Raw genomic sequence first — 144,179 nt, forward strand, 5'->3', positions numbered from 1 at the left:
AGTGCACCTCTCCGTGGCATTTCTACGGAGGCCCGTCTTAGTCTACTATTGCAGCCCTTTCATGGGCTCCGTTTACCTGTCAAAAGAATCAGGGTTTCCAAGTTCATCCATGCGTTAGTGTCAATAGTCCTGGAGCCGGGGCCAGAAACTTGAACAGGATTCTTTCAGAAGAATGTTCACAAGTTCAATCAAATATCCAAGAATGATCAATAAATGCTGAGAACTGAAGTTAATATTTTTCATAGCATTGGCAAATCAAATCATCACAGGGCAAGATTTCTTGATTATATTTAATTTGAAATTAATTTAATACACATTTCCTAGATAAAGAAATTTATATTTTTCTCCTAAAGCTTGCACTGAACAGTGATGTGAAGACTTCCATAGCCCATTCCTTTATATGGTTTGCTTTTGAGCACCTAATTGCAGCATTATTTGAGGAATCATAACCTATTAAAAAAAAATCCACTGATGCTTAATAAAGGGCTTAATAAAAACCAGAGAGAAAAAAATAGATTACGGGCCATTATGCATTTGATAATATGCAAATGCTGTTAAGTTAGAACATGATTGCATTACTGTTCTTTGGAGAACAGATTTAAACAATTCAAAATAACGTAATCTTTTAGTGCTGAGATTTAACAATAATAAATTAGAAATTGAAAGCCATACATATATTGAATTTTATCTTGACATTCATAGATCGTAATCTCATCATAGTTGACAAAATTGCAAGCAGCTAGTAGCTCGAGTGTTTTATGTTTCTATTTATGGGAAAGGTAGCTAGTATTTTCTTATGTGAGTAAAATAGCTAAATAAAGGATAGGTCACCAATGTGATAGCTACAATCGTTCAGAAGTTGCACAATTTAGCCTATGTTCCCTTACATGTGGACTGATTGATTTTAACAGGCTGAATAAAAAGGCACTGAAATGACATATGGAGTTTAAAGCAAGTGAAATTATCTGATGATTGTTACTGAGCTTTCCAGAGAGCAGAGAAATGAATAATGCAAACTGAATTCCAGCATCTCTCCCCTTTCATTTCCAGTTCATAGGAGGTAATTTCTAAATTGTTTCTTGGGTAGAAGAATCTCACCCTAAGCTCCTCTTTGCTCTTAGAGGGTGGCATTTGGCCATGAACTTCCAAGTTCCAAATAGAACTTGATCGACACCTAGTGGCCACAGACAGGGTCCCTGTGTGATTTTTCTTGGCCAGCAACAAATAATACAGTAAGAAAAGGATCTCTGGAGAAGAGGAATCTTAACCCCCCCATCACTTCCCCTTCACCCAATTACTCGATTTTGCCATTGTCTGCTTATTTCTGCAAACGAGGGGCATTCAGCGAGTGCAGCTAATAACACGAACTTGATCACTTTGCGATCCATCTTTAACCTGTATGAAACGCCCAAGAAAAAAAATATCGGTAAAAAAAATGTTTTTACTTGAATTGAATCAGGGGTTTACACTATGAAAAAAACCCAACAAGACATTGTTGCTTTCTGTTAAATTAACCTTCTGTTGTTTCCCCCAAAGGCGTCTACCCAGGAGATGTAAATAAAATATCTCAGTCAGAACTGGATTTTTCCAGGATTAGTAGAGGAATTAAAAAAAAAAAAAATTAGACGTTTTCTTACCACAGCTCCTTTGGCAGCCAGTTTTGGCCGGGGCAGAAAAGAGGGAGGGAAGCTGGGGAGGGAGAACCTTAGCACAGCTACGGCCCCCTGCTGCTGAGGCAGTAAACAAGGAAAGAGAACCCTTTCAGTAGTTCAGGGGTGATGTGTGTGCTACTAGCTGGCATTAGGTCTCCTACAAAGCAGTATGAGCATGTGCTCAGAGAGACTAGGGATTTTTGGTTTGTTTTTGTGAGATGGGGCAGGTTGCTTGTGTGTGTGTCTGTGAATATGTATTTGCCTGGGGGGTGCCTGTTGGAAGAACAGCCTTCTGATCCACCGCAGAGTCACCTGATGGACCTAGACAAAGAAGTCTTATCACCAAGGCCTTCCTGGGGCCCGGTGTTATCGTAGCTGTTATGTTTCCATAGCAACCTGTGGATGGGTTTAGCCAGAAAAGATCAGGGACCTTATGCATTAAGTGGCAGAACGATGACAGTGATGATTGGCAAACAGAAACCTGGGCAAGATAAAAGTGTTGCAGAAAGAGATGCTTCTATGCTATGCATCACACATTCTATTTTAGAACTGGTATGGCTGTTTAAAAATAAATTAAGTTCACAAGGTCAACAGAGGCAATGGGTGAATAATTGTTTATTTGATCATGGCATAAAAGAATAGAAATATAAGGTCTTGGATAGGAGCTTCTAGCTTAAATTGAAAAGAGAAAAAAGAATAAGTGAGGTTGGGGAGGCAGATTTGTTGGGGATGCTCCTGGGGAGGTGATGCCGTGTGAGATGAGCCGGAGGAGGTGGTTGCCTTGGATGGGTTTCAAGTTCTTCACCCACGAAGCTTCCCCAGACTAGGTAGGGAACATGGAGGTTTTAAATATCTGTACTCAGTCCCTTCTCCTACCCAGAGGTCTAATTGAGTTCGTTCAGTTAAAGAAAACATTCTTAATAAGAAAAAAAAAATAAAAAAAAATTAAACAAGTTAAAAACAGATATTTACCTGTGCCTTTATGATAGTGCCCTGAGCCTATCTCCTTGGAATTGTGAACTCCTACGAGCAGGCATATTGAGGCTGTCCCACAGGCCCAGGAATGATAAGGCCCGTAAGGCACCTTAGTGGATGTATTTAACCACCTGGAGGAAGTAACGAGAGCAGTGCGTGCTAGAGCCAGCTCCCTCCAGCCCACAATTCCTCCAGGGACTTCCCTGTCTCTTGGGTAGCCATCCACTGATCCTGATCAAGATGAGAAGAATAATAATGAACATTAAGAAATCTCATCAAAATTTACAAAGCGTTTTTACATCTACTTGTGAAAAGCAAGTGGATCGGTAGTGTTCCAACATAGGTCTTCTGACAACAAGGTGCCAGGTGATGAAAGCTGCAAGGTCTCATTCCTTCCAGAACTCTTGCAGTTTAATAGAGAATTTTAATCAAGAGCCTAAAAAGCCTTTCAGAACTAAAGGATTCACTTCCCAATTTTGGGAGTGTAGATGATTTTGGATCAGGCCTAGAGGCTGTGCTCTAAGCCGTCTGAGCACCCTCCCAGCATGGATTTCCTGGGATTGGCCCTGCTCTGATAGGAGGGACAGGGTGCTCAGAGGCTTCAGCAGCCTGGTAAACTTTGAAACTCATCTCACAACATCCTAAGTCACTAGTTTTACTGTTAAACATTAGGTAGAACATTCTTATTAAAGGTGCCACACATGTATTTGCTATGTCTCTTCATATAACTGAGATAAAATCTTTTTTAAAAAAATCTTCACCCAAGGATATGTTCCCATTGATTTAGAGAGAGGAAAAGAGAGAGAAAGAGAGATCGATGCGCAAGAGAAACATCAATCGGCCGCCTCCCATATGTGCCCCGACCAGGGATTGAACCTGTAACCTAGGCGTGTGCCCTGACCGGTAATTGAACCCACAACCTTTCGGTAAATGGGACTATGCTCCAACCAACTGAGGCACCCACCCAGGGCTGAGAGAAAATCTTAATCAGTTCTCTGTAACAGTTTGATTAAGGTCTATATGATATGTCATATTCCCAGAGGTATTAATGAACCAACTCTCCTTTTACTCTCTTCATGACCAAAACTTCAGTGACTATCCTGAATGCTCTTTATGCATATGTCTATAGCATGCCTAAAAAAGAAATAGTAGAAATATTTAAAAGTAAATAAATAAAGAAAAGGGGCAAAGCAACCCTGGAGGGAAGTCAGGATTCTTGGGAAGTCTTGTGACCTTGGACAAGACAACACTTTTACACGTATTCAACTCACAAGCTAACAATAATTTATCAATAATTAATCAAACAGCCTAAATTATTTTAGCTACTCTATTTTTTAATTGATTTGTGTGTGAGAGAAACACTGATTTGTTGTTCCACTTATTTATGCATTCATTGGTTGATTCTTGCATGTGCCCTAATGGGGATCGAACCCGAAACCTCGGAGCATCAGATGATGCTCTAAACAACTGAGCTACCCGGCCAGGGCCCATTTTAGTTACTCTTCATTTTAGTGGAATATCTTCAGTTTTTCAGCATCTGTGTTTCTCTGAGTGCCCTGACACAATTTATTAATTCTCTAAAAACTTTATGACCAGGAAAATGCAAAGAATAGAGAATGCACACATGGCCTCCAGGCAAGGAGTACTCTTATGTACACACAGTCATGGGACACTTTCCTGGAACATGAGTACACAGAGTGGGTTCAATAAATACTCAGTACTAAGGGAGACGATTAGGAGCAGTATTTTGTAGTAGGGGTTGTTGGAGACAAGTATGTACAGTTGGGAGAAGTTATAGCTGGAGGCCTGAAATCTACAGAAAGTGAGAAAAATCATAAAAACCAGACATAAAGGTCACCAAATTAAAGACACACAGTCCTGCATGTCTTACTAACCTGTTCATATAGCACAGATACAAAAACAATTACCATCGACAATAAGGATCCCGAGTCATTAGGAAAATACTAAATTTTGTTTAATATTCATTTAAGAAAAGTCAGAGAGCTGTACAGTGCACTTATAAAATATTTTCATTGGAGAGGATATTAAAATATTCGTTGAACTGGATAACTTAATTCCCTCCCATGCTAGGTTTCCTTTTCAAAACTGTAACCTCGACGCTATAATATTATGTACTTAAAAAAAAATTCCTTGGTTCTATTCCAGGGTGTCTAACTCCACGGTATCTTTCGTAGACATAGAAAGTATGCTTTTTCTTTGTCTCTGTGATCTATGAAGCTTGCCAGTGCAGATTTTGAATATAGTCCACATGTCAGATCTTCCTGCTTCGGTTACAAAACAGTACAGGATGGGATCGGCAACGCAGTTTAAACTCGTCAGCGCAACCGTGATTCTGTACATTTTGTAAGTGTGTTTCCCGTACCTGTGGTCGAGGATCGGGTCTAAAATGCTGCGGAGCAGCAGCATCAGGTGGAAGGGGGTGAAGCACAGGACGAAGGTCAGCGTGATGCCCGCAAGCAGCTTCACGATCCTTTTCTTCTCGCCGCTCTCCGTGGCCTGGTTACGCCGCACCGCCTGGTAAACTTTCTGGTTGCAGATCAGCATGACCGCCAAAGGTATGGCGTAGCCCGTGCACGTCCGAAACAGGTTGAACTTAATTTGCCACGTCTCCAGAGGGTACTTGTCGTAGCACAGGGTAAAATTGGACTTCTTGGCGTTGCAATATTCCGTGGACGTCTCGTCTTCAAACAGAATGATAGCGTTGAAGATGGATTCCGCCACCCAGATGGACAGGCTGACCATGAAGGCGAACCTTCTTGTCCTGAGGAAAAAAAACTTGAGCGGGTAGACCACGGCCAGGTACCGGTCCACGGCGATGCAGGTGAGGAAGGCCGTGCTGCTGTAGAAGTTCACGTGCATGAAGAAAGCACAGCCCTTGCACAAGGCGGCCGAGAAGGTCCAGTTGTCGCGGTTCCAAGTGTAATCGATCCACAGGGGGAGGGTGAGCGCGTACAGCAGGTCCGACAGCGACAGGCTGAAGAGATAAATCCCCAGCTCGTTCTCTCTCTTTGCTTGCAGGAAAGACACACAGAGAGACCCGATGTTGGCGGGAATGCTGACCAGCACCACGAAGATGTAAACAATCGGGAACAAATAGTGGTCCAGGTCGTGCTGCTCATCGATACACGTGTTGTTCATTGTCTTCTTACTAACCCGGCAGGTGCATCGGATCTTAGGGGCTCAACAGCAGAGCGAGTCTCGCCTCGTTCCGTTTGTCCTCAACATCTAACTCTCTTTTATGAAGGTTCTTCAATTTTCCTGCCAAAAGTTCTGATTAACCCATTAATGCCTTTAAAGAATGGACGTGGATCACTTTTCACACAGATGGCGACGGAAGGAGGTCAGAATCCAGGCCCCTGGCCGTTAGCTCGCGTGGCCAGTCGATTCCGATGAGCAGACGTCCGTGTGTTTATCATCACAGGATGCTGAGGAAGAACCTTCAAGGATCAGTCCTTCAGAGGGTGTGGTCCCCAGTTTGTTTTCTGCCGTGAAACTCAGGAGATTGGTGCAGACACAGATACACACAACTCTATTTTCACAGAGATTGCCATCTCTTTTTAAAATGTCTTTGTTTCTGTAATAAAGATGAAGGAGAATAATTTAGATGTTTAAAAGATACATCATGATTTTGAAACAATCTTCTTTTATTTCATTTATTAGAGATATAAAAATACATTAAACTATAATAAAGCTATTTATAAAGGGAAAAAGATCTAATTGACTTCAATAAATGAAATCAAGCTGACATATTTTACCTACTGCAAATAAGAATTATCCAAGGAATGCTAGATTCGGGGGAAATTACATTTCTCACTGGACATGATCTAAGAACACAAAATTCAAGTTGAAGAATCATTTTAAGAGCTAATAAAGAAAAAGGCAAATTCATAGATTCGTTTGTAGTCAGGAAAGGCATTTGAGTGTATGCTAACCTATACAGTTGTATGATTTCAAATTTTCAGTTTCATATGCATTCTAAGTATAAGGCATTTTCAAAATCAGCTTATTAGCCAATAAAATACTGTCACCAGAAACTTGGTAAAGTATTTTAAACTATGGCAGCTTACTGAACCTCCATCTAGAATTAGATAACACTATCTCTCCTGTTTTTCCTTTGCTTCCTTTGTGGGTCAACTCATTTTATCTTTCAGATAGCTTTGTGAAATAGGGGCAGAATGTTCTCAGTTCTGGTTAAAATCGTGTGATCATCAGTTTAGTGTTTATCAGGTTAGTGGGTTTTTTTATATGTAAAGGTTTGACGTTATATGTAAAGGTTTGACGTTACAGTTCACATAGGAATAGAGAATCCAATCTCTCCACAGTGGGTGGGGTAGAGAAATGCTTCTGTCTACCTTCCTTTCTAGTGAGGCCCCTTGGTGCTCTCAATGATTTATCTGATTGGGACATTCACAGAAAGCTTTGCAGAGTCAATAGGCAAGAGAAAGAAGATTCGCCTTTTTCCTGTGTGCAGTGAGGCCTAGATAACATTCAAACCACCCCCTTCTAAGTGTCATTGAGCCCTAGCCCAAAAGAGACCTGTCACCGCAAGGCACAAGGATTCTGACAGTGGAGTAATCAATATCCAGAGTACATAGTCTAAACATGTCACGCTTAAAACAAAATGGAGAACTGAAACCTCCCAGTTTTACCACACCTAAAAATACGACTAGAATGAAAAACAGTCCTTTACATCAACGGGTGTACCTTGGTTGGAAAACTGGCACTTGTGGATACCATATGGCCCAGCAACTCCACTTCTAGGTGCATGCTCAACAGAAATACATGCATATGATTACCAAAAGACATGGTGGGATGACCATGTTCACAGTAGTACCATCTGTAATCTCCCCCAACTGGAATACTCATTAGCAGTACAATAGGTAAGTAAGTTGCTTATTGAAATCCATACATCAATGAAAATGAACAAATGATTGCTACAAGCATGCAGTAACATGGTTGAAATTCGGAAGCATAATGCAGACTTGATAGAAAAAGGCAGGCTCAAAACAGTGGACACTATCTGATTAAAAAAAACAATAAAGTTATTCTAAGCTGCCAGAAGTCAGTGTATGAGGGCTGATGTTCTGGGCACTGTACTAAATGGCATGCATACTTGTACTTTATGTTTCACTACAACCCTGAGCTATTTACTATAACCTTACGTTACGGATAAAGACTTGAGCCACATATTATGCAGTTAACCCCAAATGACATATCTAATCTTTGGTAGAACTCAGCCACAATCCTAGATTGTAATGCTAGAGACTCTTAGCTATTTCGTCTTTTGCTTTTTGTACAAAAATATCTTAGCAATCTGAGGGACTTTTGCAACAATGCAGACTGGCTTTGTTGAGAAGGAAGAGAAAACTTTCTATTTTCCATCTAAATAGCACCAATAGATTAGCACAAGTCTTGTAGCTGTATCAGTTCTAATTAAAGAACATGCCATAAATAATCATTTCTGCAAATTAGATATAAAATAACCCCACGTTTTCCAGAAGACATCACTTTTGTGTTCTCTATGAGACTACATGGCCTTCAAACAAACTTGTAAAAATCATCTCACATCATGTCCTCAAACTCAGTGAAAAATGTGTTGCTATGTTTTCATATATCTGTCACCATGTTTTCTTTGAAAGGTTAAAATTAAAAGTGTTTCTTTTCAACAAGTTATAATGGATAATGCCAGAATTTTACTTAAATGAGATTTTGTTTTTATCCTGCGCTCGATTTTAGAAATAGACGGCTGAAAGGAGGAGCAAATATCCTGGTGCCACACCAAGAAAAAACAATCTCCCAGTTCTCAGGGTCATGAGGCTGAATTTTAAAGTCTATTGTTTAGTTTAGAAATCCCCTGTGAATTGTTTTAAAGTTGAAATTATCTTTCACTATTCATAATATGATAATGAAGAAAATGTAAAGACTTATTGTGAGATCTATCATCTTTCTACCTACCCATCTCCCTATCTATTGTACATTTCTCTTTCTTTTCAACAAAGCTGAGAGAGAGAAGTCAGGTAGTGGTTATGTGGTTACCTTTGGAAGGGGCTGGGTAATGACTGGAAGAGGGCACTTTGGGATTTCTGAGAAATTGTAAGGTTCTGTTTCTTGATAAGACCACTTACTCCATGACCAAATTCTGCTTGTAAAAATTCACAAGCTGTACACTTAGGATATGTGAATTCTTCTGTATGTATGTTAATTGCAATTAAAAAAGCTAAAAAGTGGAATCAAAAGGCTGTGTGAGATGGATGTAAAGGTGCTTGATGACCAGTATCTGTTTCACCTGCGAGTGGAGCATACAGGCTCGTGCCTTAAGGATGTGGCTTAACTTCTTTCCTCACATATAAAAAGCAATTCACAGAAACAAAACAAAACAATAAGTAATTTAAATAATATGAAAATCAATACACCAAAAATAAATATTCCAGGTACTGGGAAGGAGCAAATACAAATCCTCCCTCGAAGAAAACTCACAGATAGACTTCCAACAAATATGAACTCATTAACACACACATACACCCATGCCCACACCCACAGAGAGAGAGAAATTAGCCACTATGTGTGAAATTCAGCAAAAATGGGAAAGAGTACTAGACCCACAAAAGCTTTAGAGATAAAATTAATAGACAAATAGGCACCTAACACAAAGCAAGTGTGACAGACAGCTGTCTAGAACTGCTGAAGGGCATGGATCCTCAAGTTCATGAAGCCCTGTGAATCCCAACTGGGATTAAAAAACAAACGAAGATGGAAATCTGCATTTGGACACATTGCCATCAAGCTGCAGGTCAGCTAAAGCTAAGAAAAAAAAAGAGCCAGAAAGAAAAGATGGACTAGCTGCAAAGGGTGAAATTTAGACTGACAAAGGACTTCTCAACAACAGTAATAACAGAAACCAGAAGACAGACGACTGATAGTTCCAAATCGCTAAAAAAAAAAAAATATGTCATCCTATAATTGTGTACCCACAGAACTAAATTTCAAAAGCAAAAATAAAGACATTTTCAGATAAACTACCACTGAGAAAACTTGCTCCCAAAATCCTTATTAAAGAAAGAATGTAAGTGAAAAAGGAAATGACACTAGAAAAATGTCCAAGATGCATGAAGGACTGAAGAAGCTACTGAGGAGAGAACTCTGATGGGTCCATGACATCATGTCCATCACCAGGCTTGTGTGGGGCGGAGAAGCCCTGAGCTGTGTGTCCATCACCAGGCTTGTGTGTGTGGGAGAAGCCCTGAGCTGTGTGTCCATCACCAGGCTTGTGTGGGGGAGAAGCCCTGAGCTGTGTGTCCATCACCAGGCTTGTGTGTGGGAGAAGCCCTGAGCTGTGTGTCCATCACCAGGCTTGTGTGTGGGAGAAGCCCTGAGCTGTGTGTCCATCACCAGGCTTGTGTGTGTGGGAGAAGCCCTGAGCTGTGTGTCCATCACCAGGCTTGTGTGTCTGGGAGAAGCCCTGAGCTGTGTGTCCATCACCAGGCTTGTGTGTCTGGGAGAAGCCCTGAGCTGTGTGTCCATCACCAGGCTTGTGTGTCTGGGAGAAGCCCTGAACTGTAAAACATCCTTCCTCAGGACCAGACCTGAGAGCTGGGTGATGGATCAATGGGGGACCCTTCTTCCTTTATCCGTGTTAATCAATAAATAGATAAGATGAGTAAAATGGAAAGAATGACCTTAGGATGACTTATAAAGTTCTTAAAGAAAAAAATGTCTTTCTGTGTAAAAACATTTCCTGTCTTGATTGAAACAACCGCAAGACGGAATGGTTTGATGAGGCAGATACTGGGTATCTTCTCTGTGGCGCAACAGAGGCCGTGGGTGGGCCCTGAGATGGAAATGCCCCCAGCAGCCCTCGGGGAACAGGTGCCTGCGTGTGTTTCTTCAGGTCCTTAATTCCAGTTTTTACAGGTGTACGACCGTGAGACAGCACCCACTTTGTAGAGTTGTTGTGGGGATTAAATGACATAACACATGAAGCAAAGTACCTAGCACATGGTAAGTGTTTACTAAACATTGGCTAATGTTAGTGTTTTAATGACAACGCCAGTCATCCGTAGGTGTCCTTTGTTCTGTCCCTTACATTTCCTAAAAGGAGGTCATCTTTGGCCATCTACTCGGAACACAGCAGAGAAGCCAGAGGCCCTCAGAACGTAATTTGTACAGTAACATTTCACATATGTATGATACGGGCTCTGCAGATAATAGTTGTTAAATTAATCTGTGTGAATCTGAGATTTTAATGAATACATAATCAGTATTATTCAAACATCTTTTCAGATATTATTTTGATTAATCAAACTTTGAGAAAAATTGTTTTTAGAATCAGTGCTGAGAAATGTAAATTTTTTATTTTTGTTTTGATTGTTACCAATTGCCAAAAGAACATAATCCATAGCATATTAAAATGTATCTGTTCTTAACCAGCTCCTAAAATAGTACAAATCATTGAGGGCAATGATCAAAAGATAAAACGTTTCCCTATGATGTTGAAGGAAACATTTGCTTTCATTTCTCATTTTAATAGCTAGAATCTTATGAAGACTCTACTATGTGCCAGGCACTGTAATACTCACTTCTTAAGAATTATTAACGGTACTTATTAATAATGGAAATATTTGCAAGTTTCACATTAGTTCTGATGGTATAAAAAGTATCACTAGACCATTGTCCTGATGAGGAAACGGTGCTTACTAGCTCTACAGCCGGGGGTTTTCTTGGCATAGAGCTATCTTCCTAACCACTTAAGTCAGTTTGCCAATATACCGCTTCCTGAAGAGGAAACAGTATAAACATTCCTCTTTCGTATATGGATAGTTTTACCTATTTGTAAATGCTGATTTTGACATCCTTTTACCACTGCTCAAAGTACAGGAAACCCTGGGTCGTCCCGATTAGTCTCTCATAATGCTCAGCATCGCCACATTTAGACAGTTTAGCCTCGACAAACATCACCAACAATCATGCAAAAGTATGTTATCTACTTAAAAACCTCATTTCATTTAAAAATTTTACACTTACCCGTGTTTCTTGGGGTGACGATTTTGTCAGCTGAGGAGCCAGAAAAATCTGCTTGCATCAAGAAGAGAAACCCACACTGCTGAGGGCACAGGAAGTTGCACTCATATTTCATCACAAGCCGAGGAGGAGGCCGCACCTTACCAGGGGGGATGCGATGGGAGAGATTTAGGACCCGATTACAGCCCACGGGAGCCGATCACCTAGGAAGGAGGAAGGTACGCGGCAATCCCCGTGATACAATGACCAAAAGTAGGTAATCACCCCAGAGAGGTACGGAAAGCGAGGGTGAGTCATGGGGTTTGACACAGGATAGGGTGTTGTAGATGGATGTGGTCAACATTTTGGGGAGAAAAGCAGCAGAGGGAGGGTGGGGGCTGGGTGTGAACGGAGCGTGTCTCACTGCTTAATAGGAGTGACAGCAGGGCTAACCGAGGTGGACGACTTTGTCAAGTCTTCTGTTCCTTAAAGGGGCCGAGTAGGTTAGCCATGTAGTATCGTATTGTATTGTAGAACAATTTTCTCCTTTGATTCTTGGAATAGAAGGCAATGATTGATAAAACCAGGCTAAAGCTAGTTGACCTAACTGGTTTAGAAAAGTCAACAATTTTATAACACTTGAAAATTTGTTTGAGAAGGACATGGATTGTTATCATGAAAACTCATGTAAGTGCTTGAACACGTTGACAGTGGCCGCCTAATCTATAAGTGGTTTAACATGAAGTGAAATGAGAGCTCCCGGAACTTTTCAGATATAAAAAAGTGAGACATCACTTTTGAACCTTGCATCTTAAACTTTTATTACAAATGAAGGGAAGCATGTTACTTTATATGGACAGAAATTAATTTAAGATGGAAATATTTAATTTGAAAAACTGTAATCAGGACAACTTGAGTCAATTTTTGTAAAACAATGTTAGAGGTTGTTGTTGGTACTTTTTAAAAAATTCTCCCCAGAGATAGAAAAGATGTAATATAAAATATTGTAATATAAACATAACTTTTAATCTTGAGGTTATTCGGGATATAACGGGAATGTAAACATTTTCTATGCTTCCTCTGAGGATCTTTCATTGAGAATAATAAAATAACATAATTTATAAAGTGCATGAGAATTCACAAAGTAATTGAGCACACAATAATGTAAAAATTCAGAATACTTCATATTTTTAGCAAAATAATGAAAAATTAAAGTATGTGGAAAATAAATAACAAAACCCTTAAGCCTTTACAATAGGAAAGTAATGATTTTAGTTTGCTCCAGTTCTCATTTTTGCTTGATTTTGCACATCTGTTGGATTTACTCACGGGCATTTTATGACTCTCGGCATCTCCTATTTTACCTAAATAGACTATACTTCTGTTTTTGGGAAAAGGGCATTTTTCATATAAAATATGTATTTTGCTCTTCAAAAAAAAAGGGGATGTAGTTAAAAAACACAAGAAACACAAGCTTTCACTTTTAATTAAATAAGAGAAAAACTGTGGCTGACCTGTGCCAGAACATTGCCAGTTCTTCACAGTAAGACATTAAATAATTTTTAATAAATTTACTTTTTTCTTAAATCCAGGTTATTTGGCAATACTGCATTTTCGGCCACGGGGTGACCTAATGAAGACTTGGCAATTCGAGAGCTGTTGAGTCTCTGTGACATTTTAAATGCCAAGGTGAGAAAAAGCCAATTGGCAATCATTCAAAATACTTCCCTTGGGGGGATTGCATTTTTGGCATGCCATCGATCTGGTCTTCTGAGGCCACAAAATGGACGAAAAACACTGGCCAGTGGTGGGGCACTTGCGCCACCCACGTGGAAAAGGGGAAGCGAATGTGGCTCTGCCCAGCTCCAGCTTCTCTGTGGCGCTGACAGTGCAAGAGCCGGATCGCTGAGGAGGGTGCTTTGTGAGGCCCACTGTCCATTCGGTGCAACTTCATTAGTCAAAGAAGCATTTGTTGCTTCTCAGAAGGACTTGTTGGGAGAAAAGCAGGCAGTGAAGTGTGGGTGAAGACATTCCTAGGTTTTGAGTTTCAAAAGATTTAGGCAGCTCAGGAGAATGCAAAGGACTGGGGCAGAGACAACATGCTTGTGAGAACATCTCTTGAGATAAAGCAAAGCTTCCTATTCTCGAGAACAGAAAGAAAGGTTTTCTTCTGCCTGAAGGAAGTGGGGCTTAAGGTTGGGAGAGAGGTAGTCCTGAGAGCTCAGAGGTACTGGTCTGAGACAGGGACCCTGCATCCTGACTCCTTATGTTATAGGTGGGGAGAGGGCCTTGTCCCCACCTGCTGTTTGTGGAAGTGGGCTTCTTGTGATATCCAGAGAAAAGGAATTTTCTGAGACTTGCGCAGGAGGATGAGTTATTGTAGAAAGCTTTATTTCTGTGGAATCAAACCCCTGAGTTTCCAAGGTCCTGGTTCCTTTTGTTGGACCAAGGGAGAAGTGTAGCTGTGTATTCAATAGGGCTAGAATCAAAGCCAGTGTCCAGAATTTTCACTCCCTGTTGGAGCAATGTCCAGTCCAGCATCAGGTTAGCTTAGCGTTCCCTGCGGTAGTTCATCAGTCCATTGTGTGTGAGGTCCACATAGCTGTGAGCCACATGGGCGAATATGAGAGAGCCAAGAACCAAGAAAGGGCAAACACTTTTGTCTGTGGGGTTATGTGTTCCCAAATTTTTGAGGGCCTGCAATGGCTCTGCCTACTCCAGCCAATCCATGGTTCCCCAGGCTTGACGGACAGGCACTTTTCCTGTGTCACACTGACTCATTGCACATGCGTCCATCCCTGCCCTTGTCCAGTCCCTTCCTCCTATGATCTGCAGGGAATGGGCTGGTGCTTCCCTGGGGAGTGTGAAATTGCAGCTTCCTGGTGAAGCTGCCCAAATGGCCATGCTTATAATGTCTGGCCTCCCCTCTGCTCCTTTTCTATTATTAATAACTAGCTAATTATAATGGTATACCTACATCCCGCCCCAGTAAGTCCTGAGGTGGGGTTTGGGTGACAGTTACCCCAGATGAGTTGCATAATCTGGGGAGGAGAGCAGACCTGTCTCACATCCGGGGTGAAGTCCAGATAGGTGGTGAGACTCAAGAATATTGGTGTGAGAGGCCTGAGACAGCCTCACCAAGTTCCTTGTGCCCAGCACAGCATAGGTGGGGTAGAGTGATTTCTGAAGGACCTTCAGGGGCACACAGAAGTGGTGGAAGGCCTCGGCACACTTAATGGTACTTCCAGTGGCCCTGTGGGTCATAGGAGCATCTTTGCAGCTACTGATGATGGACAACTCAGCTGAGTCCTGCATGGACTAACTACTGAAAGCCAGAATGAGGGCATCTCAGACCAGCATTGACAGACAGCAGCACTGGGAACCAAGGCTTGAGCTACTGCCTTCCAGCCTTGGCAACATGCAGATTCCCTAGATCTTTGATGGTGTTATGGGCTAAATTGTGTACCCCTGCCCCTCTGCCAGAATTCATATGTTTAAATCCTAACCTCCAATACCTCATAATGTAACTGTATTTGAAGATAGGGTACTTAAAGAGGTGATTAAGTTAAAATGAAGCTGTTAGCATGGGCCGTAATCTAATATGACTAGTGTCCTTATAAGAAGAGATCTGGAGATAATAGTGTGGTAAAGGACTGGGAGGGGGGTGGGTGCGCGGTAGAAGGGGTCAATGGGGGGGAAAAGGGGACACCTGTAATTCTTTCAACAATAAAGATAAATTTAAAAAAAAGAAGAGATTTGGACTCACAAAGAAACAGCAATATGGACAGCACATACGAAAGGTCAAATGAGGACACAGAGAGAAGGCAGCCATCTGCAACCCAAGGAGAGAGGCCTTGGAAGAAAGCACACTTACCGACATCTTGATCTTGAACATCCCAACCTCCAGAACTGTGAGAAAATACATTTCTGTTGTTTAAATCACCCAGTCTGTGGTATTTTTTATGACAGCCCATGACCACTAAACATGTGGAACTCAGAGGAAGGAAAGGCTGGACCCTGAATTGACTGTGATTAAGTTTCCATCACGTTGGCAGACTGGGGGGTTGAAGCAGAGTTTTAGTTGAGTTACAGAGAGATAAAGAATGTTCTATTGCTTGTACCCTTGCTTATGTCCTGAGATTGGAACCCACAGGATTAGGGTCACACATTTGACCAAAGGTGTGTTATTCAACAGACATTTGCTGAGCCGTTTGATGGGACCACTGAGCAAGAATATTTTTCTCATTCCTAGTCAAGCGCCTAAAATTTAACTATTAGAAAAATCTTTCTTTTGGGTCTTGAAAAGTTTTGCCTTCAGGCTTCCTTTCTAAAGATACAAATATTCCTGGGAGGGGTAAAACACCAAGTTGTCAGGTAAAATCTTGATTGGCAGCTACAGGGTGGGAAAGTTCCCCAGGATCCATTTGAATCAGTTCTCCAAGTGTGGTTCTTGGAGCAGTAGCATCAATGTCACCTGGGAAAGTGTGAGAAAGGCAGTTCTGGGTCTCACCTCAGGCCCAGGGAGTCAGAAGCTTGGGTGGGAGTCTAGCCATGGGTGTTATAACAAGCCCTCCAAGTGATTCCGAGGCTCCAAAGTTTGAGAACCACTGGAGTACAGGATGGGCACCTGGGTAAGGGACTGTGAGGTGCGGGGGGAAAACAGAACCCCTGCCAAAGGAGGAGGGTGCAAACCCTTTGTGTTCAAATTCTCGTCTGTTTTGGGTACTTTAATCAGTAATTAAATTCCCTTACGCATTATGAACCATTAGTTCACTTGTCTCCACCTTTTAAAAAATTTGAGCTAATACAGCATCTCATTTCAGATTTGTAAATGTTTTTGACTTCAAGGTTAAGTTAGAACATGCTTAAATACAGTGATAGTTAAAGTGGAGATGTGTTATCAAACTAAAGACTAGAGTTGTTAATATCCTAAACCCCTTTTTAGAAGATATATATTTCTTGATGTCTGTAAATTATATAAATAACTTTAATGCCTTTATTATATCCACTTATTAAAATAACAACCAAATGTTAAGAAGACTATATTAACTCCTGAAAGTTTCCCCTGATGTGTTGTGGGTGTGCAGACCTCTGATTAGCTTAAATTGTGAAGTCAGGATAGATAATAAGTTCTTGTTTGTTCTGTCAAGTTTGCTTATGGTGGGAAGATCCAGCTGATAGTTTAAGATTCAAGATCCAAAAAGTGTTTCACGAATTCAGGTTTAACCAAGGCATGCATTAATCTTTAAGGAGGTTAAAGCTGAAGGATAGGGCAGAGAGGAAATACAGATTGGCAAAAACTGAGTCAGCTGGGGCAGCGTGACTAGGGACAGACAGGAGGGAAGATCTGGAGCCAGCGTGATTGGTGTGGGTTCTGTGCCATCAGGCTGGGTAAAGGTTCTGTTACCCAGAGCTACGGGTGACATCGACATCCACAGAATGAGCACAGCAGAGATTATCTTGAAAATCCAGGAGTGATAGGAATAACTGCAATGTTATAGGAATAGAACACTAGTTTCTATTCTTCCCCGTGCTTGTAAGAGGACACTAAAATATCTTTGCAAATGAGCAGTAATTGAGCAAACTCTTTATGGGGTTTCACCATACCCATTTCTTTCAATAAGTTCAACATTAGTTACTGCGATATTTAATGCTACATCACGTGAGCGGTTTGCTAAAATGCATCAGGGGTATGTGTGGCGATTTTAAAATACGTTGACAAATTCTCTGACACGCCTCCTCTCAAAAGGCGAAGCCTGCTTTCCCTCTCCTTGCATGTGGGCGAGACTCAGTGCCTCGCTCCCAGGGAACAGAATAAAGCAGAAGCAATGCTGTGCTATTTTGGAGAGAGGTCAGAAGAATGCCGTGACTTCCCCCTCTCTCTTTCATCGCTCTGTCTGAGGGAAGCCAGCCACCCCATCATGAGAAAAGGCCCACATGTGATCCCTTGTCCAAGGGCCATTTCCCCTTTTCTCACGACTGGAGCGCACTCAGCGCCGTGCCCAGCGGCCACGGATTTCCCTTTCTCGCTTGGAGTCCCGCTCTTTCATCAGACACTTCCTTGTCCAACGGTCTCCTGCGCACAGAATAGAAGTGAAACAACAGATCTTTTCTCTCGTGAGGAACGTGATAGGAGCTAGTGGTTCGTCCTGGAGGCAAGGCGGCTACTTTTCTGTTCGACAGTTTCTGTTTCCTCTTCTGCAGATTTCACACATCGCACAAGCGTCTGCGGCGGTGCCTCCCCAAACGAGGTGCGAGGACGCGCTGCAGGATGACTCAGGCCCGAGGGGTCCAGCTTCCTAATTTCAGGGCAGGGCACTTCCCTCTAATCACCTTGCACTTCCCTTCGTGGTGGCATTGCTGCGGCACGTCACCTGTAGGTCAGAGTCCGGGGTCGCCAGGACGCTTGGCCCCCATCGGCGGTGCTGGGGCGGGCGGCTCGCAGCGCGCCCTGGGCGGGCACCTCCGCGGGGGCTGGAGAGGCGCAGGACGCGGCAGCAGGGGACGCGGGACGTGCGCACTCGGGAAACAGGACAGACGGGAACGAGCGGCGCCTGAACGACCGTCCGAGCCCCAGCATTCCGAGGGCCGAGGGCGCCGCTGTGACGAGGCCTGGTCGGCAGGCGCGGCTGGGCCGACCTTGGGGAGGCAGGTCAGGCCTGTGGTCCTTCAGGGAGCGCGCGCGGGGCCGTTCGCTCCGCGGCTCCGGGGCCCTGCCGTGCGCCCAGCGCCGGGCGAGTCTCACTCGCCGCCCGCCCGCCGCGGCGAGCCCCGCGCCACTCGCGGCTGCCCCCCGAGGCAGGGGTACCGCCCGAGCCGCTCCGACGGCAGCGGGGTGGCCTGTGAGGCGGGAGGCCGAGTAGACAGGTGGGCGCCGGCATGGAGCCCGGGCACTAACGCCGGGCCGGCGCGTACCGGTCACCCGCGCGCACTGCGCGCCGTCGCCTTCCTCGCGTCGCGTGGAATCCTGGCCTTCCTCGTTCTTCCCTCTTTCCCCGGAGGAGACAGGCTCGGAAAGCTGAGCAAGGCCACGGCTGGGCCGGGGCTGGCGCAGGGGCCGCGAGCCCCTCGGCCAGGCCGCTCCGGGCAGGGCCGCCGGCCGGCACGTGGTAGACGCGCCCTGAGGCGCGGGGGGACTTCCCTGCCCGCGGGCCTCGGCCCTCCCTTTGCCGCAGTGATCTAGCAGCGGGCTGAGAAGCCGCGAGGCGAGCGCACGGGAGGGCGGGGGCCGGACCCTGGCGAGGGCGCGACGCGAACGGGCGCCGCTGCCCTCCCACGGCGGCGGGCGGCGGCCTCGGCCCGCACCCAAGATGGCGGCGGGGGCGTCAGCGGCCTCCTGCCCTTTCCCATTATGGCGGTGGCCGGACCCGCCTCCGTGGGCGCCGGAGTCTTGTGACCCACACAATGGCTGAGGGCCGGCTCGGGGCCTCACGGCAACGCGGCGGGAGAGCCATGACGGCCGCCGCGGGTTCGGCGGGCCGGGCCGCCCTGCCCCTGCTGCTGTGCGCGCTGCTGGCGCCCGGCGGCGCCTACGTGCTCGACGACTCCGACGGGCTGGGCCGGGAGTTCGACGGCATCGGCGCCATCAGCGGCGGCGGGGTAAGTGGGGCGGGGGCGGGGGAGGGGGTTCCTCCCCGCCCCGCCCCTCGGCCCGGCGGCGCGGCCCCGCGTTGGGACGCGCTGCCGGCGGGCGCCCCTGGCTCGGCGGTGCCGGCGGCCGCCGCGCGCCTGGACCCGGGCTCTGGAGTCTGGGGTGCACCGCAGGGTTAGGTTTAGCAGGTGGGCTCCCGCGGTCCCCCGAGGGAGCGGCGGCAGGTGCGCGAGTGACTCGGCGGGACTGGAACCCTCGCCCGGGCCCGGGGCCGGCTCCGCGGCGGGGGCGGGCGCGCGGGGGGCGCTGCTGCGGGAAGCGGGGCGCGGGCGGGGGGCCCGGGGCCGGGGCCGGGGCCGGGGCCCGGCTCTCCCGGAGGGGCCGTTGCCCAGCAGGCTTTTTAAAGAATTACTTTTCTTTTACGGTTTGCATTCAACACTGTTTTGCGTTCGCTCCCGGTGTCCAGCACCGCGGACAGACGTTCATGTGGGTTACAAAGGGCTCGCCCCGCAGCTCCGGCCACCAGCACCCGGGTGGCTCCTGCAGGTCCGGGGAGTGCCCTGCGCTCCGCCTCCCGGCCCCGGCGAATTCTGTTCCCACCGTTAGTACTTAGTACCATCACTCTCCTATTCTGTTCCCACCATTAGCACTTAACCCCATCACTCTCCTATTCAGTTCCCACCATTAGCACTTAACCCCATCACTCTCCTATTCAGTTCCCACCATTAGTACTTAATCCCATCACTCTCCTATTCCCCCCCATTAGTACTTAACCCCATCACTCATCCCCCCCCCCCCAGCACCCCTCCTCTACAGCATCCATCAGTCTGTTCTCCGTACCTTTAAGCCCCAATAGGTTATTGTTGGAGGCAGGACTAGTGCCTCAAGGCCTCCTTAATAAGGTAAGAGGCCTCAAACTATCTGTGACTGATTTTTTCTTTTTTTAGAAGACAGGCTATAGTAGTATCACCGGAGAGTCTAGGATTGCTTGTTGTTGGAGGGCTGTGTTGCCTCAGGGCGCTCAAGGCCCTTGGTGTGAGTTGCCCCTAGAAAGGCAGTGTCTCTGTGCCTCATTTGTGTGTGTGTGTGGGGGGGGGTGGAACTTTGGGTCAACAGACAAGAGTGGCTAAGTGCCCTTGGGGTGCATAAGAAACACCTGGTGTGCTTGTTGCAGGCCACTGCCACCCCCCATTCTGACTGTAGTCTGGGGTGAGGCTCAGGAATCTGTATTAGCAAAACTCTGGTTGATTCTCATACTGAGTATCGAGACATTTTTTTCTCATTCAGGGATCCTAATCAGGATACCAGTTACGTTTAATTGGCCCCTCCGTAGTCCTCTTGGCTATTACAGTTGGGATGAGTCGGTGCTATCTGGGCATTCCATAAAATGTATATGAGGGAGACATGAGGGAATTGCGTGGATCCAGCTGATAATTTTCTTACCTCCCTGGTCATGCTGTCAGGTGACCTCCAGGTGTGGGAATTTGCATCAACAGCATGATTGTTCTTGGCTCCAGACCAGATTTATTTGAACTTGTCCCACGCTCTTTGTAATCTTTGTCTTGTCTTTGTTTGATCCTTGGCAACCTTTGGGTCCATAGGGTTTAAGGTGGTGGACCTTAGGGTGAGAGGGATTTTCTTTTGTTATCCCAGATCACAGCTAAAGCTAATTTTATTTGGAAACGTTAAGGCTGAACTCCTGAATGGGTTATTGGTTGGGTTGAATCAGATGGAACTTGTATCCTCAAATGCAATTCAGGACTAGCCTTGAATGCTTGCTTGCTGGGTGGATGTCTTGTGCTGGTTTCAGCCCATCGATAACCAGGGTTGTGGCTGGACTGGTTCTTATGATTGCAATACACTCAGCAATACCTTCAGGAAACTTAGGAAAGAAAAAAGGTTTGGTAAGTCACACGTCCTGGAAAGCACAAGGTTGATTGCTCCATATCTCATTGAACAACTGGAACCACACAGAGTTGGCAGGTGAGGAAGAGAGGGAGTGGGGTATGGGCCTGGGGTGTCTGCTTTTATTGGGGTGGAGGGCGGGGGCCTAGTGTTTTTCAGACTTACTCTACTGGTGAATTTAAACTTAAAAGCCCCACCCCAGCCTGGCTCTTTATCTATTTGTGTGGCTGGCAATGTGTTTATTGGAGATAGCCATCTTTGAAATGGATGCCTCAGTAATCAGAGCTTAAGTCAGGCACTCACATTACAAAAAAGAAGAAACCAACTCTCAGGGCTTGCTATACAATCCACCCTGATGCCGAGGCCTCAGTCAGTGTTGAGGACATTGACTGCCTGGGTAGCTGATATGCCAAAAGTCAGGGGTGGCTTTTAAGTTTAACCCAGAAAGTAAACATCTAAATAGTGTTATAGTAGCACTCCTATCCTAATTATACAGGTAATAGCCTGAAGTGCAGTCCATAGCCATTGCTTAAGCTTGAAGGGTCCTTCCATGAAACCAGGTCAGTGACCTAGGGGCCTTAGGAATCTGTTCATTGGTTTTGGTAATATTGTGAAATATTTTAACATCTTGGGCCATCTGGTGTGAGTGGGTTTGGACCTGTCTTTAGTTGGCGGATTGCTCCATATCTCATCGGACCAGTCTCTGAGTCCCGAGAATAGGTCTCAGTTTAAGGGTTGTGTCTCATTTGATACAGGTGGGCCCCCAAAGTTAGGACTACATGGTGTAAGTATTATTTAATAAGAGGCATTTCTATGGAAGCAAAAGGAAAACAGTGGTTAATGGTTGGAGCAGATTGTAAACCCAGTCAGAGTCCTGAGGATGGCCAGTAGAGATGATTTCTACACGTCAGGCTCGAAGCGTTTTCACATGGAGTGAGGGCAGGCAGTGGCAGACTGACACGTGGCTCTTAATGGCCCACAAAATAACAGCCACCAAATGCTGTAGTGGTGATTTCTCTGAAGTCTATATCACGTTGTCCCGCTTCAGCTTGCATGGCATCAGGAAAAGGGCAGTTTTAGTTCTCAATGATTCCAGGTCAGAAGCATGGGAGAGAAATCGGAAACATTAGTTTGAAGAGTTGTAGCCAGATTTTGGAGGAAATGAGAAGACTTCAGTGTGCAAAGACTAGAATCTGATATCCACAAGGATGTATTATAGTTTTCCACTGGAACACAATTTTTCTCTCTACAATCACCCCTACTTTTATCAGAGATAAAGTAAGACTAATTTGTTTGCAAAATAAGTCTTGGTCTGCAGCCTGATCACAGATCTGACCTTCTGCTCTGGAAAAAAGTTGTTTTCCCCTAACCCAACTGATTCTTCTTGATTTTTACATTTTTGTTTCCTTATGTTGCAGTGTCACTCATAGGTACTGGCACATATTTCACGGTAACCTGTGGACTAATGGGCTAATGTATTTGTTTTTACTCCTACCCTTTTTCTTATTTTTGTGGTTTAAATCTGGAATAGCTAGTATATCATAAAATGAGTACCCATCTGTCCTGATATCTGTACCTGTGATGTGAAATCCAGTGTTTAAACTTGCTGAAAATGGAAGTCTTTGACTATGTTGAACTCAATTTAAACTTATTAAAATGAGAATTGTTTCATAACTCAGTGTAGGTGGATCTTAATCTACTTTATTTTGATAGTGTCCCTGTGTATAGTGCATTACTCATAAGCTCAAATACTGATTAAATGAAATGATTGCAACATAATATTTGCACCCCATTTTAAACTTCTTTGTGGAGCCCCTGGTCCCTAGCACGGTTTGTGGCAATAAGTGTTTGGAATGTTCTCATTTGTTCTTCACATGCGATAGGAAGGCAGTGTGGTGTAGTAGTTAAGAATGTGGACTTAAGAGCAGATTGCCAGGGATCTGCTCCGGGACCTGCCACACAGTGTATAGCCTTGGGAAGGTCATTTAACCTCTCTGTGTCTCAGTTTCTTTCCTAGGGACCCAGTGATACGTGCCTGGTGGGAGCATTGTGAGGATATATGTGAATACTTAGGATGTCGTCATGCCTAATATTGGCTAATACCCTGTTTCATAGATTAGGGAGGAGGGGGTTATCCCAAGGACTCCTTGGGAGTGCAGAGGGGGCAAAATACCCCCCCAAACAGCAACACACCATTCTAAGGCACAGCGCAGGGCAGGAAGCCTTGTTCACACTGGGTCAGAGATAGGTTAGTATGCATATGTGGTGCTCATTCACTCACAGAGTGCCTCCTTAAATGTTTGAGCCTCTGCTCCTCTGTAAGCTATTTCAGTACAGTGACTGTAGTGTTAAAAACAGTTTGTGTACATGATGCCTGCCATTAATTGAGAGCTTGCTATGCACCAACTACTATGCTGAGTCCTTTGCATACATCTCGTTTTAGTCTTAGAACAGCTGGATGAGCAAGGTAACCTGCTTTACAATAATTTGCCCTTGGTCACAGCTTGTAAATGATGTCATCAGGATGCAGTTAGGTTGCCTGTAGCAGTGCAGCAAACAATAATATAAAAGACACTAAATAAGTGTCTACCAAATAAGAGGATAAATGGAACATGAGCTTAAATAAGACATAATCCCTGTCCTCAAGGAATTTAGAAGTGAGAAGAGTAAAGCAGTGCTCAGGGTGCAGGGCTAAATGAGTTATGGTAGCGAGGGAGTCCCCAGGAGAGGCACCTGCGCCAAACCAGTGGGGAGGAGCAGTGGTACCCTTTCTTGAGGAGGTGGAGTTTGAGCCAAAGACTGAAGGGTGAATTGGAATTGGCCAAATGAAGATGTGGAATGCATTCCAGAAAGAGGAAAGAGAAGGCAGTTTGATGTATCTAGACAGAAGATGTGAGAGCGACAAGGGCTAAAGTGTCAGAGTTAGGATCCAAATAGTTAAGGGATTTGGGTATAAAACTGAGCAATTTGAACTTTATTTTGAAAGCTCTTGTGGGAGGGGAGGTCTTGGTAGGTTTACAACTGAGTAGTTTCAAGGTTAGGTTTGTGTTTGGGAAAATTAATCTGGCAAGTAGTGTGGAGAATAGAATACAGGGAGGCAGACGGGAGACGCAGACCATTTAGGCTACTCTAGTCATTGGGGAGCCTCCATGAAGGCAGTTGGGCTGAAGAGCAGGGTTGGATTTTTTGAGGTAAAGGAGGTCTTGGGACTGAAGATGGATGGGAAGTTTGGTGAAAGGGTCACCCCCTAAGTTTATGGTTTAGGCAGATGGTTGTTATTTACTAAGGTAGAAAATGCAGGAGAAGGAACAGATCTAGGAAAAAGTGCTATGTTTGGCTGAGGATATGTTGAGCTTAAGGTGGCTAAAGGGTCTGTGGCTCAGTGGCAGAGGCTGGGGAGGTTCTGGGTGTGAGGGAGATATGGGCACCACCAAAATGTCAGAGGAAGCCTACATGAAAGTATAAAACAGGACGCTGGGTCCCATAGGAGTCAAGTGTCTTGCCCTTGTCATATACCTGGCAAGGTGCCAGTGGCTTGAACCGAGGGTTTATCTGGCTTCTAAGCCTAGTGATGTGCCAGTGTTTCATGATAAAACCTATTTCTTCCCCTTGTTTATATTGCTCCCCGAAGGATGCGTCATTGCCCAATCACTGGTTTTGTGATTTCTTTGTTCAAGCAGTCATCAGCCATGGTTTGGGTGTGGTCAAGTGTTGGTCCCTGCACCTTCCACCCCAGTCTTTACATGCATTCTGATACCGGTCTTGTGTGAGGTCGTCTTAGTACAGCTTGGCTGGGGGGATCATTGTGTGGTCATTCTTAACAGTAACAGACAGCACTTACAGATCTCTAACAAAGAAGAGGGAAGTGGTGGTTCCTTTCAACGTTGCTGCTTGTCATATTTTCCTGCAAGATGTTGAGGGTAAAATTACCTAAGATTCATCCTTCCCTTCCTGGCCCTCAGATACAGTAGGTGACAAATGGTCTTAGAGAACCAAAGTTTCGTTTCTTTTAATAACCACTCCCTGAGTCCAGGCCTTCAAGATACATTTGTAATCATGAGGTTCATCAGTAGACTTAGCAAGCTTACCTCCCACCCAACTGTCATCTCAGTAGAAGAGAAACTTGCTTGTTGCTTGCTTGGAACCTGTGTTTTAGCTTTTGGACAAACAGTCGCCCCATTTGTCTGGTGACGGGTAAAACAGATGCAGGCAAAACAGTAACCTGGGAAATGACTTTGCACAGCTCGACTTTGCCTGAGAGCTGGCTAAATATGGGCTTGCTAGGTGGAGGGCATAAAGCACTATGAAAAAGTATTCGTGAGTAGGTTTGTTTTACTCTTTCTTTTGAAACTTTTTTTTTTTTAGGCAACCTCCCGGCTGCTAGTAAATTACCCAGAGCCCTATCGTTCTGAAATATTGGATTATCTCTTTAAGGTAATGGAAAAATAATTATTTAATGGTAGTTGTGATATTTTAGAAACTATGGTGAAATTCACCCATAGATTTTATCACCTTCACAATTCTAGTTTTTTAAAAAATGGCAAATTACTTTTGGGATAAGTTGCTATTTATTTGAAGTTTTGCTTTGGTTTTCTCATCTGTAAAATCAAAGGCAGCAATTAGTAATTTTCTTAAAATGTCTTGTCCTTCATACAATGGATTATAGGTTAATACTGTTACTTCTTTCTCCAGCCAAACTTCGGTGCCTCGTTGCATATTCTAAAAGTCGAAATAGGTGGCGATGGGCAGACAACAGGTAGGAGTATTTGGGAAATGGGATTCTTACCCCTCCCCAACATTTGAACCTATACTTAAATTTATGGACTGTGATTTCAGATGATAAATAATACCGACATTTTTTATATTGATTATATTTTTTAATTCCTCACCTGAGGATATTTTTTCCATTAATTTTTTTAGAGAGAGTGGGAGGGAGGGAGGGAGGAAGAGGAGAGAGGGAGAGAGAGAGAAACATCAGTGTGAGAGAAACATCGATTGGTTGCCTCCCACAGGCATCCGGGACCCGGGCCAGGGCTGGAAGCTGCAACCCAGGTATGTGCTCTGACAAAGAATAGAACCCGTGCCCTACTGGTGCATGGGACGATGCTCTAACCCACTGAGCCACACCGGCTAGGCTTGACATTGATTATTGCCTAGGAGATTGTTCCTTAATGTTCCTTTCCCTCTCTAAATATTTTTTTAAAATTGTATCAAAGTACACATTTTCCTCATAAAAAACAGCACTTGGATTATAAATTTTTTATTTAGTTGAAGTAATTAGTAATAAAAACCCACAGTTTTCTAAGAGCTATATTCCCTAGACAGAGCATAGGGATGGTTTGGAATTGTATTGAAAAGTTAAAAAAAAAACTTTCAATATTGTATGAAACATGTAAGGTATTATTAGCTTTAAATAAAATAGGTGGTAAAAATATAAGTCATCACTATTTCAGATACATAGCTCTTTTTTTCTTTTTGAAACAAAATTATTTTTAACCATCAAATCTTCAGTCTTCATTGTGACCTTTTGATTGGCTTTGTGTAGCACATGTAGTCAGTTAAAAGTTTATGGGCCAGTAGTTTCCAAGAAGAGGAAAAAGGAAAGAAAAAGGAATTTAATTCTCTCTATTGTATGTAGCTTATTATTTTTAGGTCATATTCCATGGTGGTGAACTCTGGACGGTTGTCTGTACACTCAAGCTCTTGTTAGTGGTTTGGAAGTAATTTCTGTCAAACGGATGTATCTGTGTGGTGGTATTAGTGCTTAGTTTATGTTGAAAGGAATGGAGTGAGAATTGGGTCTTAGGGGCCCAGACACTACATCCAGGATTGAGAAGCTGGAAGCTGAGGGGATACGAACTTAAAGTTGGATATGGGGATTTGAAAACCCCGGGAGACCAAACGCCCAGCGGAATGTAGTTCTAGGAATTTGCAGTTACATGAGGTGGTAACATTTCTCTTAATACTGCTTATAATAGAAAGTTGTGGTTTTATTACCGAAGACGCTACAGCGTTTGGGATAATGGCAAAAGGTTAAATAATATGCATTGGTCGTCCACCGGGTCATGTAAGGTTATTCTTACCTGCCCGCTCCAGGGTTGGGACTGGAGTACTGCTTCTGTGAAAGGTGTGCATGTCCGGGCGAGGGGCCCTGCGATGCACCGGTCACGGAGTCGCTTCCTGTCCCTTTGCTCTCTCCGCTCAGATGGCACGGAGCCCTCCCACATGCACTACGCGCTGGATGAGAATTATTTCCGAGGGTACGAGTGGTGGTTGATGAAGGAAGCCAAGAAGCGGAACCCGAATATCACACTCATGGGTAAGAAGTGAAGTTTGCCTGCCTTTTGCGGTCTCTTCTTCAACTTTCAAATTCTGAACATAGGCTCTATTAATACTGAAGTACTAATAATGTAATTAATACTACCAGTGTGCTACCAGGAGCAAAGCATGTGCCAGGCACGATCCTTTCTTTGCCTTATATATTATCTCTGATCTTTATAAGAATTCTGCAGTAAGGTATTCTTCCCATTTTACAGAAGAAGCAGTAGAGGCTTAGGGAGGTTATGCCACTGATTTAAGATCAGATAATTAGTAAATGGCAAAATTATATTTAGAAACTATTCTATTCTGGTGGTTTTTTGTTGTTTTATGCTAACCTACTTTTCTCAACAAAATTTCTCATCCAAATATGTCAAAAGGCAGTGCTGTTTATAAAGTTATATATTACATGCAGTAATATGTTCCAACTATTTGCAAAATTGTGCATTACATGTAGCAGTAGACTCCATTTCTAGAAGTGGTACATACAAAAGGCTTTCTGTTTGTTTGTTTTGAATCTCCGTGATGTGGTGGTCACTGTTCCAGGCACTGGGGACACCAAACAATCTAGCCTCCAGCTCCTGCCCTTGTGAGCTTAGGTTCTGGTGGCAGGATCAGGATCACTGGATGATTCTCACATGGGACTGTATTCATTCCACAGCCCTGTAGCAGTGCACATGCCTGTAAACTATTTCAGGCACATACAGTGGTAGCATACTTTCATCATTTGAAATGAATTTGATTTTTCGAAACAGGCTCGCACATTCAGACTAAGTTCAGGGAGATTAATGAGATTTATTTTATAGACTTGATTTTAAGAGATTTTAAAAATCGCTTTAAACAAAGGATAAGTATAAGTTTTTCTATATTAAAAAAAAGAGGAGTCAGTGTGCTCTTTGTAAATGGACTTTGTAAGAGATTCCAGAAATGTTTGGCGTAGTAAAAAGCACCATTGACTTTGGTGCTACTTGCCCTTTGGGCTGCTCTCAAGGTCAGTGCTCATTTGCATGTAGGAAATCTGGCCTGCTGAACCTTGTCCTAACAGAGACTTACACAGGGTGGGCCTGCAGAATGTGCTTGGCATTTCATTGTTTTAAAATGCTCCATTATTTTAATGTCACATTTCTTACGTAAATACACTTAGGCATTCCTCCTGAGTTCAGAAAAATACACATTTTATCATTCGGAATGTGAATTTTTCAGTGGTGAACTAGATTGGTTACATATAAACAGTTAGAGAACTTAGCTGTTGAGTTTATTTAAATATATTGGTAACAGAATTAGGATTTAGAATTGTAATTAGTGCTTTTCTACTCTTCTCATGTTTTACTTAAAGTAATAATTAGCATATTGGAATAATGTGGATTAGTCTACATCATTTAAAAAAGGTATATTTTTCCTGTTGAGTCATGTGCATTTATATTGATATTAGGACAAACTAGTTTTGCTAAATTTGATTACCTAATTTATATTTTAAGTCGTCTTAGTAGTGAATGAGGACTTTGTATTGTAGTTACCTCTTAGGAGTAGTGAAGCATAAGCCTTTCAGAACTCTGATTTTACCTCAGAGAACAGCAATTGGTTATTGAACATCCCCTATAGTAGGTGGTAGGGATGTTAAGTTAAATTGCACGTTATATTTCTTTCTGTTGGTAATTATCTTTGAGAGAGGGGTTTGTTTTTGTTGCTGTTTGTTTTTATTTCTTTATCTTGAAAGAGCATTTGGAGTTACTGAATCTGACTCTAGGGATCAGTAACACATTAGAGTGTCCATAGACTGGAAGGGATTTTGAGAATTTGTGCATGAAATATAATCTTTCCTTTCACCAGATCTGTCTTGGCTTTTCGCTTTGCCTGTGTTCCTTTGGGTTTCTTTTGCTTTGTTTTTAACAGCACCAGCATTGTTATACCCACTCTCCCCCTCTGCAGGGTTGCCATGGTCATTCCCCGGATGGCTGGGGAAAAATTTCGACTGGCCTTACGTAAACCTTCACCTGACTGCCTACTATGTTATGACCTGGATTATGGGTGCCAAGCGTTATCATGATCTGGACATTGATTACATTGGGGTTAGTAATATATTTAAAACATGCTTACATTTTGGACATTTATATGTAATTTTTTAAAGTGGCATTCTGTTGACTAACCATGCTGTGTCATGAGGCAAATTTGTTCTGCTGGTGTCTGATGATAACGTAAGTTAACCACATGTAACCCTTGAATCCTTCCTCTTTGCCCATCTATGTTCTTCCACTTCTGAAAAAGGAACTGTTTACCTTTTCCAAACTATATATTTTTTTAATGTTTGTTTTTGGTACCACCCCAGGTCAAATTCTCCTTCAAAACTTTCCCTACTTTCTCTAGTTCTTATAACCATACTATGCATACTACAGTGTTTAATGATTAATCTTGTTTTGCTCTGTGAGTCTTCTGTTGTTTTAAACCAGGGGTAGCAAACTTCCTTGAAGGACCAGAGTAAATATATTATGTTTTGTGGGTTAAAAGGATATTATGTAGGTAATTATATAACCATTTAAAATGCAACCATTTAAAACTGGCTTTAAAAATACAAGTGGTGTGCCAGATTAGGCAGGCTGGCCAAAATCTGCCTACCATTGTCCTAAACTGTTAATGATTTAAAAAATGTAGCACGTGATATCTTGTCTTTCCAGCTGGTCTCTTGGCAGGCTGGAGGCATGCCCCAGACTGCCATGTACCTACAGAGCCTCACTCACACATTCAGTGGGTCTCCACACTTTTATTAATATGCCACCTGTCAAACTGACTTTAAAAAGTTTTCATGCAATAAGCAGCAGTTATTGCACTCTTACTGTGCTGCAGGTGCCCTGACTGTTATGTTCCAGGGATACCAGGATTAATAAGCTCTTGAGGAGTTCAGTGAGAGGGGTGGACACTCGCACAGATAAAATGCAGTATCACAGGGTGATGGAGGACGTGAGGAGGAGCCAAGGGCTGTCAGCCAGAAGCAAGAGTACACTTGTGTTTGTAATCCTTCTCTAAATTATAACTGAAAATTAGTTTGTATTTGAAAAGTTTGTTAAATTTTAAAGGTCTTTTTAACCTATAGTGAGACTAAGTGTACGTTTGGGTCTAATACTATTCTGTTGTGGTAAAGTCACACTTAGAAACTCTATCTGGCAAATAAAGGGTCATTCACATCTTTTTTAGACTCTTGATAAATCACATACTATGGTGAGGAGCTTCTTTGATTAGAAACTCTTTCCTGTATCACTGGAGTAAAAAGAATTATAGCACCTGGACTCTAGGCCCATCTCTGTTATTAATGGTTTTCTTAGCTGCAGAGTGAAAGTCAAAGAGGTTCTCTTTCAACTCTAAGTTCCCAGGCTTCCCAATCCCAAACCTAAGGGATGTGAGCAGGTTCCTTTTATACATATTGAGAGTTTGCTTTTGGGAAGCAGCACATCATTGAGACTCTCTGTGTGCTAAGGAATTCCTCCTGTATGGCCTACTTGTGAATACTTGGCTTTCCGCTGTGCCTGAGGGAATCTTACACGAATTGTTACAGCAATCCCTCTGTCAGGTCTCCAGGCCCAGTGTAGTTCCTGGCTCACATTGCATTGTCAATATTTGTTGAAAGATTGAATGAATATTTCATTTTTGGAAATCTCTAGAATAAACACAAATTTTGAAAATATGCACAAATATTTTAAGCTTTTAAAAATAATTTTAATTTTAAAAGTTATGTTGTCTTATAAATATTGGTACATTCTATAACAGGCCATCTTATAAAGTAAGAAAAATGGCTTTTCAAGTGATATGAAAGTTGACGGGAGAAGTGACATTCAGTGATCATGTCTATTTTCTGACACTTAAAAACTTTTAATTCAGACTTTTTGACTTTTTGTTTTGCAGATTTGGAATGAAAGGGCATTTGACGTCAATTATATCAAGGTCTGTAGAGCATAAAAATCTTTTAATCTTTAAGTCATTAGTGAATAATTCCTTTATGGTTTCATGGAAATTAGTAAAAACTGTATATATATTTTTTACAGCATAGTTATTTGTTTTGCTAGTTGGGACACAAAATTTAAGCAAAATCTTAATAATATTTATATTCCTGGTTAAAGTATACGTAATTCCCTGTAAGCCGCAAATTTTATTTTGTATATATTTTTTCCTGTTGCAAGTCTGTTCCTATTCCATTGTGTTCTAATTCAACTTGCCTGGTTTTCAAAATGACTATTTTATTTATTTATTTTTATTTATTTATTTATTTATTTATTTATTTATTTATTTATTTATTTATTTATTTTTTAAAATATATCTTTATTGATTTCAGAGAGAGGAAAGGAGAGGGAGAGAGAGAGATAGAAACATCAATGATGAGTCATTGATTGAGCCCGCAACCCGGGCATGTGCCCTGACCGGGAATCAAACCCCGATCGCCTGGATCCTAGGTCGACGCTCAACCACTGAGCCACGCCCGGCCGGGCAAAAATGACTATTTTAAACAGTTTAGACCATTTCCTTTTCTCTCAGCAGTTTACCTGCAGTAAAATATCTCAGGATATAAAAACTTTTAGTCTGTAATTGCCATTTTGTAGCAAGATTTTATTGGAATCTGTGTCATGTTTGTTAAAATGCCTATTTGAAGAGGTCAGTAATGGCAGATGAATGTAGGTGTTCAGGTTTACAAATATGTACTCCATATAGTGTAGTAAAGATGGCTCCTGGAAATCGTATGGGCTTTTTTGTTTTTAAGAGTAGAGACTAATATAATATGAACAAGTGATTTATATAACAATGGCAGGGCAATTGTTTTTGTTTTTGCTATTTATGTTGTATTTAAGATTTACTTTGGGTTTTCAGTGATGTGGTATTCAAGTTGTGTGCGGAAACTCCCATCTGGGGTCTGAGTGTGCTGGATGGAAAGGAATATATGAGCCTCTGGACAGTACTGAGCACTGGAGCAGGCGCTTTGGGCTTTGTTGATTTGCTTCCTGTTAGAATTTAACTTGTTACTTTTAATTTTCCTGGGTAGATAGGCCTAGAGGTAAGTTTTTATTGCCCGTCCTATCTATGCATGGGAAAGACTTGAGGGTAGCAATGGAATATTTTTTCTTATTATTTCTAGTATGGTACAAAATATCTAGAACTCTAATATTTTCAGTAATGATAGAATATTTAAAATCCTAAAAATCCTAAAAATAAAATCATAGTTTAAAGCATTTTACCAAATGGTATGCTTAATATGATTCCAATTTTATTTTGTGTCTTCCTAAGAAATTTCCTAAGAATGCATACCAAAGTAATAGTGGTTATTTCTGGGTGGTACTATTATGATTAAAAAAAAAAAATTCCACCCTCCCACCCAAATTTTTTATGGTTAAACATAATTTTGAAGGCAGAGGGAAAATGCCTCTAAAACATTTTAACCTCACAGGTTTGTCTGTTTTCTTTATACTTTCCCATGAAGTGGGTTATCTTGATAATAATGGTTTTATTTTCCACAGGAGCCACATTTCTACTGAGAAATAATATTGACACTAGTGTCCAGGATGCTGATTTTTGAAGATGCTTTAGCTACCCTGGTCGTAATTCAACAGCCAAAAACTCACTTGTAACCTTTCCTCTGTCCTGTGTCTCCTCCAAAAGGTGTTAAGAAGAATGTTGAACTATCAAGGTCTCCATCGAGTGAAAATCATAGCGAGCGATAACCTCTGGGAGCCCATTTCTGGCTTTATGCTGCTTGACTCTGAGCTCTTGAAGGCGGTTGATGTTATAGGGTAAGAAGCAATGTCTTACTTTGAAAACTAAATTTCCCGTTGCTTTCTCTGAATATATTGACTGTGCCTTTCTTTTTGTGTTTTCCTCCCCATTTGGTTACATTTTCAGAAAGTAGCTTTCTTGTATTAACTTAATAAAAGCCTGTATAGCCCATATTTCATTCCTTTTTCTTTGAAATGTATGGATTTTGGGGTTTTTCTATGACAATGAAAAGTATTGGTAATTTTAAAAAATTGTGTTGATGTTTGCAGGAATAAAACATGGCTTTGTTTAGATTGAGGGGCAGAATAGTATTTAAATTTTAGAAGTTATAAAAGACGATGTCGTGGAATTAGATCCTAACCCTCAGGCTTCCTGTAGGTGGAAGTTCTCTCATGAATTTGTGTACATGGTATGGTGTGATCACTAACTGTGACTTCCGTCGGGCTTCCTTTGCAGTTTGGCTTTGGCCCTGCTCCTTAGTCCAGGCTACCTTTCAACCTTCTGGGCCTTGGTTTCACTACATCCCAGCAGTATTTTTTCCCTGTCTTATTTATTTTATTTTCCATTTTGATTGAGAAATAATTGTTATACATCACCACATAAGTTTAAGCTATACAGCATGGTAGTTTGATTTACATGTGTTGTGAGATGCTTATCACAGTACATTTAGTTACCATCTGTCACCTCATATAGACACAATTAAAAAAATAATTCTTGTTATGAGAGCTCTTGGGATCTTGCTCTCCTAACAGCTTTCCTGTATATTGTACCCAGCTATTAACCAGTCATCATGTTATACATTATACTCCTAGTACTTATTTATGTTATACCTGAAATTTTATACCTTTGACCACCTTCCTCCAATTCCACTCCCACCCTCCACTCAGCAATTTAAAAAAAAATGAATTTTAATTTTATCTCTCATGACAGTGTATGTAAACATTTGAAAAATAGAATACACGTGTGTGTGGAATTTGATCTTTATTTGGTGTGAAGACTCTGCTTGATCTAATGGCTTTTTTAATGAACGTACACAAACCTAGGCAGAGCATATATATAATGAATATCCGTGTTCCCATCACTCAGCCTCCAGAAAGACGAACCCGTGGTCATACCATGCTGTGAAATGAGAGATGTTTTGCCTAATTACATACATTTAAACAATTCCATTCTTAACCTGTACATTTTGTTGAATTGGTGGTGGATCTGGATATTGGAAGAGACCCAGATTTTAGTATTAGTTCTTTCTTTGCTCAGATCATTTAACCACTCAGGTTTTAAATGTAATGTAACAGTTCTATTGTTTTCCCAATGAGGAATAGCACACCTGTTTCTATTATTTTAAAGGAGATACTTTTCAGATTGTAAAAATAGTGCATGTTCATTATGGAAAAATTTGGAAAATGAGAAAACTAGTATAGAGTTAGAATTTACTCAGTGTAACATCTACAGGTCATTGGTAACATAAGAGCATGTTCCTTCCCAGGCTTTATTTTCTTATACAAGTACATTTAACCAGAGATACACCAAACATACATTTGGCTTTTGTCTGAGGCATTGAGGCTGAATGTCATGATCGTAGAATGAAGTTTGGGGATATAAGAATGAATCCAAAATAATAAAAAGTGTTAAAATGAAACATTATTACACATATTAGTAGTCACATTTTTCCGAGTTGGGCATTATGGGGCCGAGACAACAACAACTTAACTCTGTTAGGTGCTGGTTTGTTCTTGTGATCTCTGTAGCATGTATTTACAGTACCGATTGGATGCCTGTTCTCAACTCAGGCCAGTGACAGCAGACTCTTGCTGGAACCTTATTTTTCTCAAATATTTCTTTTTGTATTCTCTATTATATATATACTTTTTCCACATGAAGTTATGAAATGCTAAACTGATATTGTGTCCTAATCCATCTTTACTAGTATAATGGTTCCCTAATAGGACTTCCTCTTCACAGATTCATTACCTAAATGGAATTTAACTGCAAACTAAAACAGGACTTTACAGTCATTCTTTTAATGTAATTAGTACTACCACACCAAACTGCAAAGAGATAATGTAGTCTTTATTATCTACTTGTGTTATTAAATTTTTTATAGGTAATTGTTGGCCTAAAAAGTATACACTCATGTCCCTAAAGTTGTTTAGCTAATGTGCTCCCTTATTGTATTAACCGTCAGTCTGTTTTCTATTTTAAATTTGAAATTTCTTAATTGTTTTTACTTAAAGTTTACTCTTAGAATAATAAATATACATTTATGCTTCAGCTGACGACTCCTGTCAGTGCTACACTCCGGGAAGGACTCGTTACTCTGGGGCAGGGTTTCCCAGCCTCTGCAGGTTGGATCTGTTCACTGGATAGTTCTTTGTGGTGGGCACCTGCCCTGTGCCTTGTAGGGTGTTTAGCAGCATCTCTGCTGCTCCCTAGATGCCAGTAGGAACCCTGCCTTCTCTGCCAGGCAAAAATCACCCGGGTTGAGAGCCACCTCTGCTCTGGGATTATAATTTGTAGTTTTCCCAAGGTAGTTTATTCAAGAAGGAACTCTCTGTGTGGGTTTTTATTTTTTATTTTGTTTTTATTTTTGTCTGGGAGTAAGTGCCAAGCTGTCTTTCTCTGCCTGCTGGGGGTGGGAGCAGGGGAGGAAACACTGCCTTATACAATAGCTCATTATTCTTATTTTTCGCTTCCTTCTTAACTCTTCCTTTCTCAGTGTCCCAAATTCTGCACTTCCCTGGGAAGTGAATCCTGTGTCCTCTCCATTCATCTCTTGGAGTGTCCTAGGCTGTGGCCTCCTCTGCCCCCCCCATCTACCAACATCCTTCCGTAATTTTACGGTTTCCAGGAACAGAAATGCCTCACTCATCCATGGTCTTCCTTTCCATTCTGTGTGTGGTTGTAGGTTTATCTCACCTGAAGGGCATCCTGAGACACAAGGATGGGAAGCAGATGCTGACAGTCAGTCAGATGTCTACCTGGAAGCTGCCTGTTGTCTTAAAACAGAACATGTTGAAGGAGACATGTATTTTTATGAACTTAACAAATGGATATAAGTGCCCCAGTTTGACCTTTCCCTTTTCCTCCCGCCCTTTCTTTCCTAGAGCTCACTATCCTGGGACGCGTACAGTCAATGATGCAAAGCTGACTAAGAAGCAGCTTTGGTCTTCCGAGGATTTTAGCACTTTAAATGATGACGTGGGTGCTGGCTGCTGGGGTCGCATACTGAATCAGAACTATATCAATGGCTACATGACTGCGTAAGTTATTAAAAACTTTTAAATGCTTTTACCTTGAAAATTTTCTAAAACACAGCAAGAAGAAAAATGTACAATGGACTCCCATATTCTCACAACCTAGATTCAGTGACTGTAAACATTTTGCCTTATTAGCTTCATCTACACCTATATGTATACCTGAGCCACATCCATTTATTTTTTTGTATTTGAACATTGTCTTTACTGAATAAAGAGTCAGGCTTATTGAGATATGATTTATATACAGTAAAATTCATGCACTTCTTTGATTTTTAACAAGCTGTATATATATATGCACACATATATACACACACACACCCACACCCATATATATGTAAAATTGCAGATGTCATGACACTTTACCCTAAATATTTTAGCATGTGGCTCCAAAATTAAGGCTATTTTCCTACATGATCACAATATCATTTTGATATATATGAGCATAAGAACATTTTAAAAAGTATTTCTCATGCCCAGTCCATATTCAGATTTTCCTAATTGTCTTCAAAACTGTCATTTATAGCTTTTTTTTTTTTTTTTAAAAAAAAAGGAGAGCCTGTCAAGCACCATGCGTGGCATTTAGATGTCATGACCCCAAAGTCTCTTTTAATCTGGAACAGTTTCCTTCCTTCCCCATTTCTTACCACAAGACTAGGCAAGTTGTCTTGTGGACCATCCACCTCCCAATCTGCCTGATCCGAGTCACTTAATTTGAGTAACTGGCTGTTTCCAAAACAGAGGTTCCAAAGAGAGAACACAACTCTTTTTTATTTATCAGGGAAGCATTTCTTAAATGCTTTGAGAAGCTTTAATTGTAATTAGATTCAAATTAGCTTTCTAAAAAAACAGAATAAAAGCCAGCCAATACGTGCTTTTATGATGCTAATGTGAGCCAGCACGTTGTTCTGACAGCCGCCTTTGTTCTTTTTCTTCTCCTTTTGAAAGAAAAGATGCTTCTCTTGGAGATGTTTGTTCTAATGACTTAATTGGGTATTAGGAGTCAAGGATGCTCATGGCAGAGAATTAGTAACTGCACATAAACACCAAGTAGGAAACAACATCACTCATATTTTTACCATCCAGAGGTAACTCTTCTTAAAAAATGTGGCATATGTCTTTCCATTTACATTATATCTGTAAAATTTTAATACAGAATTGAGACTATACTGTATAATGTTCAGGAAATAAGCTGCTTTTCACTTAACAAGGCCTTAGGAACTTTTCCTCCTATTTAAGTATACTTTGACTTCCTCGTTTTTAAGGTTTATGTATGTTCTTTTACATAAAGCAGAACTTCCCACCCTCGCCTTGTCTCAGGAAGCACCTGAGACACTTGGTTATGTCGATTCCTTGGCAGCTGCCAGGCCTGCTGAACCCCCATCTCCAGGGAAGGCTCCTGGGACTCTGGTGGTCTGGTCAGTGCCCCAGGTGGTTCTGATGCCACACAGCTTTGGGAAACACTGATGCAGAAAATATACTATACACACTGAACTGATCAGTCCTGCACAGATATCTCTATAGACACCTATGATTATTTCCTCGGGGTGTATTCTTGGAAATGGAGTCAATGTCTGGGTCAGAGGCATATAGGTTTTCAAGGCATTTGTGTATGTTACAAAGTGCTCTCCAGGTGGTTTAATTCGTATTTCTAGCACTAGCTGGAGAAGACACCATGCATTTTGTAATCCACGCGTAAATCATGAGAGCTCTTAACATTCTCACTGGCAGTAAGGATTTTTGAAAATTGGGACTATTGTTTCTACTTTGGCAGAATTAGACAGAATTAGAAGACTGACTTTCTAAGAACGTCATTCTATCATTTTATTATGGGTTTTGTTTTTGTTTTTAGCTGCGAGGAACCCAGCAGTACTAGGATCCAGAGCTTCCCTTTTGCCCTTGGATTTTCCTGAGAACCAGAGAGTCATAATCTTAGGGGTCGGCACCCTCTGTGGACATCTGAGAGAATGGACCAAAAATGCAGACCAGCAGGCTGCCCCCGTTAGTACTTGTAGATGAAGCAGAATCGTAGCAGTGCAACAGCCCAGGCCCGTTCTGTCCACTTCACACACGGAATTCTCACACTGGCCTCGGGCCAGGTGCACTTCTTAGCCCCATTTTGCAGACAAGGAACTGAGGTCAGAGAGGGTCAGTGGTGGAACCATGACTTGCACCCAGGCAGTCAGACTGTCAAAGTTCTCAGTTTTAAAACGTTGCAGTTGCTCAGAGTCAAGTTCATAAAATTACATCATGAAGCTGGGGCATTAGGAAGGCTGACTGTCGTGGACACGGATAAAGCAGGTATCGATAAAGCCTCTATTTCTGGCACTGGTGGGTCACGATCCAAGTTCTGGTTATATATGGCTCAGCAAAAATTGTGCACCTTATATTCATTTGAATTTTTTATTATGCAACTCACCATTCACAATATTTAGATGCATCCAACACTGGATTTTTCAAAATGTGGATGAACTTTATTTAGTCAACTTACATTTTCTTGTTTTGAGTGGTCATTTTTCCATTATTTACATATATTTATGTAAATTATGTGTAGGTCTTTTTACTCTGTAGGCTTCTAGACATTTACATTTTTATCACAAGCTGTTTTGGTATTTCTCTTTTTCAAACAAATCTTTCAGAACAATCGCTTGGAATGTGGTGGCCAGTTACTATGAACAGCTGCCATATGGGCGGAGTGGACTGATGACTGCCCAGGAGCCATGGAGTGGGCACTATGTGGTAGAATCTCCTATCTGGGTAACAGGTGTGGTTCCCATACCATCTCTCACTCCCCAAATTCCTTTCTAAGGCCAAAGCAGAAAATACTTAGAGGGGATTGTCAGGGTGGGTGGAAATTTCCCCGTAATTCTCTTGGTTCTTTTGGCTGCCTAATAATTAAATAGACTCAAGACGGATTATCAGGAGGAAAGAAAACCAAATTCAAGTTTGTACATGTGGAGGTCTCAGAGATATGGGACCTAAGATGTCATCAGAGCAGGCTGTTGATAAACCTTTAGACAAGAAACAATAAATTTGTGAGGAACTGACAAGACAATAAAATAGGCTTGGGCACTATTTAGTGAAGAAAGGAGCAGTTTGTATCCACAGCTTACTTTGCTCTGAGTTTCCTGTCTCTGGCCAGCAGGCTGTCTCCGTGCCTCCTGGTGCAGGGATGGAGGGTACCTTTCACCTGGGAGATTTATTTCCTGCTTTCCGGGGGATAGAGAGTCAGAGGTCCTTTTTGTACTGCTGGTTCTCGAGTAACTTTAATTAAAAGTAATCGTTATGTCCTAGTTGGTTAACTCCTTAAATGCTGAAATTGGGTTTTTGGATGTGGGGTTGGCATGTAGAGTATTGCTCAGTACATTTTCAGGGCCAGCATTGGAGGTGCCCAATAAATATATATTGTGGAAATAAACTTATTTGAAACCATAAAGCTTAGTTTTTGACATGTATTATTGACTTTTTAAACCTTATTTTTGTAGTTGTATTAGGATGGGTTAAATAGAGATGAATCAGGTTTGGGAGGGAATAACTTTACCTTACTCTTGGAAAAAGACAATTATTATTCTTGACCTGACAGAATGGGGTTCATTTATTTTTACTAGTGATTCTAAGAATCTTCCCACAGTTATACTGTTTAACTGGATTAATTATTCCAAAGTTGGAACATGGGGTTGGCAAGTATTTTCTTCCAAAACACAAAATAGCTTGTTAGAGTTAATCAGACTCAAGTCAGTATACAGATTTTTTATTTTTTATTTTAGAAGAAACCCTGTCGTTACCATTTTTATCTTAGTTGGGTCGTTCTCTGCTTTTCTGTAGCTCATACTACTCAGTTTACCCGGCCAGGTTGGTACTACCTGAAGACAGTTGGCCATTTAGAGAAAGGAGGAAGCTACGTAGCTCTGACTGATGGCTTAGGTAACCTCACCATCATCATTGAAACTATGGTAATTCTTTGTTGTTGTTTTGTGGGGCAGGGGGTGGGGGGGGGTGATTAACTCACTTTGTTTTTTTAAACCAGTTTTTGAAGATTATATATATAATGAGCAGTACATAGGGGAGGAAGAAACTTTTTCCTATACCCTTTTAGGTTCAGGAGCTGGGGCTTCACAAATTAAGCTGACAAAAGACAATAGCCTGAGAAAAGAAAACGGAATTTATTAATGCACGTACGTGTGGGAGAGACTCTGTGGTGAATAACTTAAAGGGGTGGTTAGAATTTGGATTTATACCTAGCTTGATAAGTAATGGGGGAGGGAGAAAGGGAACATTTGGGGAAATAAATGACTTTAGGGAAAGATACAGACAATGGCTTCATGAGACACACAGACATATCTGCAGTGCAATAAGGACTCTCTGTCTTACCCAGAGGGGGATGCAGACAGTGGCATCTCAGGCACTGAGGCGGGCTAGGGGAGAGGGGTGAAGGGTTTCCCACTGTGAGGGGCTTTCCTCACCTCTGTGTGGCTGCTCAGTCAGGGGGCAGACAGTCTCTGATCCTGTGCCAGGCAGCTTCCTACCTATACTTTGTTCAGAAAAGGTACAAACAGCTCAGGCACCCACGTGTTACCCCTGAAACCCCCTCAGAGAACAAGGCAGCCAGAGGAGTGACATGCAGCCCTCTCTGTGCATGGGCTTGGCTCCTGCTCTGCTGTTTATACTATAGAGCAACAGGATTGGCAAGAAGGAGCTGGAAGGGCAATGCTACTTGATGGCAAACATGGTAGTCTGCAGGGTACAAGGCTACAGTGTCCATCTAAGGTGCTTCAGGTTGATCAGGACACTCGGTAAAATCCTAATGGGGTCGAGCCCATTTGGCTCTTATTTGAAGGTTATATTTAGATGTGATGCCTTTTCAGTAAAAACATTCCAAGCATTTGCTTTTTTGATATATTTTACTTGGAAAATAGTTACAACATAAAAACTAATGTGCGTGCTGTCAAAGGACTGGAATTGAGCTATGAATTCAAAGTTTGATTCAGTCAAAATGCCAGTGAACTTTACTTTGACTAGTTATATGCACTGGACATTCAGTAAAGGTCATATTTAAAAAAAGTCTTTAAAAATTTAAAATAAACTCATAGCTGTCTCCTAATGTGTACAATTTCTCTTAATCTTGGGGCATTAAATGTTTAATTTTTTTCCTAAGATGGCTTGTATATCATTCGGATAATTTATGTGATTTTTTTTTTCTCCTCAGAGCCATAAACATTCTAAGTGTATTCGGCCGTTGCTTCCTTATTTCAACGTGTCACACCAAGTTGCTACCTTTGTCCTTGAAGGTTCTTTTGTAAGTAAATGTGTGGGACTTTTATTTTGGTTTTGATTTTGATTTTGAGAATTTATATATTTTATCACAGGCTAGCAGTTCTCAAGCGAATTCGTATATTACAGTCATTAGAGCCTTAAAGAAAATATTTTTATAAAAACTTCACTGGTTGCCACCCGTGTTCTTGTGGGTGAGAAAAATCATTATAAAATAAGGTGGGTTTTTTGTTCTTTACAATAAAGTTTACTAAAAGTTAAACAAAAAGAAAGAGTTTGCATGTGAATGAATAAAATGCCCTGGTGTCTTCTATCTGTTGACTGGTTTCAGTGAAACACTGATAGGAGCCACCAGGAGGTAAAACTCTGGCTTTGAATGACACTTAACAAAAGTGAGTTGCAGGAAAGTCATTCTTACTAGTAGAAGCATAAGTCTAGGGAAGCTTCAGGCATTGCTCTTTACAGAACTCTGTACAAAAAAACCAAGAACAAAACACATCAGACTCTAGCAATTTCTACCTATTGCTAGATTTGAATACAGAAAATGCTGGGAATGCCCTTTCTGACTACTAATCTCATAAGAATAGTTTTTTTTATACCAGAACATTCTTAAAAACTTTTTCACATAAGTATAATAATGAATATATTTGAATCCAAGGCCCTAACATAGTTAAACATTTGCAAAAACAATCTGTAGATTTGTAGGAAATAAAATATTTGCTTGAATAATGCCTTTCTACTTTCAAAATGTTACTGTTTAAAATTTGAGGCGGGCCTTTTGGTGGAGCAAGAGTGCGCGTGGGCACTGGCTCGTTCTTGCTGGCGCTGATTTTGGAAATCCTCAACAGGGTATGATGCACCACTCAGCTGTGCTTTTCTGTGTGTTTTCTCCTCAGAGTGAAATAACAGAGCTCCAGGTGTGGCACACCAAGCTTGGCACATCATCGGACAAATTTCTCTTTAGACAACTGGATTCTCTATGGGTAGTTTTAAAATAAATCCCTATACGTATTTTGAGCATTTCAACAGTAAAAGGGAACAGAAATTGGATTAATGAATTAAGAATTTTTAATTTTATCACTGATGTTATGGCTGAAGCATAATAGGTATTTGGTTTGTCTTGGGGAATGGTGCCACCGTCACTTGGCTGCTCGAGTCAGAAATCTGAGTCTCATTTGAAATTGTCTTTCCCGCTCATGCTTCCTGTGCCACCTGTGATCAAGAACAGCCGAGTCTATCATCCACACCTTTCTCGTACCCAGTCCTCATTCCCCGTGCCTGCTGCTCCATCTCTTTCAGTTCCTCAGTCTCTCTCTCCCCTATGTAAACCACCTCCAGTTTCTCCAGCCACCAGTCTGACTCTCTCCAGGCCCCATCACACTGCATTTACAGTGATGTGTCTAAAATGCAGATCTGATTTTTTAAATCTCTCGCTCAGAGTGCCTCAGTTAATTTTCCTACAAGTTTATGTCCCTTTGTGCAGCCCGTGGCCTTTGATGCCACCACAAGAGCAAAAAGACTGCTTTCCTTTCTCGACACATGTCCTGTGAAACTGGCCCCACAGTGTAAACTTTGTGCATTTTTCAGAGCATGGTCTGCCAGTTTAATTCCTTTTGTGACTTTGCACATGCTTTTTATTCCTTCTAGAATGCCTCCCACATGTCTTGTTGTCCTTCAAGACTCAGCTCAAGGTCACTTCTTCAGGGGCTTTCCCACCAGCCTTAGCTCATTGCCCCCTAGGACATGTGCTTGTCAGTTAAACACTTTCCCTGTGTACTGGATCCCTTGAGGAGGGGGCCCTGCCTTATTTAGCTTTTTATCCCAGGTGCCTACCATAGTGCTGAGTACATGGTGATTTCTCAGGAAACATTTCAGAGAATGGATTGGACTAAGCAAGCACATTAAGTGACACGAATCTGCTCCTTTTTCTGCCAATTAGTCATACCCTGTGAACCCACTAGTCATTCTCAATGGTAGAACATTCATTAATATTAATAACGGGGAAAAAGAACAGTCTGTATTTTTTGTGCATTGAATTGCTAGAAATTGCATAATAAAATTGATTTTCCCCATAGGAAAAATAATACCATTTAGGGTTATTTCCAAGCCAGAATATGGTGTTAGATATTTCATAGATCTGACCAACAATTTATTTTTAAAGCAAAGATAGAATACAAACCCCTTTAATCCAAAGTAGAAAGAAAGCTGGTTAAGTTTCATAAAATAGGCATAGATCGAATGCCTGCATTCATTACGCACCGGACTCCAGTGTCTTCTGAGGTCTTCGTTTAGTACAGAACAGGTATGACAGGAGGTGTTTCTTGTAGGTCCCACACTGGGCTAGGAGCACTTCAGAAATATTCTCTCTCTTAATCCTCACAGCAGCGCTATGAAGCATGTGTATTTTTTCCTCAGTTTGTAGATGAGGAAACTGTGGCTTAAAGAGATTAAGTTGCTAAGATCATAAATGTATTATAAACCTAACTGGCTAATGGGACTATACATTGACCATAGAATGAGCTGGACTTCTTTTTCTTAACAGTAAAAGGTTTTCTGTGACTACTACCTGAGTCAACAGTGAGATTTTATGGATTTTCCTACCTTAGTAAAAAATTAGTAAAGTCCTAAAAAGTGAATCAGCAGGTCTCCTAGTTATGTGTATTGAATATATACATGCGTTAAGGAGCTTATAGTCTAATGGACAAGAATAGACTAGTAGAGGTAGATTTGGGGATCATCTAGTCTCCCTTCCCTCCATGTAGTGAAATTCTTTTAAAAATGCTTTCTATAAAGTATAATCTCATAAAGTCTTCAAAATAACTTAAACAATTTTCTGAGGGCCTTTACAAGTGGTTAGGAAGTTCTAACAGAAATGAGTTTGGCTTATCTAAGCTTATTTTTAACAAAGCTATTTTGCCCTAATGAGACGAGCCAGAGCCCCTGGCCTCGACCATGGTGTTTCCCTTTCAGCTCCCCGAAAGGAGCGGCAGTTTCACTGTGGAGCTGCAAGAGGATGAGCTGTTCACGATCACCACCCTCACCACCGGCAGCAAAGGCAGCTACCCGCCGTCCCCCAAGTCCCAGCCCTTCCCGGCCGTCTATACGGATGACTTCAATGTTGGTAAGCGGCCTTCGCTACCACCCAACTTGGTTTCTATTTTTGGCAGCCGTGGAGAGATTCCACCTGTGAAACCAGTGCCTGGCGGAGCGGCTGTGGAAAGTACATTCATTTAGCTGTAAAGCTCTACCTGGTAAACGAGACCTAATTTTTATGTTACTTCAAGGTGAACCTCAACTTGAGGACCCTGTATTTTTCAGTGCCAGCAAAAACATTGAGGTCATTGTCAGGATGAAGGTTAGAATTCTCACGGGTTTTGGTGAAATATAAGATTTGTAGCAGTGCTACTGCCCCTTTATCCATATCTCATGAAAGCCGTTGTCCATTTGTGTAGGATTTGTCTTCCCATAGTGTTAGTGGACTGAGTGCTTATGGGCAGTTGTGCTTTCCTTAGTTAATCCAACTCATTAGCCGCCCTCTTGTGTGCCTGGGAGTTTTATATGTGTGCTCTCCTGGTTTTCTGGGAAGATCTGTCCTAACGCTGTTAGGAAAGCTTTTGATTATGGGTAACCGAGGGAAACCGCAAAGTTAGAAGGCTGGTCATTGTCAGTGTATTCCTAGATCACTCAGTAATCAACAGAACTTTGTCTAGCATTATGCACCTCACAGACAGGTCAGGTGGCTCTGTTCTCTGCTCCTGCAGTCTGTAGCTGTTGGGGAGAAGCAGGAGCGAGACTGGCTGTGGGAAAGAGGCTCGAACTTCCTGTTGCTGTAGGGCTGCTGGTGCCACTGTGGACAGAGACTCCTACCACCCCTGCCAGGGAGTCCCTGCCGCAGGGTCTCAGCCCCTTACCCAGGAAATGACCCCTGGTTGACTGGAATCCAAGGCCCTTTGGACTGTGTACTGAGTCCTCTCAATCATCTGTGTAAAAAACAACAGTGACCCTCCCTGACAGGAGCTTGGTGCTATTTTCTTGCAAGTCTCTGAAATGGCCTCAAGTATCTTAGCAGTCTGTGGCTCATCCCTCTGTTGGCAACAGTAACTCTTCTTGCCTTCAGCCAGGGGGAGTCTGTGTGGGAGACGGGAAGCTGTGTTGACCCCACAACTAATTTATTCTGTGACCTGAAGACAAAAGACAATTCTAAAGCTTCAGATCTAAAATGTAACAATAAACCATAAAATAAACTAAAAGCTGAAATTAAAAATGATAGGCCAGCCTTTAGAACTACTTTATAGGGTTCTTAATATCTCAAATGATGTGGAGACTGTGAAAACACTTGGAAAATCATGAAGTGAGAAATTGCTGTAAGATATTATGACTAAAATTGCTTGTCTAGTGCCACTGTAAGACTATAATGTAATCAAACTAGGAAGGGATTGACCTATAATTTAATAAGACTAAGAGGAGACTGATATTAGGGCTCAAAACTGATTTTTGTTCCATTTTAGAAATCGAAGAAAATTTGTAATTTCTAAATTCTGTGTTTGGCATAGGGAACCTTTTCTAATGTTCTGTCAGCTGATGACTGTGAGCAGAGACTTAGAACCTTGCCTGACAGGTATTAGAAATAACAAAAGTATCTCTCTCTTGTTGAGCCCTTGCTGGGGCTGGCTTAGGTGCACACTTTATACACAGTCTTCCATTTGTTCTCTTGTCCCCTCCCCACTTGGAAATGAGGACGCTTGGGAAACAGGGAAGTTAAGCAACTTGCCCAGGGGGGCAGAACAAGCTAGAATTTGAACCCAGGTCTGCCTTACTCCAGAATTCATGATCTTCCCTCTTAAGCAGTTGCGAGGATTAAATATGTAAAGTGTGTATGTCAAACTGATCATATTGGCATTAAATAATGAAGATGTAAAAATCAGTATCTCTTTATTAACCTAAACCCTAAACTTTGGTTATAAAGTCTCATTTGCTTGTTTGACACTTTTCAACAGTGTTTTAAAATGTGCCGTAAAATCTCAGAAAATCTTCTATAAGGATTTGATATTAAATAGAATTCATTATATTCTGAACAGACTACCCACTGTTTAGTGAAGCTCCGAATTTTGCTGATCAGACTGGCGTGTTTGAATACTACATGAATACTGAAGACCATGGGGAGCATCGCTTCACGCTACGCCAGGTTCTCAATCAGCGGCCCATTACGTGGGCTGCGGATGCGTCCAACACCATCAGCATTATCGGAGATTACAACTGGTACGTATTTCTTAGTGTGAATCCAACTGAAATAACCTTGTCATGTTGTGGGGTACATTCTGAAACAAAGCCTTTTCTGCAGTCCTCCTTGTGCAAGAACCTAATAGTGCGTGACAGGAGCTGAATGAATATCAGGGCGGCCACTAAGAAGATTGCTTTGCTGCATCAGCTTCCTTCCCTCAGATTTGCTGTTTAATAGTGATTATTGCAGCAGCCGACGATTTTAACTAAAATTGAGGACTTTCGGACCCAGTAACAATTTAATATTTACAGACTTCCTGATAATTTGAGTGTTGTGTTTTTTTTTGGTTTGTTGATCTGGTGTTGCCACCTGCTGGATTTACACTAGAATTACACCATTTTAGCCTTTGCGGAGCATCTGTTTACCAGGTGACAGTAGGTGGCAATGGTAAAGAGCAACATTAGCTTTTAGTTGTATAGTGAATTCAACTCTTTTCTTTAGGCATCTGGTAAAGAGACAAGTTGTACTTACTCTTTACGTAAAATATAACGACCAAACCAAAACTTCCCCTTCCCTCTTTAAGTCAGCTATGGAATTCCAGTGTATTGGCGATTATGCCTGTTGTAGGTGGGGTTTTTCCTTCTGTTTTTTCTTTTAGCTAGTATAATTTCACGGTGAAACATAAACACAAGCCTTCCAGGTTTAGTGATACTAGCTATTAATGCCAAGCCACCAAATAGTCATGACTGTAGTTCAGAATTGGACAGGGCCAGGAATATAATTCTGAAAAGAACCTGAATTGTGTATCTGGAATGCTGCAGAAAGCCTTTACCCCTCTGTATGGCCTCTTTTCTGTTGTAAATCACAATTCTAGACCCAAGCTCCATGTGTCTTGAGAAACTGTTAGCTCTCCAGAGTTTCTGGGACCCTGACAGCAGGGGATATTAAACATTGGTATGAGTTTCCCACACCCACCTTATGGCAGAGGTATCATCCTCCCAGCTTACAGATTGGGAAACTGAGGCTTTGGGGTAAGATTTACCCATGATCCCACACTTGTAAATTCTAGGACCAGGCTGAGAGGCCACATCTCTCTGGTTCTGTAGCCCGTGCTCTTTGGACCACACCTCACAGCCTCGTTTTCATCACTCTTCCTAAGAGTGGGAAAGGGAACATTAGTGAGCTTCCACTGTAGTTCAGTGTTAGCGACTCGGCTCTCAATGTGTGCACAGGGCCCTCGGCTCATAGAACTGTTTGCAGTAGAGCTTCCTCTCTCATGCTTACGCGTAGTGAAGGACCAGCGCAGTCCTGGAGTAGACCACAAAGGTACTTAAGATTTCCCACTTTGTTAGCTTTGGTTGGGATCTGAAGACCGTCACAGTTGCCTTTTGCTCCACACATCCGAACTCTTCATCCCTTTGATTAAATTTGCTTCCTTTGTGGGCTGGTTTCAGTTCTCTCAGCACCACTGAGAGACTGTGGCTATGGAACTAAACCACAGTTATTCTGCTTCGTTCATTATCTGTGAAATTGCCTGGAAGTCCTGGGGCAGGACTCACTTATTGAGGAATGGGATGTAAAAGAAAGGAAAACGTTCGATCTTCTCTCACTCTAACTCTAAACAGAGTGATTTATGGTGCTGACAGTGTCTAGCATTTTCAAACTCTGCTAACCAGGCAAGGGGTGGGGCTGTAGGAACGTGTGGTCCTCAGTGGCTTCGTGCTGGTGATACTCACTGTGGGGGGGGCATACGAGAGAGACCCAGCCTTCGTTCCTTAGCGTTCGATTTTCCTGAGAGTAGCCCAGCTCTGATTAGATTACCTGTGGGTTTCCCTTACTGTCTATACCTGTTGTAGGTGCTTCATTTTTTAATATTTTCATTTCCATAGTTAAATTCCGCTGTGAAGATTTTACTGATAAGAAGAAACTCTGAGAAATGTAAAAGCCACATAATTCTAGATCCAGTTTTCCCCTATTTCCAGTGTATTTTTGGGCACCCTTAGTTTTTATTCTAGATAAATTGCTCGCTTTATGACTTGGCTGTGTCAAGGCTTTCATTCTCATTCGCAGTTAGATTTTGGGTGGCAGGGAGATTGTTTTTAGAGATCCTGTTGTTTTGAGGTGGTCCTCTCACTGCATGGGCATCTAGTAACATTTATAAAAGGCCTGGAGGGGAGCTCGTGTCTGACCCCTGGTGGCTCCTGGTTGGCTGGATCTGTCCCCTCCTGTGATAAACTTCTGTCCATCAGTGATCCCAGGACCAGGGTTTTACTGCCTGTGTGTAAACAGAGGTTGTCAAGCTGGAATTCCCAGGCTAGCAGCCTCAGCATTACCTGGGAATCTGTTAGACAGCAGATTCAAGGGCCTGCCCTTGACCTGCTGGATTGAACAAGCCCTCCAGGTGCTGCTCAAGTTTGAAAATCCCTGCTGTAGAATCATGGAGTTGGCTCTGTCTTTGCAGAGAAATGGTTTTCTTTTAGATTTTTTTCTGGAGTTTTTTAGGTCTTATCAGGGTTTAATGTAAAACTTCACCCTCAAGTCGTTTACGCTTTCCCAGAGACCCCTACCATTGCCCTTGCTGCTTATTTTTGCTGGTGGAAATGTAATTAACCTTTTTTTTGTTCAGAATTGTGTGGAAACTTACCTTTTATGCATTCCTAGAAAAAATGGCTTCTTTTAATATTATATATTCTTAGGATGAGAAGTTGTTTTATTACAGAGAGACAAGAAATATATTCTTAAGAAACTTAGTAACAGTAAGTATTCTTTTCTAGTAACTCATTAAAAGAGGCAATGAAATGACTTATTCATGTAAACTTAAAACCATCATCAATGAAGACCCTCGAAGCCCATTCCTGCCTGCTGCAAGCATAGACTTAGCAGATCACACAGTCACCTCAGTTAGGAGTTTGGAAGGATGTGGCTGTGAAAGGACGCCTCATGCTACACAGGGAAGGGCGTGATTAAAGCCTAACCAGCCGTTTCATTCTGCAGGCCCAACAGGACTATCACGTGTGATGTCTACATGGAGGCCCCTGGGAATGGCATCATTAAAAGTCTAACCAGCCGTTTCATTCTGCAGGGCCAACAGGATTATCACGTGTGATGTCTACATGGAGACCTCTGGGAATGGCATGATTAAAAGTCTAACCAGCCGTTTCATTCTGCAGGACCAACATGACTATCTCGTGTGATGTCTACATGGAGACCCCTGGGAAGGGAGGCGTGTTCATTGCCGGAAGAGTAAATAAAGGTGGCATCTTGATTAGAAGTGCCAGAGGAATTTTCTTCTGGATTTTTGCAAATGGAACCTACAGAGTTACAGGTGATCTAGGTAAGTGATTTACTCTATGGCACACGCGAGAGAGGCAACTCAGTAAAAGAGAACATTGCATGAAGCTTTTTCGGGTATTACAGAGGAGAGCTGGCTGTCAGGGTGGGATTTGCATGGACTGGGGTGAGGGTGGTAGTAGGGAGAGAGTGCTCAGGAGACATTGTAAATAAGAGCAAGACTATAAGAATGTGGCCGCTGTGCTCGTGGGAATGCAAGGAGAGGGGTTGCTGTGCTTAAAATGGAGTAATCCTATTTCCTGATTTAGTTAATAACTTGAAAACAGCTTGACTCCCTTCATTGTCTTAACAGCCCCTGTTTTATGTAGGATAGTGTCTTATCTAGAATGGGTGCTTAGGCTACGTTCAAGTTGAATTCCATGCAATCCCCTTTGGTTTTTGGACACACACTGCTCTCTTGAAACTAGACCTTATGGTGGTGACTCTTCTTGGTTCTGTCTCCTGACTTTCCTCCTGTGTTAACAAAAATCTTCTCGCCTATAGTCTGCTGCTCTTTGTCTCTTCCTAAGGTGAAAAGGGCTCCATAAGTAAAATAAAAATGAAAGAGGAAGTGGGTAGTAAGGACACTAGAGTAGAAATTGCATAGTCATAAGCATGACTGATCTAGAAGGTACCTCACATTTTCCAATCCAAATCAGAGCCAGAGAGGTTAACTCATTCGCCCAAGGTCTCAAAATGAGTTAGTGGCAGAACTGGAACTAAGAATTTAAATCTGCGTCTTCAGTCTGCACTGCTGTATTTTAAATTGCCCCCTTGGCACCTCATCCTGCATGTTTCTCAGGCACTCAAGCATAATACATCCCCAGATGAACTCATTATTTTCTCGCTCTGATTTTCAGTGATTGCTGGTGCCATGTAATCAATTACACCAGCTAGAAATCTTACGGTAGTTTTTTAAATTCCCCTGTTTATCCCCCACATTCAGTCCAGTCAGGTAAAATTACACTCCGGAACTATAGAAGCTAATGCATTATACTGTGGTTGGTTTGTAAGTTCATGTCTCTGATTCTCTTGTGAGCTCACATATAGTGTGTGGTCCAGAGTGGGATCTCAATATGTGCTTGTTGAACGCGTGCATGAATGAAGGATGTTTTGTTTTAAGTCAGTTGTAGATCTGGAAATGTGGATCTTTATTAAGGTCGACTTTACTACATGCAGATGCCACCTGAGAGACCCCAGTGGGGTATGTGATTTTGTGATTCAGATAATCTTTCTCTGTTGCAGCTGGATGGCTCATATATGCTTTAGGACAAATTGAAGTTAAGGCACAAGAATGGTATACACTCACTTTAACTATTAAGGTAAGTATTGCTGATCAGAATGTCTGGAGGTAAGACGTTCTTTCCCTGTCCCTTTTTACCATTTCTCTTAACAGATGGAGGCTGGGGAGTGTGATAAATAATGGAAGTAGGCAGAAAATCTGCCATCATACCAGCAAACCACCACTCCCTAGAATGATAGTGTGTGTCAGGGTCCTCCATTAGCTGTTGACTTTATCAGCCCAATAATTGAACTGCTTTTCCAAGTTTGCTTGAATGAAGATTATAATTGGAGCTTATAGGTGTAAGCAAAGTCACTAAATTTATTTTTGATGGTTGAATATAATTTGGTTTTCGGCTGTAAGCACCCTACTTTAGAGGTCGGTTTCCATGAATGTGTGTGTCAGAGCAGATACCAGGTTAATCATAGTACCACGAGTGTCTAAGAATATTTGTCAGATTCATTGATTGACCATGCGTTGTTGATTGACATGCTCCTAAGGAGACATTCTTCTGGAATTCAGATAACTTTTTGAATTTGTTCTACCCCCTGACTCAACCACCAAAAATGACAGGACTGATTTTTCAGGCAGTATCCGTATGTATTGACCATCATAGCATATTTAACTATACCACACTCGATGGACATAGCTTTGTTCCCAGTTCTTTCCTTTTATGGAAAGGAGATGCCTTTACTGCAGATGAGGGAGAAGATCTTTATGTGCCTCTTGGGTGCACACATTCTATTACTTGTTTAAGTGGATATTGGAAGGAGAATGGCATTTAAAATTTTAACAGATCCTGCCCTATTACTAGCTGAACGACATCAACTTTTGTAGCAGTTATAATAATATTTGATGTTTTTGAGTTTTAAAGATTTTTTTCCAAACAGATAGTCACGATTTTGTATTTCCTTGATATTTAGGGAGGGTGTACATTTTATGTGTATTGGCCGTATGAATTTATTATATATTCTGGGTAGTGCCCCATTGTTTGTTATATGTATTACATATATTTTCTTCTGTTTTCTTATGATTTGTATTTTAGTTTTGCTTATGGTATGTTTCATGACTAGAAATGTAAAATTTTGGTATTGTCAAGTATTTCACTTTTTCTTCATTTGTTCTATGTTTTGCTTAAGGAGGCCTTCCCTTTCTTTGGGTTAGGAACATTTTTTTCCCCCAAACAAAGTTTAGGATGTGTTTTATGTTTAAGTCTTTAACCCACCTGGAATTTATTTGTGAATTGTAAGGTGAAGAGCCCAATATAATTTTTTTAAAAACAAATGGATAGCTATCATCATTTATTACACAGATTGTCCTTTGGCTCATGATTTAAAGGCCACTTTTTTGATGTTATAAATCATCACACATGCATGGGCTTGTTTCTCTGTTCTCTATATCCCTCTGTTTGTCCTTTATCCAGTGTCACACTTTAAATTGTGTTTACTTTCTAAGTCTTTGATCATGTGGTTTACTCCTTTACTGCCATCAGAGCTCCTTCCCAGCCACCTTATATAAAATAGCGTTCCCTCTTCCCTTGCTCTGTTTTTCTTCAGAGCTCTTATTACCTCCTGACATCATGCATATTCTGTTGATAGTTTATGTGTTAGTCCCATTCCCTGCACTGGAACATAGCTCCTGCAAACAGGCCTCTTCCTTCCTGTTTCTGTCACTGCTGGCTCTCAGCACCTAGGAGAGCACCTGGCACACACACTCAGAGAGTGGATGAGTGGACATCCAGTGGGCATGTCCCACGTTCTTTTGCAAGATTATCTTTGCTATTCTAGTATATATACTACTCTATTTGAATTAAAAAAAAAAATTTATTGATTTCAGAGAGAGGAATGGGGGGGGCAGAGAGAGAGAAAGAAATATCAATGATGAGCGAGTCACTGATCGGCTGCCTCCTGCACGCCCCCTCCTGGGGATGGAGCCGGCAACCTGGGCATGTGCCCTGATCAGGAATCAAGCAGAGATCTCCTGGATCATAGGTCGATGCTCAACTGCTGAGTCACACTGGCTGGGCTCTACTTGAATTTTTAAATCATTTTTGCAATACCATGAAGAACACTGCCAGTATTACACTGAATTTAGATATCGATTTGGGCAAAAGTGGCTTTTTTTTTTTTTTAAATTAAGAATAATGTGTTCCCCTGTTGGGACCGTGGGAACAAGAACATGCTGCGTCTCAGCATTTATTAAGATCTCCCACCCTGTCCGTCAGTTTTATTTTTTTAGCTCTTACACATTTCTCGTTAGGCTTATTTTTCATAATTTTATACATTTTTTGAATTCATGAGGGGCTTTAAAAAATTAATTTCTTTGACCTTTTTTAGGTACTTTGCATCACAGGATTCAAAAATCAGAAGGGCTTCTGAAAACAGCTGCCTCCTGCCTCCCTCCCTTGTTCCTTCCTCCTCACCCCATCTGTGTCCCGTTCCTCTGGTGCAGCCACTGTGACGATTGTCATTGTTGCTTCTGGCATCTCTTTAATACGGTGTGATTTATTGCTTTTGAAATTAGCTCTGGTCTTGCTGCTGGATGGATGGGGATTTTGCTGACTTATCCCCCACCCACCTCCACCAGCCCCATTTTTTTTTGGTTCCATCTGCTCTGGGCATTCTGCTCCTTCCTCGAGTCTCAGCTCTGAAAGTTCTCCTACTCTGCAGACGAGAGGAGTTTCTCTGGCATGCACACCACATCAACCTGTCTCACCTCTGCACCTGCCACTCACGCTTAGCTTGTGTGTGTGTGTCCTTCCTTGTCTTTCCACCGGAATGTAAGCTCCAGAAGATCAGGGACTGTGTCTTTCTTGTGCATCCAAATTCCAAGTGCATTAAACAGCATTTGGTGGATAGATGTTTGCTGTGTAACAAAATAGAACCACGTCTTCTCTGTCTGTTTCCAGATTACGGCCCATATGAGGATTTTCCTCATTTTAATTTGGCCACTTTTGATTTCTTCTCAGCACTGCTGGGTGCTTTACCCTCAGCACTGTGTGTCGTGTTTAGAACAAGGGACTTCGAGGTCTGTTATGTTCATTTGCAAGTACTTTATGTTGCTTGTCTTCTGTCTCCCCATCCATATCGTGAGCGCACCGCCTTCCTATGAAGATGGAGTGGGACGATATACATGAAACCTTGGTGCATTACCTGACATGTGGGAAGCACTGAATGAGCCCAGTTAACATTCTTAGGAGCAGGCGTGTGTGGAACCAGACAGGCCAGCACTCCTATTACCTTGCTGATACACACCGAGACTTCCAGCAAGCTATCTCGCCTTTCTGAGCTGCTTTTTTAAATCTGTAAAATGGAGATAACTTCTGTAAGGTTGCTTTAGGGTTAAATGTTTTTTATTCTTTCACTTGACACATTTTTACTAAGCATTCACTATATGCACTTTTCTAGGGATACAGCAGGGAACGAGACAGACCAGTTCCTGCTCTCATAGAGCCTCTATTCTTCTAGGACAGAGGCTGGCGAACTTCTCTGCAAAGGGCCAGATAGCAAATGTTTTCTCCTTTGTGAGCCATGTGGTCTGCGCTGCAACAGCTCAACTCCGCTTTTGCAGTGAGCCGCACAGTAGGTCAATGAATGGGTGTAGCTGAGCTCCAGTAAAATTTCATTTGTAAAAATAGGTGGCTAGCCTGTGGGCCATAGCTGGCTGACTCCTGTTCTTCAGACAGTGAACTTTTAGATAAATCAATAAATAAAATTATGAAGGAAAAATAGGGATAATGATATAAAGTAGCTCCCTTGCTGAGATTTCCTAGATAGAGAGGCCAGGCAAGACCTTGGAGTGGGTGCTGTTTGAGCGGAGGGTGCCCCGGGACTGGCCTTGTGGAGGAGCAGCCAGGCTGGGTTGGCTAATGCCTGGGGAGTGAGGGGCCGGCGGAGGGGAGGAGATGAGGGACTGCTAGACAGGCGTTGTGCTTAATATTTTTTGTGTATGTGAGTCCCTGGGCTCAGCGTTGATATTCACTGTCCCTAAGTGGCAGAAGATGTTCATTGGGCACTTTTGGAGCTGAGGTAGCTGTGCGTGTGCAGTAGTAATAGGGGTGGATGCTGACAGCTAGGATTCAATTCCTAGCTCTGCTGGTAAATCTTGACTTTGATTTTTAATCTCAAGTCTGAGTATCTCCATATGTAAAATGAAAGAACTAAATTGAAGTCCATTGCATCATACAACTTAAAAACAGATTTAATTTTAGTTCTTGCCTCATGCTTGGGATCTTCAAGTTCTTTGAAATGAGCTCATTAGAAATGTTCAGCTGTAATTGCATGCTGTGAATGTATGCTCATGAATGTGCTATGATAGTGATAATAAGAGCAAGCTAGTGTCTCCTCACTGTGCGCCAGGTGCTTGGCTAAGGAGGAATGGCAGCCATACGGAGAGGGCATTGCTTTGTCTTCCTCTGTCAGTGACCACTAAGTCATTCCTATGGACACGTCCCTCCCCCCCCCCCCATCATCGCCTGTGGTTACTGTTTTTCTGACGTAAGGCTGGGATCTTTATATGGCTTCAAAGTGATATTCTGTACATGGGGCAGAAGGGGCTGAAATACGTGGACATTCTGGCTCCAGCAGCCACGTCTGAAGAACCGGTGGTTGTGAGCCCCGGCCTGTGCACGTGAGCCACTTGTAAATAAGCGTTTTTTATTTTAGTGGGCTCTTGTCTAAAATGCTATAGTAATGTTTTGAAAAGTTTCACATTTCTGTTGGTTTTACAACACTTTAGTGAAGTCCAAGGAAATACTGAGATATTCCTTGTGCCTCAGAAACTGGGGACATTGTTCCTGTATTTCAAACTTTTGTTCTAACCTGTGGAATTGCTTTCCTGAGTAAGTCTTAGGTGAGGAGGCTATTTGCTCCACTAAGCAGATATTTGGGCCGCATGTTATTAAGAAACAGACTCCAGAGAGTTGTTTCCATGTGTCTCCAAGGGATGCCTTTCTCTCCCCAGGGTCAGCTCTCCTTTGGCTTGTTGAATGGCAAGCCTGTCTGGTCAGAGATCCCGGTCAACTTCCCCAAGAATGGCTGGGCTGCCATTGGAACTTACTCCTTTGATTTTGCGCAGTTTGACAACTTTTACGTCAATTCCACACCCTAAAATTCACAGAACACCGCACAACACTCTTTGGATTCTTTATTTCTTTCTCTTTGGTTTTGGTTCAGAGCCAGTTCTTGTTTCGATGGATTGGTATATGAGCCTTTGGAGGCTGAAAATAAGAGTAAATGAAGAGGAAAGATATTTTTTACTTGATCATGTGGAAGATTTTTTTTAGAACTAATTCCAAGGGGAGAAACAGATGACTCTTTCGCATCACCTGGTGTGTACCCTACACTTGAAACAGTACCTTGGTCCCACCCTTAGGAGTGCTTTGGGTGGTCCAGACCTAGAGGCCTTGGTGTAGATGCTGAGGTCACTCCTGTCTTCTTATTTGCAAGTGATCATGCAGGTGGCAGTAACTTGATTGCCACAGAGATGTATTTATTGATGCTCATGTGTGTCTAAGTGAGCTGATGCCCTTGTCTCAAGATAAAGCTGTCGCACTGGGAAGCTGAAGAACACTGGAGAGGCTGCTCTGTGAAGACCACTTCAACGTGTTACTCTAAAACAGTATTTTTTCTTTCCTGTTTTATGATGATGCTTTTGAATTATAGATGTGATGAGTGGGATGATTTGAAAAATGTATCATTAACAAACTACCTCTAAAGCTATTTCTGCAATAATAAATAATAGATTAATTGGGTTATCTGCGTTTTTTATTCTTTCGGATCCAACTTTTAGTCGTATAACCCTTATAACTCTGTTTACAAGTTTTCCCAGGTGGTTGGAAGGAGGGAGAAAACACCCTATAGCCAATGCTGTAAGTGGGTCTAAGATGAAACTGAAGGAGATTTTCTTGTCTCCTTTCATTGTGCTTTTCCTGATTTGTCTTCTCATGTGTCACTGGTAACAGACTAAAAGAGCTAATGAATTCTTTTACCTGCTTGCATGCAGAAGAAGGGGAACACTTAGCTGTTTGCTAGTTCATAGCATTGGATCATCCTCTAATATTTTGTGTGGTTGGATGCATTTATTTCATTAAACTACCAATGCACTTATGTTTAAGTATGGGGTGAGCATATTTGCCATGCAGTATGATTTATATTTAAGAATTAGTGTACCTCCTAGAAACAACTCAGTTATTCATGTGGGTAAAGTAAATTCTGGAATTCTTTATAATGAAAGTGTAAAGCTTCAATGAACTGATTTTTCAATTTTGGAATTTGTAATGGTGTCATATAGGCTAAACTGACATGAAATTTTGTATTAACTATAAAACACAAGAAACAATATTAGAATAAATCACATTACAGAGAAAAAGTTATATATAAATTTTAAATTAAAACCAAGCCTAAGTGATTTCCATTTCGGTCCCCACATATTTTTTAAAAATTAACTTTACCCGAGGTATAATTTACATATAATAAACTGTTCTCATTGTAAGTATACCGTTCAGTGGGTCTTGATAAAAGGACGCATCCATGTAACCAGCACCCCAAACAAAATTCCAGACATTTCCCTCACTCCGGGAGGCTCTCCTGCGCCTGTGCAGCTCTTCCCTCTCCTCCCCGCCTCGGGCAGCGTCCATCTGATTTCCGTCACCCCTGATGCGCTTGCTTTGTTCCCAGACACTGTAAAGCGGCACCATGCGCTGTGCACTCCCTTGTGAATGGCTTATCTCATTCAGCGTAATGCTCTTGAGATTTGATGACGTTGCTGTGTGTCTCAGTGGTTTGCCCCTTATTTCAGAGAGCGTTCCCTTGTCTGGCTAGACCACAGGCAGTGCTCCCAGTTTTTGGTTTTACTAATGAAGCTTCTGTGAACATTCGTGGACAAGTCTCCGTATGGACTGAGTTTTCATTTCTTAATTGCTGAGTCTTATGGGAAGTGTAGGTTTAACTTTATGAGAAGCTGGCCATCTGATTTCCGAAATGATTGCAGGGTTTTACACTCCCATCGGCAATGTTTGAGAGTGTCAGTTGCTCCACATTTTTGTCAGTGCTTCATATTGTTGGTGTTTATAATTTTAACCCTCTCTTGTGGTGTGTGGTAGGTGCATTAGATGTTGAGCACCTTTTCATGGGCTTAATTGTCATTCATATATTTTCTTTTGTGAAATCTCTGTTCAAGTCTTTTTCTCATTTTAAAAATTGGGTTGTCTATCTTATTGAGTTGTAAGAGCTGTTTGTATATTCCAGATGCAAGTTTCTTTTCTTTTTAAAAAAAATATATCAGGTGTATATTTTATGAATTGTTCTAAGTCCATATCTTTTGAAGTCACGATTTTAATTTGGGAGTCTAATTTAGGACTTTTTTCTTTTATGGTAGGTGTCTTTTTTGTGTCCTAAGAAACTTTTGTCTATCCCACGTTTACAAGGGTTTTTTTCCTTTTAGTTCTTCTAGAAGTGTTATGTTCCTTAGCTTTTACATCCATGTCTGTGATCCATTGTGCATTATTTTTTTGTATATAATGAGAGGGCTGAGGTTCATTTTTTTCCCTTTTTGGATATTCAGATTTTCTAGCATTGTTTATTGAAAAGACCATCCTTTGTCAAAAGTCAATTGACTATAAATGTGTATGTCCAGAAATAAACTCTATATTTTGTTTTATTGATCTATAGATCTGTAGACAAACACCACCCTGCCTTCATTACTGTAGCTCTGTAGTAAATTTTGAACTCCATTTAAATCCTCCAACTCTGTTCTTCAAAACTGTTTTGGCTAACCTAGGTCTTTTCACATTTTTCGTATAAATTTTAGACTCACCTTATATATTTCTGCAAAGGGCTTTCTGGAATTTTGATTGGATTATAATGAAATCACAGATCATTTTAGGGAGAATGGTTATCTTAATAATATTGAACCTTCAATCTATGAGTCTGTTGCATTTCCACATTTTTTGGCTTTCCATAATTTCAGCAACTTATGTAGCTTTTAGTGTACAGTTTAATACTATTGTAAATGGTATTTTCTTATTTCATTTTTCAATTATTTGTTGTGTATACATCAAAATACAGTTGCTTTTCTTATGCTGACCTATTATTTTATGATATTGCTAAACGCACTTATTAGTTTTACTAGCCTTTTTTTTTTTTGTAAATTCTTTAGGATTTCTACATACAAAATAATGCCATCTGTGGGTACAGAAAGTTTTAGTTCTTCCTTTCCTTGTGTCTGCTTTATTTCCGATGTTGCTTTGTTGCACTAGTTGGGATTTCCAGTACGATGTAAGAAGTGGTCAGAGCAGATGTCTTCGCCCTGTTCCTGATCTTAGCAGCAAAATATCTTTCACTATTAAGTATCATTAAGTGTGACGTTTGCTCTAGAGGTATATGGCTACTGGTGATCATGAATTGTATTTCTTGAAGCCAACCAAGCCAAGCCTCCGGATGAAAACACTCTAAACCGCCAGAGTTCCTTCACACGCCGCCCATTACAGCATGCCACAGACTGGGCCGCTCATAAACAGCGAGCATCCTCGCCGAGACCCCATGGGGTGGGAGGTGCTAGGCAGCTCTCTGGTTCCTCTTTTATGAAAGCACCAACCCCCATCACCATTCACCGGGGTCCACCCTTCCAGAGGTCCCACATCCTAATGCCTCACCCTGAGCGTTAGGATTTCAACACGAGGGACACAAACATTCAGACCACAGCACACACCTAAAAGTGACGCCTGGAGAGGCACCGTGGTAGGAGTACTGAGCCTGGGCCCTCACGCCTGGGTGGGACGCCAGCTCTGCTGCTTCCTCATCTGACTGTGGTTGGATCACAAGGGCCCCCTGCACTTCATGAAGCTGCTGCCTCTAAAGACAAGTAGTGAGGCTGCTCACCGAGGCTCCTCCCAGCTCGCGCTGTGAAATTCTGCTTCATTTAACTCAAATCTTGCTTACGTGAGGGGTAATTTTTTCTAAATCAGCGCGGTTGGTCGTCCTCCCCATTGTCTCCCACCCTGGAAAACCACCATGCAATGCCTTGGACATTTTTACTCTGGCTAAATGGCCTCATCAAGGGCGGTCATTTTGCAACTGATATTTTACTGCATCTTAAGTGATGTAGATGAGCCTAGATCCCATTCTCCTGCATGTACCCTGCTTGAAAAAGACCCTCTTTATCACTGCCCCAGAGCCGCTGGTAGTATTTTCAACTATCATGGGGCCAAGGCATTGGGATAAGTTAGACTGGACTCAAGGTAAGATTTAGAAACTAGAGTTCTGCAGTTTTTACTCGTAAGTGGGTTCTTCCTAACACTTGGTTTTTCTTTTGTCTTGTTAATATGTTACTTTGACTTGAAAGAAAGCCTGGTGTTCCTTGTATGTCAGAAGTGTTATCATTTTGTTATATTCTACTCTGAAAATAGCTCTTTCGAGTAATTAAAGCTCATGGATAAGTTGAAGGTGTTCTAAGATGCCTTTTCCCCCTCCCCTCCCCTCCCCCCTCCTCCTCTTCCTCTAGCCCCTCCCCCCCTCCCCCATTGCTCCTCCCTCTCCCCTTTCCCTCCTTCCCACCCCCTCTCCCCATTTCCACCTCCTTCCTTCCTCCCCCCCTCTCCTCCTTTCTCCAATAAAACCGAACTTGATGCTCCATAGAATTGATGATTATTACTCAACTAAGAAAAAAGCAGACACTTTGAGGGATTATGGGGGACTGCTGAGCAAGACATTTGAAGTGATTTTGTTCCAACAGGATGTTTATAGTTTTTACATTCACGGGGAGATGGAGACATTATAGAATGAAGTGATCTGAAGATTACACTGAAAAGACAGTTTACTACTTTCTGCATCTGTTCAACAGATTGCTCTGATTAATGTTTTTGAATTGTGTGGCATGTATTTAGCAAAACATGGGGAGTGTTTTTAAGCCCATATGAAAGATTTTATATGCACAGAGGTACCATGTGCTTTGGGAATCACGTGCACTTGGGCATCTGCGATTTTGCTGCAGTGGATTTACTGCTCTGTTTGGTAACAACAGGCTGTCAGCCACTCACCTGGAAGACCCTGCTAGACACAGGCAGAGGATACGATCTCCTGTAAGTAAACGGTACTGAATAATAGGAACCTATGTGCTGATGGCTCTTCAGTATGGGGGACGCAGTGTTGTCCTCCCAGGTGGGTTTGCACGGTCTCTGGCCCCGGAGGTTCACAGGGTTTCTCAGCTTCTGGTGATGCTGTGTGGTGAGGGTGGGAATAGAGTCAGGCTGTTTACAGAGGGGTGGACTCAGGGTGTCTCTACCCTCTTGCCTCTTTCCAGTTGCTTTGGAGACTCTAGATATGTACTTGGCTATTCCCTAGGTGCAACTGGTAACAATCCCAAACAGTTTGAGAATTTCCTGCAAGGCTGGCGAATTGAAGTTCAGTTTCTCAGGTTTAGTTCTCCTCTGTAGGTCCAGCCACAGAGCCTCCAGAGGTCTCTTCCCGCACACCCTCTGTGACCAGTTCACACAGACTGTGGTTATTTTTGTAAGCAATTAAGATTTGCAAATAAAACTAAGATGCTCTGATGGTTATTTTATGTGTTGACTAGGCCGTGGTACTCTGATATGTGGTTAAACATTATTCTAGATGTTTCTGTGAAGTTTTATTCTATTTTATTTTAGAAAAGGTTAGTATTTAAATCAGGAAACTTTGTGTAAAGCAGATTACCCTCTATAACGTGGGTGGGCCTCATCCAATCAGTTAAAGGACTTAATTAAAATGAAACAAAACAAAACAAAGCAAAACAAGAAAACACCCAAAACCGACTTTCCTGGAAGAAGCAAGGATTCTGCTGGCCGACTGCCTCTGGACTCAAACTGCACCTCTTGCCTGGGCCTCTGGCTGCCGGCCTGCCCTGCAGATTTGAACTTGCTAAGTTTCCACAATTGCACGAGCCAGTTCCTTGAAATCTCTGTGTGTGTGTGTACATCCTGGTGGTCCTGTTTCTCTGGGGAACCCTGACTAATAGATGCCTTTACCCTGGAAGTGCATCTTGGAATTCCTAAGTGAAAGCAGATAAAATCTGCTCTTTGGAGTATTGCATTACATTTTCTAATAAAAACATAACTTAGAACATGGGAATTTTGAGCTGTTTCTCACAGAGGATAGAAGAGTGCGTGGGAAATCTTCAATGACATAAACATTTGTAAGTGACTGTTGAGTGAAAAACTTACAATTAGTCTAACTAGGATGACTTTCCCCCGAGAAGTGTAAATGATATAAAGACTACTAATTTAACCCTCTAAAGAGAGGGCACATGACTTGCTGGGTCATGGTGATGCTTAAGTCACCAGTTTATTTAAAAAACTGACTTTTGAGAATCCCTCCTTTGCATGGTTCAGTAGCATTTTATCCCCCACATATCCAAATTTTTAAATTTCTGTTCATGGGGGGAAGAGGTACCTGACCCTCCCCATTTAAGAAGATACGCTGGAAATACCAACATATATGTCATTGACTGGAATTTAGTAAAATCCTCTCCAGAGTCACCGGAGAAGCTGAGAAATAAGGTCTTTTAGCTGGGCTCCCAGACACTTCAAATAAAACGGGTTAAGTTACTAAGGTCAAAGGGGATAGTGAATGTTGGAGCTGACAACTGACAGCTTCAGCCACAGGGTGCCCATTTTAAAATTATTTAAAATCTCAATCTATGGAGAGGCACTTTACTTAGTTACTTTCAGTACTCTATTAAAGCCACAGACCTGATCATCATGGTTTGTTTAGGGGAACCCCCCCCCCCCACATGCTGAACATTACTGGGAAATGTTCCTAGATGTAATCTGGCTGGGCGTCTTCATTTTGCAAAGGAAGAAACGAAAACCCACGGAGGTGAGGTGACTTCAGCAGACGCTGAATGCACTGGGAAGACTCGGGAGCAGCCTGCGTCCACACCCCCTTAATCTCTGTCATTTCAACTTTCATCAAAGTCAGAGTTACCCAGCCTTCAGGGCTGCGGTGTTTCTCTAACTGTTCAGATACCTGCCATTAGGGAGCCAGAGAGCCCAAGTACAAGGCTGCGGATTCTTGCTGTGCCACTCACACTGTTTATTTTTAGCCGCGAAAGGATCATTCGCGCGCCCAGCATCTTGAAATAATACCAGCAGCTTCTATTGCGAATTAGCCTGGAAGCCCGTGGCAGCGGGATGGAGCCGACGCGGCCCCCGCGCCCGGGCCTCGTGTAGCTCTCGGTGCATCACACAGTCCAAGGAGTGAATGGCTGCTGGGCGAGTGGACGGAGTGTTTGCGAGGTGGCAGGCCCTGTGCTGGGCACTGTTCATGAGTTATCTCATGCCGTCTTCCTAACAAGCCCACGAGGTAGGTAGTATTTGAAACAAACTTGAAAACGTGCCCAAGGACACAAACACAGTGAGTGTCGGGACATGGCCTAGTCTGTCTGACTCCGTCCTGAACTGCTGGGGAGGCTGGAGCTTTGGGGGTTGCTGTTGGTTATCATATGGAATGTATAAAGCTGCCCTTAGGCGCAAGAAGGTGAATTTTAAAAGTCTGACTAGCTGGCATGCTCTCCAGCATGAAAGATGAGTTTCTCAGCCTTACAAAAAGTGGAAGACTTGGAAAAACTAACCTGTTGGGCTGGCCAGGGATGACTGGGTGCCGTGGGGGTGGGCTGAGGTCGTTGGGGAGCAGGGCGCCAGAGAGTTTCCACCCTGTCTCGTTCAAGATGTCCAGAGACTTTCTGCTGAGCCACACGTTCAGCTGGAAAATGCTACCCTGTGGAGTTCCTGCATCGAGATCATGAATGAGAGACCTTGGGATCTTACTCCAACACTTCTTCCCGTGATGCCAAGTCTTTTTCAGAGGAGATGGTGAGCTGTGGGAGCTGAGGGGAGCATTGAGCTACAGGAACCAGCTGGTTTCTACGCCCCAGGCACTGCTCCTCTGCCTCAAGGGGAGAGAATTTTTGTATTTTTGTGTATGTGTGGTTTTTTTTGCCTGGAGGCATTTCTGGTGCCTGAAGCCTGTTTAGATGGTGAGCATGGGATCCTGTCTCATCCCCCTGCAGAGAGATCTGAGCCGTTGTGTGGGGAACAGAATCCCTGAAGCTGACCTGGCCTGGGGCTCAGGTCTGAGTGTTGGCTGTGGGTTAGAGGCCACGTGGCCACGTTCCTTTGAAGGTTCCTTCCCCCCATCCTCCTTGTTTCTAGAGCCTTGTTCTGAACTGTGGGTGCTCATTAGAATCATCTGAGGAGACCTACATTCAGACGCCCAGGTTCTACCCTAAAGGATCTGATTGAATTGTGGGTTTTTTTTCGGGGGGGGTGGTCTGGGCATTGGCACTTAATTTAGAGCATCGCAGGTGATTTGGTGTGTAGTCAGGGTTGAGAGTCATTCTTGCCGCCTCCCGAGGCTCCTCCCCAGCAACCATTGATTTTCGTTGCTTTTCCCCCTCCTGTGTGACTCAGGCAGCAGGGCGGGGGCAGGGGGCCCGTGCGTGTATGGAATGAATGGCATTTCTAGGACTCGTTTGATTGGGGTAGGTGCGGGGAGGGAGGGGAAGGCCTCCGTGAGAAGCAGAATGAGATGTGTATAGCACTGGACTACTTTTACTTCTCATTAGAAATTCCGAATAAGCCTAATGAAAGAAATAGTAAAAAGCAAACAAGTATGAACTAGGAAAGTTCTGTGGTTTTCCTATAACCAGTAAATCTGAGTGCGGATTATCTTCTAGCAAATGGAAACATTAGGCTAAATAAATGCTTTTCTAAGAAAAAGGCTTTAATGGATTCAAGAGGAACTGAAAAAAGACAAAGACAGTGACCAGTTATCATGGAAGGAATTGAGCCATTTGTCATTAAACATCAGGCACAAACAGTTTCCAGTTGGGTAATTCTAAGTTATTGTGGATTGGATGGTCCTTAGGCTGTTGAAAAGTGTCTAGAACAGAGAAAAAAGAGGTGAAGCTTCTGAACTATCCTTATGAAGCACCAACAACATTGGTATAAAAAAGGTGAGGGCAGCACTTAAAAACAGCCAAGCAATCTAATCCTTCCTAAGAACATCAATGTGAAAATCCTACGTGACGTGTAAGCAAACAGAATCCAGCAACGCAGAAAAGGGTAGCACCGTGGCCAAGGGAGGTTCACTGTAACCAACCAAAGGGGTCAGTGGTGGAAATCTAATGTAATTCTCCGTGTCGGTGGGTAAAGGAGGGAGGGGACAGCGTAGGCTGATTTCACTGGACGTGGCAAAGGCATTTCATAAAACAATGTATGTTCTGGGCAAACGAAACAGTAAAATAGTAATAGATCATACTAGGGAAATTTCCATGAGTTGTTTTCATTATGCTTCGTGGTGAAATACTAGAACCAGGTGGTTTTCAAGGTAGAAACGGACAGGATTCCCACAGCAAAACCACTGGGATTCGAGAGATGGAACAAGAGGTTGAGAGCACCAACTGAACAGCGCTTCCTGTAGTCCAGGTAAATAATTCAGTCCTCCCAAAACTCTGAAAGAGAGATATTATTATTCCCATTTTACAGATGAGAAAAAGCACAGGGAAGTGACTTGCCCAAGGTCACACTGCCAGCGAGTGACAGACCTGGGGTTTGGAATCCCAGGGATGCTATGAAAATACGACTAAAAATTTTAATGGCAGGGGAACAGCGGAAACAACATTGAAAGTCAAATGGCTAACTTGGAAAAATATTCGTAAGAAGTGTTTAGCATCGTTCAACATTTAGTGTTCAGGGTTCAGCTGCAGATTACAGAACCCGCTCTGGCTCGTTAAATAGGAAGGGATTTAATACAAGGAATTAAGTGGTGACTTAATCCTTGGAAGGGCTGAAGGGGGAGATCCCAGAGCCGGTCTGCCAGGGCACCTGCTGCTGGGCTTCACCCAGGAAGCTGCTGAGGAAGCTGCTGTCTCCTCTGCTGGCCGTTGGGTCCCAGGGTCACAGCTGTGCGCCAAGGACAGGAAGCTGCAGCCGGAACCAATGGCCCGTGAGTCTCACAGAGCCCAGTGACCCCACAGCAGCAAATGCGAATGCCACATGTGCCTGGGGTGCTGACTCAGTTTCTCACCCAAAGCCCTGCCAGCGTGTTCCAGTGGAGGAAGTACATCACATTAGAAATCTTAGCTGCATGGGAGTCTGGCAAGTGTGGGTCTTAGCTCTCCTGGAACAGGAGGAGATTAGGGCAGGTGCTGAGGGAGCCAACCTACTGCCCACAGTGATGCGCCCTGGAATGTACATAAAGAGATGCTAACCAGGAAAAAATAAGTGTCCTAATTTTAAAAACAGGCAATGGAAAAAGACTGGTCACTCAAAAGAAAATCAAGAGGTCATTAAAAATGAAAGTCTGTTCAACCTTGTTATAATGAAAAACTTTCATTAAAATGAAAGTCAGAAGGCCTTTGTAGAGGGCAGAGTAGACGCCCTGATTCAGCCGCCCCGCTGCTGGGAGCATCTGCCCCAAAATGAGATGAGCTCAGGAAGTCAACCTGAGGCATATCCAAGCACCAGAGTACTGCTCTTCATGGCAAAGTACTGCAAACCATCTAAATGCCCACCAAACGGAGACCGAGGAAATAAACGATGGTACGTTTACGCCACAAGATACCACAGGGCCTTTGAGAAAGAGCAGCGCTGCTCAGGGACGGCGCCCTGGGGCACGCCCGTGCACAGGCTTTGGAACCACGGAGCCTGAGCTTGAACCCTGATGGTGCCACTTCCTAGCCCTGTGACCTTGGAATGTAATTTGTTTTGCCACTTGTAGAATAGAGATAATAACAGCAAAGTTGGCATAATAACAGATAATAACCTTCTTGGCTAGGGTTTTATGAGAATTATATGAGTTAATATGACGCCTCCTTTTTAGCTCTCAGTGAATATTGGATGTTCTTATGTTTGTTGCTCAAATCAATGACCGTGGCATGACATTTCCAGTGCTGAAGGTTTAAAAGATCAAGTACATTATGATCTATTTTGTATTAAAAGCAGCGTGTATGGGAGCGCACACACATAAATGACAGAGGCAACAATAGAATTTTCCAGAGCGTGTTCAAGAATAGAAGAGGCCCCTTAGAACGGGATTTCAGGTCATTTTCTGTAATTGGCACTGTCTTTTATTTGCGTGTATGTATGTGTGTTTATAATGTGCCATGTAGCATTCTTAAAAAGTTATTAAAAAAACAAAAGGAGAGTTTAAACTTCCCTTTATGATTTTGACCAAAATAAGACGTAACTCACTGCTGGCAGACAGGGCCCCCAGGTCCCCAGAGAGAAGCTGGGAGTGGCGGCCCTGCCTGGGAACACTGGGCCCCCGCAGGGAGCCCCGTCTCCAAGCAGGAGTCTGACACCAGCGCAGATCACCATGGCAACCGCAGTGGAAAGTTAAAAAAAAAAGTGGTTTTGAGGAAAGCAAGTGTCTCTCTTTATCACTAGGAGCATAAAAATAAGAAGCTTATAATTTTCATGTTTTCGACAGCAGCCCTCTCCCCTCGTCCCCAAATTCCCAGAGCAGGATTCCAGGCCTCTGACCGCGGGCTCAGAGCGGACGAACGAGTTGGCGGACGAGCTCTTTTCATAAACGGCAGATGTTTCCTGTTCAGATGACCTGCGGCCTCTGAGGAGGCTTGTTTAATAAACATGTGGGAAATGAGGCATCCAAATGAGTGGCTCCTCTTCAAGATGGAACTGGCCAATTTGGGAGTTGTCTGGAAAGTGCTCCGGAGGCTGGAGGATAGGGGAGCCCCCCTCCCGCTGCTCTTAGCTCCTGCCTGACCCCTCGAGTGGCAGCTGTCCCTCTCCTCTCCAGAGAGGTCTTCACTGTAGGAGAGTTATAATCATTAGAAATTAATTGCTTTGAGCTCCGGATCTGCCTTTCTAGGACTTCCACCAGTTTATCCTAATTCTAGGTCAGAATTACCTTTGAGGAAGTCTTAGCTCTTCCCCAATTCAAAGCCCTTCAGATAGATAAGGGGTACTGTCATGGACCATTTTGGGAAGCGGTATTAATTTATTGTCAGTGATAGGGGGTTTCATGAATTCTTGGGTACTTAGGGATGTAAAAATAGAGCAGACACCACCCCCTCCCCGCATAATAATCTTCCTTGAAAAGCTGATGATGTTTTTCCTCTAACATTTTCCTTTGGATCTTGTTATGCTTCAAAAATCAGGACAAATGTTCTTCCTCTGAGAACATTTCTGGTTCTCTGGGGGAGGGGGTTGGGGGTCGTCTGCTTCTGTAGCTGCTTCCCTCCCCTGTGGTGAGGGGGTTTGTTTTTATATTCGCTTCCTCCCCGAGATTGTCACTCAAGGGTTGGGCCACGGGGTGGGGAGAGGTGCTGTCCATGTGTGATTCCCAAGTGCCCGTCCTACTCTGGGACTCGATAAATGTCGAACATACAGTGTGGCTGGTACTGAGGACAGGCGAGTTAGAAGAGTTAAAATGAAGAATGGGTCTTTAAGAATTGGAACTATACTGCTCTAATTATTGCAAGTAACCAAAAAGTAGTGGAACCGAGTTGGTATATTACTAAAATCCCCTTCTCTCCAGCAGGGAAGTGTTTGCAGAGCAGGTTTTTTGGGACAGGGCAGTTGCTGGTGAGAGTAAATCTGTTCCATATTCACAGCACCAATGTCTGAGACCACTGGTGAATCCGCTTCCTTGGCTACATTTGTAAACAATTGATGGGTCCAGAGCACTGCGCCACCGTGGAGGCTGCTGGGAGGCTTGCTTCCCATTTTTAGGAAGTCACCTGGTCTGGCAAGTGAGGTTGTGAAGAGAAAGCTCTCTCCTTCCTGTAGGTATGTGGCGTAGTGGGTGTGTGGAACAGGACTTGTGGCCCTGCAATGAGCAGGGTCCTTTTCTTTGACCTTTAAAGATGGGAGATCCGTTAGAAGTGTAAGATTGAGTTACCCGGCCAACTAGCTGTGAAGGAAGCATGACCTATGACCAGGAAATCATAATGGACTCGATGAAAATTGGAATGAGGGCATGTCAGAAAATCCATCCATCCATCCATCCATCCATCCATCCATCCATCCATCCATCCATCCATCCATCCATCCATCCGTCTCCTCCTTGTGCTTCTCTTGTGTAGAATTTATAAAAAGTGCATAAACATTTGTTTAATTTCTGTTTATTGTCTGCCTCCTCCACTAGACCATAAGCTTCCAAGAACTGAGCCATGTCTGTAGGGCTCACCATTCTCTTTCCACTACCAGCCCAGTGACGGGCACATGGTACCCACTCGGTCAATATTTATTAAAGGAATGATTTCATGAATACTCGATGGTGGTCATTGAAATAATGTTCTTTAAATTGCTAATATTATTGTAAGCTAAATGTCCTGGTCTCACTAGGCTGTGATTCAAAATAAGATCACGTTTCCCTTTTAAAAATCCACAGTGTAATGTTCTGCACTGTCTTGAGCGGAGGAGTCCCCTCCCCAGGGGAATTCTGGGAGTTGTCTGAGGGTCCGCTTCTCAGCGGTGCTCAGGAGAATGTACCCAGTTCTCTCTGTTGTCCTCCAGCCCCCAGTGATGTGCTCACGCTGCTGCCCTGGCTTCTGGCGACCCTCAAAGGGTGGCTCTCCCAGGGGCATGCTCCCTGTGCTGGTGTCCCTCTCTGGCATCTCATTTTGGCTTCAGAGGAGCAAGGACTGTCCTCTCCCCTTTGCTCTTCCTTGTTAGCCTGGCCAAGCTCTTCCTCTCATTCCTAGGAGCATACAAGAGACCCAGAAACCACAGAGGGTAACTTAAAACCACCACTACTTGTCAGTACCTGCAAACAACCGGGCCAAGACCTGTTCTTAGGCAGCCTCTCTCAGGGCCGCTTCCCTGCCTACCTCCTGGCCGGCCACCGTGCAAGGGGGCAGCTCCTCACCCAAGCACTTCCCTCCCTCACGGTCCAGGGCAGACTTATCTTGCCATCTGAATAGAAGAGGAGTTGTTTGTTTGCCTTACCTTAATGTAAAGCCCACACATCTGCTGAAGGACACACCTTGTTTGCATTATTAAATGGAACATTCTGGAATATCAACATCCAGGTGACTCCAGAGCACATAGGTCTTCCTCAGGGTGACAGGTGGGAATCTGCCAAATAAATATTTTCCTAAACCAAAATATAGTCTTCCCTGAAAAACAATTTAAGACTCCTCTCTTAGGAGGCAGAAACCATTTGCAGCAGCAAAAAGCAAATTTTGGCTCTATTATCAGTGATCCAATTATTATAATTATTGTCTTTTGCAGGACAACAGTCATTTGGATGTCATATGATGATATCTTTATTAGAAACCAGGTCACTACTTTGCACTTATCCCTGTTTGTTATTTATTTAACAGATAGGTATTAAAGATTTACAAAGTTCACGTTTCCATGGAATTTACATTCTTAGAGCAGGAATCAGCAAAATTCTTTTCTATAAATGGTCAGATAGTAAACATTTTAGGCTTTGCAGTGCACAGGTCTCTTGGATGCTACTCAACTCTGCCATTTCCACACTAAAGCCGCCACAGACAAGATAGAAATGAATGGACGTGGCTGTCGCCAGTAGAACTTTATTTACAAAACAGATGGCTGGCCTGGGTGTTGTCATTTGATGACTCCTGTTCTGGACAATAAAACAGAGATATAAAAAGGCAGGTATGACTAAGTGCTAAGAATAAAAATAAGACATGAGAGACAGCAGGGGACCAATCATGTAGGAACTTACGATGAGTGAGATTGGAAACCCTTGGACGGCCCAAATAGGGAAATGGTCTAATCCGACTCCCAGCTCCAGGGGCGCACTCGGGGTGGAGACTGGAGACCGGTTGGGAGGGTACTGCTGTGGTCCAGACGCTAGGGGATGGTGGTGCGATCTGTGTGTTCTAGATAGATGTAGAAGGCCTGTCTGGGCTTTGGTGATGGTCCATATAAAAGAGGGAAGTTCAAGGATGCCTCTATGATTTTACTCTGAGCAGCTGGAGGAATGACTTTCCCATCTGCTGAGATGAATGAGAGAGAGGAGTGGGTTTGGGGCAGGAGACGGAAAGTTCTGTTTGGGACGCGCTATGTTCGAGCTGCTTCTCAGACATCCTGGTAGAGACACTGAGCAGACACTCGGATATATGGGTCTGAGCCTGAGTGGCGGTATCTGGTGTTACAAGTTCGAGCCCTCGGCATGTGGACGGTCCTTGCAGGAGGGATGAGATCAGCCAGGGGGTGAGAACTGATGTAGGAAAGGGGCCCGAGGAGTAGGCCCTGGGCTCTGCTGGTGTTCGGAGATTAGGGGGAAGGAGAATTCAGCAGGATAAACAACGAGTGGCCAGCGTGGGAGCCGAGGGGCAAGGGAGAGTGGCTCGGGGGCCGAGAGCGGGATGCCGGGCCGCATGCGGTTGGCGGGACGGCTCCGGCGCGGCCTGAGGATGTCGGCGTCGGGCTTCCTGTGGTGGCGGCTGGAGCCCAGCAGGAGAGCCCTCTGTCCTTCCTCTTGGCCCCCGTGCTTCATCTCCCTGGGGGCTCCCTGCCATCACTTTCCTGATCCCTCTACCACCAGACAAATGGCATTTTCTTTGTGACTTGGCGACTTGGCAGGGAAGTTGTCCCTCCCAAATTGCTCATAATCCTCGGTTAAACAGTTCCCTTTGTACTTAAAAAGGAAGCCAGCAGAGTCAGAGAATGATTTCTGGAACAAAGGGGGAAATTTTCTGACAAAACTACAGGCACATCACATACCACCCGACCCCTTTCCCTGTTCCCCGGGGGGGGGGGGGTGCACTCTCCTCGCCAAGGCAGTTTTCCTCTCCCAGGGTAGAAATGCAGCTGCCCCGGACAGGCTTGGGAAGCTTCTGGCTTTCACCGGGAGGCAGAAGCAAGAGGAATGGCCTTTCCCGAGTGGGTGAGTGGGTGTGTAAGGGCAGACGTGGGGTGAGGAGGAGGGTGGGCAGGGAGGTGAGAGAGAACAGCCTGAGGGCTCGAGAGGTCTAGCAGAGGGGCAAAGACCAGCGCAGAAATGGTGGGCGTGGAGGCAGGCTTTTTGTGTGCATCATTTTGAGTGTCTTTGACCCAAAATTGGCCCCATGTTTAAGGTCATGGATCCAGGAAATTGGTCCCCTGCTTCCTCTCTCTTTTTTCCGTCACAGCAAAGATGACACCTGGCACTCTGAGCTCACATCTGGTCGTGCCGTTGCTCCATTTCCCCCGACTCTGTTCAGTTTGGGTATTTGGCTGGACCGACTGAGGTTTGGAAGCAACTCTCCGGCCATCCCCTCCACGCCCACACCTGAATGATCTTGAAGTCCCTCCTGCTTGGCCTGGCTCTCTGTAGTTCCCAGTAAGCAGAGTCTTGGGCAGGCCTCTGTTTTGACACCGACTCATGCACTGGGCTCCTCCCTGCAACGGTCTTCTTGGGTTACTGAACATCTGTCTTCTAGGCTTCAAGTCTTGTGGTTGATGGATGACCAGCTGTCCCTGAATAAAGCCGAGAGCCATGGAATTGAGGGGACCTCTGCATAGTTTGGGTCCCAAGCCGGGGACTATACAGGTACGCCCTGTGTTTAACAGGTCAGGCCAGCTGCGTCCTTTAGGTTAGTGGTGTGCCCAGAAAGATGCAATGGTCCTAGACTTACGTACAGATTCTTTTTGTTACTAGGCTTTATCAAATCCATAATACCATGTTTGTGTAGTGTCCTGGGCACCAGGTAGCAAGTCACAAAAGAAGGAGGCAGAGAGGAAAGAAGCATGTAGGTGGAGGATCGTGTCATTTTAACACCTGCTGCCAGGAATATTCCCAGGAAGGGAGCTATTTGAGGACAGTATCTTGACGAGTCACTGGGGAGTCAAGACAACTCAAGGAATTTCGCAAGTGCCGTGCACAGATCGTAAGACGTGGGGAGGAGAAGAGAGGAAGGGACTGGAGAGGGCACCAGAGACCAGCCACGTGGGAAGCACCTCTATTCCATTAGTTAGGGTTCTCCAGAGAGACAGAACCAGTAGGCGTGGGTGTATATGCAGAAAGAGATGGATTGTAAGGCTTTGGCTCACATAATTACGGAGGCAGAGGAATCTCACGATCTGCTGTCTGCAAGCTGGAAGGCCTGAGAACCAGGAGCAGCAAACGAAAGACCAACGTCCCAGCTCAACCAGTCAGGCTGAGTGAATTCGGGCCCTCAACAGATCGGGTGATGCCGTCTGCTTGACTCAGTCCACCAATTCAAATGCTAATCTCTTTGGGAAACCCACTCACAGATACACCTCAAAATGATGTTTAACTAGATAGCTGGGCATCTGTGGCCCTGTCAGGTTGACACAGGAAGGTAACCATCGCAGCACCCTGTTGGTAAGGGGCTCAGGGGAATCTCATACCCCGAGATGACGAGTGCTCAGAACGAAGGGCTGCATGTGGGTGAAGTAACTCTCCCGTCTCCCCCGGTGTGCTGAAACCTTTAGTCAAGTGTGCTGTGCACGCAGGTGCACGCCTTTTCTAAGGGGTGTGCTTGTGTGCGTGCGTGTGCCTGGGCGTGTGTGGATGGGTGGATTATGTAGGTAAACGCGTGTGGGAGAGGGAAATAGGCACAGTGATTTGTGCAGATGGGGGGAACTGACATTGCCCTGCAAGGGTTACCATGGTGCAGAGCAGGGTTTGGTTAAGGCCAGAATCCAGAAATTCAGCAAATTCAGCAGAAGCAGGACTCTGAATGAAAGGTGATGGAAAGACATGGATACCCCCAAATCCTGCGGTTGGCTGAAATGAAATGGGAGTTACAGTTGATCTTGTCTAGATTATAGGTGGTTCAGTGATGTCAGGGGAATGTTCTCAGTGTGCTGTGGGGTTCCACTAACTCTCAGTAAAATAACTCCCAAGGCTTATTCCTTACAGTCTGACCATAACTGCCCTCTATTCTCAACAAAGCAAATGTTCTAGATTGTTCCTCTACCTTTCTCTTCCTCTCTAGTTATCATCTTCTGACAACTTTCCATCTCCTCTTTCATCAAAGGCACTTTAACTTAATTTTAGCAGACAGCATTGTTGGGGTGAGGGTGTGATTTGCGACAGTGGCTTGAGATGTAGGGCCCTGTCCACTTTTATTCAGGGCCTTAAAAGCATAATTGCTTAAAAGCAACTTGGTTTATGGAGGGCTTCAGGACACCAGTTGCGTAAGATGAACTAGACTTTTGTGTAAGCTACTCATGTCCAAATGGCAAAACGTGAGGGCGGTGTTTTCCTGAAGTCCTCAGTGGCTTTGCAGAGTTTCTGCGCAGCCTCCCCAGTGCTCCCCGGGTGCCCCCCTTCCGTGGAGCACACAGCACCATTCCTACGCGTCAGCCACCGAGCTCCAGTCATCAAGTGCTAATCTGACAAGAAATGGATTCGCAGGGCATCACATAAATTGTATCTTCAGAGTGAAAGTAAGGGCAGTGCAAATTTAAAATTCACAGTGAAGTCATCACAGCTTTTCAGGATGCTATAAAAGTCCATTTTAATAAATATGACATAGTTTACCTGTAGCCCGTTAAGTGCATTCTACAGATAGGCCAAGTGAGAAGCGTAATCTGTGTTTAAGTGCTTTCCGCCCGTATAAATGACCCAAATGAAGTGTTTGGGCATGCCCGCACTGCTGAACGAGGCAGGAAACGCCACCAAACTTTCATGTTGCTAATGCTCCTTCGGTGCGAGGCTGGGTCAGAGGGGAGTTATGCAATGTGAGTGCACAGCACGCATGTTGGGTTCTGAGGGCCGAACAGACCTCTGCCCCTTGCTCTCCGATCCTGGGCAGGACACTTCCCCTCTTTGGGCTGCGGGCTTCCCACCTGTAGAACTAGGTTAGCTAATCCCGTGAGTACTGTTACTCAGGTTAGATGAGCTAATGCACCCACAAGCGCTTAGCTGAAGCCCGCATGGACTAAGCACTCCGTAAATGACTGCTAGTATTAGGATACGCCTGTAGCATTTAACGCAACACTAATACTTTTAGAGTCAGCAGTTCTGTTCATTTCAGTCACTTACGATGGGAATTTTAAATAAGTGCTGCTCCTCCTGCTTGTTAGGCTGAATTTTATTTGTTGTAAGTACATATGATCACAATGAAAAGGAAGTTTTAAAAATTTAAAAATAATTCGTTCATCACCTTTAAATCCTACGAAACGATGACTTCCATCTCTGGGTTCCCTCGCCCATGTCCAGGTGCCTTGTGATGTCACTGCGAAAAGTGTTTATCGCATGACTCTACAGTCTGCATCATCACAACACGAACAGTAGATATTTTTGCATGATCTCCGGGATTGTAATTCTTAGCGGCCATGTAACATTTGGTTGAGGTTGTGTTGTGGAGTTAACAGTCCCTGTTTTTAGTCATTTTGACTGCTTGATTTTTACATTCGTTGCAGAGACGGCTGTCTTGCAGGAGGATTCGGGGATTCTAGGTTTTGACAATCGGAAGAGGTGGGTCGTTGTGCATGGGCTGGGAAGGGGCTTTGTAGCTGGAGCATTTGGGGACAGAGGGTCAGGGCTCCCCTTGCTTCTGGACAAGGGAGAGGACATCACCGGGCCAGCTGCAGAGACGGACTCAGGCTGTTTGGAGAAAGGCAGAGGGAACCTGGAGGCTGCCTTCTGGATTGACCACCCAGTTCAGCAGGGAAGGGAAGGGCCAGGGACAGGCGCAGAAGTACCTTCCAGCAGGGAGCTTGGGAGGCAGCAGCTAGAAGTCAACGTGTGCTTCCGCTGCTTCCTAACTGTGAGCTCATTTAATCCTATGAAGTGCTGTTTACTCTGTGAACCCTGTAATATCCCAGATGCACAGATGGAGAAACTGAGGCCTCGAGAGGTGGCACAAGTTGCGCAGGTCCCAGGCCTGAGAGCTGCGGAACCCTAAGGCACACCCTTGTGGGCGTCTCTGGGAGTCGTGTTAACGGCCCAAGGCCAGCAAAGGCCAGCTCTGCGGGCCGGGGGAAAGCAGCAGCTTGCCTTTGCCGCTGAGCAAGTTAGGGGACCGCAGAGCAGACAGGTAAGGTGGTGGCCAGGGCTCAGCCACAGTGGCCTGTGTCCTCCGAGCGCCCCTTCGAGTGTCACGTAAGAACACAGCAGCACGCGTGCAGGTAAACCTGCTCTCCGTCTGTGGCCCCCTGGAAGCCCCGGAGGCCCACGGGGAGCGGGCGTGCCAGCACTTGGTGGTAAGGGAGGCCGGCTTGGCGCCATTCCCAAGCGGCGACCAGGCCAGCCAAACGGTTTTCATGGTTACTGTTTCGGACTCGCACCCCTCAGTTCACATGCGGTGTTACGAAAATGTATAGATTAATTAAAATAATAAAACCAGCATTTTTTGGCTTATCACATTGGTAAATACATATATATTATAATGTCACCCTATATACACATATATACACACACACACACACAAATATGTATATGCACAAATACACATATGTATATATTTATTATTACATGTTATTTTATAATAAGCAACATATAAAACAATATATCATGTATGTTATATGTTTATAAATATTACACATATTTATATATGTTTAAACATATAGCTATAGGTACAAATGTGTGTGTGTAAGGATGTTTATCATATAGCTCTTTATAACAGTGAAAGATGGGAAACTATTTATTGATCAGTGATAGTAAAATGGATAAAGAAACTAAAAACAGACACCCATACTGTGGAACTGAAGCCTTAAAAAAACATGCTTGCAGGAATATTTAATGACAGGGAAAACTGCTCATATTAAGTTTTTAAAAGGCAGTATATAAAATAGTATTTATATTATGTTCCAGGTTTGCAAAGAAAATAAAGTACTCATAAAAGCAGCTGAAAATAAAGGAATGAAAAATATCAAAATAAAAACAGTGGTTATTTTTGGGAGGTCAGAATAGAGGGTTTTATTTTCTTCTTTATACTTTAAGGTTTACTCTTTTTTTCAATGAGCATGACATAGACACATAGAAACCATTGTGCATGTGAAGCCACGAGAGAAAAACCATACCTTCTACATTTTCCCAACTTACCCCGATTCTCCAAAACCTGTCCTGTTGTCAGGTTATATTATTTCATTTTGGCTCAGGAAATAAGCCGCTGCAGGAATCTGGAGATGAGAAAAATGAGATGGGTTTCTAAGGAGAGCCGGCAGGTGAGTCGCTTTATAAAAATGACGCAGGCGGGTGGGATGGGCGGCGAGGCATCCTGGGGGGGGACCGGTGGCTTCAGGCCCTGGGCCACCCCTGAGCTCGGCCGGGCTGCGCACGGCACAGGAACTGGGTGAGCCCAGGTTCAAGGCCGGGTCCAAAGTTCCCTGTGTTCACTTAATCTCATGAAATCTCGACGTGAGTGTCAAAGGACTCCCTTGCTGGGTTGTGTGAAGGTCACGGAATAATGCACTTAAAAGTGGGAGCAAGGGGCCTGGGCTGGGCCGAGGGCTTATAGCCCATCTCCGGCTCTTGCCCTTTCCTGGCTCCCATCTTTGCTGGTCAAATCAAGCAATTGGAATAGACCATCTCTACCCCTCGGTTTCTCTTCAAACCATCCATAGTCTCAAAAAGCCCCGAACAAGGCGAATTTAATGCTCCCTTAGCTTTTACTCACCCTTGGTTGGCACAGAAGGCCTTAGGGCGGCGCAGGCGTGTACATAGGAGCCAGCCTCAGGGTTTGAGGGTGGGCTTTGGGGAGGCCAGAGGGGGCGAGGCATCCTCCGGGTAAGGGGAGGTGAGGGGAGGGGAGGGGCCTGAGCGAGGTGGCCCCACACGTGCCTGGGCCTCCTGCCCTGGCCCGGAAAGGCTCACGCTCTTTATCCAGGGCTCCGCGTTTTATTTCCTTTAGAGCAGTGGCTTGCTTGTGAGTTACAATCACCAGGGGAGCTTGAAGAGCACCCCAGGTCCCAGAAGCACCCCGTACTAACTAACCCTGGGCCAAGGCTCCCCACATGTTCCAACGTGCACGTGACGTTAGGATCCACTCGCTGGAGGGAATGTGGCTCCGATACAAATGCGAATCCCGCATGTCGGCTCCATCCCCTGAGCCAAGAGCAGCATCGCCTCTCCAAATCTTTCTAGGTCACAGTGAGGGCAGGTGATCCCAGGGAGGGGAGCGAGAGGCGGGGAAATCCTGGGATTGCTTGAGGTCTGTAATCCAGGCATAGTCCTGGCCTGGCCCATGGGCTGGTTCAACTCCCAGAAAGAGCTGCGTCTGAATGTGCTGCGGGGAGGAGGCGTTTTCAACATCACCTAACGCCAGGGCCCATGTGGAGGGGGCGAGGCTCGGAGGTAGGAGCCGGCTCACTCCCTGGCGTGACCTCAGTTCTGCAGCGTGCATGTCAGGGGGTGAAAGTAAAGGGCCCCCTTCCAAATCAATAGCCTGCTGGTCACACAGAGTGTTCGTAAACGTCTCAGGACAACAGCAGCCGCAAGGGGACGGGACCTGTCAGTGTTTCTGTTCGCGGTCCGGCTTCTGGAAGACACACCATGGAGCTAAACAGAAGCAGGCAGCTGCCAGCCTGACGGCAGCCTTTCCGGGAGGACGTGTTTCCTCTTGTGAGAAGCTTCTCGTTTTTAGACAAAGAGATAAAGAGAAGTCCTGTCCTGGCTCACCGAGGGCAGTGTGCCTGACACATTTGAAAATATTTTTCGGCTAAGGAAGGAGAAAAGGATAGTGTCAAAATATTCCGTTATGCACACAGAGAAACCTAGAGAGGAATTCCAAAAATTGGTCTCCTAAAAAAACAAACAAACAAAAAACACACTTGGCTGCCTTGAATGGTAGGACTTCTGATCCTTTCTAGACAATTTCCAGGAGACAGAGCTTCAGTTCCCCGTGGTGTCCACCAGATGGCAGCATGACCACGGTGAAAGTACCTGTTGGCTGGCTTTGGCGTAAAAAGGGATTTTTAAAAATACTGAACGGAGGTTGGAACTCCAAAGATTTTATGGGTATGAATATGCTGTTAAAGCATTCTAATTTATATAATATATATAATTCTTACTATTATTATGTAAAGTATCGCCTGAGCATTCTTACTCTGATTCTTACTATCATTACTTATATACCGTGTGTGAGATTTAAGCAGGTTTAATGTTATGGCTAAAAGTCCTTGGCTGGATATCACCACCTTTCTTGGCTAATTTCAGCGATGCCTGGCTAAAACTACATTTTTCAAAGGACTCGGATGTTTATTTATTAAATGGCTTGAGTCTGCAGCATTAGCCACACAGCTGTGATCCTGCTAATTACTGGCCTGGCGTGATGTTCACGCAGCCGTGTGAGGTAGTCGTTTGCCTGTCGTTCACCGTGAGTTAATATGAGCTGAAACCTGATTTTTGATATGTCGTGGACATGATACATTAAATCGTTATGCTTGCACTGCGTGCCAGGCTGTGTGTGAGCTGTGGGCAACGCAGAACAAGACTGTCCGGGAGGCTCCCATGCTTGCGGAATATACCGGGACACATATGTAAAGCACAGGCTTTAGTACGAAGTAACTGCTTGCTTGTAAGTCCTTTTAAGATTTAGATCTTTATTCCGTTGATGACGGAAAGTTCTTTTGGAAATAGCGTGGTGATCAGGAAAAGGGTTTGGACCTCAGAGTACCAGAGGTGACTTTCCAAACTGAAGGATTACTAGGAGCAGACCAGTGCCAGACGTCCTCATCGGGGACCAGGGCCATGCCGCAGCTGTCGTCACCATCTGTCATCTTTAAGACGCATCCGCATGGCCAGGACAAAGTCAGCTAGAAGTGTGCCGACGGTCTGGTTCACTCGGTTACTAAATAAATGCACACACACACAGGCTGGTCAACAAATAGAATGCCACTGTGCTAAGCAAAATAATTCTTTCCTTTTAAAAGCACTTGATGGTTGATAAAGCGCATTCAAATGTTTCACACGTGCATTTAACAACCCTATGCCCGAAAATGCGGCCATCTGCCCCCGCCCCCAAGCCTACGACGAGAATTCAGGAGAGTGACAACACATGTCAAGCTCACATGGAGTGCCCGCTGAATTGCTATTTTACTATTTACCAGGCGCCCTGACTTTGGTACTGAGGCTCTTTCCAGTTCAGTAATTTATGGCTGGAGGTTTTCAGATGGTGCTTCAACTGTGTGCCCCTGACCTTCACGTTCTGCCCCTGGGGTATCTGCGCCCCTGCCCTGCCCTGCCCTGTTTTAGGAAGCGGTGGACCGGGAGGGCCTGCCTTGTCGGTGTGTTATTGGCAGGACCATGCCCCTCACCAGCTTTGTTACTGGGCGGAGCATAAAGCAAGCAGCAGGCCTCTCCAAAGCGCAATGTGAAAAGACCGTGCCGCACTCGGGTGGGCCCGAAAAAGGCTCATTCTCGCCCGGGCAACGGGGACCTTGCAGGTGCCACAGCTGGTGGAGTGTTACAGTGTCCAAGGGAAAAGCTGTCGTCCTGACCCCCTGGAACGGGCTGTCTGTTTCCAACAATAAAAACAAGCAGGCGCACAGGGAAGGAAAACTGCAAAAAGTGCGAACAGCAAAATGAGGCAAAAGGTGTGTCAGGACCGAGGGCAGGTGCCGGCTTCCTAGGGCCTTGGATGAAACCATAAAGACACAAATATGTTTAGAGCGGGGCAGGGCCTTTTGACATCTGCTAGGTGACTCCGGTGATTGCCTTTCCAGCTGAGATTCTGTAGGAACCACAGGAGGGCGTAGGGGGGAGGAAACTTCCCGCCGGAGCGCACACCCCGTCGGCCTAATGCGATGCTTTCTCTGCTGAGAGGTAACAACCCACTTTTGGGTTTTATGCCTAATATTGATTCTTTGTGTACTTTTTTATAGAAGCCTCGGTGAAATTCAGTTAATTGTGTTTTATAGGACTGAGAGGTTGTCTTTTTTAATATTCTCCAGCCCTCCTCACTCATGGCTCTTCATTCCCTTTCCCTTCTCCCTATCAATAATTTAACTGCAATGGATGGTTTGTGGCAGTTAAGAAAAAAAAAAAAATCAAACTCTCCCTCTACCTTTTTGAGCCGCTTCCAGTTTGCACAATTGCAGAAGTGCTGAAAAAGCCAAGTTCCTTTAAGCAGTAAGATGCTGACGTACGGTCCTTAAGTCCTGATGGGTTTTTCATTCTGCATCCCCTGATTTTAAGGAGAACCACTTTCCGAGGTGGTTGGGTAAATGCAGAAAATACCGTAAGGTGGAAGTGAGGTCCCGAGGCAGGTTCTTAGCCTGCAGGGCCTTGAGTTTATTTGCAAACACCCCAAGAACTCATAAGCTACCGGGGACTGCTTCTCCAAGCAACAGTGGCCCGGAAACAAAACATGGCAGGGCCGGGGGCTCAGCAGTTTGGTGAGGTGGTGGGAGCGGCTGGGTCTTCCATCTCTTTATGTCTTTGGTGTTTTATCTGCTGACGGCATTGTCTTGAGAGATGCCCTTTGCTGTTGGGCAATCAGATGACCTAACTTCCTGGGCTAAAGGGTCTCATAAGAGAATCTGGACAAGAAGACTTAGTGATGTATAGAAACTGTGACCTTTATGGACCGAGTGGGGTGGACACGGGAAGAGAAATTAAATTTAGAAGTGTTTGAAGGACGAAAAGGTTCAGACAGATTGAAACCCTAAGAATAATAAAATGAAAGGCAATAGAGAGGCGGGATGGTGCTGTGGAAATTGCTCTGCCTCACTAGGGAGAAGCCTTGGATCCTGCTGGGCTGAAATCAGTGTGTCGGCAGGGCTGGGATTCTGGTGGGGGTTCCTGGGGGAGTCAGTTTCTCGCCTTTTCCAGCTTGTAGAAGCTGCCTGCATTCCTTTGCTGGCGGCCCCTTCCTCCATTTTCGAAGCCAGCAATGTCGTATCTTCAAAGGTCTCTTTGAATTTGACTTTGACCTTCTGCCTCCCTCTTTGATCTTTCATATGCCCTAGTGCTTCCACTGTGGCTTTTAGGGATCCTTGTGATTATCACCTGGATGATTTAGTATCATTTCCCCATGTCAAGATCCTGAACCCTATTTCATCTGCAAAGTCTTTTTTTTTTTTGCCATGTAAGTAACATACTAGCAGGTTCCAAGGGTTAGGATGTGGACATCTTTGGGGGACGGGGTTATTCTGCCCATCACAGTGACTCTCCTAAGTCCCTGCTATAGCTGCAGAATCCTCGTGGTTTGACTTCCGAGACCTGTTGAGAAGTTGAAGGAAGCCACTCTCCTGAAGCTCCCTGGCCCATGCCCGGCACATAGCAGTGACTCGTTCAGCACCTGCCAGCTGCTAACATTATTACCCTTTCCATCCTTAATGTTTTAATGGTAAGGCTTCTTTTTAACTCCTTTTAAATGGTGGGGAAACCTTTGCAAATATTTCTGGTGTTTGTATAAATCCAAAGCAAAGCCTAGTATTCTGCTTTCTGAGCGATCAGTAAAGCTACGTGTACCTAACGGGGGGCCGGGGGGCGGAAGTTGACCATCGTTTGAGTTGCCTGCCTCTCAGTCCCTTTGGTTCGCTGTTCAATCAAGTGGCAATTACTGGAGACCATGCTTGGGAAAACAGCCAATTTAATTTGGCGATCTTAGCACAGTTAAATATTCCATTTTTAGGCACCTTAATGTTTAAGACATTTTAATGGCCCCTGTAACACTCTATCACCTCCCAATCCCCAGCCTCAGTTTAAATCATTCTGGAGTGTTTCATGTATCTTACAGAAGCAGCCTAAAGCCATACCAATAGGATGGAATAATAAAATTATTATGTTTTTACTACTACAATAACACTATGAATAATTGAAGAATACTTTATCGTTTTACAAAAGGCTTTCTCACGGACGGTCAAGTACGTGGCTGATGTGATGGCTGCAGGAGCATTCTGGGGGAAGGCCGGAGGTGGGAGCCCTGGCCTCTGCATCACAGCCACCTGCTTGGTATTTTGTTCTAAAGATTTTTTTCATTGATTTTTCGAGAGAGAAGAAGGGAGAGGGAGAGAGAGAAACATCGATGTGAGAGCAAATATCATTTGATCGGCTGCTTCCTACATGCTGCCTGCCAGGGATGGAGCCCGCAACCTGGGCATGTGCCCTGGCCAGGAATTGAACTGAGACCTTTCTGTGCATGGGACAAGCCCAACCTACTGAGCCACGCACGCCAGGGCCAGAGCCACCTGCTTTTTAATCCCACCCTTGCCCCTTATGAACACTGTGATCCCAGCCAGGCCACAGGCTCTCTCTGAGCCTCAGTTTCTTCATTTGTCAGATGAGGCGAGCGTCGCAGGTTCCCCGGGGGTTGCAGTGTGGATTCCGTGAGAGGACACCCACAAAGCACTTAGCACAGTGCCCGGCACATCTCAGCGACGGGTCCAGACTGGCTGCTGCCGTTACCATGGGCACTATTATCGTGAAGCCGCAGCAAGAGGAAGGTGTACCAGCCCCAATCCCAGCTGCGCTTTAGGCTAACAGAGGCTTCGGCCCACGGTGAGGTGCGAAACCACAGCACGACTTGCAGAAGGTGAAAAGGCTCGGGCTCTGCCCAGCTCCTGCCCGCTCACCCGCCGGGGTGGCGGAAAGATGGGCAGAGGGGTGGGAGGCGGGGAGGGGATTGTGGGCAGAGTCGGTGGTGGGGGGAGCTGCTTCCATAGGAGGGGGCGGGATGCTTCAGGCCCGAGAGAGGCCTGTCAGGAGCCTGTTCAGAGCGCGTACCGTGAGTCGCTGGCAATTTGGAGGACACCATGGGCTGGAGCTTGACCCGCCCCCCAAATCCCGAGGGGGAGGGACCCGCTGGCTGCTGCTGAGGGGCTGGAGGGCAGGGGGGGTCGCTGCTGCTGAGGGGTCGGCTGCCCTCGAAGCGTTTCTCTAGGCAAAGGCAGTGGGTCCTGGGCAGCAGATGGAGACCATGCTCCTGAGTGGGCTTGGGGGGCTGCCTTAGGTCCTGGCCCAGGTGGCCCCCAGCAGGGGCGAGGTGTCCCCCACCGGAGAGGGACAGGGTCTGGATTTTCAGGGGCCAAAGAAGGACCCATAGCGTCAGCCGGAAGCAGGCGTTTTCCCGTTGCCAGAACTGCAGGAGAGACGCCCTCAGCTATGGGGAGAGGCGGGGCCTGTCTCAGAGGCTCGGGGAGAGCCCCCGGGGGAGGCTGGGGTCCCATGCTAGGTCACCCGAGACGAGGCCCCTTTTCTTCTCTCCCTTCCTCACGCCCTGATCCAGAGAGTCAGGGCCCAGGATGAGCAAGTCTGAGGAGGGGGGTGGACATGCAAGGCGGGGAGAGAGAACCACCGCCGCCTCCTTGCAGGCAGCGGCCAGTGCTGGGGAAGAACCATTTCACAGGCGAGGCAACTGAGGCCCAGGAGGTGGGGGCTTGTGAAAATAAGCAGAGGCGGGACTCGAACCCTGGATTCCTGACTCTACTCACCCAACCGCAGAGCTTGCAATGTGGTGCTTTCCACCCTGGGTCACTATGTGTTTAAAGAGGTCGTCTCTTGGTAAATTCCAGATGAAGCATATGCTCTTTTCTTTTAGCACAAATGTGTTGCAGGGGATTTGGGTGGGGGGAGGTGGTGAGTCTTTCTGCAGGGTCATCTTCCTTAGAGGAGCCTGCGCCCTAAGTCATTTGCTTTCTGAAACACCTCCGTTTTACTGCTTTGTGAATTAGGCCACCCTAAACGGAATTTTCTAGAGGAAAACCAAGGTGGTAAAAACGAAAACCGCTACAGAAGTTCACGGGTCAATTTTTCTTTGGGGTCCGAAGACCTCACTGGGGCTCACCCTGAAGGGTTAACTTTTCCTTTCTCAGCAGCGCAGATTAGGTTAGCTAAGCGTGGCCACTGTCTGCGTGCTCAGGGCCCTTTCCCGTGGGATATCTATGGCATTCCTGGGTCAAGGAGGTCCTTGCCCAGACATTACGCTTGTTTACTTCTCTCCAGGTACAGAGGGGACCCCCTCGCAATGCCCCGGACGAGGTAGGAACATTTCTACCAGGGGAGGAAACAAAGGGACCCCCCACCCCGCTGAAGGAGTCTCCTGGCCCTGCCCACGGGCTGGCTGAGGGGTGCAGGCACTGCCGTGTGAGTGAACAGTGTTACTCACGTTGTCGCTCCCTTGGCCCAGAGCTGGAAGCGGTACCTGGAAGAGCTAAATATTGCATTGCACTGTCTTAATAGCCATGAAGGCAAAAAGAAACGAAATGAAAGTCTCTGCCCAGCCTCTCTCCACGTCTCGAGGCTTCCGCCCTGCTGAGATGACCTGAGGAAGTCCAGCTAGGGAGCTGCCTCTGACTCCCGCAGGTCCTAACACAGAAACCTGCCCCATCCAGGGCGACTGAGGGAGACGATGCTTGACTCAGGAACAAACCAAGACTTCGAGAGGCTTGCGAGGTCCACGGGCTGGAGACAGAGCAGCCTTGCTCTCTGTGACCGCAGAGCGAGATCCCCGGAAAGGGGTTGGGGTTGGGGTTGCCCGCAAGCAGACGTGGCCTCAACGAAGTGAAATGTCCGGCTCAGGGCGTCTCACACCCAGAGCCCCATGTTCTTTGCGGAGCCCCCCAAGCAGAGAATCAAGCAGCTGTCTCACTTTGCTGTGGCCTCTCCTCCCCATCTCTCCCCAGAGCTGGTGTTACGCTGCCCCTGAAATGAGTAATAGGGGACTGAGGATGGGGTGGAATGTTCTTCTGGTGGCAATATTTTGGGGCAAGGTGAATGCAGTTTGAAAGTTTTCTTCCCTCTCAGTGGAGTTACAGAAAACAGCAGGAATTTTGGGGTCAGATCACCATTGGTTCCACTTGTGGTTCTGCAGTGCATGAGTCGGGCGGCTTCAGGCAAGTTATTTAAATTCTCCGAGCCTCAGGGTCCCCTTTGTAAAATAGGAAAAATAAAAATCACGGGCTTTGTAGTGCAGTTGTGAGAATTCAGTGCTGTCCTGGCCTGGCACCTGATAATAATAACAGGCACTTATATGCAAATGGCAAACTCAGAAGTCACTCTGTATTTGTTTTCAGTTTGCAATGCTAAGAAATATTGAATACAACTAAACGGTACATTCTATAAAACAAGATTACGTTACAGTTACGACTCCAAATACCCAGTGTTTTCAGGCAAGCGATTTGGTCTTAGGCATTGATGATTCTGGGTTTTTACCTGGCTCTTTTGTGTGGCCCTCTCTTAGCACCTGCTAACAGACATGTTATGGTAGACCTCACTTAAATATAAGGGAATCCACTGAGAGAAAAAAGTAAGTTTTTAAAAAAAACTGACCCGAGGATATACTTAGAAGGAGAAGAGAGAGAGAGAGAGAGGGAGGGAGAAATGGAGACAAGCATCACTGCTCCCTCCGCACACGCCCCGCCCGGGGACATGCCCTGTAACCAGGCACATGCCCTGACTGGGAACTGAACCGGCAACCCTTCGGTGCACAGGATGACGCCCAACCAACTGAGCCACACCAGCCAGGCAAAAACTTAACTTTTACCCATTTTTATATGTTAAATTCCATGTGCTTATTTTTGGACTCAAACAGGGTTTGAATTCCCATTTGGCTACTTAATTAGCGTATGACTTTGGACAAATTACTTAACCGCTTTAAACCTATTTGTTCATCCATAAAAAGGGAGTTGTTGTGAGGATTACATTTATTGAAATTACACAGTGAAAAGCTTTATGGTTGCTATGGTTTGAATGTGTCCCCTCAAAGTCCATATGTTGAAATTCTAACCCCCAAAAGTCAGGGTGTTATTAGTAGGTGGGGTCTTTGGGAGATGCTTACGTCGTGAGGGTAGAGCCCTTATGGATGGGATCAGGGCCTAAGAAAAGAGACTCTACAGAGGTTCCTATTTTCCTCCACCCTGTGAGGATTCAGTGAGGAGGAGCCAGCCGTGAACCAGAGGAGGGGCCCTCACCAGAAGGTGACCATGCTGCCACCTTGATCTTGAATTTTCCAGCCTCCAGATCCATGAGAAATAAATTCCTGTTTTTTATAAGCACCCAGTCTGCGGTATTTTGTCCAGAAATAAGTGTTTTGGCGCCTGACACCTGTAGTTCTGCTCTGCTTTCTCTCAGAAAAAAAAAAAAAAAAAAAAGAAAGAAATTAAGAAAAAAAAGAGAAAAGAGAAAGAAAAAAGAAAAGAGAGTGAGAAAAGTTCTTATTGACTTGATCTAGAAGTCACACCTGTCCCATAAGTGAGCAACATGCAGGCAGGTGACACTACAAGTAAGCAATTAACAGATTTTATAGTTTTGTAGTCTGTTGTACTAGTTTTAAGCTAGTACCAAGCAGATATGGATAGAAACGGTTTCAGAGAAACATCATAAAACGATGATTAAGCTAAAAAGAATTTGAATGGCAAAAACTTGGTCTTAAACCTATAAATTTATGACTACTCCGTGCATTTGTGTAAAAATTTGGTCTTAAATCTGTAGCTGTGCTCGGAGTTTGGAAAGGCAGAGAGCGGGTGGAGTGGTGAGAGGTGACCATGCCCGTTTCCCCCTTGGCAGACCTCCACTCTGCTCACGGAAATACAAGACAGTAAACTGCCTGGTGGGAAGCAGCCCGTTTCCTGAGGCCAGATGGTCTGTGTTCAAATTCTGACTCCACCCTTTACTGGCTGTGTAACCCTGATCAGGTTTATTTAAACCTTTTGTGGTTTAGCTTCCTCAGGAGATAAGGAGCATAGTAATGATACCTGCCGTAAACGGTTTTGTTAAACCGGTTATTGCCCATGAAGCCGCTTGCCTCTCACATAAGTGTTCAGTACGTGTTAATTGTGTTGTTATCACCTTATCATCTCTAATGGGCTTGGGAGATCACCGTGCATTTGGGAAGAGGGCAATGTTTTTCTTTAGATGGAAATTATAAGGGAGCCACTCATTGTTTGAGGGAGGAAAAGAGACGGATGCTAATCTGTCTTAATCGGCTGGGGCTGCTGTAATTAAATAGCATGGTGGGTGGGCTGAACAGGAGACATTCCTCACAGTCCTGGAGGCTGCAGGTCTGAGATCAGGGTGTCAGCCTGGTAGCTGGGTTCTGGTGAGGGCTCTCTTGCTGGCTTGTAGATGGCTGCCTTCTCGCTGTGTTCTCACATAGCAGAAAGCGAGAGCAAGAGAGCGAGAGAAGGAGAGAGAGAGGGATATGGTGTTGCTTCCTATTTTTTTAAGGGCACTAATCTCATTATAGGGGCCCCACCCTCAAGAGCTCATCTAAATCTAATTCCTTCCCAAAGACTCCAACTTCAAATACCATCACATTGGTGGTTGGGGCTTAAACATATAAATTTGGGGGGAACACTAACATTCAGTGCACAATATTAGCAAAGAGCAAAGTTAAGAAGATGGTTTCAGATTGTAGTAAATGCCATGAAGAAAATGTTTCTCGTAAGAATGGGATTAGGGTGAGACAGAGAAATCTACTCCAGTTGGGTGGTCGGGGTGGGCCTCTTTGGGCTGGGATCTGAGTGAGAACAGAGATCTGAGAGGAGTTTTTAGGTAGGTGGGAGCAGGAGGGCAATGCCCTGAGATGAGAAAGAGCTTCGGGTGTTGGGGAGACAGTGGCATAAAAAGCTCAGTGTGACTGGAGGCAATTCAGGAAGAGGCAAACGGTAGGAGATGACGTTTGGGAGATAGGCGGGGGCTGGAGGGTGAGAGACAGGAGGGGTTTTATCCTATGTGCAGTGAGATGCCACTAAAGGATCGCAGTCGAGTGGAGACGTGCCCTGCTCAGTGTTTCAAACTTGATGGTGCTGTGCTTTCCAAGCGCTGTAATCCATGATCCACATTATTTTTATGGGTAGATGCATTGATTAAGTACTTACTGTGTGCCAGGCATGTGCCAGCCACTTTGCACACATGTGATAGGAAGTAAACTGGAAATGTCAGGAGAGGCACCAGGATGCTACAGGTATAAATTCCAAAGTGAGATGCCAGAGCAAATGCAGATTTTCAAAGGAGCGGGAAAAGCCACCTGCAGGATAATAAGGGCAGAAAGAGTGCATTTGTGAAGAGGATTTCTTTGAAGACACTGACACTGACACTAAATTCCTCCCTCTTCTCCCCTGCAATGAGGGGCTTCGGTAAGACCCTTGGGAGAGTGGGTTGTTTGGCTGGCGTTGGGGGCCACGGTGAGACTGGGGCTGATGTGGGACAGTGGGCGGGGAGAGGGGGGAGGAGAGGGCGAGGGGAGGGGGGAGGAAGTAGGTGCAGGATGGTGGACCAGGGGTGTGGCCGGGTCAGAATATTGGGTTGGGGTCATTGAAAAGGAGACCGGCCTGGAGGACCCTATGGAAGACGGGGCTCTCTGCGGAGTGGACACTGGCTTGGGGGGGGGGGGGATTCAAAGATGAATCGAATGTGATTATTGTCTCAAGCTGGACCTTCCACTTTCTGAATCGAGACTATCTGAGATGCAGTTGGAGGACTTTTCATTATTTTAGGCCTATATGTTGTGGGCCACGCTCCAGACATTCTCCCGCCAAAGGCAAAGAAAAAAATCCCCCCACGGATACATTTTAAAGGGAAGTGTTGTTTTGATTTCCCCCCAGACCACTCTTGCTCTGCATCGCTGGCTGTCTAGGGTATTTCACTCACCCCTCCATGTGGCCGGTGGTCTTACCCCATTGTGAAGGCGAAGAGTTTCTGCTCATCAGCGTGAGGTCAGGAGACTAGTAGGCGTCGAACAGGATTTGAGCCCGGAGCCCCTCTTGGCCACTGTGCCCCGCGGCCGAGACGGACTGGCCGTTGGAGAGTTGGATGGGCAACTGCTGGAAACAGCTCATGGGTGGTGGGCTTGGATTTTTTTAAGAAAGAAGGATGTCACCCGGCCGGGCGCGGCTCAGAGGTTGAGCATCGACCTAGGATCCAGGCGATCAGGGTTCGATTCCTGGTCAGGGCACATGCCTGGGTTGCGGGCTTGATCCCCAGTGACTCTCTCATCATTGATGTTTCTGTCTCTCTCTCCCTCTCCTTTCCTCACTCTGAAATCAATAAAAGATATATTTAAAAAAAGAAATTCAGAAGGATATCAGCCAACATACCAAACCCACTTCTCCCTCTCCAGTTGTGGACGCCTCGAAAGCTCCCTGGAACATGAGACGTTGGCCCCACGGCTCACGGCATTTTCTGCAGCAGATTCCAATGGGGCCGAGCTGGGCTTGCAGGGAGAAGAGGAACACGGGGTGCTGCTTTCTCCCCACCTCCCTGTGGCCCTCTTCCCCTGCTGGCTTTCAGGGAGGACCCTGCACCGTAAGTTCAGGGTCAGGCCTGTGGGCTGTGATTGCTCACCAGGGTCTTCATCTTGTGTCCAATTTGCTGAGCTTTGCGGGGCTGGGGGAGGCTCTTAAGACTCAGAGCCATGCTGGAGAGGTGAGCAATCGTATTTTTCAGAGGGGCCCTCAGGCACCCGTGAAACACAGCCTCTCAGCCTCTCCCTGCTGCTCCGTTACCTTTCTGGGGAGCATCTTGGAACCGGCCTCATCCGTCTCTGCCACCGTCTCCAGTATAAAGCCGTTGTTAAACACCCATCGTTAGGCTCACGACTATCAGATAAATAAAATACTGCTCTATATTCAAGCATGGCCTTTACCGTATTATATTAAAGCAATAAATCAAGCATCACAGACCCGGCGCTCGAGCCAGCTTTTATTGCGTTGTTGGGCCCTCTCCATTAGCCAGCCCTAAAGTCCCTCCCCCCACATTATGATTTTGAAACATTACATCAGTTAGGTCCCCATGGCACTTTAATCTAATCCAACACTGTAAGGGGGTAGGTAAGTGTTTAGGACACTGGGCCAGCCTCTGATCATTTTATGAAACCGTTGTTTTATAGAAGAACATTAGCATTATTACCAGATTCCAGGTCGTGGTGGGGGGGGCGACAATCTGGTTATAATTAGAAATAGCGTCTCTTACGTGCTGCCGTGGAAAGCTTGGCCATTTGAAGATGAGAGACGGCTCCCTTGGTGGGTCGCAGCGTATTTGTTCAAGATGTCACAAGAAACATGTCAATGATCAGCTTGGCGCTTCTCCTGGGGGATTTTATGTTATCTGTTGGAGCAGGAGGTTCCGGTGCGAAAACCTGACTCTGTGCCCTGCAGTGGTGTCAGTCATTCACATCGCAGTCCTCACCTGTAACAAGGGAGAGCCTTTGTGTGCTGGCTCATGCGGTTTCTTACGGTCACCCCCAGCCGAGCTGGGCGCCATTAAACCTTTAGTGCGATGGGCTCCTTCTTACAAGACGGGAGGTCGGACTCCTGGGGAGGAAATGGGTGTGCGCCTCCCCCAACCTCAGGCAGCTGCCAGTGTCCCTGTGTGTAGTCCCTCAACACCCATTTCTTTTATTTCACTTGTATTGGGGGTGGAGATAGTGTAGAGATAAAAGGACCTTTAAACAATAACCCAAACTATGTCAGGAGGATACTGTTTAAAATTCAAGGGGCCTGCCTTTCATATACCATGAGCCTCTGGGGAAGCCAATAAACGTCAAGTTTGCGTATGTATTTGTCGCGCCCACGGTGCGTTTTGGAGGAAACCTTGTGGCCTTTGGTCATTGCATTCTTTGAAGTTATCACACAGCGTAGGCGCCATGAATACCTCAGAGGGATTTCAGATCCACCTCTGCACCACAGCAGCCCAGCACTGGAGGGCGGGCAAGGCGCTTCCCTCCCGGGGGTTCGCTTTGCCAGAAGGTTCTTTCAGTTCCTAAGTCAAAAGTCGGTGGGCGGCTGCATCCAAACAATTGGCGAAAGCCCGCAGTTGGGTGGTCTTTGATGTTCCCAGCCCTTTGGAGGAAGCCTTTTAATGTTACGTGGCAATAGGCTGCCCGGGGTTTGTAGTGGCCACAGTGGGGAGGAGGGAGGTAAGCGGGAAGGCCAGCGCCCTGGAAGACAAGTGGAAGGGGCACTGGCATTGGGAGCCCGTATGAGCGAGGGCTTTCCCAGGCCGCTCTGGCCCCCACCTGCGAGGACACGTGCATCTTCTCTGCTCCTGGAACAGAAAGACCCCTGAGGAGCCTGGGCCTGACTGTCAGCATGGTCTTCAGGGACGGAGCTGAGCTGAGCTGACTTCACAGGCGGCCAGTTTGAATATCTGTATTTCTTCTCTTTATTGACAACCAAAGTACTTGTCAGACTTCTTATAAAAATGCTGCATCAATATGAGAAATAAATGATTTATCTTCCTTTTGATATCCCTTCCTATAGCTGTTCTCCCAACCTACCTGAATTCTACAGCCCATCTTTTCCTTCTCTAAGGCACCCTTTATGGAGTGCTCGTGGGTGACAGGCACTGTGCTCTGCCCTCTGTGTGTGCATTGTCTCTAGAATGGCTGCAAGGCATGTGGAATTATCCCCATTTTACTAGTGGTGAAACTGAGGCTCTGATTGCCTAAGTTACCAAATCTGCTCAGGGTCAAAGCAAGTGTTCGAGCTCCCAGCCCTCTTTCTGCTCATCCCCTGGGGGGACAGTGCCCAGGAAATGCCCATTTCGGAATTCGGGGAGTCTCTCTGAACACATATAAATGTCTGTGCAATATATTCAAAGCTGTTTAGCTCTGCGTTCCACTTGGAAGTAGAATCGTTGCAGAGGCTTCAAACCACAGCCCCTGTTCACCCAGCAACTTTTCATAACAAATGGAATCCCAACCCCTCTGCAGCATGTTCTGGGTGAATCATTAATCCACGCAGCTCAGGGCAGAAAGGACTGGATTAGCTGAAATTGAGAAGAGCGTGGCTAACTATAGTGATTATTTTATATGTTATGTACTTGAGGCATTTTTAAAAACAGTCTCTAATGGACAATGATTAGCTATCATGGACAAGCATAGTGATGCAGAGAGGGACGACTGCACATGTCCTGTATATAAGACACACTAGAAGATTTAAACAATTTTGTTGTTGTTTAACTCTCTCCCTGGTAGTAAAATGGGGGTACCTCATACTACATGTGTACAAAGTTATGTTTGTGCAAGAACTTTGGAACTTTAGAAAGAAAACTTTGGAAGGAGACTCCATCCACCTGGTTTTATTGTTAGAATAACTCTTTACTCCCTACTTGATAAACCGCCTTAATTTGTCCTGCTCATCCCAAGCCTATCACGAAAGTCTTGCACTTGAATCGCCCTGCAAATTGTTTCTCGGCTTGGTCTTACGCGAGCCACAGACTGTGAGAGAGCGAGCATTTATTCGGGTCCCGCACTGGACATTTGCTTATATGTCCTTCTGAAATATTCCTGCCCTCAAGAATTCTATTGACCACACTAAGAGGAGCATCCCTCACTGTGGACGACAGAGGGACATTTTCTGGCGTCGTCTCTGGAATTGCACTAATGGGGATATTGTGTCTTAAAACAGAAAAGAAGTCCACAGCCTGGTGAAATTGTTAGACAAACCTGCCTTTCCTGTTCTTAGAAGAACATTAATAATTTGAACCTCACTAATGTAGAATCTATTCTAAGTCACACACATGCTTGAAAAATTGCATTCATTAATAACAAAAACTAAGCTGCTTGACATACGCTTGGCCTCCCCTGAGAATACATTATTTGCAGGTTCATTTGGTACCTATTTCCATATCAATAATCAATGTGCTGTATGCTAATCATTTAAATCTGATTATTAAAGCAGATCTGGAAGGAAACTGACTTGCTAATTCGTAGTGATTCTGTTTTGGCTAAAATATATAGCTGTACCTAATGAGCTTGCATATCTTTGAATATCCAATAATTCAGGACTTTTTTTCTCCCTGAGTGATCTTGGGCAGAATCCATCTAATTAATGAGATTTTTCTGTATTTCAGTGTTGACAGCTTTCTTTTCATGTTTAACTTTTACATTCAACAATTTTTATTCCTAGAAATAAAAAAATATTACACAAGGGTTTTGAAAATATTAATAAATGGCAACTATATGAGCGTTTAGTAAGGGGAGTTGGAAATGGTTTAGGCTCATTTCATAACCTTTGTTGGCATCACAGGTTGGTGATGGTGGGTTTTATGAGTCAAGTTGGCTGGACCATGATGCCTAGATATTTGGTCATACATTACTCTGGATGTTTATAGGAAGGTATTTTTTGATGAGATTAACATTCAAATCAGTGGATTTTGAGTAAAACAGATTACCTTCTCTAATGTGGGTGGTCCTCATTCAATCAGTTGAAATTAATAGAAAGAAGACTAATCTGTGCTGAAAGAGGTAGAATTCTGCCAGTAAATGGCCTTTGAAATGGACTGCAACTCTTCCCTGGGTCTCCAGCTTGCTGGTCTACCCTGTAGATTTTGGACTTGTACCTTCATGGTTGCATGAGCCAATTCCTTAAAATATCTATCATCTATATCTATCTATCTATCTCTATCATCTCTGTCTATCTATCTAATCTATCATCAATCATCTATCTATCTCCTATTGTTTCTGCTTCACTGGAGTACCCTAATACAATAGGCTTTTCAGAATATTAACTGTCTGAGAAAGTACCCAACACCATGCTTGGCACATTTTAGGAAATGATTGTTTAAAGCTTTCTAACTGCAATGAGTTGGCCAGCTTTTAGGTCTGCTACAGAATGACACTTAATAAAGTTTATTTGTCCCTCTTTTCAGTTTGATGTTTGTATAGTTTTTAGCACAATGGTCACGGTTAGTAAACATATGCGAGAATTTTGTAGAACACCTGGGCAAGAGGGGGCAAAACCGTTCAATGGCACACAACTAGATGGAAAATAAAGTTTTATTTTTTGGCAGGATTCCACTCCCTGGAATGGTTTTAGGCACTTTCTAAATGTCAGGCTTAAACTAGCACATATGAAAAGTGGAAGAGAATAGGTTGTTGAATTTAAATAGGAAAAATGTTAACTTTTTCTGTGTTTAAGGGAACTTTGAAGTATTTAAACAAGCACAATTGGCCTCCACTGTATAGTTCAGACAAGAAGAAAAATGCAGGTTTCTGTGCAATGAACTGATAAAATGTATAAATGCATTTTATGAAATACTTTCTCCTTCATAAAACTGATGCATAGGAAAATGTATACAATTTGGAAAATATAGAAAGATAGAAAGTAGGGTGGGCATCACTTTTAAAAATGATTATTATCAACGTTTTGGAGTATTTTCTTTCAGTTTTTTTTTTTTCCCCCCCTGCATGCTCTTTCTTAGTGTTTGGGTTTTACATAGTTGTATTACATTGTAATACACAAAATAATTTGTATGTTTCTTCTTTTTTCTGTTTATGTAAAATGAATTTTTTTTGAAAATGTATGGAAGTGTGGCCAAATTGTCCAAGGAGAGGATCTAATTTCCCTGAAAATCAGAGCAAAAGACTGTAAAAATAAAGGAAAAGATAGCCTGTTATTACTGTCAGAATATTTTTGCCTTCCCCGTTGGTTGTTAGTGTCTCTGCGAGTCTCTCGGGACTATAGACCCCAGCAGTATTGGAAAGGCGAAGAGTCCAGACTCGTGGTCAAGTGCTCTAGTCCCAGCCCCGCTGCTCACCCGTGGAGTCAGTGGGTTAGGTTGGGCCCGTCCCCTCATCTGCAAGGCGGGGATTATAAAACGTCCTCTCTTAGAGCTGTGGCAGGGATAACAGGGAAACATGGAGAGAACACTCGGGCGCGCTTGGAACAGCTCGAGCTCTCAATCACCGACAGCTCTCAGTGGATGACACGGCGCTGCTTATAGTCACAGCGCTCAGACACTGTACAGACAGTAATGAGCCCCAGTTAGCGAGCGCGAGGGATGACGCGCTTCACAGAGACGTCTTATTAGTACATCTGTGCCCGCAGCCGCTGCCAGGCTCGTTCTGCAGATGCGGGAGCAGGCTCCGGGCCGGTACATAGCCTCCGAGTCTCCCGGCGGGGAAGTGGAAGCTAAGCCACCTATTGTTCAGGATCTCCCGTGGCCTTTAAAACCAGTAAAACCCAGGTATTTCCCTCTCACCTGTGCAGATGTGGGAGCAGCTGCAACCCGAGAGGGAAGGGGGAGGGGGAAGGAAAGGGGGGATCGAAACAAGTTTGCTGCGATTCACAAGGGGTGTGGAAATTCGCGCAGGGAGTGGGAGCTGCTTTGAAGTCTCTTTTAGCGGCGGCACAAATTCTTTCGGCCTCGATGCTCTGAGACTAGCCCATCTGAGTTACAACTTCTGATCGTTGTGTTCAAAACCATGTTTTGTTAAAAATTAAAAACAACAGGAAAGGAGACTGTCTGTTTTCCATGAGGAATTGTGTAAAGGCGAGACACATGTTTCCCTTTTCCAATTTTCTCTAGGAAATAAGTTGCCTCCGAGAATGGTAGCTGAGAGCGAGTCTGTTCTTAGGCATGATTATATCACCAGCAAACAGCTTTTGAAGGCAACACCCAGAGTAATTTATCAAGGAAACTGCTTATGACTCCATTCTTTTCCCTGGGGTGTACGAAGCTTCAGCAGGTGGCACTTTGGTGTTTAGCATGACAAGCTCGTGAAATTGCAACAGCCAGCAAGAAAAGGGGCAGGTTGATCTGGCTTCTTTCACGTAGAAAATAAAAGGAAGAAAGAAACCAACATGCATTGAGCCTTTTGACTGTACTGGGTCCCAGGCTAGGGGCTTTAACAGACACATAATTTACATCTAATTTCACACACATCTAGTTTAATTGTTGCAGAATTCCTTTATTCACTCTGCTAATAGTTATTGAGTGCCTACCACTGAGCAGATAACTGGGTTTGCAAGGTGAGCAGGTAGAACTAGGGAGGAAGATAGACTCTTGGACCTGAAGCTGTCATGCTGTGGAGGTGGAGGGTGATGTGAGAATGCACAGCAGGGTCCCCTCCTCTAATGGGCTGGCAGGTGAGAAAGCTGGGCTGTTGAAATGATCGTGCTGACTAGTAAGTAGAGTAATGAATTCAGGATTCCTGGCTGTCTATGAGATTTCTTCAAAGCCATTGTTGTACATCATGTCTCAGAGAAGCGCCAAGGAGTCCACTTAAAATGCTGTATTTCCTAACTTTCTTCTTTATACTCCTATGTGGTTTGCCTCATCTGCCCCCCTTTCTGAAGTGCGACTGTTTCCTCTCACCCTGTCCATTTTCCTCCCTCGCTCCCTGCTACCCCTTCTCTCCTAACCACCCCTGTGGGCCTTTAGATATGGTCAGAACCATTAAAGTAGCATCCGTGATCCTAACAATACAGCAAAGAGCATGTAGGCACCGCCGACAGGTCGCCAGCGGCTCTTGCTGCCTGCGAGCTCCAGCAGTGGGGACACTTGGCTTCTGCACCTCCTTCCCTGGGGTTTGCGGTGTGAGCCTCAGTGGTTCATTGTTATAGATCTTTTCTTTTCATTTAAGCGGCGTGATGAGAGGCTGGAGACCAGGTGTCTGCAAACTTTCTGTAAAAGGCCTGATAGTAAACTCTTAGGCTTTGTGGACCTCATGGTCTCGGCCGTAACTACTGTACTCAGAGTTTGTTGTGCAAAAGCAGCCGTGGACTGATGAGCAGGAAGATTAATGATGAACTGCTTTGGGTTGAGGGCTCCCTGTGGGCCCGGAGGAAAGTTGTGAGGACTGCACTGCAGCCTGAGGCTCCCTTTTCCAACACCCTCCTTCCCTCTCTCCTTCCCAGGGCCCAGACCTGCGCGGGGCCTGACGGCTTCCCCACTTTCTCCACTGCCCCCTCCATCGTCTCCCATGGGCATCTTCCCTGAGAAATCTCTCCATGTCTGATCCCATTCTGGCATCTGATCCTTGGAGAACCCAAGCTAACACGATAGGCATTGCAGGGGGGCCTTGTGTGTGCACCTGGTTGAACATGCTGTTTAGTTGGAGCCTTGTGTTCATAGCAGGTAGGTCAGATCACTCATCCCTCCCACTAATAGAAAGCAGTGGAGTGAAATGTGTTCCTTTGTTGGCAGGGCTGTGGCCACCTTGGAAGGGGACACAATGCCACAGTATCCTCTCAAATAGTTTCTTTTCTTTTTTTTTTTTTTTAAATATATCTTTATTGATTTCAGAGAGAGGAAAGGAGAGGGGGAGAGAGAGAAAAACATCAATGATGAGAGAGTCATTGATCGGCTGCCTCCTGCACGCCTCCGGCTGGGGATCGAGCCCGCAACCTGGGCATGTGTCCTGACCGGGAATCGAACCCCGATCGCCTGGGTCCTAGGTTGATGCTCAACCGCTGAGCCCCGCATGGCCGGGCTCAAATATTTTTGTTGGCAGCTGACTCAAGGATTCGAACCGCTCTTCAGCTACCTGGGTTTTTGCCGAAGAAGGCGTCTCAGTATCTCGGGATATCAGCTCCTCCCTGGGGCATTGCTTTTTGTGAAGATGCAACAAGTTGAACCCCCTTCCCAGGGACTCAGCACTGATCCGTTTCCTTCCGAAGCAATTTGTGGTCCTTCTTTGTCCTCCTGACAGTGTGACTCCAGGCGCGGAGCTCATAAATGAGTTTATCTACAGCCTGGCTCCATCTCTCACCCAAAGTATTTCTCTAACTTCAGAACGCAGGTCTGTTATTACCTGGGCCACTAGCTCGGCTCTCACCACCAGCTATTCTGTTTAGTGATAGCTATTGTACTATTTCTTGGTAGGTTTTTGTTTGTTTGTTTGTTTGTTTTTTTACTATATAGAAGGATTCACAAAGAAAAGGGTTGAGATAGAAGGCCTAAAGAGTTAGAGCTGCAATCTGGTATTTTGGGAAGACACAAGTTCCAATCCCAGCTCAGATATCCACTAACCATAATCCCTCTAATGGGTTTTATAACGTTTATGCATTTTGGTTTTCTCACCTGGAAAAGGGAATGACAATGCTGCATGGTTCTGGGGAAAGTATTGATGTAGGTGCTCCATTTATGAAGGAGCCAGGAGTAGTAGAGGTCAGGGAGCAGGGCTTTATCCCTGGACACCAGAGGCCAAATGATCATGATGGGGGACAGCCAACGGGGCCTGATGTGCTGGGTGCTTGTAGCAGGTGCTAAATAAATGGGAGCTAATATTTAAATTCTATGAGTATGGTGAGCCATAAGTCTAGAATTACATTACAGACTCCAGAAGGGCAGGGAACTGGGAATCCCTGTGCCAAAGAGAGTCCTTGCCCAGTACGTACATCACACATACTGAATGGATGAATACTAGCAAAGAGGTTGAGATGAACCCAGCTAGCAACTCAGGAAGGGTGGGAGACAACCAGTGCAAGGATATGTCTTAGCTCTTGTCTCCCCAAATGTGTTTTCTTCCTCCCAAAACATGAACAAAAGAAGGAAAGAGGTAGCTTTGAGAGGAAACTGGATGCTCAGTAGCTCACTCATTTAGCAAGCATTTCTTGAGCATCCCTTACGTGCCAGGCTCTGGGCTTGGTGGACAGATCTGAAGGCAGGAGAAGACTCCATCCATGTCTTCAAGGAGCTGTGAGTCCAGTCACAGATGGAGGACATGACAGGTCGCTGTGGAGCCCTGCCCAGAGTAGGAAGGGCTGGCACAGAAGTCTGCTGGGATGAACTGCCCCTGGAGGTTAGTCTGCGAGTCAGGGAGGTGAAAGTGGGGAGCATTATCCAAGGCTAGGGGTTGCATGTAGCCTGGTTGTTGAGGGGATCAGGGGATCAGCAACAGTATAGAAAGTACGGAAAGGTATCCTCCAAGCCAAGGAGATAAATATTGCAAGGACTGCAGCTGGGGCATGAATATTATTATTTTCACCAACAAAATCTTAGAATGCCTAGCTTAGGGATGGATCTCGTGGAGTCCGAGTGTACACTCCCATATGTCTAAAGCAGTGAGCTCTTGGCAGAGTGGAGCCAGCGACTTTGATGCAACTTTAGAGACCGACACGATTCATCTGCGAAGAGTCTCTTCTGGAAGCGGAGGAGAGGTTTATGGCAGACACAGTGACACGTGCAAGCCGTCAGCTCCCGCAAAACACTGACACACAGTCGGGATCTATGGGACTGATTTATCTACTATTGTGGGTTACATTCCCAGGTTCCACAGCAGACAGGCATGTAAGAAATTGCTGGAAAGAGTCACTGAGTTTCTCTAGCAGTCAGCGTCATGCCCTTTTCCAGGACCAACATAGATTCTTTTCTACAGACACCTACCCCCCCTCGTGTGCCCCTTCTGGGCCACGCAAGACCTTGATTTCTGCATTTCCCGCCCATGCGTGCACGAGCTCTCTCTCTCTCATTCCCTGCCTTGCCGGCCTTTGCATGAAGAAAACCATGAATGGGTATTTAATCATATCTACCATTACAGATGTATACACAAGGACCCATAATTGTGTTTGTGTATGTGTTATACACACTTTTTATCTTACAAAATTAGAATCATATCATACTCAAAATTTTCTAGCATGCTTAATATATCATGAACATCTCTTCATGCCAATGCATATTTATCTGTTTTAGTTTTCATAGCTAACTTACACCACATCATATCCTTGTAGAATACTTTTCTTAACTGATTGCTGTTCTGGGTCATTTAGGTGGCTTCAAACTTTTCATAATATATAGACATAGCTAAATCTTTGTACACATACATATTTTTTCCTTAGCATAATTTCTTCCAAGTAGAATTATTGAGTCAGAAGGCACATTTTTGAGGTTTTGAAGCCATCCTGCCAAATTACCTCCCCTCTCAATCTCCAGTTAATGTTTGCCAGTGTACACATTCCCTGTTAGCTGCAGTGTACCCCTTCCTGCTCACCCTGAGATTTTTGAGTAGGGAGGAACACTGTGGTCCTGGAGAGGCTCTGAGAAGCATAGAGAACAGGTGTCTGGGATCCGGATAACAGAGAACAGGTGACAGTGGGCCCGTCACAGCTCTAGGGAGCGGGGCTTGGAAGCTCCCACACTGAGCATTGTTCTAGGCCCTCCGACTCCGCCCAGCCCATGATGCCTTTCCCGTTGCCTCCTTCTGTGACCACCTTCATGTGATACCTACTCTGTGTCACTCTGTGTGACCCCCAGGACCGGATTCCACACTCATCTCCTTTGGTCTCTGCTTTTACGTGTGGAGGGGCTGCTCGTCCGCCCTGACTTAGCTTCTTGAGGAGGAGATGTTTGGGTGCCTCCCGTGAGTCCGGCCTTGCCTGGCTCCCGACGCGCACGCAGGGGGGAAATCCTGCTTCCCAGCTGACTTCCAGGCTAGACAGCCTTGTCCTGGAGCTGCTGCTCAGTGGGCATTTCTAGGAAGTTACATAAGTCATAAAAAATAGCGGTTTGGATGGAAAGAGTGTTTTCTTTACAATTTCTAGAAAATAAAACCATATACTGTGCTGGGGGAACCTTTTCCTAAGCCTTCAGAGAAATGCATCACGGTCAATACTATCCCCTCGAGGGGTCACAGAGCTTGCTATTTTCAAGCTGTGTTACATGGGAAATCGAAGCTTAAATCAAGTTTGCCTCTTGTCCCTCAGTTCCAGTCCCTTGATTTTGTTTCCTGAGCCAGGCTTTGTAGGAGCGAGGGCACATGCGTGGACTCAGTGGAGACAATAGCTGCTTACCCCTGGGTAATGGGTAACGATGCCCCAGGCAGGGCTTGCTTTCTCCCCAACACCCTCTTTCCCTCCCCAAACTAGCATATGTTTCTGCAAGTTTTCAGCAAACTACAGAGAGGCAATTTCCCTTAACCTTGATGCTAATTCTCAGGTCCCTTGGAATTCTGTTCAAATAGCTTCCCCAATTTTTTCTAACAGTTTCCTCGAGTCTTGACGTTACTGGGTTGGGTTGAGAAGATGGAGTTTTGGGTGATAATGGAAAACATTGTTAAATTGGGGTGGTGGTTGTTGTTTGGTAGTAATTTGAAGTAGTAAGAGCACCATGAGCCATATGAGTCGTATGTATATGTGTATGAGCCATATAGATAGAGAGGAGAGAGCATGAGTCATGGGGCTCACTTACACCCATACCTGCTCCACAGTCCCATTGCCTGTGAGGTCTGGACTGTGTGGAAGGGGGGGACAGAGTGGAAAAAGGGAGGAACATAACGATCTCTCAGGACAGGCTTTGGGATCAACAGATTGACCAAGGTTTGTGATTTATTAGTTGGGAAAGCCACACTCAAGCGCTTAGCATTGATGGATACTTTTCTCATTACATTTCAAACATAGAAAATGGTTCTTTCTGAATGAGAAATCTGGGGCCATTTTAGTCATTAGTCATTTGAAACTTTCTCTGCTGGTGTTACATAGAGGGGGAAAAATGACAAGAACGAAAACATTCCTGGCTCTGAATTGCTGATGTAGAACAAAATAAAATGCTTAAGTTCAGTAACTCTATTAGCCTGGCGGTTTGCTTCTTTTAATAGTTCCTATTTCTGTTCCTATTGCTGCATTCAAATCTTTTGTGATGTGGGAACTAAGAATAATGGAATGCATGCTGTGCTGGGACATATGCATCGATGTTAACTCTTTAGTGGGTCCCGGTGGCACCTATAGTAAAATCTAACTCCCTATCATGATTCAGGGAAGGTACGCAATTTACATTTGATTATTGAACTGAGTTCATTCAAACAATGGAACCTCAATTTACATGAATGAATGGAGGTAGATGTTCTGAAAGTCCTAGGGAATTTCAAAATGTTGGCTTATCTTTAGATATGTCAGGCAAATACACCTGCCAGGTGGCCTGGTTGTAAATTCCGCCTATTTCGAGGCTGCTCTCTGTATATAGCCCAGAATATGCAGTTGAGTGATCTGCAGAGGACCATTGTCCAGAATAAGTTGCCCCGAAATATGCCTCTTTGGCATAGGATTATTTTGAGCTGAAGGCAATTGAGAAGAAGCAGATACAAGAAGAGCTCCCTGCCCTCCCCTTATTTGCCTAAAAGCAAGAAAGACACAAGTTAATCGCCCGAGACAACTTTAGACCCCATCAGCCTGGTGATGAAACCAGAAGAATCTACATAAAAAATTTTATGAATGAACCTTTATCCAAAATTAGTTTCCATTATATTTACCTTCCCACAGTTTGACTACAACCCCCTTCAGAAGCCAAAAATCACTTTCCTTTCTTCTATCATTTCTCTACATATTTATTGTTCTTTGTTGTAAATGCTTCATAAGCCTGAATTCTAATCCATTTCTTTGAGTTCCTCATCTTTGGATCTCTCATGTGTTGCATGTGTAACACACTTGTCAATAAACTTGTTTTTCTCTTGTGTGTCTATCTTTCATTACAGAGCCCCAGCTGAGAACCTGAGATGGGCAGAGGAAAAAGCTTCCTGCCCTTCATTCTCCTGTCCTGACAGGCTACATCAGGCTACTATGAACAGAATTTATGAAATGATTCCTAGGAATTACCAGTGGACATGCATAATTGTCAGTTGCACTGACTCTAGGGTATTTGGCTGCTCATGTAAATAGGCTCAAGTTAGGGTCCTGTGGGCTAATTTGGATTGCTTTATCAAGGGTCTTGATGGCTGCTATTATCATAGTTGTAGTATCAGATAGTTTATAAAAGTGGTTGACGCAGCACAGCATCTGTAGACCAGAGTTTACACAAGCTTTTTTCTGCATTGTCTCATTTAGTCTCCTGCACTACCACAGGAGCTAGGAGTTATTTTCTCACTTCAGATAAGGAGATTGAGGCCCAGAGAGGTGAAAGGACATATCTAAATCCACTCAGGGACAATGTACTATAAAGCTGGAAACTGCTGCTGGAACTTTGGCTTCACATGCTAGTCTGGGACAATGTAGAAGTTGGCAAATGGCAAGCTTCAGGGGGCAGCTCTATTTACCCAAAGGCCATGGGCAAAAGCTGTGAAGAGATGCATGTCTTTGGGTTGGATGTCAGCTTGTCTGAGGTGCAGGCTGCTGTCTGTGAAAGGAACTTGGAATCATTAAAATCTTAGAGAATACCCACAGGTGAAACTGCCTCTGAAACACACACACAAACACTCCTCCCCACCATCAACTCTTGAAGGAACAAGAAAAAGCACACACCTTATTTAAGCATCCAAAATTATTTTAACCATTTCTGATAGATATGTTTATAAACTGAGGTAAAACTTTTCCTGCCTTCTTAAACAGATTTTACGAAATGATCCCTCAACTTTATGAGGACAGGAATCATGTCTATTTCGTTTATGCGACATCCTTAGCGCCTTGCTCTGTATCTAGTGCAGGGTAGGCATTCTATAAATATTTGTTGAGTGAATCAATGTATGAACCTAAAATACATCTAAGTAGAACACCATGAAGCTTAAAGAAGCTAGCATGTTTTTGGTGGTGACCTCATTTCAAGTTAGTGGAGACCTTTGAGTGTTTGTGGTCTGGCCTACACCTTCATTTATATTTATTTTTTTTATAACTCATCACTTTTCTCTGGATATGCATGGAAACACTTATTTAGCTATAAACTCACAGTTGCTAAACTCAGCTAGAACCAAGTCAAGTTTCACCTCATCTCCATCTGATTTGTGTGGCCTACTGCACCTTGGATCACTTTTCTAAATAAAGGGAAACCGTTTGCTTGCTGACAATCCACTATTTTAAATATACCTTCAGGTATGGATTTTCCATAAACTCAGTAAGCGGACCAGCCTGTTTGGCTTTTAATTCTGAAATTTACTAGCTCTTCCTAGCCATTTGCAGATGCAAGCTCATTCTTAATTGTTCATTTTAATTCTCACCCCAAACATAGTAAATCTTAACGGCTGTGCTTTCAACTTTAAGAGGGAATGTGGTAGCTGTAGGAAAAAGTATTTGAAACACATAAGATTAGCAACAGTATAATAACGTTTCCAAGCTGTTCATAAAAACTTATATTGACTTTCAAAGAGTAATTGTGCTGAGACAGCTTTTGAAGGGACGCTCCAGATGGATGCCTCTTCCCACCTCAATTTCTTGTCATAACAGGTTTTCTTCTTTCATCTCTTAGTCATTCAGAACAGTGAAAATTCTACTTTTCTACTTTAATTACAGAACTGGTTGGGAATGTATTCTGTTGTTTGGCAGTATTACTAACGCGCTCTATTTGTTTATGGCTCTTTGAGAAAGCCATTTTAATAAGGTCAGATTTGCAATTTAAATGAACTTTAATATTTTTTGCAAAGACTGGGGCTGCTTTATGCGAGGGGTGAACGCAACAGAAATTTATGGTTTAAAAATACCCTCTCCTCTTTTCTTTTCCAAATGGTGCATCTCAGGTGATAAACACTTTCAACTATATTTATAATTTTTTTCCAGAAAAGGGCAGAAAATCCAAGTCAGTGAAATATATCATGACTGTAAATGGGGTTGTTAATACTGTATTTTTCTGCTTTTCCCATTAAAATCTCTAACCCAAACCTCTGTTGTATTCATGGACAAATATTATGCAGTCACAATTGTATGGGTGAATTCTTCATTCTGCCACTCTTATGACACAAACAAGCCAGAGCAGAACAAAACAAGGCCAAAACTCTCCTTCAAACTTGAAGGAGTGTCCATTTATTGAATTTATTTGATCGCTCTTGATGGGAAGGACTTTACGTAAAGGATGGAGCCCTTCTATTTACCAATCAAAAAAAAAAATCTGTAACTGAGTGTGTCAGGCAGGCAACTTTATATTGTATGCCTACAACTCAGTGATCTCCGGGAGGCCTGGGTTTAGAGGAATTCATTTAATTTGTTGAGAATTGTTTCTTGATTGGAGAGATGAGAAGCGGAAAAGCACCACTGCCCCCTTCCTGAGTTGACTCCTGCTGCCCACTGCGTAAGTGCTTTAAGGATGCTCTGTGGGAAACACCGTAAAGAATAAAACAAGGGCTAGAAACTCTGAATGAATGAAGCTGCGCAGTGCATGCTCTGTAGGAGTGCACTGAAAATGCTCGACTACCTTGGGATAGAAGGGCTCTTACGTTGTTTCTACACCTGGATAAAGAATGAAAATGAGATGAGCTGTACAAGTCTTCTGTTAGCTTAAAGGATGCAAATTTATCTGCAGAAACCAAATTCCACCAGGAACTAAATCTTAATGAAATGCTCCTTCCTTGCTTCCTTCCCTCCTTCCAGCAGATTGTTCTTTTCAATTTCACCTATTTGAAAGACCTGGTGTTTTTTGAGTCAGATAATCCTTAGGCTACTATCTTGTCTCTCTCCTTCATGAAAGGATAACCTCAGTTATCATTTATATTTCCACTCCTCCATCCACACCCTTCCCATGGCCACTCCTGAGATTTTGCTGAAGCTCTTCTTGCCAAGTTCAGCAACACTCCCACAATTGGAAACCTAATGGACTCATTCTCTCTTTGGTTTGTGTGACTTCTCTAGGGAATAGATTTGGTTGCTGTGGTCCTCCTTTTCACTTGTCTTATGAAATCTCACTTCTACTCATTTATCTGTGGCTACTTCTTCTTGATGTCTTTCAAGAATACTGAGATCCTAAATGTTGCTGATTCTCAGAGGGCTCTTGGGTCCTATGTCCTCTCACTTTCCTGTTAACCTCTGTACTCATGGTCTCAGCTACCACTCACATGAAATAGGAGACATAGTTTCTTGGTGTGTTTTGAGCTGGGGTAAAACAGTGGCTCCCACTGGTTTCTGTGGTTGCCATCTCCATGAAAGGCCCCCAAATCCATTCACCCTATCAGAAGTCTGAGTTGTAGATCCTTTACCTTAGTCACCCCATTATTATTGGCACAAAAATGGTTGGTGAAGCTGTGGAAATAAAAGAGCTTTTTCAAAGGGGCCATGAAATATGAAAGAGAGAAGGGTGAAGGATTGAGTTCTGGAATAGACCAAAGTCAACTGTAAGAGCAGGCAGAGGGACGAAACAAGGAAGGAGACAGAGAAGGGTATTCAAGGAGACTGGAGGAGAGCCAGGGGAGAGCATTCTCCAGGGAGGCAAGGGAGGAGGCAATGTCAGTAAGAGATACGAGTTCCAGTGGGTTCCATTAGGCACATGCCATTTAATCCAGTTGAACCTGCCCTCACTTGCTGACATTGAGAAAGGTTGAAGGCAGAATTTATATGATCTGGCTTTGTGTAGGCTCTCTTGTGGTACTTTTCCCACAGCAGAGCACCATAAATTATGCACCCATGAATGAATGCATAAAGGGCATAAAGAGCACAGTTTTACACAGGATTGGGAAACGGCGGTCAACAGGTCCACTCTAATGACAGAGGATGTGTGATTATACCTCCTTGTAGGCATCTCTGCAGCTGAATTAAACTCAGACCTCAGACACTGCCTGACATTCAAGGCTTTTTTTCCTTGTAATGTCACCCATTTGTACACATTCAGGTTCAGACCATCACATCTGCCTGCTTACTGTTCTCTGAGTGGACCCAGATTCAACAGGGGCCAATCTCACTTCACCTACAAAGCTTCCTCCCTGTTTCTGCTTGCCTTTAAATCCCATCTCCCTCATGAAGCCTTTCTAGATTTCCCAAAGCCAGTTGTGAGCTCTTCACCTTCTGAATTCTCATAATCTCACATTTTCAGTCTTCATTATACCTTATTTGGTCATGCATTTTTCTCTATATGTGTATATGCCTTACGATTCCCTCCCACCCTCACTCTTACTTGCTGGAGGACAGACACCACATCATAGTCATCTTTAGGGCACCAAAGTGTTTAGCCCCCTGATATAATAGATGTTTGATACATAACTGAGAAATGAATTTACAGAGTAATATGAGGGCAGGGTGCTTTTATCTCATGATTGGGTCTGGAATCAAAGCAAGTAATGTGCGGAGCATGCTACAGTGGCCCTACAGAGAGTCCAGCAGCTCAAGCTCCCTGAAATGGCCATAAACATCACCACAAGGACAGTCATGTTGGGGCCAGAGGCTTGTGCCCTGGCAAGGAATAGGCTTGAAGATTTAATTTAAAGTAAAACCAAACCCTTCAGGTACCTGGAAGGACCACAATGGGTGAAGGAGAAAAGAACATTATAAATTTAGAGAGATTCTTAGAGGCCATTGACCTTCCTGGGTCCTGTATCAAAACAGAGAGATTTTCTTCCCATCAACTGAGTGTCAGCCTCTGTTTATTGGCCTCCCAACGAATATAGGCTGAACATTTGAACTTACTTTAAGTTAAAACCTTAGGAAGTATCCTGAAACTTCTTTCTGTCCCAGACTACCATTCCATCCATCTGACATACTCCAATCTACGTCCAATGCTGCCTCCAAGATCAAGCCTGAAAACATTTCCTTGGCATCAGCCAGGATTAACCTTATTGGCGAGAAGAGGTATCTTAAATAATGCCACATTGTGCTGAAAAAACAGTCCAGGGGGTTCTGATTAAAATATGCCTGTCCTTCTTCCACGGCAACGAGGGAAGTGATGACTCACCAGCGTTAGTGAGAAATGACAGCTTCTTTCTAGCCCTGCCCTTTGAACCCAGAGATGCTCCATGATGGGGTGGGACAGCAGTAGCAGAGGGGCCCTTGGGCTCCAGATGCTTTCCATGGTGACACAGGCAGGTCTTGAGGGTAGACCAGGGCTGTAGTAGCTGGACGACAGAGTCCCTGAAGAAAGACTCTAAAAGACTGGTCCCATCGAGAGGCTGGAGGAAGTAGTGGGAGTGGCTGGTGGAGGGTGAGAGTTGGCTGGGAAACTACTGCGAGTTGACGAAGCACAAGCAACGGATGAGAAGTGGGATGGCGTTGTGTTTGTTGGGTTGGGTCCCGACTTCATTCCCTTCTGGTATAGAAATACACACCAATGTTCTTTGTCATGTAGCTTTACAGTCTCCCCCAGGAGTGCAGGCGGGGTGTACTTCCCTGCCTCCTTGATGTTGGGCGTAGCCATGTGACTTGCTTTCAGCAGTGGACCATCAGCAGGTGCAATATGAGTGGAAGCTTTAAAAGGACTTCTGTGGTTCGACAAACAATTATTAGGGTACTGAAGAATGCATCAGATTTTACAAATAGAAATAGAAAGAAAATGTATTTGGGACAGAATTTTGCAAAACCATAGAGGTATAAAAGACCACAGACCATTCAAGGAGATTACAGAGAAAAGTGCAAGGGGGTGGCAATAAATAGGAAAAGATGATTCAGACAGAGAGGCAGAGAGGTAGGTTGGTTCCTAACTAAAAGGCACCCTAAAGCATCTTCCAAATTAAGTCAGTTCTTAGTGCCCTTATAGGAACCATTTGTTTTCTTTTCTTTTTCCCCCTGAGATACCCTAGTTTGCATTTTTTTGAAAATGAATCTCATTTTGCTGTTTATTACCCATATATTGAACCTGTCTATATCTCTTGGAATAAATTCTATCCATCATTCTTATTGGATTTATTCCAGCACCACCCCAGTTTGTATAATTTGCAAATTTCATTAACATTCTCTTTACTTTCTCTTGGAAACCATTAATAACGCTGTTGCATATGATCAGGCTTAACACCAATCTCTTTGGCACCCCTACTAATCAACTACCTCTGGCTGGATGTCATACGATTCATCACTGTGCCTTGTTTACAGACCCCCTGAAAATTATCAATCGCCATGACAGTGTTCATATCCAAGCCAGTGTCAATTAATTTCATAAGTAAAATTTCGCGACGTGGTATCGAATACATTACCAAAATCAAGATGTATTGCCGTGACTTTGTTCCCCTCCACTGTGAATTTTAAACAGCTCTCAGATCGGTCCTGGGTGATTTATTTGTGGCAACCCCACGCTGCTCATTCACTCCTGATTCCATTACTTCTTAGATGTTCTGGGCTATTTTTCTCCAGACACTTAAACTTCCTAGAGGTAATCTCAGGGATCATTCCTCTTTTGAAAAGATAGGTGAACACATTTGTTGCTGGCCTGAACTTCTGTAATCTCCACAAATATATCAAGTCATTTATAAAGCAATCCCTTTTTCCCTTGTCTGGCAGCTTTTGTGAAGTAGCTCGGTGTCTCCACTAGCTCTGAGCTGTCGCCCCAGGAAGCTGGTCTTGGATGTCACCTGCTGGGACAATGAGCATGTGCTGCTGCTTGTGGAGAAAACACATCATGGTTTCGGGGGCTCCTTCAGGTCCACCTGCGCATCCATGCTGGAGCTTCTTCATTCACTCAGCCTTGGGTGCAGATAATCTACACCATGATATACACCAGGGCCCCTGTACCCCACTGCCAGCCAATGCACCCCAGAGGCTATGGGCTTTAGGAACACAAATGAGATCAAAAGTAAATGATTAGGATTGTAAATCTGCTGTTTAAGATCAGAATGTATCAAAAGCTGAACGGGCGCAGAGTGTCATGTATTATACATCTTTCTCATTTGTCCCTCACTCTGCCTCTCTACCTTCACTGTCGATGAGAAGGATATTTAATGGACAATAAGATCTGAGTATGGACATTAACAATTTCTGTCCAAATGGCCCTTTTGTCCCAAAGTAAGAAAAGAGAAAATATGAGTGGGGAAAGCTTACAAAAGGAGAGAAAATGATGGGGCCGTTGGCTGGACACTCATGTGGAAGGAACAGTTTACCACGAATTACACCAAAACTCAGTGGGCTTTGGTAGGGCTTCAGTGACTTCTAATAATCATTCTTAAATACTCCAAGTTACATCTCCCAAGCGCTCATATGACCACTTTGCTGTTTACTCATACTGATAGACACAAAAGGCACCTTTTCCAGTCTATATGACCTTTATTGCTAAGACCAGGCAGTGACAGGCATTTGGTCACAGCTGCTCAAGATGCTTCTCTAAATTAGGTGGTTTTCCTTCTGATACATGATTTCGAGCTGAGGACCCTCAACCTAGGAGACTTTGAGATGAGTCAAATGTGTCTTTTTATATGTATAGCCACAAAAGTATGTGTGTGAGTGTGTACAGGTTTCCTCTGCCTCTGGCTACCCATGAGACCATGTGCTTGTGGTCACTGTGGCTGACCTTCTGCCAGAACGGACCTCTACCCTGGTCTGAGTTCTTGGAGGCACCAGCAGGTTTCCACACCCTCTGGCTTCCTCTTGGGTCAGAAGGTCAGAAGGTGAAGAGAGGTCAGGGCAATTATTCTTGGGCTGCTCTCCGATGAGTCACATGGGTGGGCAGGGTGCCCCTGCTGAGAGCTTCTGCCAGGAGGATGTTTCCTGCAACCGCAGACACTCCCTCCTCTTGACCTTTTAGGTTGGTGAGGCAACTGGCTATTGCTAGCTTTTCTCTCCACCAAAAGAAGCTTCCCCGCCTTTCCCTGCTGGCTTCTCTCAACCCTCCTCACACATCTTTAGTAAATATTTCTCTAAATTTTCCTCAATCACTCTGCTTGAGTTGGCCATCTGCTTCCTGCCAGGACCCTGATGGACTCAGTACTCCATCTAAATACATTTCCCTTCTCCACTATTCCTGCTCACCTTATTTTTTCCTTTTGTACACATTTATATATAATTTTAAAATTTATTTGTTCACTTGTTTGGTGCACTTATTTCCTCCTGATGGTGAGGTCCATGAAGATAGGGACTAGGCTGATTTTTAACCAGTACGTAGCCTCTACCTGCTACTTCGCATCTGGCTGAAAACATACTTGTGGAATGAATGAACAAACCACTGAACCGGTGACAAGATCCTAACTGGGCTGTCAGAGAAGTGCCATTCATTGAGCCATGGCTGTTTTCCAGGTACTGTGCTAAGTGCTATCCACACATTAGCTCATTTACAGCACCCCGTAGGTAGCTGTGATGAATATCACTTATATAAACGAGGAGAGTGAAATCGTGGAAGATTATGTAACTTTTCAGGGGACACACAGCTAGCAGGCCGTGGCTCCAGGACCCACACCTGGTTCTGTTGGACTCCGGGTGCCACGCTTTCAATCACCGCCCTGAACTGGTTGGGCATTGGAAGGCGATGCAGGGATCAGTAACCATTCCCAACTTCCTTCCTGGCTGCAGTGGAGAATGTAACCAAGAGCTGGATCAAGACGCCTGGCCTCCCCAGGACCGCCAGATGGGCTGTTTAATCAGATTCAGACCGTGCAGCTGACAGACTCCCCCATCATTTATTTTCCTCTCATCGATGAATAATTGGGCCTGGCTGAGGGCTGCGGCAGGGTAGTTCTCACCTAGCGCATTCCGCCCCTTTGTTGTCGGTGTGTACCAAGGATATATTTAACGATTTGCCCTTATGTATGTGTAAGATGTGAAAAGAGGTTAATTCCATACCAAACGAAACACCTGTCAAAAAATTAGGGCCTTAGTTTTATAAATCCCCAGCCTCCCTTTGATTATTGCCATAGCTCAATGCAGACAGAAGATAATCTTTAAATTATACAGAGCTTCATGATTAAAATATTTTGCCCCTTTTCCATAGTTTGAGAAGAAAGACGATGTGGCTTTGGAGGCTCCATGTCAAATTAAGCGGTAACAGAGCCGTAGAAGAGCATAATAAATATGCAGATAGAGACCAAAAAAAGCATTTCTAATAGGTCCACACTGAAGGAATTTGCTCTCTGTGAAATTGGAAGGCTTCCTAGGGAAAATCTTTGGCCCATTTGCTTTTAAATTCACTTCCTATGCTCTTTTGTTTTATAAAAATGTCTTAAGCTCTGTGATTGCCTTGCAGGGGACTCCCTTCAAAGGAACATTTTCTGAGCTCTGGAGCTTCCCAAATGCCAGCCTAGAGACAACCTTTGCTGAGGGCAAGTACCTTCTGAGCCCCCTGCCAGCCCACAGCTAGGGTAGGAAATAGCCTTGTTCTGGATTTTCCTCCAAAGAGCAAGACTATAACCCCAGGCATCATCAATCAATAGAAACAACTCAGAAATATTTGCTGAGACCATCTGGGCCAGGCTTAGCAGGTGAGAGAATTTGAAGGACAGCAAGAGGCCTGAGGGAACTTATCATTTAGCCGGGGACACCGGGTGGACATCTGTCAGATCCATAGATTGATTCAAAGAGTGTCATCCTGGGAGTTCCATGACTGAGAGTCACTGCCCATGGTGGGGGGTGGGGAGGGATATTTTGGGAGGAGGCGGGGCTGAGGCCTGTTGTAAATGCCTGATCTGGGGTGTGGGGAAGGGCGGCGAGGGCTCTTCCAGTGCAGAATGTCCCTCCCTGAAGTTTGCAATTGGGTTTGGGGCGAAGAAAGCCTCCTGCTGGAGTGGAGGCAGCAGAGAGGTTGCAAAAGGTTTTCAGAGCAAATCTAAATTCTGAGGCAGCAGAGGTTTTCCTTTAACTCTCAGTTTTCATCTTTCTGAAACATTATGAGGAGGGCTTGATAGGAGAAAAAACATAGAGGGTGAAAGCAAGCCATTTACTTCCAGAATATTCTGTGTGTTCCAAGCAAGCTTGCACGTTTGCATGTGGTTCATCCCCTTTGCCCAAGATTTGTAACAATAGTGAAAGTACTCCCTTGGAGAGGCAAAGCTTCCAGAGCTTTCCTGTGGTAAGGAGGCATTTGGTAACTTTGTACCATATCAATAGCTTTCTAAGTTTAGGCACTGCTGTGGATTTATATGGTTTCTCCTCCTTAATTCAAACATTAAAGTTTTGAAAACATGCCTTAGACTACATAAATATCTCCCAAAATGTTATAGGGGTTTTGTCGGTGCCTGAGAATTTGGGTTTTCTAAAGAACACTTCCATAGACACAGTTGACGGTCAGATAAGTATGTCTTCACTGTGTTTGAGCTCCTTCATGAAGCAGGTTGATTTTTGGCTCCTGTGCCCCAGATCACATTTATACAGCAACCAAGAAAACAAATGAGCTAATATAACCTCGATATTTTTCATCTCACAGACTATGAGCTGAACTTTTATAGCTAATGTGTTACTGAAGTTGGCCTATTTGCTTTTTATCTAGAGGCAAAGGAGTGAGAGAATGATGATTTATTGAGCAACTTCTCCATGCTCTGTGCTAGGGGATTTACAAGCGATTTTTCATTTGGTTCTCAGAATGAAAATCAAGGTAGATGTCATTTTCATCGCCTACTAAATGGCATAATAGTAATGCCCATGTCTCAAAGATGTCATTAGGATGTAATAAGATAATGTCTGTGTGGTATTTAGCTTAATGTCCTCCTCGTTGCTATAACCATTATCATTATTATTATCCTTTTAATTTTATTTACCTCACCGATGTTATCCAATCAGCAGGAGCCAGGATGAAAACATTCCTATAAAAAGGCCAAATATAATTCATAGCTGTAAATAAGATGGGGAAATTACTTTACCTATTTATTACCACTTATGTGTGTGAAATAGGTGTATATTCCAAGGCTCCTTAAAAATTCACTTGGATTGGGATAAATCCAAACTTAGTTGGCACACATCCAGTGCCCAAGTCTTGGTTTCTAATATTATCCCCAATAAAAGGATGCAGAGCTCCTTGGAAAGATGGCTGATTCTAGGTCAGGGGAAGAAATATACAGGATAACCCTGGATCATCTTATAGTGCTAGAAACTAAGGAAGGGTTAAAAAACAAAACAAAACCCACTGCCTGGTTGGTGTGGCTCAGTGGTTGAGCACTGACCTATGAACCAGGAGGTCATGGTCCCATTCCCTGTCAGGGCACATGCTTGGGTTGTGGGCTCGGTCCCCTAGGTCCCCAGTAGGAGACGTGCAGGAGGTGGCCTATCAATGACCCTCTCTCATTACTGATGTTTCTATCTCTTTCTCCCTCTTCCTTCCTCTCTCTTAAATCAATAAAAACACATTTTTTTAAAAGAAGAATAAGAAAAAGAAAAGATTTTATAAAAATAAACGAACAACTCACCTTCAATGATGGAAGTATGTCAAAGGGACACAATAGCCACTGCAAGAGCCAAAGCTGAAACACTGAGAAAATAAATAAAATAGTATTGGATTATAACACAAAGTGTAAAATAAATATCCATGAACCCAAACTGACATAAATAAATGACCAGTTAAATATATGGGGAGGAAGAGACAAATAACCCACAGAGAAGAATTAAAAATAATTATGTAGACTCTCTGTCCTCAAGAAGGTGGAGCAGGGCTCCCCACTCCTTAAGTGTGGGCTGTGCTTAGTGACTCTCTTCCAAAGACTACAGTATGGGAATGGGGAAAAAGAGTAATTTCACAGTCAAGGAACTTGATGAACACTATCTCAACCAGGAAGGAGATCAAGGTCAACAGCGACATCATGCTAATAAAAAGAATCAAGAAAATTGTTCCTTTATCTCTGATTTTCTCCTAAAATCCTGTAACCCCAGTGGAATCATGAGAAAAACGTCAGACAAACTAATGGAGGGACATTCTATGAAATATCTGATCATCAAAACTTTCGAGGTCATCAAAAACAAGGGAAGTCTGAGAACCCGACACAGCCAGGGGCTGCCTAAGGACATATGAAATGTAGTGTGAAGGTATCCTGGATGGTATCCTGGAACAGCAAAAGTAGAATAGGCAGAAACGAAATGAATCTGAAAGAAGCGTGAGCTTTTGTTAGTAATAATTTATTTATTTTTATTTTATTTTATTTATTTTTAAATTTATCTTTATTGTTGAGAGTATTACAGATGTCCCATTTTTTCTCCCCAATTGACCCCCTCCACTTCGCTACCACCCCCTCTCCAGGCCTTTACCCCATTATTGACTGTGTCCATGGCCTATGCATATATGCATATAACTTCTTTGGTTCATCTCTTCCCACCCTCCACCCCCCTTCCCTCTTTCCTCTGAAATATGATTGTCTGTTACATGCGTCAGTGTCTCTGGATCTATTTAGTCCATCAGATTCTTTTGTTCATTAGCTTCTTCTTAAAGAAGACTCTTCAACATTTCCTGTAGTGCTGGTCTGGTGGTGATGAGCTCCTTTAGCTTTTTCTTATCTGTGAAGCACTTTATCTGACCTTCAATTCTAAATGATAGCTTTCCTGAGTAGAGCAATCTTGGTTGTAGTTCCATGTTTTTCATCACTTTGAATATCTCTTGCCACTCCCTTCTGGCCTTCAGGGTTTCTGTTGAGAAATCAGATGACAGTTGTATGGGTGCCCCCTTGTAGGTAACTAACTGCTCTTCTCTTGCTGCTTTTACGATTCTCTCTTTGTCTTTAACCTTTGGCATTTTAATTATGATGTGTCTTGCTGTGGGCCTCTTAGGGTTCCTCTTGTTTGGGACCCTCTGTACTTCCTGGACTTGTAAGTCGATTTCTTTCCCCAGGTAGGGGAAGTTTTCTGTAATTATTTTTTCAAATAGGTTTTCAATTTTTTGCTTGCTTTCTTCCCCTTCTGACACCCCAATAATACAAATGTTGGGCCTCTTGAAGTTGTCCCAGAGGCTCCTTATACTATTTTCATATTTCTGGATTCTTTTTTCTTTTTGCTCTTCTGGTTGGGTATTTTTTGTTTCCTCATGTTCCAAATTGCTGATTTGATTCTCAGTGTCCTCTACTCTACTGTTGATTCCCTGTAAATTATACTTCATTTCAGTTACTGTAGCCTTCATTTCAAATTGGTACTTTATTATGTTATCGATTTTCTCAGTTATTTCCCTAATAGTATGCTTAAACATCCTTATAAACAAAATTCTGAACTCTGTATCTGTTAGCTTGCTTGGATCTATTTCATTTAGTTCCTCTTCTAGAGATTTCTTCTGTTCTTTCCTTTGTTACATGTTTCTTTCCCTCCACATTTTGGCTGCTTCCAGGTATTTGTTTTTATGTATTAGGTAGAGCTGCTATGTCTCCTGGAATTTGTAGAGTGGCTTTGTGTAGTAGGTGTCCTGTGGGGTCCAGTGGCTCCATCTCCCCAGTCACCTGAGCTGGGTGTTCTAGGTGCTCCCCTGTGTGGGCTGTGTGCACTGTCCTGTTGTAGCTGCGCCTTAGTTGCTATTGGCGTCCCTGGGAGGAACTGACCCCCAGGCCAATTGGCTGTGAGGACCAGCTGCAACTACAGCCAAAGAGCTGCTGTGCTGGAGACACCCTTATGGAGCCGGATTTACTTCAGTGGAGCTCTGGTGTTCACCAAGTGGGCCCCTTGAGTGTCACTCGTGGATGTGGTAGGGTTGTAATCCAGCATGGTCGAGTCTTCCCACCAGGTGCACTGTCTCTGGGGCCTCCCGGGAGGTGCACAGTCAGCCTGTGCCAGTGACCTGCCCAGGGCCACCCAGCATGAGCTACACAGCAAACCGTAGTTGGCTGCTGCTTGTGCTGGGCTTGGAGGTGCCCAGGAGAGGCCAAGCTATGAGCCAGTGCAGCTGCCGCTAGTGCCAGGCCTGGGGCCGCTTATCAAGCTGCATGGTGCCCCCTGCTGCCTGTTTGAGAGATTTTAGGAAAGTCCTAAGCATGAGGCTCCTGAGGCCGCTTGCACAGAAAAGCCCCTGGAAATGGCCTGGATGAGCTGCAGGTGGGGAGGGGCGGGGCCTCCGGGGATCACGGGGCGGGGCCAACGGTGTGAGTCAGGTGCTGGCGACTCAAACATGGCGCCTGCCTGCCGGCTGTGTGCGGGGAGGACTCGCCAAAGGAGCCATGGCCTCCGCCAGCCCTTCTGCCCGGGAGGAAGCCGCCCTCCGCCTCTCGCCCGGATCTCAGGCAGGTTAGTTCCCCCCGAGTGTCCCGGGTCCTTTCAGGCTGCTCCCGGCGCTGGGCTCCGAGGGAGCGTCCGAGTGAGTCCGTGCCGGGCCCTTTAGAGGAGCTGCTGGGGCTCCTGCAGCCTCCGCCACCCTCAGGGACAGTCCCCGCTGGTTTCACAGCCCGAAGCTGTGGGGACGTCTCTTCCTGGCCCTGGAGCCCTGGGCTGGGGGCCTGCTGTGGGGCTGGGACCCCTCCCTCCTCCCTCCTCCGGGAAACCCCCGCCACTGAGGTTCCCTCCCAGGTTTCAACTGTGCACCGGGTGTGGGCCCTCGGCCACGTCTCCAATTCAGCCCTGATCCACCCGCGTCTCCGCCCCTCCTACCGTCTCGGTGCTTCTTCAGTCCCCTGGTTGTGGGGCTTCTGTGCAGCCGGATCTCAGGAGGCTCTGAGTGATGGTGGTTCTGTGTTTTAGTTGTGATTTTGATGTGGTTGTGGAGGCGGTGGGGGCAGCTGTTCCCTACGCCGCCATCTTAGTTAGCGATAATTTACAAATATGATCGCATCAATTGTAACAAGTGCACCTCACCATACTAATATAATTGTCCCCCCTTATCCCCAGTTTTGCTTTCTATGGTTTTGGTTACCCACAGTTGATTGTGGTCTGGAAATATTAAATGAGAAATTCCAGAAAAAACAACGCATAAGTTTTCAATTGTGCGCTGCTCTGAGTGGCATGGTGAAATCTCGCACCATCCTGCTCTGCCCTGCCCCAACGTGCATCATTCCTTTGCCCGGCATATCCATGCTGTACATGCTGCTTGCCTGTCAGTCACATAGTAGCCATCTCAGTTATCAGGTTGACTGTCGTGGTATGTAGGGCTTGTCTTCAAGTTACTATTATTTTACTTAATGATGGCCTCAAAATGCAAGAGTAGTGATGCTGACAATTTGGATTTGCCAAAGAGAAGCCGTAGGTATGTATGAATAGGGAAAAAAATCCTTGTGTGTGTGTGTATAAATATATATATATATTTGTGTGTATATATATATAGGGTTTAGTACTATTTGAGATTTCAGGCTTCCACTGGGAGCCTTGGGACACATCCCCTGTGGATGGGGTGGGGGACTACTGTATAAAATGTCAATAATGGGAGAAATTGGGTGTGGGGCATATGGGAACTCTCTGTGTCATCTTTGCAATTTTTCTATAAATCTAAAATTGTCTTAAAGATATTAATTAGTTCTACATAAACTTGCTGTGATTTATATGTTTATATTTGTGTCACATTTTAGATGACAAGGAGACATCATGGATTTTTCTGAAATACATTCTGAGGGCAGGGAAGCTGTAGAAATATGGGGTCAAGGAAGCAGGGAGCACTTTCTCTTCTTTTGAGTTTGTAAATAGAGAGTGTAGTGTACACTTAATCCTAAGTAACGTGTGAAAGAAAAGCTACTTATCTCTTCCACACTGCTGATGAGGGCAATGCTGGAAAGAACAAGGGGCTCTGTGAGGCCAGGGTCCTAGGACCTGCTTGAATCCCGTGTTCTCACACAGTTGTTCCCTGAGCTAATGTGATTGTGGCTGTGAAATCGATTCATGAGCTGCAGCATGATTTACACAAGTCCCTCCTCCATTTAAGACGACAGCTTTAAGAAGTCCATCCAGAGGGAGCTGGGGCAAGGTTGTGACAGGCCTCGGCTCCCTGGGTGAAGACTGAACTTGGTTTTGTGGGCAAATGGGATTCGTGGGTAAGCTTTTTGGGCAGGCAGGTGTCACGGTCAAGCAATGCTTCATTACTACGAGCTTGGGAATGGAAAGAGGGCCAAGGGGGGGACACATGATTCCCATCACTTGAGGAAATGGATCAGGCCAGTGTGCCTGCCTTGAGGAGAGAGAGGAAGGATACATGTGCATTTTTCTTTGTCACTGAAAAAACATTGTAATGGATTAGATGAAGTGATGGGTGAAAAAACCAGAAAGGCCATAGATAACGAGAATACATGGGAAAAGTTATTACCATTTAAAGAAAGTGTAGCCACCCAGAGGGGAAAGGACATGTGGGGCAGAATGAGTGCAGTTGTGGGCATGTTGAAAATTGAAGTGCTGCTGGGCTAGTCAGGAAGGGAAATAACTGTTGACCCATGAGGCTGGGGCTGGGACTTGGGACCCAAACTGGAAATGTGGATTAAGGGTGATAATTCAGAGAGATGCATAGAGATGCCATCTCAGGCTGCGTAAACAGTGAGCATTCTCTGAGGGAGAGGGACAGGAGCAAGGTAAAGGCAGAACCTTGTGAGGGACACTCACACAGGGAAGACAGACAAGGAGGAGCTTCATGAAGCATGGTGGCCCAGGCTCCATAGCTCCCTTCACGTCAGAAACTGTGCTGGGCCACCAACTATCTCTTGGTGTTGTCTTGTTAAGACTATTTGGCTAAATCTGGCCCATGAATAGCTGAAAAGGGCAGCAATCCAGTGGGTCTGATCTGAGATGAGCCTCAGATTCCTATCAGGGAGGCTATTCTTTAGCGTGAGAGTCTATTTCCACAAGGGTTCCATCAGAGTGACAAATCCATAGGGCTACCATATATTTTATCATACAAATCAGGACAATTTTGAGAGGTAAAAGAGGTGCTATTAATAATTACAAAGGAAGAAGATGAATAAATGAGGGCTGCTCCAGGCAAACCTGGACTCATAGTCAACCTACATATCAATAGTCTCAGGGCCAGGAGAAAGTTTTGCCCAAACCATCCCATTTCTTTCAAGATCCTTTGAATGAGCTGATGAGCTCATTAACCATTCTTTCCCCCTTTCTCAAAGAGTTCTGCATACACTGACCCCTGCCTGTATTTGTCTGGCAATTATTTTAAATGATCTTGCATTTACCCATGTATTTCAGTATTGAATATACTTGTGGCAATGAATCTGAAAACAAACTGGACATCTCTAACAACTGATCATTTTCTTATTTGAAATTTCCTAAAGAGATTTCAAAGAGTTGGCACTTGGAAGGTGAAATAATGAGTAGTTTGTTGTGTGGGGCTGAAGGAAGTTCAGAATGCTTAATGGGCAGAAGGTAGAGTTCAGGAGAGGATGCTGGTTCTCTCTTTTCCCATGTTGCTTAACTATCTGGCCCTTTCAACTTGAAAGCATTGGGATAATAATTTTCTGATAATTCACAAAGTTCTTACCCAAGGCTTCCTTTCTCCAGCCCCACCTATGACACCCAATTAGCCACATTTCATGGGCTGCAGTTGATAATTAGCCATTACCCTAACGCATGCCAGCTCCTGATTGCCAAAAATAAGTGCGATAAGCTGAGCTCACAGAGTGCTGACAGGCACAGAGGTGAGTGGAACAGATAACGGCTTTGCCAATTGCTCTCTTCAGCAGTGAGACATATGCCAAGTTGCCGATGAGGACTTTAATATAAAAGCTCCTTTTATGCCTCATAAAATGCACTAGATTAGAGGAAAGAGGGTGAAGGGGGTCTTAAGAAGCGAAGTGCCTCCAAGCACTGCTCTTTGATGAGAACTCTCTCCCCACAGGTTTGTTATCTTTGATGCCTCCAGATGGGATCAGAACCAGAAATTAAAGTTACTGGTAGAGAGGACAGTTTCACTTGCAAGTTTATGTAACTTGGTGGCTTCATCTATGGATAGTCATGGTATCAGGGGACTCTACTACCAAAAGGACTTCTTACATGTGTAGAGAGCTTAGGTGGGACTTGATTTCAATATTTTGCAATATTAGGTGACTAGGTTGTAGATTTTATAAGTCAGTGTGATGGTTAATTTTACATGTCAACTTGAATGAGCCATGGGGTGCCCAGACATTTGGTCAAACATTCTGGGTGTGTCTGTGAGAGTATTTCTGGATGACATTAACACTTTAACAGGTAGACTGAGGAAAGCAGATTGCCCTTTCTAATGTGGGTGGGCCTCATCCAATCAGTTGAAAGTCTGAGGAGACCAAAAGGCGTGACTCTCCTGCAAGTAACAGAGATAGCCAGCTGCCTGACTGCCTTTGAGCTAGGACATTGGCTCTTTTCCTGCCTTCAGACTTGAAGTGAAATATCAACTCTTGCTGGATTTTGGGCCTGAGGACACATAGCCTGGAACTACATGGCGGCTGATGTTTCACTATCTTCATCTGGGGGTAGGGAGACTGTCAGCCTCCATAATCACATGAGCCAATTCCCTCCCTCCCTCCCTCCCTCCCTCCCTCCCTCCCTCCCTCCCTCCCTCCCTCCCTCCCTCCCTCCCTCCCTCCCTTCCTTCCTTCCTTCCTTCCTTCCTTCCTTCCTTCCTTCCTTCCTTCCTTCCTTCCTTCCTTCCTTCCATTGGTTTGGTTCTCTGGGGAACCCTGACTAAGGCAGATGGCATTAGTTTGCTGGGGCTGCCATAACAAAGTACCACATACAGGATGGCTTAAACAACAGATATCTACTTTCTCAAAATTGTAGAGGCAAAAAGTCTGAGATCAAGAGGTTGACAGGGTTGCATTCCTCTGAGGCCTCTCTCCTTGGCTTATAGATGTCTGCCTTCTCCCTGTGTCTTTCCATCATCTATCCCTCTGCACATTTCTGTGTTCTAATTTCCAGGACTTAGAATTCTTACAATTCTTATAAAACACCAGTCACGTTGGATTAGGGCTCACCCCAGTGACATCATTTTAACGTAATCAGCTCTTCAAAGACACTACCTCCAAATATAGTCACCCTTGGGGGCACTGGGGGCTAAGGCTTTAACATATGAATTTGGGAGGGGCACAGTTTAGCCCATAACAAAGACCCTCTGTACAGAGTCAGGAGCATCAAAGTGAGGCCTTGATGCTTTAAAAGTAAATCCAGAAATGGCCTACAGAGAAAAAAATATATATTGTTCTTAATCAGGTGGATTTTGAGGCCAAATACCCTTTCCTTTAAAAGTATCTGCTATTTTCCTTAATGGACACAGTTGAAAGGATAAGGGTAGTTGAATGACTCTAGGGACACACAGAAAGTGAGGAGAGGGTATAAAAAATTGCCTGTAGAGTCCTAAGTGGTAAGTAGAGAAATTGCACCAGATTGCTCTCGGGCATCGCAGCTAAAAATAAGAAGCTTTTAACTGTGCAGTTTCTCTGTGAACTTCCTGTCATAAGATTATTCTTAAATGGGACACAGGCGTTAACCTCTTGTACTAGTTAGGACTCCTTGATCAAAGGTGACAGAGAGGAAACCCAGTCTACTTGAGGAAAACGGGGAATTTATTGGCAGGAGTCTGGCTGCCTTGTGGGAGACGGAACAACCAACAGAGAAGATGAGGCATCCAGGCCCTGCAGGCACCAGAAGCAGGTATTCAAGTGTCACCAGCGTGTCTCCTCCTGTGCAGTTCTTGTTTCTTGCTGCCACTGGCTTCATTCGTTTCTCTCCCCTCTCCTGTGCCCTCCCTCCCCTCTCTCTCTTTCCTCCGCTAGACCGCCAACAATTCCATAGCTTTGCCTCTTAGATCTCTAGCTACCTGGAGAATCATGAAGGGTCTTTGAGATGCACTTAATCCGTTCCTGAGAGGTACCCTGGTTGGCTCCATTTGGTTCATACATTTCCAGTATGTGCCCTGGGACCCACAATCTGTGGCTGGCTAGCATGGCCTTGTAGGAAATGGCAGCTTTGGGCGGGGGAGGGAGGTTGCCAGGTGAGGGAGGGACAGCAGACAGTCCTGCTGCATGCTCTGTACCTACTGCGTGTGGTTTTACTCTTTTCAGGAAAATGACCTTTAAATCATTGATGACTTCATTTAGAAACCATTAGACTTTTGGGTGAAGACTTCAAACAAGAAATCAACTTGATTTTTGTAAATTAGGAATGTCCTAGGATAGTTATGATGGCTAATCAGGACACCTGGGAAGTTTCAGAATTCCTAAAATCAACTAAAAGAGCCCCAATCTCCAGCAGTAGACTATCTATTCTTCAAGGGGCTTTCAAAAATGCAAAATGGAATTAAATGTGTTCAGAAATAAACATTGGTGACAGCGAAGGTGATGTACCAGCAGGCTGACCATACGTGTTGTTACCAATTCCAGGACGGGTTTGCGAGTGAAAAGGAGGCGCTGCTAATACTTGAGCAGGGAGAGCGTGAGAACGTGTGCAGTCGCTCTTGCTTGCATTGCCCGTCTTACCCGCAGGTCGTCCATGTTTCCCATTAGAGCCCTTAACATATTAGTCATAGTTTTAAAAAATTCCCTGTATGATAATTCCAACATCTGGATCATATCTGAACCTGGTTCTGATCCTTGCTTTGTGTCTTCAGGCTGCTTTTCTTTTCATTTTAGCATGCCATGTAACTTTCTGTTGAAAGCCCAAGGCGTTGGGTAATAGAAACTGAGGTGAGCAGGCCTTTAGTGTGGTGTTTTATCCAACTTGGCAAGGAGTTGGGTTATGTTTAATGTTTGCTGTAGCTGCAGGTGCCAGAGACTTCAAATCATTATGTCCTCGTTTTTGTCCCCCTGTTGGCTTTGGGCTCCTCTAAATTCTTCTTCCCAGGGAGAGTCTGTGTCTTGCAACTCTTTATATTATCTTTCAAGAAAGAGCTGTAATTTGTTCTTTATACTGAAAACCTCTTCATCTGGGGGTTAGATGTGTGGGACGGGAAACTTTCTATAATCTTGATTAAACCTCAGTCTTTTAGCAGGCTTCTGTTTTGCGCTTCACGAGTGTTTCTAGCTTCATCCCCTCACCCCCATTTAGGTGAGACTGGATGACTGGACTGGGAGAATGCCCCTCCCCAAAGTGGGGTAAGACTCTGGGAGAGTCTTTTCTCTTGGCTTGTGCTATGGAGAACATTGACAGTGGTAACTTTTCCCCTCTCCCTGACAGTCATTGGGGAAATCTTTCCTCACTATTCACCATGAGAACCTGATGGGGCTCCAAGGGACCAAACCCAAGAAAGTGTGGGGGGTACCACTAACACTATGGCCCCGAGGAGTTTCTCATTCTCAGGTTAGTACATCCAGCCTCTAGCAAATCATCAAAATTACCATTTAAATGTTATGAACAACTCTACACACATAAGTTTGACAACATAGATGAAATGAACCAATTCCTCAGTAAACAAAAGCTACCACAATTCAATCAAAATTAAACAGATAAGTTGAATAAATTTATAACTATTAAGGAAATTGAATATATAATTTAAGAACTCTCTGAAAAAGAAATCTCTAGGCCCAGATGATTTCACTAGAGAACTCTACCAAATATTTAAAGAAAAATTAACATCAGTCTTACACAATCTATTCCAAGAAATATTATGTGAAGTCAATGGTTCAAAGACTAAAAATGCATGATTTAGACTTCTGAATATAACCTGCAGAATGAAAAAAAAGGGACTGGCAGAAATATAGATGATATATAGTATGGAAGGCAGTATAAATGAACTAAATTATTCATTTTTCATTGCAGGGAGTCAATATATAATGCTTAAAGTTAACAAATTAAAAAATAAAATATAATGTCTACAATTTAGTATTATGGAGGTAAGCTCATAAGAGTTACACAAAAGAAGCATTGATGAGTGGTCACCTCTGAGCAGAACTCTTGTCACAGAGAGGGAAGACATTTTTTATTTCAGTCATCTAGTACTATTTGAATTTGTATTACTGTATGGATATATTTTTAAATATTTATATTTAAGTTATTAAAACAGAAATGAAAACTTTTCCACAAAGGTTTCCAAGATCCCAGACAAATTTATGAATTTTTCATAGGGCTCAAAATCAATGTACTTGACAAGCATGTTTTTGGAAGGAAGTTTATGATAAGCTCATAGGTATTTTAGACCTGAAACCATCGCAGTAGAATGTGTATTCTGATTTCAGAGATAACCTGAGTATTTGAAACTCCTCCAACTCCTCAGCATGATATTTATCTGTCTGTCTATCTATGTTTGTATCTATATTTATGTCTATATCTGTATCTGTATCTGTATCTGCTTCTGTATCTATATCTAATCTATATGGTAGCTATTCTGAGCTTCATGTTGTCTTCCCAATAAATCAGTCTTTTGAGGGCTCATGCTTTAAAGCCAAAATACTGATTTGCTGCTAAAAATTGAGTCAGGTGGTAGAAATGTTTGCTCAATCCTAATTTCAGTGAAGGCAAAGGCCTGTCTTCTCTGACTGTGGCATCTTCAGGGGGCTGAGATGTTGAACGATCACTCTGAGTAACTCTTAGACACCTGGGAGAGCTCGTGGAGGTGATCTGGATGGAGAACAGAAGTGTCACTTGCACAACTGGCCTTATGAGAGATACACGGGAAGCTGAATCTGAGCTACTGTTGGAGAGTAGGCAACTGATGTGTGGTGAAGACAGTGACAGAGGGAGGCTGGATTATCTTGCCTGATTCTGCTGTGACTTGGAGTAAATGGATCCTGGTACAGCCCCATTAACCTGTGTATTGGGGGAGTGTGTGGGTGGTGGTGGTAGAGGTGATGGAAGATACAAGGGTGTTCTCCTACCCTTTATTTCTGAGCTGACATTGCCCACCACCAACAAGGAATAGATCTAGCACCTTTATTTTTACATTTTAATTTAGTAAAGGAAATGTAATCAGATAGTAATTGTTTGCTTAATACCAGAAACTTGAAAATCAACTCCCAAAATGTATAATTTAAGGCCATTACTTAAATTGAGAGGTGATGTTAAAAAGGGATTTCTGTTGGCTTATGTGTCATATTAAAGCCTTTTATATACTTTTACATATTAATTACTTGAGTTGATAATGTAATAGATATAAAATAACACATTAACATTTAGGAAAAATTGGTATTTAGAATAGAAACAGTAAGTAACTTAATCTTACATGTCAATTCTAGTAAACTGTTAGCAACTTCTTAGACCGCTGTATTGAGAAGGATTCTGAGGCCACATCTGGGGTTGATTAGTTATGTCTGCCAAGGCTGGGAATGGACAGTATTAATGTCATGTTATTTATCATCTATGGTTTGGGAGAACCACATGAAACAATTGTATAAACTGTTTTCTGACATCAGATTCTATATATTCCCTCATTTGTAAAATGGGAGCTTGACTAGATAAGTGGTTTTCAAACTGTGGTAAGAGAGGTTTCACAGTGATGGGGATGAATTGGGAAAATCCAGAAAGCTGTTACTATCTCTCCTTTAGCCAGAGCAGATCCATTTTTTAAAATGTTTTTCATATTGGCTTCCATGTCAACTTTTGGTTGAACTAGGGTTCTTCAGCTAAAAAGGTTAGAAAAACAGTGGATCTCTAAGATTCCATCATTATTTTATGCTTCCCTTTCTCCATGTCTCTTACCCTCAAGAGTACTGTGTAACCTCCCCGCCACCAAAAAAAAACCTCCCCCAAAACAAAATAACCATCCCAAAACCACAGCTTCTCAGAGGTTGTCATGTTTAAATTGGACCTTGAAGGAAGAGTAGGAATTCTCGGTGAGGGGTGTGTGTGTGTGTGTGTGTGTGTGTGTGTGTGTGTGTGTGTGTGTGTGTGTGGTTATTTCAGGGTATCATTATTTCTAAATGATCTATGAATTGAAGGCCAAGGAACCAAGACTAGAATTCAGAGACAGCTGTGCTGGGCTACCCAGAAGGACCCTCAATGGATGGTCACAGTATGGAGAATTTCTGAAAGCCTAGAAAAATTCTTAGAGAGTGATTCAGACTGTCCTAAGATCAGACGTAGAAACCAAAACACAAGCTTATTAAATTACAGAGGAGATTATTAGTTGTTAATTCCTAGATTATTCCCAAATTCTTCTTCAAATCCTTGAAACTAAATTGGTAATCAGAAAACTATTTGGTGGACCATTCATCCTGGCCATCAGAAGATCTAGTGAACCTCCCTGGACCATGAGAGGGTCCACCTTTCTCACCTGCTGGGCACTGTCACTCCGCCCTGGATTGCGCTGGCTAAACCTTGACAGATTATTGCCCTTGACTCTCCTCTCTAGACACACACACACACACACACACACACACACACACACACACACACACACACACACACAGACTATCTAATTAGCATCATTCTTGCTCTAGTTGCCTAGATTACCGCTTTCCTTAGCTGCCAGCAGGCCTGAGGGAACTCCCAGTCTCCTCAATTACTTTGGAAGTTCTTTGAGCCCCTGCAGCGAGGTGGTCAGTTGGGTGGGACTGCTGATATCATCACTTGCTGATCTCACCCCATTTGCTCTAAGAAGGTGGCTTTCTCTTTCCCTTCAGGAAGCACCTATTGTTTCTCTGTATTTGACTCTCCATAGTTCATGTTACCTGACTCTCCCTTTTCTGTGCAAAATCAAGTCAGTTCCAATCAGCCGACATGCTCACCTTCCTCTGCCAGAAGCCCTCCTGTGCCTGGGTCCTACCTTCAGTTCCAGCGGAGCAGAGATTGAACCTGACAGTGGCTGGAGGGTATGGCCACTCTGATTGTTCTTGAATTCCTGAACACTCCTCGCTCTCTAGAATAGAAAATCCACTCTAATTCGAGTGGTAAAGCCCTTTTAAAATCAGAGGTGCAAACTCTTTGCCTTATACATTTTGACGGGCCCTCTTCTCAGGAAGCTGTGTGGGCCGTAAGTTATAAGGAATTATACAAATTTGGAGTTTAGGGTGAAAATAATGACTACAATTTAAGAGGGTTGGAGTTTTGGCAAAAGGGTTTTCCTGACTGGGAGATGACGGATGTGGTTGGGAGCTTCTCATGAGGGCTGCTTTCATTAGGAATCATGCTTGGCCCCAGTGACTATGGGGTGTTAATGCACACGCTCACTGAGTGTTAACCTGTTGCTCTGGTATTTCAGGCTGTGCTGGTGCTGTGCACATGCAGATGCACAACCTGGCGTCTCTGTCCGCCTGTCACTCAAGTCTAACAAAGGGGGTAACAGTACCCCCCCCCCCCAAGTAATGACTGGTACATTGAACTTACGTGGATTGTGAGATGTATTCAGAAACAACGTTTTTCTTTTCCTCCGATACCCATTTATTCCCATTCTGTGGGACTGGGAATGTGGGACTGGATTTCATCCTCTTGGATGAAATCCAGGAAAGCTCTGGTGTCTTTCTGTGATGATAAAGAGACCTCCTTTTACCTTCAGTCACAGAAACAGCCTTGATTATTTTGATTGTTAAGTATAATAGTAAAAAGCCTTACTTTTACTTTAAATGGAAGCTCCCTGCTCCCCTAGCTTGGCCCTACTTCTGGCTGGTCCCTGGAGAGACAGGTGAGTGTGTGCGTGAGTGAGTGTGTACGTGAGTGTGTGTGTGCGGAGAACATTTAAGATACACACCCTCATCGACTTTCAAGTATGTAATACAGTATTTTAACTATAGTTTCCATGCTGCATAGTATATACCCAAAACTTATTCACCTTACAGCTGGAAGTCTATACACTTTGACCAACATTTACCTCACCCTCTGGGACCCTGGAGACCATCATTCTACTGTTTCTATGAGTTTGACTTTTTGAGATTCCACATATAAGTGATATACAATATTTGTCTTTCTCTGTCTGACTTGTTTTACTTAGCATAATGTCCTCCATGTTCAACTATGTTGTTGCAAATGGCAGGATTTCTTTCTTTCTTAGGTTGAATAAGCACCATTGTGTGTGTGTGGGGGGGAATTTCTCACATTTTCTTTACCCAGTCTTTCCTTGGTGGACACTTAGGTTGTTTCCATGTCATGACTACTGTGCATAGTACTGCAATTAATATGGGCGTGCAGATTTCTCTTTAAGATAGTGATTTCATTTCCTTCAGATATATACCCTGAAGTAGGGTTGCTGGATCATGTGTTAGCTGCATTTTAAAATTTCCATAGTGTTTTCCACAGTGGCTGCACCAATTTACATTCCCACCTGTGGTGTACCAGGGCTCCCTGTCTCCATATCCTTGCTGTCTTTTGTCTATAGCCATTCTAACTGTGAGGTGATAGCTCACTGTGGCTTTGATTTGTATTTTCCTGATGATCAGTGATCATATATCACTAACTTACATATAAGGAAACTGAGGCACTGGGCAGTTTAGGAAATTTTCCAAAATTCACAGCTTTCAGGTACCACTCAGCAGTTCCAAGTCCCACATGGACAAGTCATGAAATCGCCTTCATCACAGCTATAGGAGAAAAGAGATTTACTGAAAATAATCTTTGAAGAAACTTTAAGGCAGTTTTAGAAATGATTTGTTATAAGCAATTGATAAGCAACTAACCCAAGAGCATTCCTGAGTTCCCTAAAGCAGCTTTCCCAGAGCCTTAGAGTGTGGTCCTCATGTTCTTTTCACAATCATATAGTCTTTGGTGCTTTTCGACGAGTCCTTCTTTAACTTATGCTTTTTACAGATGTTGCTGTTTTGCTCAGGAAAATTTCCTAAGGACATTTTTCCTGATAATGTAAGTTTTTAGAAAAGTGAAAATGTACATCATTGTTATGACTAAGAGATTTCTCAGAAATGTATTTCCGTATTATTCTGCAAGTTCTTCTAGAAAAAGAAGTTACCTTAAAGTTAGGCCAAATCAGGATCAGTTCTGGGCTGGGTAGAAATTTTCCTTTATAATGATTTGCTATGTAGATATGGGAGCCCACCTGTGTGATGTGAGGGATGATGGAGGTTGACCACTGGATGGATTGCCATCATTCTGGAAATGTTTACCGAGACCTTCTATACCTCTGTTAATACCAGTTTATTGTACTGAAGGTGCATCTGTCTCATAGTTGGATTAATTTACTGGGCAAAGTTACCAGCTAATCGTTGAGAGAATGGAATATTAGATAAATAAGTTTTAATTAGAGATGTGCTGTCCGAATGGTCACTTTCTGGAACCCTGGGACAAATACCTTTGCTCTTTGTGTTGCTGTTACCACCATCATGTGTTGGGGAGAATGGGTGGGGCCGAGGCCACGTTCCTTCCATGACTCCCTCCATCCCTCCCAGGTACCAGCAATGCAAGGCTGCTGGGTGCAGGAGACTTTGACGATGGTGACACGTATCACAGAGCAGTGTCTGGTAGCACTGTCCTTTACACCCACCTGTCCTGGGCAGGGGTCCTTATTGTTCGTCTCTCTCCTCCCCTCCTCCCCCAGGGAAAAATCGCCACTTTCTGCTCGTGCTCTTTGGCGCCCATTAGTCTTGATAAATACAACAATCACAAATAATGAGTCAACCTCGGGTAGATCATCGTAATCGATTTGTATAAGATTGTGGGTATTTTTTCCTGCTTTTTGCTTATTTGTATTTATTTCCCTATTAAGAACATGTATTGCTTTTGTAATATCACAAAAAATCAGAAGTTTATTTCTAATTGCAAAGAAAAGAAAGGGCTTTAAACAGAGTATCTTAGTGACTCAGATGTTTGGAAGGGCTTTTCCCTCAAGTCTTACCTTTCTCACTGCTTCCTGTTTAACCTTGCTCGAGTGTTTATGATGTGGAATGGAACAAGACAGTGTGGTTCCCAATGTAAATGCCTGATGACTTTTTCAATACGTTTAAGACATGTGATCAGAGAGCAGATCCTAATAAAGAAATGAGGTGCTGCCTGACTTAGTAGAATAATTGATTTAGTTAGTGAGCAGCTGGAGGAGAGAAAGAGCTGAGTTTCTTGGCAGGCAGGCAATGCATAGATTATCCTCTGGAGCCTCAGAAAATGGCATGGTAGGAGTTGTCTGTGGAAACGAGATAAAGATGAGGTCATCTTATAATAAGACCCTGCAGGGACTCCACTGTGGACAGAGCTCTATGAAGTCATGACTCAAAATGAATTCTACTGGAAGCAAGAGAGATGTCCCGTTTCTTTTGCTGGGTGCACTTTCCTAGCACTTGGTCATTGACCTTCCAGGTGACAAAAAATGAGAACATAAAAGATTAGTATACATTCATCATGACTACCTCCCCTCAGATACCTTGCTTTTTTTATATTTTGTTACTTATTAGCTTTTTCACTTGTAGGTAAAGAGGTTGAATGAAACCTGGGAAGGCTAAAGATGGAGGTTTCATAGTTTAGGAACTTACATGAGCACCTGCTGTATACCCCATACTGTGATACACACTTTCCCATCACTAGAAAATACTATGATGACAATAATAACAATACCCGCTTATTGGTACCTGCTGTGTGCTAGTGTCATGTGGTGTCCATTGTATTATTCTGTCTTTGAAACAACCCTACTCCGTTCAGGATACTCCTATTACCTCTTCTTTACAGATGAAGTAACTGATACTTGGGAGGGTTAAGTAATTCACCCAAAGCCATATAGCGAATCTAAAGCCATTCTAGGATGTTAAACACGGTGTTAAAGTCTCCTTAACCTCAGTCCTGAGGTATTTCCATTAACCTTATTGTGGTACCTCCTTGATTTTGATTATTAAATGTGCTGTTTGCTCTGAGCAAGTAATTCTTGCTGTTTTCATTTTGATTTTACACATGAGAGCCAATCCTTCACTGATGCAAATGTGGTAAAAATATTACAATGATTACCATGGAATCTTCCCATAACGTTCGTAAAATTTTCCTTCATCCTACGCTGATCCATTACATTCCTGGCCGAATGCAACCAAATGCACTGATCCTCTTTTCAGTGTTTTACTACATATTGAATTTTATCTTCTGATCCTTGGGGGCAACATTGTAAAAGATCATCCACAGCAATCCATTGGTGAGAGCTACACCCCTGTGGGTCTGAAGAGCTACAAGAGCACTCGGTGTTGGCCTAGCATGTTTTTTCCCCCCTTCTGGAATTCTCTTCCATGAGTGATGCAATTTGAAACAAACTCCCTCATAGTGACATACCGAGGGAAGCGCAGCGGAGAGCGACAAAAATGATGAAATGTTTTCAAAATAAGACCCCTGAGGAAGCCGTAAGAGAACAGAACATGTTCAGCCTTGTGTCAAGAAGACTTAGGGGAGAAATTACCCCATAAATATGCATGCTGACGGAGTGGGCAAGGCGAAAGGCAATTTTCCTCATTATAAAGGAGGGCAAAGGAAATAGGAGGGTTGCTAAATTATAGTAAGGAAAATTTAGTTTAAAATATGATATTAGTACATACTGAGGTAGCTTACTGAAAATTCCATTTCTACCCGTATCACTAAGGTGGTTGCCTGGGCAACATATTTAATACACACACACGCGCGCGCGAGCTTTTATATTAGATTGTGGCAGAACATAAAGATGAGTGGGGTGGGAGGAGGTGGTCTTGTTTCGTATCAAACTTGCAAGACTGAGCAAACATCAATGTTTAATTGGTTTACAATTGCCAATTACTATTTTATTTATAGAGTCATACTCATCTATTTGAAAATGTATTGTGTTTCTGGCTTAATAATTATACTAATGAGTTAATATTTATTGGACACTTCTTAGTGGTAGGTATTGTGCTAATAAGTGTTTCACTTGCATTTGTTCATTTAATTCTCACCTGAGAGAGGAAGGGAAGGCTGGCCCATAAATTGAATGAGATTTCTTTACAAAGAAATTAAGCTGATTAAAAAAAGTTGCAGTATTATTTTTGTTATTTGCAAACACAAGATTCCGAAGGGACAAGCCTTGCCCTTTTGCTGTTCCTGGCCTTTCTTCACCACAGGTCTTAACCCGCAAGCGGTTCTCTGGCTTCATGGCCAGGGAAACCTGGACTCACCTGGACCCACGCGCAGCGCCGTCCTTTCCTCCCACTTCTTGCTTGAGTGCTCGCCCTGGTCGATCCCTGCCCCTGGCACCCCACCTCCTTCTGTGGGTCCCTAGGACTTAATCTCTGCAAGATTAGCCTTATTCTTATCCGGTTTATCTGGTGGGATCCCAGCATGGGGCAGCCTGCTGAAAGGCCCGGCCTGTTAGGAGATGCTTGGTATAACAGCGGGAGGAGAAGGCGGGCACAGGCTGTATTACAGCCCAGCAGTGCAGCGGGTGACTGATAGGTGTGTGGCCAAGAAAATGCCATGGCTGGATTCCTTGCTGCCCAGGAGTCCAATGACACACAAAAGGCCTAGCTGCTCAGTCCAATTAGTTGATATCAGTTAATTAATTAACTAATGGTTCAAGCCTGTGGAGGACCCACTATGTGCCAGGTTCTCTGTCAGACATGAGATATACAGCCATGCTTTCCAGGGGCTCATGTTCTGCTGGGAGTACAGAACCACAGAGACAGAAACATTTATCTAAAATTACCGAGCAGTTCTGGGTGCCTGGCCCTGTGCTAAGCATCCAGGGAGAGAGCATGTAGTGTTTGACCTTAGGGAGCTCTCACTTTATCAGGCAGGGTGAGAGGTGCTTCAATAGAGGAATTTACAGGGTTCATCCAGTTCACCTCAACAATCATCCTAGGGCACTCGTGTTCTGTACCAGCTGGTGTAATAGAGTCCTAGTGTCCTGGAATAATTGTTATAGTTATATGTACAATCTATAATTCTATATTGTATTTATAGATTAATGTAAAATATACCTAGGTATATATTTTGTCAGAGGAAGTTTCCTGAAACAGCTCTCTAGATCATCTCTATTTTGGGATTCTGAGTTATGCCTATTTCTCTCCAGTTTAGCCATGTAAATCTGCAATATAGGGATCTAATACTTTTCTTCCCCTGGTAGCTTTTAATCTCTCCTTTAAAATGTATTTATTAATAATTGCTAGCGTTTATTAACACTTAAGATGTGCATATTCTGAATGTGGCACTTTTCTTGTATTATTTTATGTAAACCTCATTAAAAAACTGGTGAGGTAGGAATAATTATTTCAAGAATATCCACCAAAAAAAATGATCCTTGGACAGGTTAATTTGCCCAAGGTAACATAGTAGGTAAGTGCTAGAGTCAGGGCTTGAAATTCGGTCTGCTGTCCTTCATGTTCTCAACTATATTAAAATGTATTGAGTCTGTTGCTGTACCGGAGAATCCCACACCCATGGCCTCTATAGTCCTCACCACAGCCTTTTGAGGTGGGTGCCACTTACAAATGGAGAAATGAGCTCAGAGAGGGTGACTAATTTGCCTAAGGCTGGACAGAAAGTGGCAGAATTTGAACCTTGGTCTTTCAGATTTCAGTAGCACCTATGTCATATCCAGGGGGGATACATTCCTAGGCTCCCAGCAGATGCCTGAAATTGTAGATAGTACCAAACTCTATAGATACTATGACTTTTCCTATACATACCTACCTATTAGAAGTTTATAAATTAGACACACTAAGAGATTGACAACAATTAATAATAAAATAATACAATTATAACAATATACTATAATAAAAGTTATACAAATGTGGCCTTATTAAGTAAAATAAGAGTTATTTGAACACAAGCACTGGGATACCACATAGTTGATCTCATAAGCAAGGTGGCTACTGAGTGACTAGCAGGTGGGTTGCTTATACAGCGTGGAGACACTGGACAAAGAGATTATTCACAACCCCGGGCAGGACAGAGCTGGATGGCATGAAATTTCACCACACCACTCAGAACGGCACACAGTTGAAAACTTAGGAACTGTTTATTTCTGGAACTTTCCATTTAATATTTTTGGACAGTGGTTGACCACCAGTAAGTGGAACCGTGGAAAGTGAAACTGGATAAAGGAGGGATTGCTGTACATTTAACTAATTATACCCAAGGGGAAAGGAAGAAGCTAACATTTACTAAATGTCTTTTTTTGGTACCAGGGCACATATCGTTTTTTTCTACAACAGCTCTATTAGGTAGAAACTCCAGTGACTGACAGAGCAGCTCTCTGGGTGGGTAGATTTTTCACCCACTGTCCTAGAGTAAGTTAAGTGTGACCCTGGTGTTTTAAGTGATCTGTTTTATTCCATTACACCATTTTACTTCTCAAAGAAATAAAATTCAGGTACAAAAGTCATTTTATGCATGAATTAGTTTTAATTCTTAGAGGGCTAGCAAAGGAAAAACACCTACGGCTAGTGTGGGGTCCATTCATTTAACCCAATGAATGATCGGTTCTCCCCCTTGTGTTTCTAAGCATAATTCACAAACATGAATGAGTTGTGATACTTCTAATTCTCGTTAGTTTTACTTAAAATAAGGAAGTGATTTTTGTAGGGAGATAGGTCTGCCATGTCCAGTGCACACACGTCTTAGTGTGCAGGGTTTGAAAATGCCGTATGTGGGCTTATCATGTGGACAATAGACAGTGAAAATGATTTTATGACAGAAGTGTCATACCTTAGAAAAAATAGAAAATAGGGGACTACCCCATGTGATAGAAATAAATCATGGATAAAAATCAAAGATAGTTCAGATAGGATGATGAAGAAGATTTAAAGTCCTGGAAAATTACCTGATGGGACAGGCGAGTATAGGACACAGACACAGGGCTCAGGAGCCCCACAGCCTCCACGTGTGAGCACCTGAGTGTCTGCAGGGCGCTGGCCAATGCACTTCCATAATACAGCACAGGACTCGTCCGTCCGACTTGCAGATGGCATGCAAGTTCTGCTGTTATGATGTTCAAGGCTGAAATAGCCCCTGAGATTCTAGGAGCCCAGAGAGATTTAGAAAAGTTACAATTCTTTTCTAAACCTTTCAAGATCCTATTAAAAAAATTATGCCTGTGATCCAGAGAAATAAAAGCACATAACCAAATTAGGCTTTTATTTATTTCCCTTTTTCTTTTCTTTTTTAAAGGAAAAGCCTATACTTAGTGACTTTAATCAAATGTACTTTTTCTATTTGTTGCCCCCTTTTGTTGGATCCTGGAGCAAGCTGATGCAGTGTGTGTGTGTGTGTGTGAATTGTTGGTGACACTCTATTTTATTGCCACAATAAATACTACAGTGCAAAATCCCGCCAGACCATTTCCTCTAGCGATAGCTGTTTGAAAGTGTACTAAGACTTGGTGACTGTGAATTCATGCCTGTGTATGTTATTGTAAAATGAACATTGCAACAATACATTGTCTTAATGGGTTGGGAATTGGCAGTGAGTAAGAGGGGCGGCTAAGCGAGGGGGCCAGATACAGTAGCAGGTGAGGGACTGGGAGCTGCAGCCAGTTTTTTCAGGGAAGTCACCTTGAGCCTTTATCCAAGCAAAAGGGGTCCCTGCCATGGGTCCCCATGCTTTAGAGGGTCCTGCTCTGGCCCTTTTCCAGCTGTTCCCTCCTCCACTGGGTCTGAGAGGACATGTTACCCAGAATCCATACCCATCCCTTCTAGATCATGCTCAACAACCTACCTGGTGCCTGGAATTTCCTGTCCAAATAGCCCAAACCCACTCCTAGGGTCTCTTCCTGGAGCCCATCCGCCTCAGGGAAGATCACTCCACAGGTAGGAGCCCCAGGTCCTGGCAGTGGCCAAGGGGAGGCTGTTGGTAGAGGTGTAGATAAAGCTGAGGTGCTGGATGGGGTATCCACACATGTGCACATGAGGCTTCTCATGGTGCAGTTGAACTGGGGGTGGAAAAAATGGGTTGGCTCTGGGCTAAGGGCCAGGCCGACTTCCCCCCCAAACTGCCACCAAGTTCTAGCATGAACCTCCAAAGAGTCTGAGACTGGCCAAGTTGAACTGGCCTTCTCCGTCATTATGACAGCATGCTTGTCAAGGTAGAAAAATAGACTGTGTTTTAATATAACAGTTTGCTTGCTTAACACCTAAAAGTCCATAAACATGGTATGCGGCCCTTCCTCTGTACCCCTGCCACACGGCCTGCAAATATTAGGGCTGGGACTGGCAGGCCTGGCTGCATTGCGAGGGTGTACAAGACTTTGAGGATCTGGCCTAGCGTTAGATTAGAAATGACTGGATATCCCAAAGATGACTAACCTGTTGTCTGAGAAGAAATTAGAGGGGTTGATGCTAGGCAGAAATGAAACAAGTTCCAAGTCTCTTTTGGACCTCTCCTTCCTAGGCTCTCTGCACGTCTTAGGGATACATTCTGGTTGGACAGAAAGTAGTCTTAGTGGAAAGTGTATTCTGAACCAGACTGGTAGAGAAATGTTCAGCGCTCCCAATTATTAGCACCAACGTCCCTATTTAAAATGGGGATTCACTGTTTGCTCTTTTAAAATTTTTGAGGATAAGATGAATTAATCTATAGGGACTTAATGTAGTCTTAGAGTTAAATAGCTGTTCAACCAAGGTCCCCGCCCTCCCGTTTCTGCCTTGGTTAAACAACGCACTTTCCTGTGTTACTTCCTTGGATACTTGCCAAAAGTCTTGTTTACTACTTAATATAATTCTTAGTAATGACATAATATGAACACTCTCAGGAGTAGCTTTGAAAAGAGACTCCTGGACACTTGTGTACTTTAATGCCACAGAACTACTTAGGGGCAGGAGGGCCCCTTAATTCTCTGCCAGCGAGCAACCAGGGCCCATCCCAGAGGCTTAACTATCTTGAGATGCAGGTTTCATTGCTCTGCTGTTCTCTTCGACAGATCAACATTGGCCTCATCTCAGTTATTGGATTTTGATTTACTTCCAGAATTACCTGGACTGAGTTCAGTGCCAGAGCAGTATGTGGGGTTATGGGCTAGCCCATGGACTTCATTTTCTTGAAATGTCACATGTTTTAATGTTCCAATTTGTCTGAGCAGACAATAGTGTGACTGTCAGTTTTATGTGTTGACTTATTCAATTAAACACTAATCTAGGTGTTGCCGTGAATGTACTTTGTGGATGTGGCAATCAGCATAGACCATCAGTTGACTTTAGGTAAAAGAGATTATCCTCGATAATCTGGGTGAGACTCATCCAATCAATTGAAAGACGTTAAGAAGACGCTGAGGTTTCCCTGAGGAAGAAGAAATTACCCCTCTGAAAGATGACATCAGCTCCAGCCCAAGAGTTTCTAATCTGCCCACCTACCCTACGGATTTCATATTTGTCAGCCCCTCCCTCCCTCCCTCCCTCCCTCCCTCCCTCCCTCCCTCCCTCCCTCCCTCCCTCCCTCCCTCCCTCCCTCCCTCCCTCCCTTCCTTCCTTCCTTCCTTCCTTCCTTCCTTCCTTCCTTCCTTCCTTCCTCTTTCTATCTTTAATTTTTCAATCTTTCTATTTATCATTTTAAACTGCTTCTCTTTCTCTGTTGGAACCCTGACTGGTACAGATTTTGGTGCCAAGACTACTTATAGAAGTACAGAATCTCAGGGATAAATTTCTGAATTAATTCTAGATTTTCTGTAATTGGTTCTCTGATCTAATTAAATTCATTAGATTTGAGGCACTAATCACTCTATTTCCTGCAGTAAAGAGGGCACTGGTAATCCATGTAGTAATATGGCAACAGAGATACATAAAATACAGTCATCGGATAATCAGGTGTGTATAAAAGGCCTGGGTCACCATGTGTTTGATTGGCACCTTAGAACACTTTAGTCAGACTAAGGAATATAGAGAAATTGGCTGGTGGCTCCTAACCACCCTGGAGAAACTAGGGAAACAAAGGGTGAACTCAGAGCTTCTAATTTATAGCTCTACACACATAGCCAGGAGTCAGGAAACTAAGACTGGACATTTGACTTTGCACCTCACTAAACACCGTCATGGTGTCCAGGTCACTTAATATTCCCAATCCTCACTGTCCCCACCTCTTGAATGAGTAGAAAACCCCATGTGATGGCTGCAGATTTGTAAGTGTCACGGAATGAAAGCACGTCTGTTGAAAATTATTTAGCACAATTCTTGGCATGTAATAGGCACTCAATCAGCGTTTTGCACAACTTGGCAGTCACTCCCCCTTTTAAAGCAAGCTGAGACTCTCTCATGCTGTAGAGATCTTAGTGAATTCCAGGCACCCACCCGGCCAACAGGAGGGTCCTCCTCTCACTCGAGCAGGCCCACCACCTGAACTCAGCCTCGTTAGCCTTCTGGGACATTGTGTCTTGAGTGACTGATGCAGGGTCGGAAGAAACAGATCACTCATGGAGGAGCCATGGCAGCCGAGGCTTCCTGACCACGCTGTTTAAGCTATGGGGACATTGCTGCGTTCCTTGCTTCCAGTCTCATGTCCCTCCGGAGCTCTCTGGTTCCCTACTCATTCCCAAGTCTGATCCTCCAGCTTCTCACTGATCGTGTCAGCAGCAACACCCTCTGCCCACGAATATTCTTCCAAAGAGATCCTTTTTTTCTTAAGTTAGCTGGAATTGGCTTCTAATGCTTGCCCTTGGGACCTTGGCTGACACACATGTCAAGAACTGATATGCACGGACCAGTAGACTAGGACTTACGGTCTTGTTTGCATATTTCATTAGGTTTGGTGAGTTTGCAATCATTGGTATGAGTGTAAAATACCAATTTGCTTTTCTAATGAACTCTTCAACGACTGACCTGCTCCTAATTTAGCTCTACATTAGTATAGCTAAATGTTGGTCGCTACGAAAAGACCTTGTTTTGACCTTATAAGAAAACACCATTCAAAATTAAATGGAGGAAAGCAAAACAGTGGGTCAAAGTCAGAGAAGAAACTCACCGTGTGTGTTTCAGGGCTGGCTGTGTCCTTATTACCGTCTCTTCCCGAATACATTCACATCTCTTGTACATTTGACCACTGTTCAACACCACCAGACAAATATTATTTTAAAAGGACACACTGTGAATTAAAAATGAGCCTCCTTGTTGGGTGTGTTTTGCGGTTTCTGCAGCTGGAGGTTACAATAGACCATTTGATTAATGAGCTGTTTTATTGGGATGCAAATAATGCATAATGTCATACGATCCATATGTTGTCCATTACAGAGGCATAAAACTTACCTTGGCATAAAATGGAAAATTTAAAGCATCTCTCTTGAAAAAAATATGTCAAGCTGAACAAGAAGCATGTGGGTATTTCTGGTATTTATGAAACTGATGAATGCTGTGCCAGACTTGTTGGGCTTTAGTGGTAATTCTGATGGTGTGTGAGTGTGTGTGTGTGAGTGTGAGTGTGCTTGTGTGAGTGCGTGTGTGTGTTGTGTGTGTCCTTTATTCATCAGAGGTGCCTTTATGCTTCTGTCTCTTTTCAGTCTCTTCAGAAGGGTTGAAAAGAGCCAAACAGCTGGTTCTGATACCACACGGTAGCTATAACGTGCATTGTTTAGAACTAAAGTGTGAGACATTGGAAAGAAAACGTGGTTATAATGAAAACAGCAACTGGAGATTAGAGATGGTAATTGTCCATGCATCATCAGAGAGGAGGGGCATGGGAGTGATACGCAAATACTCAGTTCACTGGATTCCGATCTCGAGCAGCATGCCCCTTGGGGGTGCAGGGGCTAACACTGCAGCGGTGTGAAGTATGGGGGAGCAGGTCGGTGTGGGAGATTTCACACCCCATGAATCACGGTGAGACCACGCCAGGTTGGCCAACCATCTTCCCAGAGCCTTCAGGGGGTAACTGCTTTTCATTCTTCAGCTTCTGCTCAAATATCCTGTCTCAAAAGCCCCTAGCCCTAGTCACTCCCTGTCCCCATGGTAACTCTTCACTGACATTTGCTCATTTCGCTGTCTTTATGGGATTTTTTACTGTCTGGATCATCTGGTTTATCTGTTGGTTTACTAACCTGTTGTATGTTTCACGTGAGAAAATAGGCTCCGTGTCAAACTTGTTTACAGCTTTAAACTCAGATCAGTGCCTGAAACACAATAAAGGCTCAATAAATAGATACCGAACGTTGACTTTGAAAACAGAATAATAATAGTCCCTCTTCACTTTAAAAGACCCGGTGACGCTTAACTCAGATGGATAATCCTCGTAAATCTGATGTGACAGTGCCAGGCACAGGGTAAGTATGCAGTAATTGTTAGCTAGCATTGTTATTTGTATTATTTGTATTACTTTAAATTACTTACAACAGTGATGGTGATGATGAGTGTATTAGTCAGAGTTCTCCATAATTTATTATGAGGAATTGGCTCACCTGAGGCTGAGGTCTCACGATCTGCTGTCTACAACCTGGAGTCCCCAGGAGAACTGAGGGTGTAAGTTATAGCCTGAGCCCAAAGTCTGAGAACCAGGGCCACCAATGATGTGATTCCCTGTGCAAGGGCAAGAGGAGACCGATGTCCCAGCTTTAACTGCCGGGGTTGGGGGTGAGAGGCAGTTCTAGGGAGCAAATTTTCCCTTCCTCTACCTTGTTGCTCTTTTCACACCCTCAATGGATTGGTTGATGTCCCGCCCCGACACACACATTGGGGAAGGGACATCTACTTCACTCAGTCTACTTACTCAGATGCTTATCTCATCAGAATACTGCTCACAGACTCACCCAAAGATAATATTTAACCAAATATCTGGGAACTTCATGACCCAGTCAAGTCAACACATAAAATTAACCAGTACAATTATGATTATACAGGACATGTACCTGACACCCACAGGGTGTGCTTTAACGTGGCTATGTGAATCCATCTATAACATTTCCCCCCAAATTTTGAAAGTAAAGTTTGACAAATCTAGCTCAAGACTGAATTGCACAGATTTTTATAATAGTCTTTGCTGTGGAAATAGGATTATGCTCACCACACAAGGATTATGGCTTCATCAGGAACCGGGGTGCTGTGCCATAGGCTCAGCAGTAACACTGCAGGAAACAAGGCCAGGTCACAGAGCTTTTTCTGGTCATGTGGTGCTTCCAGGTCATCGGGTTTCCACTAGGAAGATTATCTCTGAGCTTTAGGGAGACGCTTTTTTGGACATTTCTGGCTCAGTGGAATGGGGCCTGCCCTAGCTCGCTTGACAGCATTTTCCTCTGCACCCTTAAAAAGGCTGTTCTTTAGGGAAAAGGAACATCATATTTCTTTGATTTACAAAGCACGCCATATGCAGGCTTTACCCTCGAGCTCCCTACAGATATCATGATGACGTTTGCAGTGCTTCCAATTGAAGTCACACTCTTTGAGCAAGTCCTGAATTGGCTGCCAATTCTTTTCTCCTGGGTAGAATTTTACTCCCCAGCCTGATCTGCCTGGCCTCCGGGAGCTGGGGGCCGTCCCAGCCGGTGAGGGCCTGGTTCACTGACGCCAGAACTCCCATTCACAGGTATTGATTTCTGCCCAGTAAAACTCTGATGGCTTCCTCAAAGGGTCCGATTTTTCTCAGATTAACAGCTGCTCTGTTAACATCAGAAGAGCTGGGTGGCTAAAAAAAAAAAAAATCTTCATTTACGGACATCAAAAAGCATGTCTCCAACAACAGGCCCCTCAAATTCAAAACAAAGGAGCATAACAAATGGAAAATCGTATTTTATATTAACGACCCTCTTTCAATATAACACACGTCGGGTAATAAAATCCGCAGGATATGGAAACGGTTGGCGTTCTTCTTATTATTTTGTGGTATGCTTACTTTGTGCCATTTCTACCTGGGCAGTAAAAGTCCAATGTGTAGGGTTCTTTTAAATTGTATTTAATTTTGTTAGTGAACCAAGCGATGGCTTTTTTTCTTTTTCTGTTTCAGTAGGAATGAAGAGATGGGTAAGCAAGCACCGGCCACCTTGCATGTGTCATTAGGTCATTGCCGTCCAGCACGAGTCAGGGTGGAGGCTGAGTCAGAGTGGAGCCCTGGTGTCAGAGCTGGACAGAGGCCTCCTGCTTTCCTACCTTTTCTGGAAGCAAACAGTGAGGAGGGCTTCGGGGCCCAAGGTCCCATGGGGTTTATCATTTCTGAATGAAGACCAAGAGAAAAACTGCCCCAAGCAGGTGGCCAGGGAAACCACCCTCATGAGGGGGCTGCTGGAGGGTTACCTGTGGTTCTGGGTGATGAGTGTGTGTGACTGTAGGGTGGTCCCCAGGAGCCTTCTGATCAGTCCCTGAGAGTTTCAAGGTTCCCAGGGGAGTGCTCTAGCTCCCAGGCAGCTATCTGTCCCCTCTCTCTCTAACCTCCTCCCTCTAGCCCAGTTCTTCATTTATTAAAATGAATTGTCATCAAAGCAACGCAAGCGGTAGTTTGAGTCAGATAGGAAAGGACTTACAATGAAAAACGTTTGCAGACAGAAATGCAGCTCGAAAACCTGGAGGGCAGAGGGAGGAAACACCTGGACCCCTCTCTCCTCCTGCCTGTGATCTGTGGGCCTGCCCCTTCTGGAAAAGGAGCCTGGGCGATGCTCTCCAGGTGGCAGCATGGAAAGCGGCGGGAAGGGAGGGAGCCGGCAAACCAAAGATTGACCGGTTCAGTAGGCGGTGTCTATGTGCAAGGGCTATTGCGAGAATTAAATGAGATAAGTATAAATGCCTGGGTACCTTTTATAGTTATCTCATTGAAATATGTTTTCTTTCTCTCACCTCTTTCCCCTTTCTCGTTGGTCAAACTCTGCTCTCCAGAAATTGTGATTCATTTGTCGGGCAAACTAAATGTCTTTTAAATGTCTGCAAAAGCCCTTTAACAAGGCTGAGACTAATTCAAGGGTTTCGGATATTGTAGAAGTTAGCAGCTCAGGGAGTGGCACTGTGGGCAGGTAGAGGG

General features: G+C 44.0%; 2 protein-coding genes across 3 annotated transcripts; one reads left to right on the forward strand and one right to left on the reverse strand.

Moving 5' to 3' along the window:
* Nucleotides 1–4,592: 4,592 nt before the first annotated feature.
* GPR65 (G protein-coupled receptor 65) lies at nt 4,593–5,864 on the reverse strand. The gene has a single exon (XM_016210119.2). The coding sequence runs from the start codon at nt 5,784–5,786 to the stop codon at nt 4,785–4,787; it is 1,002 nt and encodes a 333-aa protein (XP_016065605.2). The 5' UTR covers nt 5,787–5,864; the 3' UTR covers nt 4,593–4,784.
* A 13,185-nt stretch (nt 5,865–19,049) lies between these two features.
* On the forward strand, nt 19,050–57,320 carry GALC (galactosylceramidase). 2 transcript variants are annotated; one of them, XM_087818719.1, is made up of 17 exons: nt 19,050–19,244; nt 25,507–25,575; nt 25,834–25,897; nt 27,347–27,460; nt 29,389–29,528; nt 31,354–31,392; nt 33,097–33,227; nt 36,315–36,470; nt 39,104–39,228; nt 40,290–40,417; nt 41,671–41,760; nt 42,632–42,718; nt 44,706–44,856; nt 46,814–46,994; nt 50,127–50,290; nt 51,532–51,608; nt 56,531–57,320. In XM_087818719.1, exons 1-17 carry the CDS (start codon nt 19,050–19,052, stop codon nt 56,675–56,677), a joined length of 2,058 nt encoding a protein of 685 aa, XP_087674845.1. In that variant the 3' UTR covers nt 56,678–57,320. The 2 variants fall into 2 exon arrangements, with proteins under 2 accessions (XP_087674845.1, XP_016065603.2); XM_016210117.2 differs by lacking the exon at nt 19,050–19,244 and adding an exon at nt 25,034–25,061.
* The last annotated feature ends 86,859 nt before the right edge of the window (nt 57,321–144,179 follow it).

Source organism: Miniopterus natalensis, chromosome 1, assembly GCF_054644295.1.
Source record: "Miniopterus natalensis isolate mMinNat1 chromosome 1, mMinNat1.hap1, whole genome shotgun sequence".
Classification (NCBI taxonomy): Eukaryota; Metazoa; Chordata; class Mammalia; order Chiroptera; family Miniopteridae; genus Miniopterus; species Miniopterus natalensis.

What these genes read in the sequence shown, in the direction of transcription:
- GPR65 (XM_016210119.2), bottom strand. Translation starts at nt 5,786, where the DNA reads ATGAACAACACGTGTATCGATGAGCAGCACGACCTGGACCACTATTTG.
- GALC (XM_087818719.1), top strand. Translation starts at nt 19,050, where the DNA reads ATGGCTGAGGGCCGGCTCGGGGCCTCACGGCAACGCGGCGGGAGAGCC. An exon ending in TGGACATTGATTACATTGGG is followed by an intron (nt 29,529 to 31,353) that starts GTTAGTAATATA and finishes TTTGTTTTGCAG; the next exon opens with ATTTGGAATGAAAGGGCATT. An exon ending in ATCTCCTATCTGGGTAACAG is followed by an intron (nt 39,229 to 40,289) that starts GTGTGGTTCCCA and finishes GCTTTTCTGTAG; the next exon opens with CTCATACTACTCAGTTTACC.